The sequence below is a fragment of the Chionomys nivalis genome, chromosome 6 (assembly GCF_950005125.1).
Source record: "Chionomys nivalis chromosome 6, mChiNiv1.1, whole genome shotgun sequence".
NCBI classification, from domain to species: domain Eukaryota; kingdom Metazoa; phylum Chordata; class Mammalia; order Rodentia; family Cricetidae; genus Chionomys; species Chionomys nivalis.
This window is the reverse complement of record NC_080091.1, coordinates 61975644-62119822: the sequence shown is the minus strand read 5'-3', so window position 1 is coordinate 62119822 and position 144179 is coordinate 61975644. Positions and strand designations below refer to the sequence as shown.

The 144179-nt window shown below is 35.5% G+C and overlaps 2 pseudogenes; both read left to right on the top strand.

Annotated features, from left to right (window-relative positions):
• Positions 1 to 68028: 68028 nt before the first annotated feature.
• On the top strand, positions 68029 to 138103 carry LOC130876345 (RNA-binding protein EWS-like; annotated as a pseudogene).
• A 3743-nt stretch (positions 138104 to 141846) lies between these two features.
• Positions 141847 to 142505, top strand: LOC130876344 (40S ribosomal protein S9-like; annotated as a pseudogene).
• The last annotated feature ends 1674 nt before the right edge of the window (positions 142506 to 144179 follow it).

The following is a 144179-nucleotide window of genomic DNA, read 5'->3' as shown; positions in this document are numbered from 1 at the left end:
CAACTGCTCTGCCTTAGTCCTGGTCTTATAGCTTTCAGTATAACTATAACATGGGTGACAGTGTTGAATCATATTGCTACTACACGATTTAGCCCCTCCCCTTTGAATTACAATTATATCAACTTAGGGACGATGTAACTGGAAAAATGTTATTATAGACAAGAAGACATTTGCTTTGTAGGGCCAGGGAAACTCCTCTGTTTAGACTTTCATTTTTTTTTTAATAAATAAGGATCATCACAATATGCAGACTCTACTGGATAGAAGTTTCCCTTCTGACATCCATGCTATTGTTCTAACAGAGCAAAGAAAGTTTGACTTCAGTGATGCTGTCTATCTAATTACCCTGGCTACTTTCTCAGTTTTAACCTATATGTTCTCATACCTTGAAATCTCTGCTACCAAATGAGCAAGTCTATCATCCCTCAAGACAGTTTGACTCGGGATCCCAAAACAAAGACAGAATGGAACTATATTCTTGGTTAAAATTTCACAGGAGTGACCCCCACCCCAGATCCTGACACAGTCCTTGATAATTGCCCTTCAGACTTTGTGAGGTGGTCCTCTACTGTCTCATTCACTCAGTATTTCTTCTCTTCAAATCTGCTACATCATTCCACTGAACTCTTACACTCAGTATTTCTTCTCTTCAAATCTGCTACATCATTCCACTGAACTCTTACAACACTTAGTAGGTTACCTGCGCAAAGTGATGAAGTCTTCCATATACCTCCAAAAGACAGAAACAAAAATCCTGAAAGAGTAACGACTTCCTCACTAGATTTATCCCAGCTGTGGTCACACTTCTTGATTTTAAATGTTCTCATGGTTTTGATTCCTGAAGTTTGTTTCTGATAGTGAATTCTGAAAAAAAAAATACCATAGGGGAGAAAGGGTTAATTTAACACACAATTCCTTGTTACAGTCTGTCATGAGCATGACAGAAAATTCACAGAAGCAGCAGCTTGAAGGAACTGGTGACATTACAAACATGGTCTAACAGATAGAAAATCATTAATGTATGTCAGCTTCTGCTTAGCTTCCTCACTTTTATACAGAACTTAATACTCATTTTGCTGGAGATGTCACATGCTTCAGGCAGATTTTAAGGAAAATAACACTGGAGCCAGTGTGGAAGTCACCTCCGTGAAGACCACTTCAGAGAGTATCAGAATCTGTGATGCAAGCAACAGAGGAAAAAACAACAATCCATCTTCTTACTCAGTTTTAAAGCCTATTGACAATAACAATCAAGAGTACAAGCTGGGCGGTGGTGGCACACGCCTTTAATCCCAGCACTCGGGGAGGCAGAGGCAGGCGGATCTCTGGGAGTTCGAGGCCAGCCTGGTCTACAAGAGCTAGTTCCAGGACAGGCACCAAAGCTCCAGAGAAACCCTGTCTCAAAAACCAAAAAAAAAAAAAAAATCAAGAGTACACCAGTATAATCCACATGTTCAAAAATATCACCTATGTCTTAGGGATAGCCAACAACTGTGGAAGTAGACTTAAAGTTCCCTCAATAGAAACAGACTGGTACTTGTAAATATAACAAACTGCCTGTGGCAAGAGAATGCATGGTACCCAGAAAGAAAAGACCCTCCTAGCCACTTCCTAAAACAGTGTATTTTCTAACTGTATTCTCAATTTATCTTTATTCTCAGGAGTAAGTGTGGCTATCATTTTTTATTAAATAAACTTCTCATGCACCTGATGAAGACTACTATAAAAATATATGTTGAATCAAAATGCAGAGAACCACTCACCATGGAATTCATAACACAATCAGATACTTCTAAAGTATAAGGGCTGCACCTAACATTCAAGGAAGGATGAGGGGGGCATCCAGAAATCCAGGGTGCCTGGTGTTATATAATGTCATATATATATTAGAGAAACTGCATCCGTGAAATCTCAAACTATATTCACTGTTGTGGTTTAAATGACAATGGTCTTTATAGGCTCATAAATTTGAATGCTTGGTCATTGGGGAGTGGTACTACTTGAGAGAGTTTAGGAGGCGTGTCCATGTTGGAGGAAGTGTGCCACACGGGATGGACTTTGTGATTTCAAAAGTCAAAGCCAGTTCCAGTGTTGTTCTCTTCCAGCTGTCTGTGGATCTGGATGGAGAGCTCTCAGCTACTTCTCCAGCAGCATGTCTGTTTACATGTTGCCATGCTCCCCAACCATTATGAAAATGGACTAAATCTCTGAAATTATAACCAATCCCCAATTGAATGTTTTATTTTACAAATGGTATTGTTGTCATGGTGTCTCTTCACAACCCATCAAAAACCAACTAAAACAGAGGATGACACCAGGCAACAGGGTACTGCTATGAAAGTCACAATCAGCCTCTTGTTGATTGAATGTGGACTTTGGATTAGAAAAGATTTTCAATGTTTATAAGTGGGGTATAACAGTCCATCCTAGGATCACGGAAAACAGTGCTGGGAGCAATGAATACTAAGACAGCCCAGATCAAGAGGTTTCAAGGAAGAGTATTAGTGGCCTAGAGATAACGCTTGTGATATTTTGGTGAAGAATGTGGCAGCTTTCTGCTCATGTACAAAAGATCTGCCTGAGACTAAATTAAGGAGTTTGAGATTAATAGGGTTGTCACAGGAAATTATTGACGACCTAGTATTACTGTGCCACATGGTTATTAGAGGCCACTTTTATGCAGATCTATAATGAAAAGGAGCAAGGTGAGCAAGAAAACTACAAAATGTATAGTTTGAGGGGTAAAGGAGCACCAGAAAGTGTAATAGAGCTAAGTCCAACGATCAGGGAGATAAAAACTTGAAAAAAAAGCCTGATGTTAAATGGAATAAAGGGAGTAGTGCCCTCAAGGCAGGACCCCACAAGGCTAAGCTTTCAAATTATAAAAAGGAATTAAAAAAAAAGCCATTGTTTTTTACCGCTGAGTAGTACTCTAATATGTATATATTCCATACTTTCTTCATCCATTCCTCCATTGAAGGGCATCTAGGTTGTTTCCAGGTTCTGGCTATTACAAACAATGCTGCTATGAACATAGTTGAACAGATACTTTTGTCATATGATAGGGCATCTCTTGGGTATATTCCCATGAGTGGTATTACTGGATCTTGGGGTAGGTTGATCCCAAATTTCCTGAGAAATCGCCACACTGATTTCCAAAGTGGTTGCATTAGTTTGCATTCCCACCAGCAATGGATGAGTGTGCCCCTTTCTCCACACCCTCTCCAGCAAAGGCTATCATTGGTGTTTTTGATTTTAGCCATTCTGACAGGTGTAAGATGGTATCTCAAAGTTGTTTTAATTTGCATTTCCCTTATCGCTAAGGAGGTTGAGCATGACCTTAAGTGTCTTTTGGCCATTTGAATTTCTTTTGTTGAGAATTCTCTGTTCAGTTCAGTGCCCCATTTTTTAATTGGGTTAATTAGCATTTTAAAGTCTAGTTTCTTGAGTTCTTTATATATTTTGGAGATAGTGAAAGAAACCACCAGAAAGAGAAAGCTGATGAAGATGCATTTGAGCAGTGGGTCTAGTTCTAGCTTCAGCAAGTAGAAAAACTGGGCAACTTCTTCCAGTATTTTTGGCTTTCAAGACAAATATATGAGAAAGGAGTTGTGGAATCACCCTCCATGGCTAAGCAAAAATGTTTAGGCAAGGCATGTGTCAAAGGAGAGCTTGCCTGGAAGCCCAGAGAGGCCACAGTGTAAAGTGGAAAAGGTGAAACCAAAATTTCATTAAAGCCCCCAGGATGTTGGCTATTCCAGAGTTGTGGGATACCTGCCAATGGGAGCTATTAATAGGGTGTAAGAACAACCTGAGAGAAAAGTATGTTGTAGTTAGCAAAGTAGTAAAGAGTTGGGGATCAGAAGAGTTCTCTGACATCAAACATGGAGGTGCATAGTATGGAGTTGGCCCAGCTGGTTTTCGGTCTTGCTTTGGTCCAGCATTTTCTTGCTATGCTCCCTTCTCTACGTTTTGTAATGAAAATGAATATCCTGTGCTAGTTTATGTTGGAAGTTTGTGGTCTGCTTTTTGACTTCTATTTTACAGATGTTAATGTTAAGAGGTTATCTTAAGCCTCCGAAAGAATTTGAACTTTGGGTTTTTAAGCAGTATTGAGACTGTGATAGACCATGGGAACTTTTGAAGCTCAACTAAATGCACTTTGTGTTATGATATAGCTATTAGCTCATGCAGGCCAGGGATTTGAATGCAGAGTGCCTGAATGAGGTGAACACTGACTAAGACAGTCACCTAATCAAGCCAGCATAGAAACATCTGTTGGCATTCCATGTAGCAAATCTCAACTTAGATGAAGAGCTATAATCAATTCATGGCTGTTGAGAGACGGAGAATCCATCTTCTCCAGGAATAAGCCTCCTGTTCCTATAACTCTGGGGCAACCTCTAACACACACACACACACACACACACACACACACACACACATGTATACACACATGTGTGTAATTCTAATAAATAAAGAAGAAGAGGTCATAATTTTAGAAAAGCAGTCGATGGAGGGGACTGGAGGACCTAGAGAGGGAGATAGAAGATTAAACATGATGTAAACATAGTACTTCAAATAATATTTTAAAATATTTAAGAAGTTAAATTAAGTAAAAGACTTTTAAGGGTGTTAATGTAGTTCACCTAAACACATACGTTTTTAGGTAAAGACTAAGAAAGTTTTTATGAAGCATGATGTAAGTAATAACTGTGATATAAATTTCAGGTAGACCAGTTCATGACTTAACTTTTATAAAAAACTTCTCTAGCATGTAAACTATTCTTTACAGAAAATAAATGCAAGGAAGCATGTTAGCAGAAGGTGAGAAAAGATTTTATAGTTCATCTCTACTTCTGTTGCTAGACTTGAAATCCTTTTATATTACTTAGAGAATGAATAGAGAAGTCATTGGAGTCTGATATTAACCCAAGTCTTGTTCCTCTGTTAGCTCCATTTTGAAAAGAATGGTTTCTGTATTTTTGTATTGATTAGCCACCTCTGAGAGATTGAATTCTGCACAGAAAACATCCACTTTGGATCCTGTTCTTTGAAAAAAAGAAAAGATACCTATTAAGAAGGAAATTTTGGAAGTATTTTTCTTAGATTTGATCTATACAAATCCCTTGATATTTGCTATTTCTAAATTGTTTTCTTTCTCTTCTGAATGATTAAGCAAAGGAAGATTGAGTCTGTCTCATGGGTTTCCTTAATTTTTGTATCCTTTGCTGCCTTTAAAAGTGAGTAGAGTAGGCATTTAGATTTTTTATTTCATTTTACCCTTTGTAAAATAATTGCTGTGTATTCTGGAGAATTCCATACTTGTATATTTTGAAATATGATCATATCTATGTTCTCATTCCCTGACCATTATAATGCCTCTTGCTGGGCGGTAGTGGTGCATGACTTTACTCCCAGCACTTGGGAGACAGAGGCAGGTGGGTCTTTGTGAGTTTCAGGCCAGGCTGGTCTACAAGAGCAAGTTCCAGGACTGGCTATAAGCAACACAGAGAAACCTTGTCTCGAAAAACAAAACAAAAGAAAAATGCACATGCTTTCTACTGAAACATGGAAAACCCACCAGTGGCATGTATATCAGGTGTACACTACAAGGCTTATCTATGATTTTTTGTTACTATAGTACAATAATAATCCTTTTTTAAATAAAGCTATGTGTTTTAAAGATTACAATAGCCCAGAATTTATTTTAAGGATTTAGTTAATAAGGAAAATAGTTATCACTGGAAATCCAGAAAGAAAGAAATAAGAGGGATTTTTTTTAGATGATACATAAAATAAAGAGTAAAACTACTTGGCACCAAGCCTGATATCACACACACCCATACACACACACACACACATCACACATACACATGTAAATTTATGAATAAATGTAGTTTTGAGATGTAAAATTTGAAGTGATGATCAGTAGTTAAAATCATTTGTTGCATCTTCAGAGGACACAGATTCAGTTCCTAGCACCCCAAAAGCAATTTAGAAATATTTGTGAGTCTGGTTTCAGAGAATTTGACTCTATGTTTTAGTCCCTGAATATACTGCATATACATACACAAGGTGCACAGACATAAATACACCCCTAACAGCTATACAACAACATAAAATAAAAATAAGGTTTTTTATAATTATATTTTAAAATATTTAAAAAGAAATAAGTGAACAATAACAAAATAAATTATCCTAGAAACTTTGATTGAAATGAAATGCTGTAATCAGCACTGAGAAAAACTGCTTTTACTCTTTTATAGATTCCTATTTATAGGCATATCATTACCAGGTTCACAGTGGAATTCGCATTTTATGAGATAATTCTTTTATACACTGTAAAGATTCGTCACTCATATTGGCTCAATAAAATGCTGTTTGGCCTGTGGCCAGGCAGGAAGTATAGGTGGGACAACCAGACAAGGAGAATTCTGGGAAGAGGAATGGCAGAAGTATAGTTGTCATACAGAAGCAGAGAAAGAAAGATGAGAATGCCTTCCTGAGAAAATGTATGAAGTCACATGGCTAAACATAGATGAGATTTATGGATTAAGTTAAGTTGCAATAGGTAGTTAGGAATAAGCTTGAACAATAGGCCAAACAAGCTAAAGTAATCTAAACCTCTATGGGTTATGAGGAACTGAATGGCTATGAGACTGGGATAGTAATTTCTGTCTACAGAGATCATCCTAGAAACATTGATTGAAATACTGCAATAAGCTCCAAATACCGTACCTCTTTTATAGAGTCTTATTTATAAGCCTATTATTACCATGTACACAATGGAATTTTCATAGTTCAAAGAAAAGGGTTCTGACCACGACACAAGACAAAATATTACCTTTTCTTGGGAGTTGGGTTATCTAGAATAAAAAGCAGAGTTACAAAAACAAGACAATTTTAAACATTAAAGAACTATTTTGTATATTTTTCAACTTTGACTATCAAATTAGACTTTTACCACTATCTAGTCAGATTATTTTTTTACTTTATTATGTGAAGTCAAGATTTATTATTTTATTTAAATATAATTGGAAAAACATTTTAACTTTTTTACTATAAAAATCTACATATAAACTGATGAATGAAAATTTTAAATAGCTTCACATGAAAATAATATTGGCAAGATTAAATTTCAGTAACCAAATACTTTTGTTAAATTGTTCTCATACAAAAGAACTTGAGGTTAAACAAGGAAAAAGTATTTGTCAAAATGTTTTTAGTTATACAGATGAATAAGATGCTAAAATTACAAACTAAATGTGATAAAAGTAATGTTTGAAAAATCCATTCTTCAAGATCAAAATATTCTGTCCACAAACTGGAAATAGCATTAGTAATAATATTAGCTAATTTGTAAAAGAGAATATGATCATAGGAATTTTAAGTAGTGGAAATTTGAATTCAATTACAATGATTCAAGATTTTAGGCTGGTAAGTGCATAAATGAATTTAACTGTCCTTTCATTTCAAGCTAAAGTGTGGCTATTAACTGTTAATTATGAGTATTTAGGCTCAGGCTCCTTGACAATGCCTTGTAAAAGTCACATTTTTGTTTTCATTTTCTAGAGACAAATAATATGTTTCTCTACAGGTTGAGTGTTCATGGACATAGGAGGTTGTTCTCTGTTTTACTGTCAATTATGATCATAATACATGTAGTCCACGTTAGTCTGTATTTTCTATTAAATAATATACTCCTTTATAGAATGAAGTCAAAAAAGATGTATCCAATGAATTTTCTGGCTCATGGAATTTATTAACTTTTACTAGAATTCTTATTGTATGTTAAGCCAACCACAATCTGTTTAAAGGATTGACTACAAGCTTAGTACTAGTAGGCCAGAGCAAACATTTTGGAAGTTGAAACCTAGTTGAAAGTCTCGTGTCATAAAAAAATATTCCCTTGCATGCGCATCAGTTCCTATCTATACACTTTGTATCCTGGTGAGTGCCTTTGTCATGTACTCAGGAGTACAGTGTCTTCAAGCTCTTAAAAAGTGGTAACTAGAATCTCAGAAATCATGAATCCAAATAAGTACTTTCCTTTTATAAGTGTATTATCTATGATATCTGTTTACCAATACAGTAAATAAACAGACAAGAAAAATCAAAACAAATAAAAGAAACTTGCAGGAAGAAATAAGACTTTCCATGATGTTGTGCCTAAGACAATGTGGGAAAAATACTTTGGAATTTATTTGCTGGGAAAATTTGGGAAGTTTAGAGAAGCAAACTGCCTAAAAGTGGACCCTATGAACAAGAGTTACGAGGTTATTCTTGTGAAGGGTTAGAAGTGTGCTTGCTAATAGCAATGCTATACTGATGAAATATCATATAGAAATGAAAATTCTATTGGTAACAGGTCTAAGATAGTGTACTTATGAACTGAATTTGCATGTATTTTGTACTTGTCCTGAAACTTATAGGGTTTCAGGCTTGAATATGTGCTATTAGTTTTATCTGTACAAGAAAATTTTCAAAGATTCCAAGCACCTAATTTATGGTATGTGTATTACTGGCTATTATTAGCTGAATTTACTGTAAGATTCCAGTTGGGAAAGAATCCAAAATACGTGAAATATTTGACTCTTATCCAGAAAAGAAGAGAACCATGAAATTTTTTCACCAATAAAATGTGCTTTTTAACATAATTGAAAAGACGTCAAAGAATTTAGAAAAGACACCTCAAAGTCATCTAAGGAATCTATTAGGCTATTCTAATAATAGAAATAAATGTATAGAAGTGAACTTTTGTTTCAAAGAGCTTTCTTTAAAAACTGTGTGGCATTCAAAGGCAGTATAATAGTGTGGCAGTGTAGACTGCAAACACTGCTGCATAGTCAATGTCTCTTAAGTAGTTGGCAGGTATGCAGACTTGCCACAATGTAGTAATCTTCCTTTGTAGTAATCTTCATCCCTGCCACAATACCAAAGAGCTGAATCAAATTATTATTTAGTGTTTGTCCTGCTGTATTTCGTATTGCTGTGATCTCATCATTACTTGTTCTTTTTCTTCAAAAATTAATACATTTACTCTGAATTTCTCAATATTAGAGTTTATGAACATGGAGCTTTCCTTTTTACTATCATAAGATCTTATAGCTGAATTTGAATTCAGTCTATGGAGGCTTTATGTTTGGAGAGTTGTGCAGTGCATAAACACATAGGATTTTGGTGTCTTTGTATACCAACTGAATTTTTTGTTGTGAGATGGATATTGATTTTATTTGGAGAGGAGTCCTGTGATGTGGATACTAGTTTTGTTTCTTTGTTTGTTTGTTTTGGGGGGAGCAGCAATAGAAGTATTACGACTTATATTTGTATATTCCACCAAAGATCCACTGCAAACAATGAATAATTGGTTGCCAGCTTGGTTTTATTAAATAGTGATTGAAAATTTTAGGTGGTAACACCTACTGTTAATATCCATGTCACTGGGTATAGGTCTTTGGTGAAGTTTGTTGGACTCTAATCTGTGTATCTTCTGTATCCCTTCCTGGACATGAGGCGAGTCATTAATTTTTCTACTTGCTTCTGACATGATATGTTTTTATCATCATAGCCCTAGAAGAAAATAGGCTGACTCATCCTGAACAGGAACTTCTATAACAAAATAAGTCTTTTTTTATATACTGGTTATATTTTTAAATTGGTATATTCTTGGAAGGCTGTCTAATATACCTCTCTCAGATAATGGCAGACTAATAGATGTCTTCATAATTATGAAAGAAAAAATTAAATAATGGGACAAGCTTTGTTTTATATTGAAAATTTATTTTAAAGACCACCACAAATATCTATCTGGGTCTACCAAATACACCCAGGGGACTGCAGTAGTTCCAAGGACACATGGACTCTCTTCCTGTACTTTCTCTGCAACTTCAGTTAACTGTGGTAAAAAACTCAAAATGGAAAATTCCACAAACAGAAACATTACACATTTTAAAATGCATGCATACCATTCTCAATAATTAGATGCAATATTGTGTATCCTTGTTCTCTCACTCGGCACAGAAATTTCCCTTTCCAATGTTTTCATATGGTATATGATTGTCCCTTAATATATGCTTCAAATTCAATAATTTGGGAAAGACTGTGTATCCACATAATTTTAATATAGTATATATTTATATTTTATTGTGGATGTATTCACACAATGCCAGATTTATAAAATAGTTATTTTCAGAAGTATTAATAAGAGAAAGCATAGTATAGGTAGATAACTCAGTAAATCAGTCCCTTTTCTAGTTCTAGGCACTTGTGGGGGCTCTTGGCATACGTTTTTGCAGAGAAGGACGAAAAACTACCCTCAAGGTGAGTTTTCTTGCTTTTGTTATTTTTTATTAAGGTTGAGTTTGAAGTGTCCCTTTCTGGAAAACATCAGTCCTTTGACTTGATCGGTTTCTCTGTTTCTCTCCTTAGTTGCTGTTGAAAACTTAATGGAACTGTTTCTTCTACATATGGCCAAAGTACCCAATTAAATATGAAATGAGATTGCACATCTCCATTGCATTCATTCGTTCAGATCAGCACCAGCTGGTGTTTTCATGGTCTGCGGTTTCTTCAAACCAACAGATTGAGGTCAATTCTGGTTTTCTGTCAGCTACAAACTGTAGAAAATGTCAGTTCAAGATGACTGACAATACCGATATGTGGCATAGCCAACTAATTTAGGCTGGTGCATGTGGGTACTCTTCATTTTGGAGGTTTCATTTGAGCTAACATCTAATGTACATTCAGGCTTCGTTAAAGGCACTATTTTGTAACCTGTACTTATGACAGTCATTTAACCTCGAAGTTTTAATTGGATTATTATGATTCCTGTTGCTTATGTACCGAGAACACAGACTTTGCTGCTTCCCAATATCGCAAGTGAATGGTGAATAAGTCACATGCCGTACTAAAGTTTGAAAGTTCGTTAGCTCTTTGTGATAGAAGCGATAAATTCTCAAAAAAATGAAGAAGGTATAAAATATGAAGCAAGACCAATGGAGAACCCAGTAACTAACCTCAAGAAATAAAGTTGCCTAAGAAAGTAGATCCATGAACAAAATCTAATTCTTTCTTGTTCTTTAGGCAGTTTTTTTGTTCCCTCCACCCCCTTCTCTCCGTGTGTGTGTGTGTGTGTGTGTGTGTGTGTATGCACGCGTGTATATGGGGGAGTGACATATTTAACAGTGTGCTTCCTCAACCTGTGAGCCTCTTTTTTCTCTATTGGAGAAAGTTTTAAATTTGAAGAAAATTAATGCACAAAATGAAGATATGCTATGAAAAACAACTTGATTATGTAGAATAGAATGCATTAGAACATATATGCATTCTTATATAATATACACATACATATTTGCATATATGCATTCTTATATAATATACACATACATATTTGCATGTTTGGATTTATTGTCCTTTATTATCATTCACACATGTCTGTCAGAGTCTGGTCTGGGAGGATTTATCCATTTCAGGGTGGGGGCATATGGATTATAAATATTAGGCAGAATAAACAGAAATACATAAAAATACAAAGACATAGGGTAGAGTTGGGTGGGAAACCCAGTGAATACTGAATCTGTCTCTGGTATGGTCTTTATTTCTTATAATCTTTAAAAATCCCAATCCACTACAAGGAAATACAAGGAAAGAAAGCAAAAGATTTTTTTTTTACCACGGTACAATGAACAAACTAAGTGATTACCACTATAATACCCCCAACACAAGTAGCCACACCCTAGGTAAAGACACCCTGTTAGTAGTCACATCCTCTTGTCAATAACCTTGAAGGACCAAGACTAGGCCTGAACTCTGATCTTTAGTCAAGTTAGAATGGAGTCATTTCTGATATATGTCCAATGAAGCTCTTTATATGATAATGGTACAATAATTGATTATTTAAATCACAACTCATTTGAAGCTTAACTAAAATTTCTTGAAGATAAATTTTCCATCATATGTGACGAACACAATGATTTTCATTCAGATTGCTTTGTTGTAAGCACATACATTCCTTAGAGTAATGTGGTTTGATATCTTTAAAATTTAAGAAATTATTTTTGTGACAAGTTAAAGGGAATTGGGTAGGTGGTCTATTTTTAGGGCATGATGAAGCACTTTCATCTATAGATTCAATTTTTAAATAATCTGAACTATTTTTTCCATTCCACACCCTAGTCTGTTCATAAAAACAATATAGTTGTTCCTAATGTTGCCCATACTTTCTAGAATAATTCTATCATATAAGTTGAAGTTGAAAATTACAGGAGTGACAGGAATTTGTACTTTTACTGGTTACCATTTTAATAAAATGTCTTCGTAAAATTCATGGTTGGAAACTACAAATACATCTCTGATGTGTGTGTGCGTGTATTTGTAGAGGTACATGACTGTGTGAGTACTAGTGTCTTCCTCTGTTTATTCTCCAGTGTGTCTCCCAGAAAAAGACTATGAGTGAACCAGAACCTGACTGGTTTGTTCAATGAGCTGTCACTATCTTCCTGCCTTTGTCCTCAAAATGCTTGGAATACAAGCATATATACATATGCACAGCATTTTGGTAGGTTGTTGGAGATTTGAACTCAGGTCTTTATGTTTTCAGAGCAAGTGTTTTTATCCACTGATATGTATAACTGCCTTCATTTTTGTCATTGTTTATCAAAGACTTGCAATCTTTAGGGACATGGTAAATTCCAAGGTTGGAACAGTTGGTTATTAGGAAACAGTCATGACAGTGTTGTTCTGAAGAAAACGGTTGAATTCATACAGCACTATCTTCCAGTTCATGCAATCTTGTTCTGTCTTTCCCCTCTAATTTATTTTACATTTTATGAGATATTGGCATAAATTTCTGTGGCTCGCACTGTCCTGGTAACTTTCATAGTTTAAATCTAGTAGAAAATCTTGTCTTCATTGACACTGAATTAATACACTCTTGAGAAAACACCAGAGATATTCTGATCCTGTTAAGGTCAGTAATATAAAAGGAAAATAGGCAGGAATATATGGGATGGTTTTGTGGAGGAAAAATAAGGAAGACATCTATTTATATTATATCTTAAGCATATAAAAATAAAAGAAAATAACTTGTTCAAAAATTTAGAGCTATCTTTAGTTAAATAGATTTATGTTAAAATACTGTGTTGAATATAGGTACCCATAACTTCTCCATAGGATTTTCAACAGAAGATAGATAGAAGATAGATTTTGATATTGTGAGTGGCCAATTTTATAAATTTGATAAATCTGATTACTTATACTATGAGTATTTTTTAGGGATTTCAACATATTTTTGTTTTGTTTTTATATTTTATTTTGTTATTTATTTTACATACCAACCACAGTTCCCCCTCCCTCCCTTCCTCTATCACTCTCCTCCATCCAACCCACCCTATCCACTCCTCAGAAAGGGTAGGGCCTTCAATGAAGAGGCAACAAAGCCTGGCAAATTCAGTTGAGGCAGGACCAAACATTCCCCCATCCCCCATCAAGGCTGAGCAAGACATCCCACCATATGGAATGTGCAGAAATACAGTTCATGAACCAAGGATACATCTTCGCATCACCTCGTGGAGCCTTCTCTAAAATCAACTACATATTTGATCACAAACAAATCTCAAAAAACACACACAAAATAATTGGAATAAATCCCTCTATCTTATTGGTTCACTATGACTTAAAGATAGAATTCAACAAGACAAATTACAAAAAGCCTACAAACTCAGGGAATCACCAATTTTTGTTAATTTTAGTTTACAACTCATTCAAATTTGTTGCTTTAAATGATAATTGTATTTTGTTTTACTGTATGAGAATTGGAAAAGAGTGGAAAACTCAGCTAGGCATTTGGCTGAATCCAGTCAAAGCTGTCCAAGCTTGGATGAGTTTACACATTAAGCTGGAATAGCTAACTAAGTCGAAAGAGGATAACATTTCACCTCCAAGGGCAGGCTTCTCACGACTTTTAAAGGCTGTCTCAGAATTCCAAGTTCAAGGGATGAAACAACCAAAGTCTGGATATACAGCTAATATAAAAGCAACGCCAAGTGCCATTGGCCAAAGGGGAATATATGCCAATTCTTCTAGAGTAGGAACAATTGGTTCCAGACATTAAATTACAGTGAGCTGCAGTTAAATTGCAATATCGCCTTTTATTTGGTCTTTAGTCAATGGGCTACAGGTTTGGGGGAAGAAAAGCTTTGGGATAGGATACTAATAATTTCATGTTTTATCATTTTTAGTTGTGCAGAAAATTCAGTGATAATAATACCATTAGTTCATAAGATTTGTGGAATATTGATCAGATTTATTTTTATAACTTTCAAAATGATTTAGATTATTTTAGAGAACCAAAGGCTTATACAGATTTTCATGAGCTGAGAAGGAAAAGAAACTGCTCCTCACAAGGGTCAAAATATGCTCCAAGTTCTGCACATAATTTCAGAAGCAGATTTTTATTTTCAAATAAGTACTCCGTACACTTAAAACATCTTCTGTAGCCAATATTAAAGGTTCGCTGCTATTGCTTGTTGCACATATTCATAGACCATGCAATAAAATTGACCTATGTTTGCAGGTCAATTTGCAATCATGTATTCATGTCGTAATATTACTAGCCATATGCATCAGTGATTTACTATTTTTGTGAAAAAAAAGTCTTACAAAAGCAACTTAAGGGATTCAATTTTATTTTGTTTGAGAATATATGGGATATATTCCATCACAGAGGAAAGACATCGTAGTTCAATTAGTTCAGAGAAGATTGAATGGCTATCCCTTTTTTACATCTTAAGAAAGAGAAAACTGAATGCTTTGGTAGAAAATGGTGATGACTCCCTTGTATTGGCACATTTGTGGCAGCCATGATCATCATACCAAATACTTCCTAACCCCTCAAAATAACATAGACATCTAAGAAACAAAAGTTAAAATATGTTAGCCTGCAGGATAGAGCATAAGTCCAAGTCAAAATATTAATTGTAAAATCACAATAATCTCATAATTAGATTTTACACATGCATACACAATTACAAAATCAGACACACTCACACACAGTTGTGATTGTTAATTGAAATTTGTGTGTATATCAATGTAAGAGCGTCCTCATATTAATATTCACAACATTAGTCACAACACCCAAGTATCTTCAGAGTTTAAAAGTAAATGATGAGTTTTTAATTTTAATAAAATAAAAAAGAAACCTAAATATAGTAAATACACAGTGTTACTGAGTAAAAAAAAAAAATGCTATTCACAGGAAAAAGTTTGGGCAAAACAAGACTGAAAACCAGAAGGAAATTATCAGTATGTTGCTTCTGAGATACTTGATGTCATAGTTTAGGCTTCAACATTTTGAAGTAACACTATTTACATCCCTGCTGCTGTTTCTATGAGGCTGGCTCGGTCGGAATTTGTCCACATGGTGATGACAGCTTTCCTCAGGTTACTGTTCATGTTCCGGGTACCATTAACACTGTGGAGTCTCTATTCCAATGTGTGTTTCATTTTCAAATTCTCATGTACAAATCTCTTGAGATAAGTACATAAAATTCAGTCACCTCCACATTTCTCGACCATTTTGACTTTTAACTGGGATTGTGAAATAAACTTCAGTGACAACATACCTTTTATATACAAAATACCACTATATGGGCAATGCTAAGAAATTCTGTTACAGTTCAAGGTGTCTTTAGGTTATTTTGGCACATAAATATTGCAGCTTTAGTGTGCCTGATAAAGTGAGAAAACATTAAACTAGCTAGTTGCTTTTCCTTGGGGTTGCTTTTTTGTTCTGTTTAGGACACGTCTTTGAGGAGCGTCCAGCTTTCGATCTATATCTTCACACACTCCTTTCAAATGAAAGGTTTTTTTTTGTTTCTTTTTTTGTTGTTTGTTTTGGTTTTTTTTTTTTTTTTTTTTTTGGTTTCTGTTTGTAGGATCTGACAACACTGATAGGTAAAATGGATTTTTTTTTTCCTCAAAGAAACTTGTTTGCTGTTGTAGTGTGAATAGTGAGATCACTTATGTGGTTTTGAACCGTTACCAATATACCATCTGTTTCTCTGCCCCAGGCTAGTACATACCTGCTTTCCTGGAAGTTTTCACTATGCCCATGGCATATCTTCTCACCAAACTACCTGTTTTCATGTTTCATTGGTTCTCTGTTTTCTTCTAAATTCTCACCATGAATTTGGCTATAAATAGTTAATGATAACCGTGACACTGTCTGAATGCTGTTGTTTCTTCAAGTTTCCTCTAGGATCATTCTATTGCCTTTGAGATTAAACCCAGGCTTAAAATTTAGACTAAATAGAGCCAGAATGGAACCCAAATGATTTCTACATCAGTAGTCAACAGACTCCTTGTTCCAGTATGACAATTCATGAGTACAGTCTTCACTGTTCACATTTCATCAGTCTTCTGGCTTTCTGCACTCCAACCAGACTACTAAACACCACTTGAAATTTCTCTGGTGTGTATTCAGCTCTAGACTGTTCTATCTTCCCAGACAAAATCAGTTTCAAAGTCTTATTAAATATTTGGTCAAGTTTATTCCAGCATCAAACCTACTTCTAAGTATCAAATATTTGTGGGAATTACATGATTTGTTACTATGATAATATATCTGACATGCAGCTTAAATTAGGAAGGAATCATTTATTTTATGGTTGAAGCATAAATTCCATCATGACTGTGAAAGAATGGTGGTTGAAATAGTCCTGTTGTATGAGTATCCATTTTTTTTTTAAATCCTGGAATATTAGGAAGCAGAGATTCCAATCCAAGAACAGGCCTGGGTCATAATCTTCAAATATCTACCCCCATTTATTCACCTCTACCAGCAATATCTTTTTCTCCATGTACTCCATGTTTCTCAAAACAGCATCCTTTGCTGTGGGGAAGTATTCAGACTTATGAGTCTGTGGGAAACATTTCAACATCAAATCACAATGCCATATGTCTGTGTTTGTAAAGAATTTGCGATGTACAGAAGATAAAATTCTGGCTCCCTGGATTGCAATCGTACTACCTAGCAATTGTATTTACATGCTATATGCTATTCATTATCTGAAAAGTAATTTGTATTTTCTGTGTTTTACATATTGTATGTGTTCTATTATATTCATTGTTGCTTAATTGAGTTATTTATTAAATGGTATCATTCTAATATGTGTCAAGAATAAAGTTATGCTTTCCTAGGCATTTGGATTTGTAAAGGGGGATCATTTACTAGGGCTCATGGTTTTAGTATTTTCAATCTTAGTTTGAGTGCCTCCATACTTTTGACATCGTAATATCATTACAGTAATACATGGAAGAGTAAACTGTTTAACACGTAAATGTACATGTCAGAAAGTAGAAACTAGAAAAAAGAAAGAGACTAGGTTATCACAGTTTCTTTCAAGGGTTATAAAAAGTCACAGCAGCCCCAGGTGTTTGACTCTTCTGAATGAGCATGCTTATCCCTTGCCTAGAGATAATTAACTCTTGTAGCATCACCTCACAAAGATCGAAAACACCACCCAATAGTAGCACAATAGGGACCATACCTTCAACAAATCAACCATTAGATGACATTAAATATTCATGTCCTAGCACATAGATAACTATTCACATTAATGAAAAATTCTAACGTCACAGTGAGGGTGAAGGAGGCACACTTAAGTTTCACCTTTAGAAGAAAGTTTATTTATTAAGTTGCTTTCTGTGATCACATGCCATACAGTATTTTTTTTTCTTTTATGTCTTTAACAGACCCTTTAAGTTTAAAAGTGACTATAATCATTAGGCAAACTACAGAAGACTCCCCATGATAGAATCTATTTTGGAGTTGATTTCTGATGAAATCTATCAGAAATTAAGTAAAAAGAGTGGAATTTGCAAGTAATGAATTACAGGAATCCAATTAAAGTTAAGTTCACTTTCCCTCATCAAGTAGGAAAATCAAACAGTCTAAACAGTCAGCTTAACAGCATGAGACTCCATCAAAAGCCAGATATAAGTGAGGAAGCAGTAGCATCGCTTACTCTACAAGAGTCAGGATGCTGCACAGTGATAATAAGAGTGTTTTGCATTTAAATGGTTCCTTTGGAAACTTCTTTAATGATTATTATCATTCTTTGAATGTTTCCTAAATGAGGATAAGCATAAGAACATCATCCCTACTTAAAATGAAACACAGTCAAAGATGTGGTACAAACAGTGTCATCAATTTTTATTCTTTTGGGTTTTTTTTTATTAATTAATTTATTTAATTATTAAAGATTTCTGCCTCTTCCCCGCCACCACCTCCCATTCCCTCCCCCTCCCCCAATCAAGTCTTCCTTCCTCCTCAGCCCAAAGAGCAAGCAAGTTTCTCTGCCCTGTGGGAGGTCCAAGGACCACCCACCTCCATCCAGGTCTATTAAGGTGAGCATCCAAACTACCTGGGCTCCCACAAAGCCATTACATGCAATAGGATCAAGAACCCATTGCCATTGTTCTTCAGTTCTCAGTAGTCCTCATTGTCCATTATGTTCAGCGAGACCGGTTTTGTCCCATGCTTTTTCAGTCCCCGGCCAGCTGGCCTTGGTGAGTTCCCGATAGAACATCCCCATTGCCTCAGAGTGTGGGTGCACCCCTCGCAGTCCTGAGTTCCTTGCTCGTGCTCACTCTCCTTCTGCTCCTCCTTTGGATCGTGAGACTTCAGTCCAGTGCTCCAATGTTGGTCTCTGTCTCTGTCTTCTTTCATCGCCTGGTGAAGGTTAATATTCAGGAGGATGCAAGGGTCATACCTAAATATAATAAAAGCTATTTACAGCAAGCCGACAGCTAACATTAAATTAAATGGAGAAAAACTCAAAGCCATCCCACTAAAATCAGGAACACGACAAGGATGTCCACTCTCTCCATACCTCTTCAATATAGTACTTGAAGTTCTAGCAATAGCAATAAGACAACATAAGGGGATCAAGGGGATCCATATTGGAAAGGAAGAAGTTAAGCTTTCATTATTTGCAGATGATATGATAGTATACATAAGCGACCCCAAAAACTCTACCAAAGAACTCCTACAGCTGATAAACACCTTTGGTAATGTGGCAGGATACAAAATCAACTCCAAAAAATCAGTTGCCTTCCTATACACTAAGGATAAGGAAGCAGAGAGGGAAATCAGAGAAGCATCACCTTTCACGATAGCCACAAATAGCATAAAATACCTTGGGGTAACTCTGACCAAGGAAGTGAAAGATCTATTTGGCAAGAACTTTAAGTCTTTGAAGAAAGAAATTGAAGAGGACACCAGAAAATGGAAGGACCTCCCTTGCTCTTGGATTGGGAGGATCAACATAGTAAAAATGGCAATTCTACCAAAAGCAATCTATAGATTCAACGCAATCCCCATCAAAATCCCATCAAAATTCTTCACAGATCTGGAGAAGACAATAATCAACTTTATATGGAAAAACAAAAAACCCAGGATAGCCAAAACAATCTTATTCAATAAAGGATCGTCTGGAGGCATTACCATCCCTGACTTCAAACTCTATTACAGAGCTACAGTACTGAAAACGGCTTGGTACTGGCAGAAAAACAGAGAAGTCGACCAATGGAATAGAATAGAAGACCCTGACTTTAGCCCACAAACCTATGAACACCTGATTTTCGATAAAGGAGCTAAAAGTATACAATGGAAAAAAGAGAGCATCTTCAACAAATTGTGCTGGCAAAACTGGAAGTCAATCTGTAGAAGAATGAAAATAGATCCATGTCTATCACCATGCACAAAACTCAAGTCCAAATGGATTAAAGACCTCAATATCAGTCCAAACACACTGAACCTGATAGAAGAGAAAGTGGGAAGTACTCTTTTGGGTTTAAAGTATTGGGAAATTAATAAATACTATATTTGGAATGTATCTTATAAAAATCATCTGTTGGTTGAAGAGTAATGGAGTCAGGAGATGGAACCTAGTAAGGGGCATGTAGAATGTGTGCTCTATTCTCATAATCAACATGACCTTAGAGAAATAAACACAAAACTTTTCTATTAATTCATATTTTGAAATTACCAAAAGGTTAAAGCTACCTTTTATTGTGAAGATACCTTCAATTTGATGATTGAAACCAATCAAACAAAATTCTATTCTGCTTTATTATTTCTAACGAACATATTTAGATTTCATAGCAGAGAAATCCGGTATTCTTTCAGTAATGAATATATATTCAAACTGGTTTTGTCAGTGATTCTGCAAAATGTCTTCAACCTAGTTTTTATTGTTTGAATAACCTGTGAAGTAACAAATTCAAGTTTTCATTTTGTAACATAAGCAGCTTATTTTTGTTCCTGCCCTTTCCTCCTTAGTACATTTTGATATATGATTTACTTCTTTTTGTATTTCTGAAACCAAAATGACAAGAAAAACTTTTAATGATATTAATATTATACAGTCATAAACAAATTTCAAGTAGTTAACTTTCTATGCTTTCAATTACACTGAGGTTCCCTCAGAACTGTTTGTGCATTGCCTTCCCAAGATATTTATTCTGAAAGCACTGGACCAAAAAATTCTCAGCCCTGTTGATTTTGATCTTCAAAGGCACCTTTGCAATCTTCCCATAAAACCAGTGAAATAAAATTGTTTTCATATGCACCATTTTATTAGATAATAAATAAATATTTCTATTGATATTATGAAAAAAATAAAAATGCAAAGATTTTTGTTTTAAATATAAGTATTATATAAATAAAAAGCAGGTCAAAATGAATGCTCAGTGAGATGGAAACAGTTTGCTGTGCAGGTCACCTACAATTTACATCCAGAGTATTGACCTTGAGCAGCACACTTCCTTTCTCCAGGGAAGATTTTCCTTTTTCTATATGTGGAACCGTTACCTTTGATAATTTTAAGGTTTCTTCTAACTCAAAATTCTACAAAGGTTTACATAGTTTCTTTCATAATGCTTCATATTTTGTTGACATATCAGCAGGGAACTTCACACTTCATTGGAAATCCATTAAAACAATTACCATGTCATTATTGAAGACTTTTAATTATGAGCTTGCTGCTAACATAAAGAATTCACTGTGATAGGCAAGATTAGCTCTGTGATCATGTCCTACACAGGGATGCACTCAATGGAGAAATGCCTTCCCCTTGGAGGATTAACTACTGTCTCTCACAAAGCAGTTAGCATTGTTGATTAAGCAGGACAGCTGAAGAATCAGGAAGTGAAGTATGGAGTTATTGACCTTCAGGAAAGTTCCCTGACTGTAAAAGATCAGAAATCTTCATGAAATGAGTGCTTTCTTATGATCTGATCCAGTGAGAGAAAAGGGTTGATGCTATGGACAATGGTCTGTACCCTGTCACTAGTACTTTAATAAAAAGCTGATTGACCAGTATCTAGGCAGGAGGTATAGGCAGGGTGACCAGGCAGGAAGTAGAGGTGGGGTGACAAGAACAGGAGAATTCTGGGAAGAGGAAAGATGTAGTCTGCAGCCATTACCCAGATGCAGAGGAAGCAAGATGAGAATGCCTTTCTGAATAAGGTACCAAGCCATGTGGCTGACATAGACAAGAATAATGGGCTAATTTAAGATGTAAGAATTAGTTAATAAAAGCCTGAGCTACTAGGCCAACTGGTTTATAATTAATGTAGGTCTCTGTGTGTTTCTTTGGGACTAAACAGTTGCAATATTGGGCAAGACAGAAACCTCTGTCAACAGAGTGACAATACCATGGGTACTTCGGAAGTGATGAAGACTGGAAGGAAACGAACCAATGTGAGCTCATTTTTGAAAAAGGACTGGAGTCATTACTGTAATTCTGCTGAGCTTCAGCAATCCTTTCCTGAACACCTCACCCTGCTTCTATATTTTATCCATTCCGCTAATGTAAATGTGGCCTAGGCAGTGCTTAAGACCTTGGCCAATTAATGATTTTTATTCCTTTTTCTTTCTTAATAAAGTAGGATGTCTTATAATCTTATCTTTTTAATAAAGTGAAATATCCTGTAATCTTCCGAATCAAAGTGGTTCAAGGAAGCACTAAATATGGGGAGAATTTCTCAAATTCTCTGTGGTCTCATCCATTCTAGTTACCTCCTTTAAATGTAATTTTTTTCCATGCACCATTTGAAAATTATAATTACCTAGACTCTCATTCTAACATATTGTTTTCTTATTCCTCCCACAATTTTTTCTTATTACTTTAATCAAAACTATATTACTGCAAGAGAAAGTACACACTGGCTTAAAAGGAGAATATTATGGATTTATTTGACATAGAAAAAGAGGCATATTGCAATGATGTTGAACACAACAACATAAATTAAATTTTCTAGATATGCTTCCTATTGATTTGGTAATCCATCTGGATTTTAGAGTCTAATTTACTCTTGGTTTGATTTTTTTCCTCTCTGAGAACTGACCTTATAAAACCCATTCTGAGAATCATAAAATCAGTTTTAAGAAATATTATAGCTTTTAGTTTAGTATTGCTATGGGACTCCTAAGTATAGGAATGAGTGGGTCTCTGATTCTTGTGCCTTCTCTTTTATCTTTCCTCCTTCTGTTGGTTTGCCTTTTTCAACTTCGATATGATGGGTTTTTTTATTGTATTGTGTTTTACTTTGCTGTGTTTCGCCATAATCTTTTAGAAGCCTGTTCTCTTCTAACGAGAGAATGAATCCAGAGGAGAAGGGGTAGGAGAAGGGCAGGCCTGTGTGTAAAAAAGAAAGTACATGTCTTAATTTAAACAGTCCACACTATCTTCTCCTAATATGATTTGACAAAACTGAATTCCTTCATGTCCACTAAAATGACCTCCACCAAACACACGCAGACACACAAACACACACACGCATGCACACACACAAAGAAACATTTTTCATGTCTCCTAGTAAAGCCTGTATCTATATAGCACCTATATAGTAGTATTAGGATTTTACATGGGTAAATTCAAAGCAAGCAACTGCATTTAATTTTTGCTCTTAAATAGTAGCTATAGGGATCTATAAAATAAATGCTTATTCAGTATTCATTATGGTATAGAGTTAATCTCTGTTTCGATATAATTTATTGGTTGTGAGAGGCTAGATAGCACAGAGACCTAGGATAGAACTAAACTTGCCAGGCCAGAAAGGAAGGAAGAAAGAGAGAGAGAGAGAGAGAGAGAGAGAGAGAGAGAGAGAGAGAGAGAGAAACTCTAGGATAGAACTAAACTTGCCAGGACAGAAAGGAAGAAAGAACGAGAGAGAGAGAGAAAACTCAAAGAAATGATTGCTAATTGATATCTAATAATATTCTTTATACTCATAGATTGGGCCTAGATCAAAAGTCATTAGAGAGGCCCCATTCAGCAACTGATGGGAGCAGATACAGAGACATGTAGCCCAATACTAGGCAGAACTTGGGGAACCAGAAGAAAGAGGAGGAAAAAATTTAGGGAACAGAGGGGTTCAGGACACCACAAGATCATGGAACTGAGCTAGGTCCTCTGCATATATGCTGTGGTTGCATACCTGGGTGTTCTTGTGAAACTCCTAACAGTAGGTAGCAGGGAGTTGTCTCAGAATCCTTTGTCTGCTTTTGGGGACCCTTTTCCTTCTATTGGTTTGCCTTATCCTGCCTTACCATCAGAGAATGTGCCTAATCTTATTGTAACTTGATATACCATGTTCAGTCAATATTTCTGGGAGAAAAGCTCTTTTCTGAAGGGAAATGATGAAGGAGTGGATCTGGGTGGTTTGGGGAAGTGGTTGGTAGGGACTGGTAGGTTTGGTGGAAGGGGAACTGAGGTTGGGATGAAAGACAAAAAATAAATTATGAGGAAAGAAAAAAATTTAAAAAATAACAAGGGTGACAATAGAAATATGACTTTTGCAACAAGTTATTTGCATTTGAGTGATTAGCTTAAAAGCAGATCTCTATCAGTGTCAAGATATTTTCTCTACTCTTGACTGATTTTCTTCTAGACAGAATAAAATGTTAGAATTTCATAACCCAAATAATCTTAAGGATGAAAGGTTCAGGCAATTTGCTTAACTGAATTCCCCAGCATTAGTCATGATAGCAATTGCACAGCTTAATTGAGTCAATCATTAAATTCTCATAATTCAGATACATATTGGAACAATGAGAAAAATATCTACTGTCCAGTAAATGAGAATATTTTGGACTTTAGTAATTCAAAGTCATACTTGTGCTGGCAATAGAATTTTTCCATTTTGAGGAAAATTTCATAAAGATTCAGGTGAAGGACATATGATAAGCTTAATGTGGGACAGACACATTTTTGTATTTTAGTATTTGAAAGGATCACAGCGTTAACTTCAAAAGGTGATGTATATTAAGTATAACTTTGTTTGCATACAAAAGATAAAGCTTAAAAGAATCAGATCTTTTACTTCAGAGGAATGAACAAATCTTGGAATTATAAAAAGTACTTAGTAATACCACTATTGGGAATATACCCAAGAGATGCCCCATCAAATGACAAAAGTATCTGTTCAACTATGTTCATAGCAGCATTGTTTGTAATAGCCAAAACCTGGAAACAACCTAGATGCCCTTCAATGGAGGAATGGATGAAGAAAGTGTGGAATATATACATATTAGAGTACTACTCAGCGGTAAAAAACAATGACTTCTCGAATTTTGCATGCAAATGGATGGAAATAGAAAACACTATCCTGAGTGAGGTATCCCAGACCCAAAAAGAGGAACATGGGATGTACTCACTCATAATCGGTTTCTAGCCATAAATAAAGGACATTGAGCATATAAATTGTGATCCTAGAGAAGCTAAATAAGAAAGTGAACCCAAAGAAAATCATATAGTCATCCGCCTGGAGAGGGGAAGTAGACAAGATTGCAGGGCAAAAACTGGGAACTTGCGGGTGAGGTGGCAAGGGGCAAAGGGGAAATGGGATGAGAAACATGAGAAGGGGAGGATGGGAGGAGCTCGGGGGATTGGGATGGTTGGGATATAGGAAGGGAGGATACAGGAGCAGCGAAGTATATATCCTAACTAAGAGAGCTATCTTACGGTTGGCAAGAAACTTGACTCTAGAGGGGTTAGCAGGTGTCCAGGGAGATGTCCCCAGCTGGTACCTTGGGCAACTAAGGAGAGGGAACCTGAAATGACCCTATCCTATACTGATGAATATCTTGCATATCACCTTAGAACCTTCATCTGGCGATGGATCGAGGTAGAGACAGAGTCTCAATTTGGAGCAACGGTCTGAGCTCTTAAGGTCCAAATGAGGAGCAGAAGGAGGGAGAACATGAGCAAGGAAACCAGGACCACGAGGGGTGCACCCACCCACTGTGACAGTGGAACTGATTTATTGTGAGCCCACCAAGGCCAGCTGGTTTGGGACTGAATAAGCATGGGTTGAAACTGGACTCTCTGAGCATGGCGGACAATGAAGGCTGATGAGAAGCCAAGGACAATGGCACTAGGTTTCGATCCTAATACATGAACTGGCTTTGTGGGTGCTTAGCCTGTTTAGACGCTCACCTTCCTGGACATAGATAGAAGACCTTCGTCTTCCCGCAGGGCAGAGAATTTGGACTGCTCTTCAGTATCGGGAGGGAGGAGGAATGGTGTGGGGGGAGGAGAAGAGGAGTGGGGATAGGAAGAGGGGACTGGGGGGAGGGGGCAATATTTGGGAGGAAGGGGGGGAAATTTTAATTAAAAAAGAATAAAAATAATAAAAAAATTAAAAAAAAATAAAAAGTACTTAGTAAAAAGATATTCAAAGATATTTGTAATACACTCAAAGGAAGTATGAGTTGTGTTCAATATGAATTATGAAAATAATAACATTATTTAATTCATTTGTGTATGAGAATTTCCATCAATAATAGTCTGGCTATAAATTTTTTTATTTATTTATTTATTAAAGATTTCTGCCTCCTCCCCGCCACCGCCTCCCATTTCCCTTCTCCTCCCCCAATCAACCCCCCCTCCCTCAGCAGCCCAAAGAGCAGTCAGGGTTCCCTGCCTTGTGGCAAGTCCAAGGATCTCCCACCTCCATCCAATTCTAGTAAGGTGAGCATCCAAACAGCCTAGGCTCCCACAAAGCCAGTACGTGCAGTAGGATCAAAACCCAGTGCCATTGTTCTTGACTTCTCAGCAGCCCTCATTGTCAGCTATGTTCAGCGAGTCCGGTTTTATCCCATGCTTTTTTTTAGACCCAGTCCAGCTGGCCTTGGTGAGTCCCCAGTAGAACATCCCCGTTGTCTCAGTGTGTGAGTGCACCCCTCACAGTCCTAAGTTCCTTGCTCAAGCTCTCTCTCCTTCTGCTCCTCATTTGGGCCTTGAGATTTCAATAAATAAAAGACATTGAGCCTATAATTCGTGATCCTAGAGAAGCTAAATAAGAAGGTGAACCCAAAGGAAAACATATAGTTATCCTCCTGGATATTAACCTTCATCAGGCGATGAAAGGAGACAGAGACAGAGACCCACATTGGAGCGATAAAATATTTGATGGAAATTTATTAAAAAATATATAAAAGTAAATGATTTGAAAATATTTTTTAGAAATAATCATGATAAGTTTCACTAAATTGTTTGCTTTTACAGTTAATGTTAGTTCTTCACTTCAAAGAAAAAAAAACATAAATTTTCTTTTTTAAAAACAACGTACTGAAGAACTTCTGCTATATATGTACCAAAAAGACAATGAACCAAGTTTATTCATATCCTAGTACATGTTCCAGTGGAATCCCATTTCATCCCAGTTCGTGGTGTTACTGACCTGGGTGACTGTCCATGCATTATTTTATTCTTGGCCTCAGCTACATCTTCTGTAATCTGTAAACACCTACACATTTCCTGCATCTTCATAAGCAGTCAGCTTATGTGCTGTGCCTATGTTATACAAAGCAGAACTGCATCATATTTATATTTACCATATTTTGGTTTATTTGGAAGATTTCTGCATTACATAGTGAAATAATTTTTACAGAATCCACTGGAATTTGTATAGTAATAGTTTGTCATTCACTGAGAAATTTATTTTTACCACTTTAAAACTTGGCAAATAATTTGTATGATCATTTATAAAAGTTTATTTATTTCCACAATGAAATTTGTCTTGAATGGTAGTCTCTTTTCATAGTCTGGAAAATAAAGTAAAATTAAAATCACAAATATATCAATTTAATTTTTATTTTAAGATATAAGGTACAAAAGATTAGTGATATAATCAGAATTTTCAGGGAAAGATCTCCAGATCCATACATGACGTGAAACTGTTAGCTCTTTTATTTGAACTAAAAGGTTATTATGAGTTTCAAATACAGTTGTTTCTTTTTATTATTACATATTCACCTGTTATAGGAATGGTCCCTTGTTTGTCCTGGCTGCCCAGAACTGAAATAATCACACAGAAACTGTATTCATTAAACACTACTTGGCCCATTAGCTCTACCTTCTTATTGACTAACTCTTAGATTAAGTTCTACCCTATCAGGCCAAGGCAGTTTCTTTATTCATTAACCAATACAAGCAACACATAGAGAAAAGGACCTCCTACACCATTTCCCCTTTTATGTTTAAACAAAAAAGAAGACTTTAACTTTAACATAGTAAAATTGCATGTAAAAACAACAGTTATTAAGCAAGAATTACTCTTACTTTCACCATTTGTACGGCTTTTAGTTTTCTGCAGATAATCTAATGAACTGGTTTTAGAATAGAGATAATTTTTCATATAGGAAAATATAGTTTCTATCAAAGAAAAGATGTTATGTTTAGTAAATGAAAAAAATTACAGTACAACTAAAACATACAGCACCAAACCAAGTTTGCTGGGCTAAACTTAACTCATGCTTTTGAAAAATTTGTAAATAGTGTAAGGTTAAAAGCTGAGCAAATCATTATTTTTTGAGCAGTAATATAGAATTAGGCTTTTAAAAATGCTTTTGTTTTTGAGAATTTCGAATAATATATTTTGATCATAGTCTTTTACCTTCATAAGTCCTTTCAGAATCTCAGCCTACTCTTTTCCTAAGGTGCATGTTTTTTTCACTTTCTTAGAAAAAAAATTGCTAAAATAATAAAACAATTACAAAGAAAAAAAGAGAAACAATGGAAAAACAGATAAAATAAACAGAATAATCTGAGGAGTATTAATGTTAGTTCATTGAACAGCTAGTAAAATTTTGAATGGAATCTATATGGCACTGTACTCACTCTTCCTTCCTTTATTTTTTTTCTTTACTGTCTCTTTTTTTATGTATTTTGTTTGGAGATATTTCAATTTCTGACTCTCTTTCACTAGATATTATGGGTCACTTCAAATTGCTTATATTGTCTTGATTTATGTTTGGCATCCCATATTTCTAAAGAAATGTATCCATATTCATTGCTACTCTAGCTTACAAGCAGAACTTGAAAGCAGCTCAGATGTCCATCAATTGAAGGGGTCATAAAAATGTTTATACATTTACACAGGCAATATTATTCAGCTATTAAGTAATGTGAAATTATGAAATTTGCAGGTGAATTGGATGGAACTAGAATCAAACACCTTAAGTGAGATTACCTAGAACATGCAAGACAGATATTACATGTTTTCTCTCCTATGTTAAAGCTAGCTTTTCAGCCTTAGATGTATTTAGTATGTTTTAATCTGAATAACCACAGTGGTTAGGTGACTATTACAAGCCAAGGGAGAAGAGGGGTTCTATCAAGGTAGGGGAAATAAATGTAAGTGTTGACTTTTCCCCACATTTTCTGTGACTTGTACATAATCAACATTTTGGAATAATTGCAACTTTCAAATTTTGCATATATTTTCAAAATAATTTTAAAGAATTGTTTTCAGTTTTAAACATCTTCCTTAACTACTCAGCAATTATTATTACTAGTAATAAAATTTATTACAGCAGAATCAAATATTCTGTATAGCTAACTAAACTTTTATCATTTGCAAATTAAGAGGTTTTGTTTGTTTCCTTCTTTGCTAGTTCTTGCTCCAATTTGCTATCTATTGTTGCATTTAGCTATCATCTTATTCTGTTGTTTTCATTATATCAGCACATTCTTAGAGAAGAAAGGCCAAATATTTTACTTAATGATCCTTGGTTTGATTTTACATGATACTTCATCAAGATGAAGTGAAGCATTACATTGGCACAAATCTCTAATCCCAGCACTCGGGTTGCTAAAGCATGGAAAATCTCGTGTTTATATTTGACCAGCCCTGACCCAGTAGTGAGGCTTTAAAATTCTCTGTTTAAAAAAAAAAGGGGGGAAAGAAAAGATGAATATTACATTTTTAGCTTTTGAGAAAAGGAACAAATATTGTCTTTCTGAAACATTCCATTAGTATATATAGACATGCATTTCAAGGTTATCAAAGATGATTGAAAAATCATCATCTTTATAATATAACTTATAAAGATAAATGAAAATATAAATGTAACAAATAAAATTACAGTCTTAATTCTAGTTCCTGGAATTATCCACGCTCATGTGTCTTTATCCCTCAGACTTTACATTCGATTTTACTCTTCGGCTGTTTCATTATTGTAGTTTTGAACCTGCAGCCTCCTATAATCTGTACAAGCCACACTGCAGCCTAGAATTTTGTTTTTAATTTTCACACATATTAGTTGTTGTAAAAAAATATGACTTCATACTGACTTCACATTTCAGTTGCTCTTGTAATATTTCAGAAAACACATAGCCACTATATTTTATCTCTAATGTTTTTAAATATTTTTATAAATATTATTTTAGAACTTCACAAAGATATATTTATTTTATGTTTACATTCTTTCAGGAAATTATTGATGCATGATGGGAACCAATTAAATGCTAAAGTAACTGAACCAAAACATTGGCAGTGCAAATACCACATTAAAGTTCCAGTATGATATTTCACTTTAAAAATAATTCACAACAAAGCCGGGCAGTGGTGGAACACACCTTTAATCCCAGCATGGGGGAGGTATGGGTGGGAGAAATGTCTGTATTCTGTCAATCATGTTTTAAATAAACATTGATTGGTCAGGCAGGGAGTATAGGTGGTACAATCAGACAAGTAGTAAAGGTGGGGCAATGAGAAAAAGAGGGTTCTGGGAAGAAGGAAGCTCTTTCCCCGGTCCTGCCCAGATCATGGAAGAAGCAAGATGTGACCTACCCTGCTGAAAAAGGTACCAAGCCGTGTGGCTAACATAGATAAGAATAATGGGTTGATATAAGTTATAAGAGTTAGCAAGAAGCCTGAGCTAATGGGCCAATCAGTTTATCATTAATAGAGACCTCTGTGTGATTTTCTTTGGGACCTTGCCGGCTGTGGAAACAGGGCTGGACAGAAACCCCAACAAGTCTGACTCTCATGTTACAGAGGCAGAGGCATGAGGAACTCTGAGTTCCAGGCTAGCATGTTCTGCCTCCAAAGCTACACAAAGAAATCTTGTCTTTAAAAACAAAAAAAGGAATAATAATAATTCACAAAAACTTCTGTATTCTAAAGGAAAAAAACAATGGATATGCAAGAAACTAACATTTAAGTTTTTCTTATATAATTTGGAAAACAATTGAACTTGATTTTACATTAAATTGTACAATTATTCTTCTCTTGTGTTATACAGTTTATTATGGAAATCTACATTTTAAAAAGCGTTTGTCAAGCAAACAAGGATTAGAAACAAAATCAGCCAATTGAAATCCACAAGTTACAGTATCTGCTTTGTTATATTGCCATACTCTATTTAGCTCAACATCTGTTCAATGATATTTAAAACTATATTTGGGATGTGTAATAATTTATTTTTCCACGAATTCTTCATACACATCCCACGATGCTCCCATTACTTGTGATTGTAAAGAAAGTGTTTAACTTTGGGCAGATGCTAAGCAACATGAGTGTGGAATGATGACAGGTACAGAATAACCAGTAAATTCACAAGTGAGCATGATTGGCCAGATGGTATTAGCTCAGAGAGTTTTATTATGATGATTTGGCAATTAAGCTTGTGTGATCACTAATTTATCATACAAAACCAGTCATGAAAATGTTTATCTTAAACAAAACAGCCATCGAAAGTAGCCATAATGAATTAAATCACTTTTTTCATTTCTGTTTTGATATTAATGTTAAAATTGAATTATTTCTTTGCGAGAAAGAGTTCTAGTCATTTAGGTTAAATCATACATATATGGTCACATTTAATTTATACAGAGGCCTGATTGTTAATATATTGCAGCTGAGCGATATCAAAAGGAAAATGGTTATCTGCATAATTTGTTTGCTTCATCTATATAACCCCTGGCTCTATGTTAAATCTTGTTTGGATAATCCCCAGTTTTTACAGGTGATACTGCATTCAGCATGCAGTCTTCCACAGCAGGAGATAAAAATGTGTTGTTTCATCATCAGAAGAATCTTATTAGCCAAAGCTTTAATTAAAAAATCCATGTGTATGAAAATGTTCCAAATATGAAAAGAAATAAGCAAAAATTTACTGAAGTTATCTTGTTATGTCTACTTTGTCCTTGCTCTTTTATTTAGTTTCATCTGTTTCGTACCACATACATACAGACTTCCGAGCAACATATATTCAAAGGTTTTGTTCTTAGATTGAGGTTCCAGTTTCACCACTGAAAGCCTTGTCTGGTTACAGAAGACCACCAGCTCAGGCTCCATATCCCCCATTACTAGGTCTTCCCTAGGGACACCGTTGTGGATTTCAGAGATGACTAGTCTAACCTGAAGCCCAAACCACATGAGGGGGCCCATGCCTGACACTGATTGGATGGCCAGGAACTAGTGGATGGATATCCCAGAGACTTAGGCTGACTGCCAAAGGGGAGGGAAAAAAAAGTCAAGGAAATGATTTTAAACTCATGTACTTTTAAACCAGAACTTACCCCAACTGACATCAGAGAGGCTTCATTCAGCAACTGAATGGAGTGGATGAAGAGACCCACAGCCAAACATTAGGGAATCCAGATGAAAAGGGGAACGAAGGATAATATGAGTTTATGGCAGCTGATTTATAAGTCCCATAGAGATTTCCTGTTAAACCACCATAGTAACAATCCTTCGACAGCATTTGGTGTCAACTGGAACTGTTTCCGAAACTACGTTAATTTTTTTTTTTTTATTAAGAGCACGCCTTTAATCCCAGCACTTGGAAGGCAGAGGCAGTAGGTAGTCGGACCCTTTGTGAGTTCAAGGCCAGTCTGGTCTATAAGAGCTAGTTCCAAAACAGGCTCCAAAACTACAAAGAGAAACCATGTCTCAAAAAAACAAAATTAGATAAAATATTACTTTCTCCCTCTGTCTCTCTGTCTTTCTGTCTCTGTCTTTCTGTCTCTGTCTCTCTCTCTCTCTGTCTCTCTCTCTGTCTCTGTCTCTGTCTCTCTCTCTCTCTCTCTCTCTCTCTCTCTCTCTCTCTCTCTTTCTCTCTTTGGATGGTCAAGACAGAATTCCTATGTGTAACATCCCTGGCTGCCCAGCCTGTCCTGGAACTCTATAAACCATACTGGATTCGAGCTTACACAGACTCACCTACTTCTGCCTCATGAGTACTGGAATTAAGGTATGTGCCACAATACCCAACTCTATTATTTAGTTTCTTATTTTGTAAAAGTGAAATAAGAAAATTTAAAACTTTATGGTAGATTTGAATCCTAAAATGCATTCAGTAATATATATTAAACACCCGGAAAAGTGTGCTGAGCTACATAAATGTTATTTATTGTTAACATTGATATATGCTAGATCATGAGCACTTTTTTATACTACAGGCTATAAACTATAAATTCTTGTTTATATCACTCAGCAAACTACATACCTGTGTAACGCTAAAGAGACACATAATTCGTGCTTGCTCTGGTGGTTTATTCAATTTAGAATTCATCAAATTTCAAAAATTAATGATGGAGTTCTGACAATATTGCCCAATATATAAAATGTTAATTTATTTTTATATTTTAATAAGGCAAACTCTTAGAATCTAATTCATTCATAAACCAGTTATCACAAGAAAACGAGTAGATACTATCTTAAATGTGTTAAAATTGGAGCATTTAAAATAATCTTCTACTTTATTGAATTCATATAATACAAACATGGCTGTAGCTAGTTCCATTACACAAGCATAAAATTCTAGGAACTTGGTTTTCACAGTCCAAAAATTCCATAAAATACTAATTCATCTAGATTTTATGTAAATAGAGTACTGAGTTGATTTGCATTAATGAAAAAACTGAGAATAAATAATTCACTATGGCTCACTCTACTTAGTAATACAGCAATCTTGTTTTCCAAAACATCTAGCTGAGAATGTAAATATTAAAACTTAGGCAAAGGTGTTTTTTATGTAGAACATCTGGATACTCAGAAACATCTGGATATTTCAGAGTGTCTTAACTTTCAAAATTGTATTGTCAGTATCCAGCAAAAATATTTTGTGTGAAACTGGAATTATAATTCTAGTGTATAAGCAATATGTCAAAGTTTTATTTTTAACTTTTGATGAAATAGATCCTAAAACAATCTAAACTCTAAAAGATCTCAGGACATAGTAAAATGTTGAAAAAGTAAAGCATTATAAATTTGTATGTTGAGAACAGTACCAGAAATGCTTTAGAGAAACAAAGCTGCCAGTATTTAATCATTGTTTCCATAGTGCTGTATGGTATTGTAAGAAGTCTAATGAATATCTTGTTTTTGAGACAAGTTCTCAAATAGTCACAGCTAGCCTCAAAGTGAATTCTTTAGGTCATTCTAGCTAAGGATGCTTCTACCTCTTACTTTTAAGATTAGATGCAAATGCCATTACACTTGGCTCACACCGCTCTGAAAACTGAAACTGGGACTTTATGTATACTAATTCATCCCTCAAACAAGTGAACTTCATTCAAAATCGATAAACTAATAATGCAAGCTTTATTATTATTAAAAGAGCCCTTGTAAAGAAGAAACCACAACAATGGCTAACCTAAACTCTTTGAAAGGTTTGATATTTTGCTCCTGGAATAAATCCACCATCAAACACAAAGCCATTCTCTTTTCCAATTATATTTGGAAATTTCCATATATTATATATGGTTAAGTAAAAGAAAGCTGGGAAAAATACACCAATGTTAAGGTTTTCTTCCTGTGATCCTGCTTAGCGTGTTTGCTATTTGTCATATGATGTCATAAAAAGATACAATGATATGTTTGTTTCCTTGAAATATGTATATTATTATTATGTGACAAATAAAGATGCAATGTGAAATTCACATCAAATGCCAAATGGATTTTGATGTAATATCTTTTAATTCTCAAATGTTTGAGACATGAGAAAGATGAACTTTTGGATGTTAAAATATAGTGTTTTCATCTTATCCTTGTGAGTGATACATTTAAAATATTTACGAAACTGTAATGACACCACCCAATCCCTGTAATTCAAAAATTTAAATTTACTATCAAAATATCAGGAAACTTTTTTAGGCATTATTTCCTCTAGAGAAAAAAAGTGATGGAAACTACTGTTAAAGACATATCAACCAAAATGAGATTCTGTGTTCTCAGAGCTATACTTGTGTTGTAATCAAACGGCAATAGACAATAGGCACAATATATGACTCGGAAAAAATTAATGTATACTTTAGATATGCTTTCAAATATATTATCAGAAGAAAGAAATACTTAAAGTATAATTTAATCCATCTTTTTTCTCCTATGAATGTATACTACACTATTACTACATACTATAATCGAATACAGTTTTGTCAGCTGAAATCCATTATGTGACTCCATAAGATACCAGTCGGTTCAAACCAATCAGTATCTCATGGCTGGTTGTTATGACTGAAAAATTTACTGAGAGAATGGTAAGTAATTCACAAGTCTTAATAGACTCCTATGATAAAAGAAGAAAGGCTAATATTCAACTACTAGTAAATTTAAGAACAGAGATTTGCTTTACAGGGGTCATTCAATATGTTACATGAAGAAAAATCTGTATATACAGACAGAAAAATTATATATGTATAAAAATATTTATACATATACATGTATATACATACACAAAGACATACATATATACGCCACATTGCAACAGTGCTGAAGCAGCACCTGGATGAGAACTGTGTTAGAGATTCTATACCTATAATTACATAATGTGTCACAGTGTATTTTTAAAGATTCATTTGTGGAGATGGAGAATAAATGCACACATATACACATAAGTGCAAGAACCTCCCAATTACCTGTTGAAAAGATGGATATACAAAATATTATACCCAATCTATAGTTGATAAAATAAAATGAAAACACATATGTGTGTCTGAAAACCCCATTATGGTTTCCCTAGGGTCAGCTTCTGAACTATTCTTTTGAACAGAACTCTAACAGATAGCCACTCAGGGGAAGAACTTCAGGACAGAGAGAACTACTAATGCAAAGAAATAATGTTCAAAGGTCAACAATTACTACATGAGTAGAAAACGTGATGAAACAAGCAGAAATGATAATGCTTAAGTATTTCCATGGCAAATGAAGAGTTATTTTATTCTTATTCAGATAAGAAATGATGCATAGAAGTCTATAATATACTTTAAGGGATTCTGGTAGCAAAAATGAGGATGGAAGAAGTCAGTGAAAATTATATGCATATAAATATCAGTGGTGGCACATTGAAATTTACCAGTGATCTAGCATACAATCCAGTCAGAGGTACCTGTACTACTATAGTCTCAGAGGCTTTTGTACTTTCCCCATAAAAGTGCTGGGCAAAATTATTATTTTTTAATTATTTTTGTCTTTTTTATTATTTTTATACATAATCCAGACTCTATATCTTTATGTGACTTATTTTTCTTTGTTATGTTTACTCTCTCTTTATATAGACTTTGTTTTTATTTTATTTTTTTAAATTAATTAATTTATTTATTTCTTAAAGATTTCTGCCTCTTCCCCACCACTGCCTCCCATTTCCCTCCCCCTCCCCCGATCAAGTCCCCCTCCCTCATCAGCCCAAAGAGCAATCAGGGTTCCCTGCCCTGTGGGAAGTCCAAGGACCACCCACCTCCATCCAGGTCTAGTAAGGTGAGCATCCAATCTGCCTAGGCTCCCACAAAGCCAGTAAGTGCAGTAGGATCAAAAACCCATTGCCATTGTTCTTGAGTTCTCAGTAGACCTCTTTGTCCGCTATGTTCAGCGAGTCCGGTTTTATCCCATGCTTTTTCAGACCCAGGCCAGCTGGCCTTGGTGAGTTCCCGATAGAATATCCCCATTGTCTCAGTGTGTGGGTGCTAGAAGACTAAATGGAGAAGCGGGATGGGGGGATCACAGTGTGCAGAGAGCTTTTCAGGGTGGGAAATAGAAGCTGGAATCTGTACTCTTAACTATGTCTTCATAACATTTTTATGTATTTCATTAGTTTCCCTTTTACTTTTGAATCGTATGGGGACCCTTGGATAAACTATATTACAATATATTTTAAAGCAGTAGGTTTATTGAGTAATATTGTTACATGTGTAAAAATGTCATAACAAACCCTTTATTATGCTGTACAAATAATAAGTATGAATAATAAAAGAGATACTTCTGTTAGAGTTTCAAAAAAAGAAAAAGAAATTTACCAGTGAATAACCAGTATCAGACAAAAGTATATGATCATCTAATAAAAAAGCCATAAAATACTTTGTTTACTACAAGATTTTTTTCCCCTGCTGAAATTCACTTTGTAGAACAGGCTGGCCTTGAACTCACAGAGACCCACCTGCTCCTGCCCCTGCCTCTGCCTCCCAGCTGTTGGTATTAAAGGTTGTGTCACCAACACCTGGATCCTTTGTGAAATTCTAAAGACATAATTGTAATATATAGAAATTAATTAAACTTGCATAGAAAGAAGACTGGGAAACCCTTGCAGGATTTCTCATTTATTAAATATTGATGATTAAAAAACACAGAATTATTTTGAACCCACAGACTTTCAGTAATGTAGATGATAATTATATAGTTAATAAATACAGGAAGGGAAGTGGATCTGGAGATTAAGTATCAAACTGTGTGTTGAACTATTAAATTGGAATTTTTTTTTATTTTATCCAGGTAGGATTACTGAGAATTATCTTAATGTCTCAAACTGAAGATAGATTTGGGGCATTCATACAGTTGTGAGAGAGTCATGTAAACACAAATGTAGGTAGAAATTCTGTAGCTCAGTGGTAGAAACTATGGATAATATTTACAGTGAGAACAAAGAAAAAATAAAGATAAAAGACTTGTCTGATATATTTTGTAAAATGGACAAATAAAAACTACAAGTAGAAAAGAATGTGATACAAATATATTGGGTAAAACTCTCAAAGAATAATAAGAAAAGAAGGAAGGAAGGAAGAAGGAAAAGAAGAAAGAAAAAGAATCATTTGAAAGGATGAGGTTATCCCAAATGAAGTTATCCCGGATATTTACAGCAGGGGGGAGTGTAGGAGAAATATTTAAGTGTAGCCATCACGTTCAACTCCACTGGATTAGTGATGATGGAAGGAATATTTCTGTAAACTGACAATATATGAAACAACCACAGTTATCTGCAAAGTGACAAGAGGCCTCATGCATAGTCATCAGCAAATACTCTAGACATCTGGAGCCAAAGGAAGCCAAGAGGACAGTGAGTAGCCAGTAGTAACCATGGGGCCAAAAAAGGGTAGTATTTTAATTTATCATAGATTTCAAACTCTTTGTTAACTAGAATGGACATAATCATTAAGTAAGATATTAAAATAATAAAATTAAACAGCATAGAATTTATTCTTGAAGGAGTTATTAGCCTTTAGTGCATTAGCAAAATTTCCTAAATCAAGCTAAAATGTTATTATTACACCTTTACTTTTATTGATAAAGACTAGTTTACTAGCCTAACCCATAAATATGTGTGTTCACATAGGAAGTAAAAATGCAAGAGATATAGAAAGCCACATGGATGGATGGATGGATGGATGGATGGATGGATGGATGGATGGGTGGGTGGATGGATGGATAGAATGATGTGTATGGACAAACAGGGTGGAATGTGGAATAGAAACACAGAGTTCAAATCATTTGTTTCATCCAATATAATTTGTATTGTTACTATGTGACAGTTTCATACTGATTAAGATTATGTTTCCTTCTACTTTCTTTTCATTTTTAGAATTTTGTATATCTGATTACACAATTTGCTCAGGGCATCCTCAATAAGAATAAGATGTTATTTTTTCAATGATGGTGATGTTAAACTTCATCACTTAAATAAAGTTGTAGAATTTACTTTATTTTCATATGATAAAAGAATATAGTTACATTTTGAAATTCATGGTTAATCTGGAAGTGATGATTCAATTTTATGTAAGCAAATTTCCACTATTTTTTACTCAAATGATAGAAGTTATTCTCTATTCAGTCATGAATAAATTTTCATTAAGTATTTTATAAAGTGAAATTTTTTAGGAAATTCTATTTTTGTACCTTTCTTAGTTTATTTATCAGGTCAGAACTATTTTGATCCACTACATAATTGCTAAACAGTCTTGGTATTGGGAAGACTGCAAAAAATAATTATTCAATGTTGCTGCAACATTCCATTTATATCATATAAATTTCAAAATGTAATTCTCTCATATTTTAGAAAATTATTATTCAAACTATAAATGAAAGTTAATGCAAACCTTTTCTTGCTAATAATATTTTAATGACCATAGATTACTGGAGGAATGAAGAGAAAATTAAAATTTTAAAAAGAAAGGAAAGAGGAAATGAAGTTAAAGAAGAATTTTAGAGTCTGAGGAAATTACCATGTTCCATATGTATTATGAGAACTAATCTGTGTACTTTCAGAAAATGCATTAAGTGTGAGACAAAACACAACTGTCAAGAGACTTTCCTTATCACTATTGAGCTAAACTACAAAAGAAACTATGTTTCCCTATATATATTGCTAGATTATCAAAATATTTTCCTTGTATCCATAGCTACAATTTTTTTAAAAACTAACTAGAAAGGAATAGTCAAATTCTGATAACATCCCTGGAATAGCAGCCTATTTATAAACATACTGTTCCCTCTAAAAACGGTGTTTTGTCACTTATTAGTCATGAGAGAATGCACACAACAGCCTACAGAACATATATCATGTGTGATAGAACTTATAGGTTAAACCAGAAGAGTAGATAAAACCATGCAAAGATCTAGGTGCATATGGAAGTGGGTGCTGGACATCAAGACAAGAACTTAAATATTGGCCAAGTCAGGAGATGTGACATTTATATACAGTGTACCTTGTTTAAGAGTTTTATAGGGAAAAAAACAGTTTGTTTTCTTTTAAAAAATAATTTTTTTAATAAAAGAGTTTTATAGGGGAGGGATTTGATAGAAACCTTACATTCAGAGCTGTGTGTTTCAAGGTCTGCCTGTGGGTCTCTATTTGTTCCCATCTTCTGCAGGAAGAAGCTGCTCTGCTGATGGTGTAGTAAGTTGCTGATTTCTAGTATAGCAGAACACCTTTAGGATGCATTTTATCAACACAATCTTTTAGTTTAAAGGGCTGTGGTATTGGGTCATATTTTAGGTCTCTAGGCTATGTATGTAGTCTCTGGTTCTTAGTCACCAAAGCAGTGTCAAGTATGGGTTTCATATGGGCTGGGTCTTAGATCAAATCCATCTTTTGTTAATTTACTTCCATCATCTTTGTGTCACCACTGCACTGGCATGTATTTCAAGCAGGCCATCACTTTAAATCAAAGGTTTTGTGCCTGGGTAGGTATATACGGTTTATAGGATTCTACAAAAGAAAGAGTTTATAAGCCGGAGAAAATAGATGACTCAAGGAATTCAAGTTCCTTCAATCAACACGAACAAATTTTATATGAATTCAGTCTAAAGCAGCTTGCATAGGGTCTGCACAGATCTACATCTGGTCATTTGCTTATATATTATAGCTTTTATTTTAAGAGACTCTAGAGGGTGGACAAGTGGTTCTCTTGGGCCATCTCTTGGGATTTTTTTTTCTTCTGTTGATTTGCCTTATTCAGTTTTGATGCGATGGTCTTTGTTCTATCTTATTACATTTTATTAGACTATTTTGTTATTGTTTCTCTGGAAACCTTTTTTTTTATTGTAAAGAGAGAGAGAAGGTGAGTAAATCTGATGGGAAGAGAGGTAGAGAGAAACTGGGAAGAATGGAGGAAAGAGGAACTCTAATCAGGACATATTTTATAAAAAAAAAAGGATAGTGTTTTCTATTTCCATCCATTTGCACGCAAAATTCGAGAAGTCATTGTTTTTTACTGCTGAGTAGTACTCTAATATGTATATATTCCACATTTTCTTCATCCATTCCTCCATTGAAGGGCATCTAGGTTGTTTCCAGGTTTTGGCTATTACAAACAATGCTGCTATGAACATAGTTGAACAGATACTTTTGTCGTTTGATGGGGTATATCTTGGGTATATTCCCAATAGTGGTATTACTGGATCTTGGGGTAGGTTGATCCCAAATTTCCTGAGAAATCGCCACACTGATTTCCAAAGTGGTTGCACAAGTTTGCATTTCCACCAGCAATGAATGAGTGTGCCTCTTTCTCCACACCCTCTCCAGCAAAGGCTATCATTGGTGTTTTTGATTTTAGCCATTCTGACAGGTGTAAGATGGTATCTCAAAGTTGTTTTAATTTGCATTTCCCTTATTGCTAAGGAGGTTGAGCATGACCTTAAGTGTCTTTTGGCCATTTGAATTTCTTCTGTTGAGAATTCTCTGTTCAGATCAGTGCCCCATTTTTTTTATTGGGTTCATTAGCATTTTAAAGTCTAGTTTCTTGAGTTCTTTATATATTTTGGAGATCAGACCTTTGTCTGTTGCAGGGTTGGTGAAGATCTTCTCCTATCACCTTAGAACCTTCATCTGGCGATGGATCGAGGTAGAGACAGAGACTCAATTTGGAGCAACGGTCTGAGCTCTTAAGGTCCAAATGAGGAGCAGAAGGAAGGAGAACATGAGCAAGGAAATCAGGACCACGAGGGATGCACCCACCCACTGTGACAGTGGAACTGATTTATTGGGAGCCCACCAAGGCCAGCTGGTCTGGGACTGAATAAGCATGGGTTGATTCTGGACTCTCTGAGCATGGCGGACAATGAAGGCAGATGAGAAGCCAAGGACAATGGCACTAGGTTTCGATCCTAATACATGAACTGGCTTTGTGGGTGCTTAGCCTGTTTAGACGCTCACCTTCCTGGACGTAGATAGAAGACCTTCGTCTTCCCACAGGGCAGAGAATTTGGACTGCTCTTCAGTATCGAGAGGGAGGGGGAATGGTGTGGGGGGAGGAGAAGAGGAGTGGGGATAGGGGGAGGAGAGTGGGGGGAGGGGGCAATATTTGGGAGGAGGGGAGGGAAATGGGAAACGGGGAGCAGGTGGAAATTTTAATTAAAAAAGAATAAAAAATAAATAAAAAGGGAAAAAAAGGAATCTATTTTCAATAAAAGGAGGTAGAAAGTAATAAAGCTTAAAATTAAAAAATATGATTTCACTTAAAGACTATACTGTCCCTTCTTATTCAGCTATACATAACGCTTTGTAGAAAAGAATCTTACATGATAGGATGCTCTTACATGAGCTCTCATGCACACCCAATTGCACACAAACACGTACACACACAAATGTTTAAGGTAGGATGCTTTTATCAGTTCTGCTGTGACAGAAAAGAAAGATTGGGAAAGGATACACAATTCCAGGACTGGTAACTGCCTTGGCTTTTTTCCTTGGTTAACTTTGTTCTCATTGCCAATGTTTTAAATGGCCGGTCTTCTGTTTTGATTTGGCATCACATCAACTTATTGGCACTTGCAAACAAGAATCCCAGTAGAAATGTTTCCTGTAATTCTTCTCTGAAATAACGTGGTTCTGTTATAAATGTGTTTTCTTGTTAGTTGTTTCTGTTCTTTAGTTAGAAATTACATGACCTTATTTTTTACGTATTAGAGTAAATCATCAATGAATACTTTTACACCTTTTAATCACTTCTGTAAGCTTAACACACAGTGAAGATGTCAAACTTCAAATGTTTAAAAATATGAAATTAAGGATAAATGTGACAGTCTTTTGTAAAAATTTCCTTCCTGTATTGTCAACTTCTGTAGAAAAATCACATTGCATTTTCAATGTCAAGTTATAGGAATACTCAGAAATTAAAGACATATAAAAATTTCCTCCTATTAAAATTTTGTCATATTGAATATATTTAGCTTGGTTCAAGGTAAATGTTTTTAATCTTACTGAAAGGATCATTAAACTTCCACTCTCTGAATCACTCTATAAATTGCAAAGACATGATTTGTGGACGTGTGGTGCAGTCAACTCTTGCTCCCTAGCCTACCCTATTGTCATTCTGACACATCCCAGACCAAAAGATGAAAATTAAGTGGTTCTAGGCTACTGTACAGTGCAATGGCAAGTGTGGAGAGCTGTCACCTCAAATGATTATTCCCCTACAGTGCCTATTTGGGCATCACACGGGCTGTGCAACAATTTGCCTGCTTCTCACTCTCACAGTTCCTGTAATTTCTCTTCAGAAAATCTTCTCACAGGAGTATTTCTGCATTATAATTAACACCATTTTCTCATTGTCTCCTCTAATTCTTGTCCAGTTACTTGTGGAAAATATCACTTTGATTCTATTATGCTCTCCTTAGTTTCAGTGTCTGACTCCAATCTACACCCTTTCTCCCTTTCCCTCTCTATTTGTTCCCAGTCTCTTTTATTTTATCTTTTCTTTTTTTATCTCATTTTTATAATACTCATTTTTTTGTCTTTTTCTTCTTTGCCTTCACTCCTTAGTAACCTTCTAGATGAATGATGCTCCCTTTGGAAACAGTAATCATTAAAGAAATACTTATAATACATTTTGTCAAGGATGAACCCATCCATATGTTCTGAAATGATTTAATGCATGATTACTTCTGTAAATTTTAGAAATCCCTTTTGGGTGTTTTTGTCTGTGTCCAACCCTGTTTCAGAACACACAGAGCGTAAATGGTTACCCCATCACATTGGAGCCTGTTTAAATTTAATTCCCCATCTTAAATTAAAGGCTGTTATCTCCCAATATCCCTTAGAGCCCTTGTTAACATTTATAGAAATGTTTCAAATTTAAGAAGAAATTAACATGCAGTCTATTGGGGTGGCATCAGGGAATGGCAAGAGGAGGATGCAAGACAGTGAAAGAGTTCATTATCTGCTTGCTCCATGAGAACAGATCAATGATATTTCTGTCAAAAGGGGGTGGGGAGATATATTCCATAAAGACCAGTCATATCTCTACTTCTGCTGGCTTGGTCCCACCACCTCAAAGTTCTACCACATCCCCAATCTGAGTCACCACCTAATTTAAACATTTCAATGACATGACCCTGTGGGTGCAGAGTGAACAATCACATTTAAACCATGGTCATATCTCATCTACATCTAGCAGCTTTGTATATGGATTCTGTATCTCCTCATCATGTTGGGTTCTTTCCCAGTGTTCATCTATTAAAAACACATTCTAAACTAGAGACACATTCTAAACACTTTTGTTCTTTACTCCTAGAACTGGAATGTGGTCTTCACTTTATACTCATTTCTCCTCTAAAAGAGAACTCGTTCTTTTCTTGTTGAGCATAGATAATTATATCAAACCATCTAAAGTCATCTTTTGTTGCTTGGCTTTTTATAAAACATGTACAGTCCATATTTTTAAAGTTTCTCATTATGTCCCATTCATAGCACTATCTTCAAGTACTATACCATGATCTGCATTTGCTGTTGTTCTTTTTCATTAGTTGACATACCTCTAGTGTTTAGAACAGTATTAGCATTTCAATAAGTGTTGTATGACAGAAAAGGGGATTGGATATGTGCTGTATCGTAGAACTGAAGTCTCCCTAAGTGTCTTACTAGGTAACTTATTTCAAGTTACTCCAAGTTATTTATTTAAATGTATATTTTATACAGAAATGTAAAATTGAGTTAATCTTACAGAATTTGAGAAAGTTGAGTTTTAATCATCTATATTTATTCTGATTTTATAATTTGAGTACTCATCTTCAATGACGATTTGTGGAGTTTTTCATATTGTGTTCGATACAAGTCTTATAGCCTAACTTGTAAGCCTAATGGGAGTTTCTCTAAGTTGCCTCCCAGGAATTCTCTTTCACACAGGGTGTATATTAAACTGTGAATTCAAGTATGAACTTCATGTTCTCATATTTCAGTATTTTCATCTATTATAACTACCTGCATAAACACCAAATGTGTCCTTGACCATTTTGCCCAAGACAGGCTGGAGAATCATAGCATTTAATGACTGTGATAGTTATCTTCTCTTTGTTGATTTGTTACAGCAAAGTAACACTTGGTAAGGTTTTGCAATATGTCACAGAATCAAACAGATAAACAGAAAAAAAATTAGGAGCCAAGAAATATGCCTCATAAGGTAAGACTTATGGTTAATAATCCTTGTGAGAGCCATATGTTTAGAACTACTATTACCCTGCGCACCAAATCTAGCATTATCAAGCTGTCATACTGGAAAGTACATCCTCAAGGAATCCCTGGAAACTGTATAAGGCTACTACTTTTTGTTTGTTTGTTTGTTTGTTTGTTTTTCGAGACAGGGTTTCTCTGTGGTTTTGGAGCCTGTCCTGGAACTAGCTCTGTGAGTTCGGCTGGTCTCGAACTCACAGAGATCCGCCTGCCTCTGCCTCCCAAGTGCTGGGATTAAAGGCGTGCAGCACCACCGCCCGGCCAGGCTACTACTTCTATACATACACCAAAATGGACTTTTCATTGAATTTAGTCTTGTGTCACTGGTTACTGGATATACATGCTATATGTTTTCTTGTTATTGTGGGTAGTCATATGCTTATCCTATACAGAAAACCTAGTTCAGTAAGATACATGGAGAGACAAATTCTTACTCCTTAGTAAGACTCAAACTGTAGAAAGATTTCTAAATTTGGTAGCAGATGATGGCATTTAGATATTAAATATCCAATTACGCAGGAATTGTAAACGCCTATAATTAAAAACAGTCTGTGTCTGTTTATAATGAACATGACAGGTCTAATTCTAAAGTGTGACAGTGTGATGATCTCATCATTTTGTATTGAAAATTATATAATCACACTCTCTGAGCATCATTGAAATGCTAGCTCCTTGATCTTATGATGCTTCTGATATAAATAATCAGCATTTTTAAATTATAGGTAGTTTGCTGACCCTCTTTTCATTAAGTGTCCTGTTTCATCTCCTACCCATAATGCTCATAAGATACCTCCAGCACTAATTTTTAATTCTCTGTAATATTAAGTTATATTTTTATTCTTTTAAAAAGAATCACAGAAGTACTACAACTACATCATTTGTACACATCATTCCACTCATGATACGTATTATAGGTTGCTTCACTGTGACTCTTATGTAGCCTCATTTTATCTTGCTATTTGAGACTTTTCCATTCATAAAGATTACAGCTGCAAATGATGTTGCCTAGCTAATTCATATTTGTATCCAAACTGATTCTGACACTTAAGGTGATGATTCATAAATATTAATGATAAAACTAATTAATAAATAAAACACATCAATTAGGCTCACTTGAGGTTTTTTTTTTTTTTTTTTTTTTTTTTTTTTTTTTGATTTTCGAGACCGGGCTTCTCCGTAGCTTTTTTGTTCCTGTCCTGGAACTAGCTCTTGTAGACCAGGCTGGCCTAGAACTCACAGAGATTCGCCTGCCTCTGCCTCGCTAGTGCTGGGATTAAAGGCGTGCGCCACCACCGCCCTGCAGGCTCGCTTGAGTTTATATTTGCTACATATTTATAAGAAAATGGTTTTCAAAAGTGTGATGAAAGATGCTCCTAGTAAAAATAACAGTCAAGAAATGATTCTGTGGGAAGCAAATCACTTGAAATAGTCCATTACCTATTTAAATTCTATTACTATCATTTTAGGTATGTACTGATTAACTGATGCTTGATTGAGGGAATGACTGATTGATTGGTTGATTGACTGACTGGCTTTTTGGTGTTAGGAATTGATCTTAGAAGCAACCTCACACGGGTCAAGAGTTTTACCTCTGAGATATATGTCCAACCTAGTGTGTGTTTAAAGTGAGCTGAAATACCAGACTAAAATATTCAATGAAAATAATTCACATGCAATTATCTGCCAGTGACTTTATGCTTGGAATTATCTTGCTATTGATCTATTATGTGTTGTACTCTGAAAGGAAGTTTTCCTTGAGATAGTACATCATGCTGGCTATTGATCCGCTGTGATGTACTGCTCTATGGACTCAGAGTACTCACTTATGAAGAGTACATTTCTACCATTACAGCCACTTTTGTGCTAAATTCCTAAAGCTTCATGAATCTCATAAAAACCTCTGCTGTCAATGAACATATATTATAGCTTCACAGATGTGGTTCTTGATGGAATTTCCAGAAGGTGCATTTCAGAAATACAGCTAGTACTCAAAACATAAGTACCTAAAGGCTGAGAATGAAATTTAAGTACCGTAAAAGCGGTAGGCTATTTATTTTCTCTAATGTGCTCACACCATGCTTATCATCTCTTGGAAAATAAAATTACTCTGCACTTTGACTAACACCCATGCATGTCCAGAGCTTAACCACACAGCATTTTACATCTATATGTATATAGTTACTGAAAAATAATGTGATTTACATTGCATACTTTAATATAGCTTATTATAATGATCATGTTTTGTCTTACTAATATTTTATATTTAATAAAACTGTCAAGTGTATTTGGTAGAAGAGTTATTTTTCTTTCAATTGAAAATTTAAAATGTAGGGGGCTGGAGAGATGGCTCAGAGGTTAAGAGCACTGGCTACTCTTCCAGAGGTCCTGAGTTCAATTCCCAGCAACCACATGGTGGCTCACAACCATCTATAATGGGATCTGGTGCCCTCTTCTGGCAGAACACTGTATACTTAATAAATAAATAAAATCATAAAAAAAAAGAAAATTTAAAATGTAAACAAATTTTAAAAATATTTGCAACATGCTTAACAGGAATAATATATCCTTGAATCTTAAATGTGATATACATGCTATATTGCACTAATTTATATTTATAACATTATTTTAGCACAAATATTTTTAGGCACTAAGGAATCAGTTCTTATCCACATTCACACATTATTACCTCTGTGAACATATTAATTTCCCAAACACATATGTTACTTATTCTCTCATCCAAGAGTTTTTCATTTTACTTTGTCAACATCATATACATTTTCATTTGCAAATAATGAGGAAAACTGATTATATAGTTTTTATAGCTTGCTATTTTGAAAACAGTATTTTGGAATATAATTATGTGGAGGAAAACATGGAATATCTTGTGTAAGATAGGATAGTAAATAAATAATATTATGAACTAGATGCAAACTTGTGTTAGGACCTGGGTGGTGACAACATCTCAGTTGTTGTAGTGCTTACTGCACTGGTATGAGGACCTCTTTCTAACCAACACAAATCCATGTTAAAAAAAAATAGTTAGAATGGACAAAGGAGAAAGCTCAGAAAGTCAAGTTCTTGCTGAATGAGCATGAGAACTTGTGTTTTGGTCTAACTCTCATGTAAAACTTGCTTGGATGCATATATGTCTGTAACTTCCAATAGTGGGAGGCAGAGACAGGTAGATCCTTGGGCTTTGGCTGGGCAATCCAGCTAAAACTGGGAGTGAGGTTCATTGACACAGTCTGTTTTAAAATATAAGTGATTTAGAAAGCCCTTGTCATCAAGCTCTAGAGATATGTATCTGGACATAAGCATGCAATGCACATGCATGCCTTCAAAAGGCTACCGTGGTTATTTCATGTCTTTGATCACAGTACCAGGAAGGTAGAAACAGGGAGATCTTTAAGGCTCCATGCTAAACAAGTTAGCAAAATTGATCAACTCTAGGTTAATGAGTCTACTGTGTCTCAACAATTCAGGGGGGTGGACAGCTAAGGAGCTATACCTACAGCTGACCACTGTCTTCCATAACCAAAATATACACATACGCATGCAAATATACCATTCTCAGACATGTGTGAACACATACATTTAAAAAATTTAATTGATTTGAAATATTTGAAAATAAACTACTTATTCAAAAATATGAGCTCTATTTGTAGAAAACCGTTGGGTCACTAAATGTGAATGATTGGTTGTTTCTATCTGCAGTTTTTCTCATGTGCCAGCTATGGATTTTTTCCCCACTGCTTGTGTGTTTATCTCATGAAAATTTTCCATCTACTGACCACATGTATAGCTGAGGATGATGAGGAAGATAATTTCTGCTTAATTTGCATAATTCTGAAAAAATGATAGTAGTACATTTTTATTACTCAGATTGACATAGGAAAGTAATAGTATTCTCTGTCACACAAATATCTAATTTTAAACTTCAAAATGAATTCAAAGCAAACTGGTTACCCCTGGAGACAAATATACAAGGACAATTTCCCAAGTGTTTATTGTTGATTTAAGGTCAAGCATGAAGTAAATTTAGTCGTGGTGCTACACAGATTATTAGAAATGGGTTAATCAAAGATGTGAAAATTAGCCAATAAGCGGCTATAACTAATGGGCCAAGCTGTATTTAAAAGAATACAGTTTCCGTGTAATTATTTCGGGGCATAAGCTAGCCAATGCGGGAGCCGGGGCGGCCAGAACACAGCCCAGCCGTTCCTCATACGACATTTAGTAGGTATAACTTTTCCAGCAATGGGCTTGTGGCACATACTCCCAAGCTCAAGGTTCAGTTAGCTGATTTGTATTTAAGTCCTGAATTTCAGTGTCACTTTCTGTCTTGGAATCCTGGTCACTCAGAGCTATGTGCTTACTTACTCATCAGGTCCAGTTAGAGTGACCTTCCAGCCTGAAAGAAACTGTGTGATCAGTATAGCTCTGTTTCTTATTGTTTACTCAAGAAGTGCTGGGTGACCCTGAATATATCATTCGTATTTTTACAGAGGCTTTACTGCAGGAGAATTGGTAAAAAATATGAGAGAAGTGCATGTATGTGTACATATGCCAAAGGGTGATGTCACTGAATGTGCCCTAATTGGCCTTGCCCTGTCAGATTGGTAAGAATCTTAAATATCACCATAGAACCTTTATCCAGCAACTGATGGAAACAAAGGCTGAGACCTGCATTGTAGCACTGGACTGAGCTCCAAAAATACAGTTGAAGATTGGGAAGAGTGAGAATATGAGCAAAGAGGAAGTGAAGGGGATGGGAGGAGGGAAAGGAGGGGGAACTGGGATCGTTATGAAAATGAAAAAGGATAGCTTGTTTTCCTTTTAGAAAATAATAATAATAATAATAAATTTTAAAAAGGTGAAAAAAGAAAAAACTCTCTTAAGATGGGGCTCCACTTCTACAGGTACAATCAGAAATAGTAGCAACCTTTGAACATTCACATTTTATGCACATTTTAAAAACATTTTCAATTTTGTTATGATGTGGGATTCCCTTCTATATGTTGTGAATAGCATTAATTAATAAAGGAATTGCTTTGGGCCTAAAATCTATAGGGGGAAAGAGATAGATGGGAAAAACTAAACTGAATGCTGGGATAAAGAAAGGCAGAGTCAGAGAGAAGCCATGTAGCCCTGCTAGAGATAGATGCTGGAACTTTATTCAGTAAGCCACAGCCTCGTGGTGATGCACAGATTACTAGAAATGGGTTAAATTAAGATATAAGATTAGCCAAAAAGAAGCTAGAGCTAACGGGCCAAACAGTGGTTTAAATAATATAGTTTCTGTGTGTTTATTCCGGGGCTAAGAGGCTGGGAACTAACTAGTGTCCTTCTCCTACATTGTTAGAATCAAATATAATCAAAAAAATAAATTTAACAAAAAGAACTTTGCGAAACTAGAAAAAAATAAGAGAGAAAATGCAGTTTTCTTACCAGAATAGGCCATGACTATTCCAAAATAGGCAAGAAAAAGACCTTAAAGCCAACTTTATGTAGAAATTAGTAAGCCTTAAAGAATTAATGAATAAATCCTTAAAGAAATCCAAGAAAACATAAACAAAATAATGAAGGAAATGAATAAATCTCTTAAATCCAAGAAAATACAAATAAAACATTTAAGATAATAATAATAATAAAAAACTGTTGGTCTGAAAACTGAAATAGAATTTTTAAAGAAAACCTAAACTATGGGAATTCTAAGAATTAAAAATTTAGGAATATGACCAGGAACTATATTGGCAAGCTTCATCAACAGAACACAAGAATTGGAAGAGAGAATCTAAGTCCTTGATGATACAATAAAAGAAATGAATAATTCACAAAAAATATTGAATGTACAAACAAGGAAAACCAACCAAACAAACAAACAAAATACCACTGATATAAAATATTTAGGAAATCTGGGACACAATGAAAAGATTAAACCTAAGATTAACAGTAAACAGAAAGAAGCCCTAGCCCTTTAGGCCACATTAAAACTGAGCAACTGGAGATGGGCATGAACATACCTGCTGAGAGAAGTTTGCTCTGAGCAGGAAGGAAGAAACCATGGCCTGACTGTGGCTACAAGGCACGATGATGGTGAGGAAATATATGGTGGGGTATGAGAGGGAGAGAAGGACAGATGTTTGTGCCCTGTAGAGAGAGACGATTTAAAGATGTAAAGGCCTTGAAGAGCAGGCTCATGTGGGAATCCCGCTTGCCACAGGAGGCATGTTGTCTTCTAATCCTGGATTATTGCCAAGGACCATGTCTAGGTTCATGATCCTACTTTAGACACAATCCATATTGATGTCCATGGGCCCTGCTACCACCAAGGGTGGTGAGGAGACTGGGGTCAGGGCTGTTATAAATGGCCATGACGCCAAAGGGCCATGCCACCTCAGATACTCTCTGACTATCCTGGTTTTAATGTTCTAGGATGTCATCTGGGACCATGGAATTATAAAGGATTGAGCTGCAGCCAGTGGTCATGCCTGAGACTATGGCCCTACTGCAGTCTGGGTCTGTATCTATATCAGTGACTTCTATTACATGGAAAAGCTAGACCCACTCCACACCATTGGACTGGAAGAGCTTGTTCTGCCCCTCACCTGAGAAGAATAGTTCTAGTGGTCTGAACCGACCAACTGAGCTGCACCCAGATACACACTCAGGTCTTGGAGTTGGCACAACTAAACATCTATCCCATCTATGATCTCTTGGAATGTTTCAACTGACCAATCCTCTAAACCGTAGCTGCACGATATCTATCACTAGGGCAAGAGAAGGATATTGGAGAAGAATGTCAGTGGGGATCCAGTTTTGATGGTTGACCAAAGCCAGATACCTTGAAGCTGACCAGCAGCTCTTTATACAATGAACATTTGCAAATAATGCTGTTTGAACAAAAAGATATATTGCATGCACAACATTTCCCAATGCTACTGAGATGAATGAAGAGGCAGGAAACACAGAGGAGGGAAGTGGTTTTTCCTGTAGTAGAAGATGCTACAAGAGTGAAGGATGGATACAAAGGGACTGAGATGAGTGGAACTAGGGCACATATTGTGAAATATGTACCCAATTTAAAAACAAAAAGCTGTGGAAAAATTTAAAATAAATAAAATTAAAAACCATTCAAAAACAGAAGAAACAGAGGAAAAGGAGGAAAAGAATAAGGAGGAAGAATAAAGGAAGAAGAAAAAAAATGTCAGTTCAAAGGCCCAGAAAATGTCTTCAGCAAAACCATAGAAGAAAATTTTCCCAACCTAAAGAAGGAGATGCCTGTAAATATATAAAAAGCATACAGAATTTTTTGGAATTGATCTTGTATCCTGCAACGCTACTAAAGGTGTTTATCAGCTGAAGGAGTTCTTTGCTGGAGTTTTTGGGGTCGCTTATGTACACTATCATATCGTCTGCAAATAATGAAAGTTTAACTTCTTCCTTTCCGATTTGAATCCCTTTGATCCCCTTATGTTGTCTTATTGCTATTGCTAGAATTTCAAGCACTATATTAAAGAGGTATGGAGAGAGTGGACAACCTTGTCGTGTTCCTGATTTTAGTGGAATAGCTTTGAGTTTCTCTCCATTTAATTTGATGTTAGCTGACGGCTTGCTATAAATAGCTTTTATTATAGTTAGGAACGACCCTTGTATTCCTAATCTCTCTAAGACCTTTATCATAAAGGGATGTTGAATTTTGTCAAATGCTTTTTCAGCATCTAATGAAATGATCATATGGTTTTTTTCTTTCAGTTTATTTATATGATGGATTACATTGATAGATTTTCGTATGTTGAACCAGCCCTGCATCTCTGGGATGAAGCCTACTTGATCATAATGGATAATTTTTCTGATGTGTTCTTGGATTCGGTTTGCCAGTATTTTATTGAGTATTTTTGCGTCGATGTTCATGAGTGAGATTGGCCTGTAGTTCTCTTTGGAAGCAGAGATGGAAATCAGAGAAGCATCACCCTTCACGATAGCCACAAATAGCATAAAATATCTTGGGGTAACCCTAACCAAGGAAGTAAAGGATCTATTTGACAAGAACTTTAAGTCAATGAAGAAAGAAATTGAGGAGGATACCAGAAAATGGAAGGATCTCCCTTGCTCTTGGATAGGGAGGATCAACATAGTAAAAATGGCAATTCTACCAAGGGCAATTTATAGATTCAATGCAATCCCCATTAAAATCCCATCAAAATTCTTCACAGATCTTGAGAGGACAATAATCAACTTTATATGGAGAAACAAAAAACCCAGGATAGCCAAAACAATCTTATATAATAAAGGATCGTCTGGAGGCATTACCATCCCTGACCTCAAACTCTATTACAGAGCCTCAGTATTGAAAACAGTTTGGTATTGGCATAAAAACAGAGAAGTCGACCAATGGAACCGAGTAGAAGACCCTGATTTTAACCCACAAACTTATGAACACCTAATTTTTGATAAAGGAGCTAAAAGTATTCAATGGAAAAAAGAGAGCATCTTCAACAAATGGTGCTGGCAGAACTGGTTGTCAACGTGTAGAAGAATGAAAATAGATCCATATCTATCACCATGCACAAAACTCAAGTCCAAATGGATTAAAGACCTCAATATTAGTCTGAACACACTGAACCTGATAGAAGAAAAAGTTGGAAGTACTCTACAACATATGGGTACAGGAGATCACTTCCTACGTTTATCCCCAGCAGCACAGACATTAAGGGCAACATTGAATAAATGGAACCTCCTGAAACTGAGTAGCTTCTGTAAAGCAAAGGACACTGTCACTAAGACAAAAAGGCAACCCACTGACTGGGAGAAGATCTTCACCAACACTGCAACAGACAAAGGTCTGATCACCAAAATATATAAAGAACTCAAGAAACTAAACTTTAAAATGCTAATGAACCCAATAAAAAAAATGGGGCACTGATCTGAACAGAGAATTCTCAACAGAAGAAATTCAAATGGCCAAAAGACACCTAAGGTCATGCTCAACCTCCTTAGCGATAAGGGAAATGCAAATTAAAACAACTTTGAGATACCATCTTACACCTGTCAGAATGGCTAAAATCAAGAACACCAATGATAGCCTTTGCTGGAGAGGTTGTGGAGAAAGAGGCACACTCATTCATTGCTGGTGGGAATGCAAACTTGTGCAACCACTTTGGAAATCAGTGTGGCGATTTCTCAGGAAATTTGGGATCAACCTACCCCAAGATCCAGTAATACCACTATTGGGAATATACCCAAGAGATGCCACATCAAATGACAAAAGTATCTGTTCAACTATGTTCATAGCAGCATTGTTTGTAATAGCCAAAACCTGGAAACAACCTAGATGCCCTTCAATGGAGGAATGGATGAAGAAAGTGTGGAATATATACATATTAGAGTACTACTCAGCAGTAAAAAACAATGACTTCTCGAATTTTGCGTGCAAATGGATGGAAATAGAAAACACTATCCTGAGTGAGGTATCCCAGACTCAAAAAGAGGAACATGGGATGTACTCACTCATAATCGGTTTCTAACCATAAAATAAAAGACATTAAGCATATAATGTGTGATCCTATAGAAGCTAAATAAGAAAGTGAACCCAAAGAAAATCATATAGTCATCCGCATGGAGAGGGGGAAGTAGACAAGATTCCAGGGCAAAAACTGGGAACTTGCGGGTGAGGTGGCATGGGGCAAAGGGGAAATGGGATGAGAAATATGAGAAGGGGAGGATGGGAGGAGCTCGGAGGATTGGGATGGTTGGGATATAGGAAGGATGGATACGGGAGCAGCGAAGTATATATCCTATCTAAGGGAGCCATCTTAGGGTTGGCAAGAGACTTGACTCTTGAGGGGTTCGCAGGTGTCCAGGAATATGTCCCCAGCTGGTACCTTGGGCAACTAAGGAGAGGGAACCTGAAATGACCCTATCCTATACTGATGAATATCTTGCATATCACCTTAGAACCTTCATCTGGCTATGGATCGAGGTAGAGACAGAGTCTCAATCTGGAGCAACGGTCTGAGCTCTTAAGGTCCAAATGAGGAGCAGAAGGAGGGAGAACATGAGCAAAAAATCAGGACCACGAGGGATGCACCCACCCACTGTGACAGTGGAACTGATTTATTGGGAGCCCACCAAGGCCAGCTGGTCTGGGACTGAATAAGCATGGGTTGATTCCGGACTCTCTGAGCATGGCGGTCAATGAAGACTGATGAGAAGCCAAGGACAATGGCACTAGGTTTCGATCCTAATACATGAATTGGCTTTGTGGGAGCTTAGCCTGTTTGGACGCTCACCTTTCTGGACGTAGATAGAAGGACCTTGGTCTTCCCGCAGGGCAGGGAATTTGGACTGCTCTTCAGTATCGAGAGGGAGGGGGAATGGAGTGGGGGGAGGAGAAGAGGAGTGGGGATAGGGGGAGGGAAGTGGGGGGAGGGCAATATTTGGGAGGAGGGGAGGGAAATGGGAAATGGGGAGCAGGTGGAAATTTTAATTAAAAAAGAATAAAAATAAATAAATAAGTAAAAAAAAAAGCATACAGAATATCAAATAGATTGGACAAAATAAAAGTTCCCTTCTCAAAAAATAATCAAAGCACTAAAACTGTACACTGGTGGCAATCATCCTTAATTCCTGCACTCAGGAGAGAGAGGCAGGTGGTTCTCTGTGAGTTCAAGCCCAGCCTGGTCTACATGAGCTAGTTCCAAGACAGGCTCCAAAACTTCAGAGAAACTATGTTTTGCAAAACCAAAACCAACCAAACAACCAGAGAAACAAAAAAAGAAAAACAAAAACTAAACAAACAAAGATACTAAACATACAGGACACAGAAATAATATTAAAAACTTTAACAAAAAAGGATCAAGTAAAAATATAAAGGCAGACCTATGAGAATTACACCTGACTTCTCAATAGAGACTCTAAAAGCCAGAATGGCAATGAGAGAGATATTTTGAAGATTCTAAGAGACCAATGTTTCCAGCCCAGACTCCTGCACTCAGTAAAACTTTCCATTAACATAGATGACAAAAATAAGATATTCTATGATTAAAAATCAAATTTAAATAATATTGATATACAAAACCAGATATACAGCAGGTGCTAGATGGGAAACTCCAACCTATGTAGGTTAACTGCACCCATGAAAATACAGGAAAATCAAAAAAAAAAAAAAAAAAGAAAGAAAAGTACAGATTCACACCACCACCACCAAAAATAACACATATCACCAATACCACCATTAACAATGTAACAAAAACAATCAACATTTATTATTCATTCATATTGCTCAACATCAATGTGCTCAATTCCCCCAATAAAAAGACACAGAAGAACAAAATGAATATGAAAAAAGACTCTATCATTCTGCGGCATCCAAAAACCATATCTCAGTATCTAGGGGAGACATTACCTCAGGTTAAAGAGTTGGAACAACATATTTCAATCAAATGGACCTAAGGAGAGAGCTTGTATACACTTTTTAATATCTAACGAAATAGACTTCAAACGAAAACTAATAAAAAGAGATTGCTTGGTGGCCCTAAAATGTAAGCTTATTTCACTTTGTCTGAAGGTCAGAGAGTTTGAGGTTGCTCAAAGTTGTTAGCAACAACTGTAACTATATACACTAACCTAGGATGTATTTACCTTGTGTTTTGGACATTAAAATGGCCCATACAAGTTTATCCTCACCACCCTGACCAAAGGTCAGAGAATTCAAACATATTTCTGCTCCTTTTGAACTAGGAGGTTTGATCTAGGGAGTGGCTGCCTTTAGGATACTTGGCCTAGCATGGATTCATTGCCTAAACAACAGAATGCTTTTCCCATGAATTAATGGCTTGATGTCTGAAAGTGTTGAAGCATTAACTTTTCAAGTTATCCTTTGTATCAAGTTAAAGCAGTCTTTTGCCTTTTTTACCCTTTCTGTATTGGGGTATAAAAGTGTATGTAAAATTAAACACATGTGGACTCAGGACTCAGAACTCAAAATTTAGCATTCAATATTCACTAAGCTGCTCTCCTAGTACTATCCTATGCCTCTGTGTTTTTCCTTACCTCTGTTCTTCCTACTTAACTTCTCTAATCCTCACACCTCTACCCTGGAACATACGGACCTACTGAGGCTAGGATCACGGCAGTAGTCACCCAAAAAACGCGACCTGAGACATATGTCAACACAATGTGGTGTGGCTTATGACATAATGTGCCCAACGTGGGGCAACTTACAACATAAGACAACCAAACGTTGCATGGCTCGCGGGAACAGATATTGGATAACCAATTAGGGAGCTCAATAACTGGTGAAAAATAATTTTCCATCTCTCAGGTATTCTTAGTTTCCTGTAGTTCTTTTCTAGACAGGGGACCACTATGAAATTTCCCCATGCCTTGAGGGTGTATTTATTGGTTGTGTTGACTTTGCTAAGATTCTGTTTAAACTATATTCTTTTTCTTGAGGTTATAATTAAAACATGTGTTCCTTCCCTTTTCTCTCTCTAAACCCTGCCAGATAACATTGCTTTCTATCAAATTTATGGCCTCCTTTTTCATTAATGATTTACTACATGCATATATATGCAAATATTTTTATTTATATATATACTTTATATATTTTCAATATAACTTGTTTAGTCTGTAAAGTGTTGCTTGTATGTATTCAGGGCTGACAATTTGCTACTGGATAATCAATTGCTGTGCTCTTCCCTGAGGAGGACTCTTTCTCCTACTCTCAGCATCTTTTATTTTACTGTGATTCCCTGTGTAGAGTTGAGACTTTGTGCTTTTTTCCCCCATCCACTATGGCATGTCTATTTTTGTCCTTGTCTAGCTCATGTCTAGGCAGTCATATTGATGGGACTTTTTCAGTGTTATTTCTGATGTTACTAAGTGGCACAGTCTATGAACAAATAGGAAAATGGTATAATTATACTATAATCCCAGAAAAAAAAAGAAATAATTTCAAATGGTATTTAAAATCACTTGAAGGATTAAGTCAGCAGTTCCAGTGCTTGAATGCCAGAAGTATACACAGGTAAACCATAGTATGAAAATTTATAAAATTTAGAAGCAAAGATTCTATTCATGTCTTTGGGGAAAAAAAAAAAAAAAAAAAAAAAAAAAAAAAAAAAAAAAAAAAACAAGAGTACCTGGTACATGAATCTCAAAGCTATCTAAATTAATCACAGTAAAAAATGATATACAAATTTTTAGTACTTTTATCACTTATAATCGGCCGCTGATTCCACTAGTAATGCTTCCTCTTCCTCATCCTTTTCTGATCCTCTTTCATCTTATTCTTGGTGGTACTGGGCATTGAACCCAGGGCCAAATGTGTGCCAAGCAATTGCTGTGCTGCTAAGCTGTAACTCTTGGTAAAACTTATCCAAACGCTTGGTAAATCACCCCAGCTAGCCCTGCAGTCATATATAACTAGGCAGGCTTGAACTGATGGGAACACCTCGAGCATACTTCTTGCAATTTTCATGTATCATCTGCTTCCTGAATGAATCTGTCCATCTGGAGAGCTATACTGTATGCTGCCAGCAATTCTTAAAGTTGACTGTCTGATAAGGAAAGCTTATTTCTAGAATTGTTACAGGTTAATCTACTTCAGTTTTACCACCTTTTGGCATGAGCTTGTCTTAGAAACAGGATTGGAACTTTCCTTTCCTGAAACAGGGAATAAGGAGGATCACATGCTAGTTCTAAAACTGTTCACCCCAAATGCCACAGAATGCTTTTACACTAGGCTCACATGGTCTGGAGAATTATGTCTGTCCAAGATGGCTGGATTCATAATCCTCATCCACAGAGGAGATTTGCATATTTAAATGGTGCTGAATCTACCAGACACCCACATTTTCTCAGAGTCAGACGCCATGCTCCCCTCTCCCGGGCAGATGCAGGGCAGCTCCTCTCAGAGGCAGATGCAATGAAGCAAGCCTCCAGGTCAGACATGCTGAATCTTTCCCGGTAAGACTGGTGCTACACAGATTATTAGAGATGAGTTGATCGGGATATGAGAATCAGCCAGTAAGGGCTAGAGCTAATGGGCCAAGCAGTGTTTAAAAGAATACAATTTGTATGTTGTTATTTCAGGGCATAAGCTAGCCAGGCAGCCATGAGCTGGGCTGTGGGAAGAGGCCCACAGCTCCTGACAACACCAGCTCATGCTTTAGGGTTAGATTCTGGTTCTGCTGTCAGGAGTCCCACAAACAGAGCAGGCTACACAACTGCTGATAACTTGGAGAGAGTATGGTTCTGTTCCTTGAAGGATGATCCCCAGCTGTTGGTGTAAATTCTACTGTGTTGCCTTGTCTAGTCCTAACATGAGGGTTCCTGCCTAGTTTTATTGTCACTTGTTAGGCCAAGTTTTGTTGATACCTTTAGGAGGCCACTTTTTTTTTTGACTGGAAAAAGAAGGGGTATGGATTTAGGAGAGAAGGGAGGTGGTGGTAGGGATTGGAAGGAGTGTGTTTGGGGAGTTATGATAGGGAAGTAATGTATGAGAGAATTAATAAAAGAAAGCAAACAGTTCCATTTAAAATTTATCATAAACAAAAGAAAATACTTGTATATCATACAATTGTTGCCCCCTTTTTATATGAGACAAAAATTTATGCAGTCTTTTATTACTTTTTTGTGTTTTTCAACTAATTTTATTGTCATGATTTCTAGGCTAAGCTTTAGAAAATAGAAGAAATTAAAATATTCATCTTTCAAAATCACGTGTAAGAAATATCAACCACATCCTTCCACTGTCCACTAATAATGATGCCACCTGATAAATAGAGTTATAAAATGGATAATATTCTGTCTTCTTTTTGTATTATTTAAATATATGTCTTTTTTTCTACAGAGGTTCAAAATCCAAAAGAAACCAGGAAAGAAGCTTTCTTTGAGCATCAGTGGTACTGTATGTGCTTATCACGTCCAAGGGCCTGAGTTCAAGTCCTAACACTCTCCAACTGAATTTCTCTTAGAAAAACTTCTTTGACTCATGACATAAGATACCAGGGAAGAAGCTGGTTACAATGAACTTTCAAACTAGAACTTTAATGATCTTAATAAAATAAACAAATAGCAGGAAGTGGTCAGTGATGCTCTCAGCAACAATAAAGTTGTGTCATGTATTCCTGGCGTGAGTTTTTGGTCAAAGGAAAGGAAGTAGGGAGACAATTTAAAAAGTATAAAATGGTGAAAGGTTTTATTGGAATATAATGTGAAGTAAAGAGTGATAACAGTTAAATTTATCAAAACAGGGACTAGAAATAGGCAAACAAAATCGAGGGCACTCATTTGAGACCACTTCAAATTAGTGGAGTGTCAAGTGTGGTGGTATTTTTAATGTGAGCTTTATTCTATTATTGAGAAATATTTGGTAATATGAAGGAAATAAAAAAGAACAATAGCCAGAGTTGAAATTTTTTATAGAGCACCATGAAATAAATGTCAAAAACAGTAATTCACGTATGCTATCCATATGCTAATTTACATATGAGTAGTATGCGTTACATAAATTAAATTTTGTGACATTTATTTCGTGAAGTATTGTAAACTCTCAACTCTAGTTATAGTGCTCACTCTGAATTTCATCTCAGTGGGTGTCATTGCTGAGCAGAGAAGTCACATGCAAATTGTTGCATATATTTTCCTTGCATATCACTTTGTGATTATATGAAAATTTCATATTTTTACCTGGTAACATTGCTTGTCAGCTGCTTATCATATATGATGGCACTAGGACAAATGAAACATTGATAAATGCAATTTTTCTTCTTCATCAAATCTCAACAGAAAAGAAACTAAAATATCAGTGAAGCAATGCTCTTAGTAGACCATAATATCTTATGAGGTGTATATATACAAGTAATCATATTCTAAATAGTTTCTGTCAAAAAGATTCAATGAAATCAAACAGTCACAAATACATATGTTATTCTATCTTATAGGATATCTAGAATAAGCAGTAGTATACAGACAGAAATTACACAAGTAGTAGTGTTGGGCCTTGGAGGGTGGTTGTGTAGAACGATGGTCCAAGAAAAATGAGGACTATAAACTTTCATTGTGATATGATGTAAATATTTTAAAATTATATCACATTGTCACTACTATACCATCAATATATTTTTAATAAATAGGTAAATGTTTCTAATTTTACAAATATTGTGGTATGTGAATTATCTTTCATAATAGTGGCTTTTAAATGGAAACAAAACAATTAACTAAATAAACGGTATTTACTAATAAGAGTACCTAAGTATTTTGGTTTACGTGTGAACTTTATAAGATCTAGGAAAAGTTAATCATCTCACATTAAACTTTATTGCCAAAAAACTTATGTTTTGACATAAAAAGGCATATACAAAAAGGTAATAAATATTTACTGATTGAGTGTTATCAAGTGGATAATATCTTAGAAGTTAGTCTGACTATCAGAGGCAAAAGAAATTACATGGATCTTATGCAATTTTACTTATGGAAATTTGTATTATTGGCAGAGCTTCTGCATTCTTCTGTTCCATAGAAAATGGTCTTATACCTCAACTCCTGCAGCTAGATGAAATTATAAGCAAGTGGAAATGTGTAAGTACTCAAAAGCTTCATACTTATGCCTCCCTTGCTGCTTGCTCGGTTTTGCTTTCTTTGAGAATAGCAAAATACCACGATTTGAAAGAAAAGATCCTTGATGATGCTCAGGGATTAAAAGAGGTTTAAATGTTAATATTCTGAAAGTCTATTTCCTATGAAAAATTCTTATTTAAATTATTTTGGAAAGCAATCCAGTATATTCTGTGCTTTAAAAGGCACATGTAAAAAATATTACCAGGGAAAAACAAAATACATTATTGTACAACTTTTGTCCATTACCATATGGCCTACTACAGCATTCTGAGTTACATAGACAATGAAAATTATACTTGATTGATATACATTTCTCAATATTAGCAGAAGGCAAAATAGCACTTGATTCATCTTTAATTATTGAATACATGAGTTAAATGTGATTTATGATTGGCAGAAAATAAGTCAACTTTTTTTTTACAGTGAAAGGTAGAAATACGTAAGTCAGGAGTATTTTAAGAAAAATAAGTCTCTTTCTGAGTTTTTGTTCTGTCTCTGTCTCTCTTTCTGTCTCCTTCTCCCTACTTTTCTCCTGAACCCTCCCTCCATTTTGTCTTTTTTCTTTCACTTTTCCCTTCCATTTTTTCTTCCTTCCTTCCTTCCTTCCTTCCTTCCTTCCTTCCTTCCTTCCTTCCTTTTTTCTTATTCATTTATTACATTTCCTCCTTTTTTTTCTTTTTTATAGACTCTCTCATTGCGACCTGTGCTTTACTAACTTATTGGCAGGGCCATGGGATGTCTCTCCCTCCCAATTCTAAGAATTAAAGACAGTTTCATCACTTTCATACCTTTTTTTATAAAACAAGGTTGTTTAGAATCAATTCAGATACTCGTGTTCACCTAGCAAGCACAATAAAAATTGAGTTATTTTCCAAGCCTTTGCTTGATTATTTGAATCAAAGGAAAAATACTGTAATTAAATAAAAATATGATCTGTTTACCTATGTTAAAAGAAAAGTACAAATAACTGTATGGTGTAATTTAGCTTGGTTATTTTACATTTCATCATAGTTTTTTTTTCCCCTGTGTGCTTTAATTAGAGTAAAAAGTCTGTAATGAAAATAACTTTTTTTAAAATTATTTTCCAGTGAGTTTCAAAGTCAGTTTTTCACTCTGTTCTGAGAAGAACATCTCCAAGCATAATTCTGAGCAGTCAATAGAGCACAGATTTGGAAGTACTGATGCTTTACTATAGCAGGGCTGCAATGTTAGGAGGAACTGTCCCTTATACTATAAGGACAAGAATGTTTATGAACATAATTCAAATTCCTTTGTTTCTCTGAAACCCAGTACAGTGCAATCCTTTGTTAAACAATTCTAGCTTGGCATATATAACATAATTTTAAATTTAAAAAGAGTGATTTAACAACTTTCTGACTTTCAGGTGTAAAATGCTAATGTCTCCTATGAACGAAATACACCACCACTAAGACCACAAAGATAGTTAACGGCAGATGAGCCTCGTGACATTTTATGACACTTTAACCAGCTGCTTTCTTGTGTTTTCCCATGAACTCTTATAGCTTCTGGATTAGAAGTAGAAAGGAAAGAATGAAAGAGTCACCTATAAAAGTCAGTAGCTCTCAACTTCATATAAAAAAAAGCCTTCTCTACTGGAAAAGTAAAAACAGTAAAAGTCATATTGAAAGTGTTGAATGACTGCTTAGTATCACAGACAGCTCAGCACAGTATGCTCAAGTCATGAACCGTTAAGGTAAGAACTCATTTGTACATCTAAACTGCTAGTTATGTTACTAAATGACATTTAGAGATAAAGTGTTATTGGCAAATATTATATATGTGTCTATATACATAAATACCTATACACACACACACACACATACACACACACACATATATATATAATAGAGAACAATCATTTTCTTCTATTTTTCTGCACAGATAAGCACAATATATCTTTTATATAAACAATCTCATATTCCTACGGCTTTCTAAATTTTGAATTGCATTCATCCTAGTAGGTGCACTTTTCAATTTTTCAGAAGAGAAATTGAAACAGTTTTAACCTGGTCTGATGATCTGGCCTATGGGGAAATAACATATTATTAACAATTACATGGCATCCTTAGAAGAATCATACCATAGAAGAACAAAGTTCACTTGCTAAAAAGAATTGCTACAATTTGAAAAATAAGTGATTGGCACCACCCTTGAATATCTTGCACAAAATTATATAGTAAGTTTGCCTAGACAACAACAAAGTTGCTTGTGAAAGATGACAACAAAGCACATATGAGCCCAGAAGGACTCCTGCACTTTCTCTCCATTTGAGATGAATGACAGCCTCTGAAAAAAGTGGCAACAAATTGAGACACATGTACTAATTTCACAAAGTGAGGCATCCTCACTTCCAGAGCAATGCCTCATGAGCAGTACTCTAAAGGTCAGTGTAACTATGAAATATGACTCTTGTCATCACAGGGTATGAAGTCACCACCACTGACACTGATGAAGAGCAAATGTTATGTGTCTCTGCAACCTTGACTGAAGATTGTCTAAAACAAAATACATGGTCGTCTTGAGCCCTTCTTTATTTGTTGCTAGGGTGTTGTTTTTCTCACACATTCTTAAACCAAAGTTAATTAAAATGTGAAAAAGAGCCATGATCTAAATACAGCACCTATGTTTAACCTAAATCTTGAGTCAAGTAAAGATAAATCTGCTACTAATAATTATGTATGGGCAAGAGAAGCAATAAAAAATAATTGTGTATGGCTAGAGGCTTGATGAAAAAAAAGGTGTTTTACACTGAAAATGTGCTAGGGCCTACCAGCATACATATATTGTATAAGGTAACGTTGATGCTAAACTTGTACTGTGATAGTCCTTATAATAACAATTTTCAGAAATATTCTCTGTCTTTTTGAAGTGCCTGAAAGTAATACCACAGGACATTTCTCTCTCAGCTGAATTGTTACAATCATTCATGAAGCAAGTAAGCCTCAGACAGGCCTCAGGATATGTTACTTATATTATGTAATAGTTTTATTGCAAGTAGGTAAAACATTGCACACACATGTGCACACACACTCACACGAAACTCCATTAGGTAGTCCTAACAATCCACTGCACAGCTACGCTTTACAATACTGTGAGACAGTTGAATATTTTGAGGAAAGACAGGGTCACTGCAGACTGCCATAGAAAACCACACAGAGGGGGAGCATTAACTTGCCTCAGATAAGTCCCATGGGAAGTTCTAATCACTGACAGACTGGAAGCTTTTAGGGTTCTTTTGTCAGGAGTTCTCATTGCAGTGGGAAGCAGGCTAGAGATAGAGAGGAAAAAAAAAAAACACTGCGTTGAAAGAAATAAGCACTGGCATCTTCTGTAGAATACGTGTTATTTTATCACCTTTCAATAGCAGTGTATATGTAGATGTTTTTATGTCTCCCCCTTGATATCTAACGCTCAGTAAACAAACAAACGAACAAACAAAATAACTCACAGGAATCAGGGTGTCGTAACTTTCCAACATTTTCCTAACCTGTACAACAGTTTATCTGTGATTTGTGATCTAGTGATCTCAAAACACAATATACAGACAACTACTTATAAGGAATAGTATACATACAATCTCTCAGAGACTCTCAATATTCATCATGAATCATGAATACTAGGATGAGCTTTTCTTTATGATTTACAGACATATACTTTACTTAGACATCATCTTCAATCTTAACAACTTTAAATCCTGTAATGATGGAATTATCCAGAGTTCCAGTTATCATATCAAGTTATAATATCATTTTGGTAAAATATTATGAAAGATTAGGATTTTCAATAAAATTTTGAGACGTGATAAAGCAAAAATTTCTACTCAAATTACTATTACTTTCATAACTTCTCCTAAGGCTAGCAGAAATTTCATATCCTATCTTTTCACAGATTAAAGAACTGAATGATAATACCATTTTCCCATCAGTCTCTCCAGTGTTGAAACAAATTTATCAATGAGGTTGCATTTTAATAATATTTATTACCATTCATCACCAGAAAATTGGCAAACCCACAGTAATAAATATTAAAATGTTCTTATTAATTAAATTTGACTGAATCTGAACCTATATTTTTAAAATATTTGTTGGGACTATATTTCCCAACAAATATAGTCCCAACAAATCCTGGCCTTCAGCTGCTCTTCCTTGCTAGAGCCTTCTAATTGAAGTTAATAGAAGGTGTGCCTAGCCTAGAGGATCAGAGGATGGGATTTTCACCTGTTGGCCATTGACTGCAGGGTATTTAAGCCTCCATGGTGCTATTAAAGGGGGGGGGGGTTGGTACCAGTGTTGGAAGGTCTGTGTGTCGGTCTGTCTCTGCATGTGTATTCTCAACCTCCAGCCCCATGCCCAAAGCTAGCAAACTGGGTTCTAGTGCATAGAGTGCAGACGGGGGCCGCGGTTCTCGGCAGTATTAGTATTTGGGAACATCAGTCTTTACTACAGAAGAATGATGAACTAGGGAAGAAAATCTAAACTTCAGATACTTTCCCATAATACCTTTCATTAAACACAGGCTGCAGTCATATTGTTATGCACCTATATGTGCACATAAGAGTATATAAGCATAATATATAGTGGTATAAATTTTTTTGATGAAAACCTTACAGATTTTGTAAGTTTTATTTTCTTTTATATACACATATATAAATATGCATGTGCATGTGTGCCTCTGTGTGTGTCCTTATTATATATCGTAGATCTTACATGTCACTTTTTCAAGTAAATAAAATTTGCTATTTGATCTTTATATTCATCACCTACTCTCTCTTTAAAACCAAAGCTGATAAATTCAAAATGTGTAAGTAGAATTAACTTGTTAGAGAATGAATGGCAATTTTAAGAATATATTACTTCTCTCTCCAGACGTATGTCCCAAAAGACTAAAGTTATTGTTTTCCTTTTGTTCTCACCTCAACAGAATTTGCAATAATGTACTTACCTAATATAATAAAACCAATTATTGTTTCCTTAAAATGAAACTATCATAAACTCTCCTGGGTAACAACTAATTATGTTTCAGTAAGTGTCTACATTTTGGGTCATTATACTTTCGACTCAATCATTTAAATATATACCATAAGGATTTGGGGATTTATTTGGTTGGTAAAGTGTCTGCTATGAAGGAAGAGAACCTGGTTTGAATCACCAGTCTCTGTAAAACCTCTTGTAAAAACCTGAGTCTTAACTTTGGAGGTAGAGGCAGGTGGATCTCTGAGTTCAAGGCCAGCCTGGTCTGTAGAGTGAGTTCTATGACACACTGGGTGACCCAGAGAAACCTTCTCTCTAAAATCAAAAAAAAAAAAAAAGAAAGAAAAAGAAAGAAAGAAATTAAGAAAGGAATGAAGGAAGGAAGGAAAGAAAAAGGGAGGATAAAAGGAAAAAAGGAAGGAAGGAAGGAAGGAAGGAAGGAAGGAAGGAAGGAAGGAAGGAAGGAAAGAAGAAAGAAAGAAAGAAAGAAAGAAAGAAAGAAAGAAAGAAAGAAAGAAAGTGAAATGTTAATCAGGAAAACCTTTCAGCATAGCACAGGGGAGGCAGAGACAGCAGAATTCTAAAATACTGGTGAGGTAGCATTGGGAAAATTCTAGAGGCTCCCTGTCCAGCTACTCTCAATAAGCTCAGGCTCATTGAGAGATCCAATCATTGAAAATGATGACAGAGAACAACTGAAGAAGACCTACGACATTAGCCTCTGGCTTCCACAGATATGGGTACATGTGCATAACCACATACCACATACATGTTCAAACACACACGAACACACAGAGACACATACACATTCACTCACACACAGAAGGCCACACTCACATACCTCACACAGGTATTCCTGTGGACACTTGCTAAAAAAAAAAAGGAATAGAGTAGCTCCTTGTAAATGTTCAGGAAAATGTATTTGTTTAAATCTTTAATGAATATTGTTTTATGAGTACACTTCAGTTAGAAAATTTATTAGCGCCACCAATACAGTTCTCCAATACAATTCTAATATCATTCAAGACTTCATCTAAGTAACCTGGTCACAAAAAACTTTTTTGACATCGACTTTAATTATGTTTTCTGATATTTCCTCAAACAAACAAACAAACAATAGATAATATATAAAACAAAGTCAGACATGCCTTTCTCTTGTATTTAGTGCTACTTTTGTTTAATAAATCTGCTTTCAGAAAAGAAAAGAGAAGAATGTGACTTAATAACCTGGAAGCCTTCCTCCTGCCACTGTGAATGACAGATTCCTAGAGCCAAGAGTCTCTGTGGGAATTATAGCTGTGTCAAGGCTCTGGGTCACAGAACATCAAATAAAATGGCCCTTCAAGGTGAGTCACTCAGCAAGTCAGTAAGTAAGGCTAGGAATCCAAGGACTTTTTTTTTTTTCTAGGAAAACCTACCATCATGTAATTACTGGTCACCATCTGTGACTATTTTAATGAAAGAAAAATTTCTCAGATTGTAGTAGAGAATGTAGTAGTAAATAGTTCTGTCCTTGTCCTTTGTACTGAAAGAGAGACAAGCCGGTATCTCTTGATGATAAAGAACAAACATTCCTTCATTATCAGGACAATAAATTGTCTTTTCAGATCTTTTTAAAAATTAAATATGATCGGAGGCAAAAGGAAAGAATCATTTCTAAAGGTAAGTGTTCCAGTCTCCTTCAGTATGTAAAATAATATTTCTACCCAGATTTTAAGTGCTTTCTTAAAAAACAGCACAGTAGTGGCACAGCTCTGTCATCTGCAAGGCTCTGCAAGCAGAAGTTATGGGGGAGCGAGGCACCCTGGTGTCACCAGAAGCTTTGGCAAGATAAATCTAAATGACTTAGACAGCAAACATGGTTCTCACCAAGTCAATTAGCATTTGATTAATTGAACAATGGTGGATAGGGCAACTGCTGCCATTAAGTTCAGAGGTCTGCTTCAAAAAACATTGGCCAGATTTGGTCCCAGTGGCTACGTGGTGTTACCAGTCACCGAAGTAATTGACCGTTCATTGCATCTGTTGAAGAATTCGGCACACAGGACGTAATAAAATAAGCATTTGTGTAATTACATTAGCTCTAAGATGCTTTTACTTAGAGACAACTGCCATCCATCACATTGTCCTTTAATTCCTCTTTGTTTTGGCTGATGGGCTATTCCAACATATATGTGGAATAAATTCCTATCAGAAATCATATGTTTGAAATGGAATTGTGATAAATTAACATTTACCACATTCTAAAAGCAATATTAATAGGAGAAATCACAAAAAATTATTAACGTTAAATGGAAATGATTCTGAAATTCTTTACCAAGAGTGAAACAAAATTATTTTAATAAAACCCTTGTCAAGAAAGTGAGAGTTCGAGTGAGTAGAAATTTGCATATATACATGGAATTATACTTTAATCTTTTCTGTGGTTAATTACTAACTTTAAGAATTGAAGACAGGCAGTGGTGGTGCACGCCTTTAATACCAGTTTTCCGGAGGCAGAGGCAACAGTTCTCTGTGAGTTGGAGACCAGCCTGGTCTATAAGAGCTAGTTCCAGGACCGGCCCCAAAGCTACAGAGAAACCCTGTCTCGAAAAACAATCAAACAAAAACAAGCAAACAAAAACAACAACAAAATTGAAATGCATCTTTATTCTGTATCATAGAATATTTTAGAACAAAGGAGAATTTGGAATTCTATTATTATCTCTTGCTAAGTACACTGTTATTTGCTACGTAAATATCCAAATTTTCAATTTTTTTGCCATATTCATTGGGAGGTTCAAACCATATCTTTATGTTGTCATTAATAGGATATATAAGAAAAGTATGCAAGATATGAAAATAATGTATATGAATTTGAGATACAGTTTGACAGTTAAAGCTGTGTATTGCTCTTTCTAAAAACCAAACTTGCCTTCTGAACATTTGTATCTAGAGGTCTGCAACTCTGGTTCCAGCAGTACTATCCATCTAGCTTCTGTGGAATTTATGATGCTCATAGACTTGCATTCAAGATTCCACATACAGAAACATAACAAATAAACAAACAAATAGATGAATAAGTAAACAAAATATTTTTTAAAAATCACATATATACATATGAATATGTCTTTACATAGGTTTGTATCTAGAGATACATACAGGAACATATATTTTACTCTTGTATATTATATCCTTATAACACTTTAAAAAGTAGAGGGTGTAACAATATTGAAGGTGACTGGATATATTTCATAGACTGAATCATAATAAAAGTTTATACAAGTAAATTTTGTCTATTCATTTTATTCTATTCTTACCTCTAGTTATTCCACTGGCTTGCCATTCATCCATGTATCCATGTACCCATCCATTCCAAAATACATTTATTTTTGTAAATATTGTGCATAATTGTGGTTATCAAGAATTCTGAAAGAGAAGGCTAGTGTAGTAAAGAGCACTTGTTGTTCTTGTAGAGAATCCATGTTCCATTTGATTCCCAATACCTACATGGCTGCTTATAACTATTTAATACCCCTGTTCCAAGGAATACAATGACTTATTTTGTCTTCCACAGATACCAGGCATACACATGGAATATATACATGTGTGAAGACAAAATATCTAGTAATGCATATAAAATCTTAAAACAAAAATATCAGTATTTTACAAAGAACTATCAGAGTATATCATTAAATTAGAAGAGAATGGTATAAGAGAATAATGAAAGTATTTAGGGAATAACCTAGGAAGAACAGAGGAGTGAAAATAGGAAAATCTTTAAGACCATAGAAAAGGTAAAGAAAAAAATGTAAGGTGGTATGGGAAGTCCTTCTGTATATGTATTGCTTTTATTGGGTAATGAATAAAGAAACTTCTTTGGCTTGTGATAGGTCAGAATAGAACTAGGTGAGAAAAATAAACTGAATGCTGGGAAAAAATAGAGACAGTGGGAAGCTATGTAGATACTTGCAGGAGACAGATGCACTGAAATCTTACTGGTAAGTCACAGCTACATGGCAATACACAGATTAATAGAAATGGGTTAATTTAAGATATGAGTTAGCCAAAAATACGTTTAAGCTATTTCCCAAACAGTATTACAATTAATACAGATTTCTGTGTGATTATTTCAGGAGTCTGGGCAGCAGGGAAACAAACAAGCAGTCTCCCCCAACAAATTGGCACCAACGTCGTCAACTAAATCCACTTAAAAACCTGAGAGAACTTGAAAAGAAATTCTAGACACACACACACACACACACACACACACTAAAACACAGATGAACACAGCTTCTTGCTGTTTTCCAGCCGAAAGCAGAGATGTAGCTTCTTTAAGAGGTTGTCTGACTCAGCTTTAGCAATAAAAACTGTGCTGCTTCTTTCAAAACATGGCCTTTTTTTGTTTGCCAGGTTGAACAACCCTGACTCTTTCAGTAGGCCTGACTATGAAGCATTAAAATGGGGTTTGTGAACATAGTGCTACAACTTGCTTAATGGCAACAAAGTCCTTCTGTGACCCAACCCTAGATCTCGGGTAGAGAGGATTGCTCTCAGAGGCAATGAACATGCCTTTGCCATGTTGGACTGGGCAGAGCCAACAGGCAGTGCCATGGAGTTGGTCCTTGCCATGCCCATTTAGCATTAAAAAAAAGACACTTCTTGTCAGAAAGTAATTACAGATACACAATAAAAACAGATTAAGATAAAAAAAGACCTCTAAATGGGTCACAGTGTTGGATAAATGTGTGAAGGCTTAGGAGAGAAAGGAAAACGAGTATAGAGACAGTAAAAGTAATATAAAGTGTGCAGTCATAGATGGAAGGAGTAAAGATGATAAAATAAATATTAAACTTATAGAAAAATTAAAGAAGTAAAGAAAAATAAACTACATAAAGATGGAATATACACAGAGAGTCTATTATGTATATTATTGGGTTTTCTTTGAATTTTATGACTGAATGAGCTACGTACAGAGAGACATTTCATTGTACAGGCTGCTTAATTAAACCTACATATGTATTTTAAAGTTATCTTGACTTCAAAATTTGGATATAAGGATTTGTTGCTTTGGAAAAGAGGTTCTTCTTTTGTTTCCACAGAGAATGAGAACCTGTGGGTTCCTTCCACACTAATGTAGTTTGATGGACTAAGACACTCCTGAAAGGTCACAGTGAACTCCTCCTAAAATTATTTAACTCAACAAAAAGCAGGAAGTAGTTTAGGGAGAACTATGCCCCAATCCCAAAGTGTTACATTTAAAGGGAATATAATATAGAGATAAAAACTTTGCTTTAGTATGGATCTTGATTTGTTGATACAAATTTAGAGGCAATTTTGTATATATATATATGTGTGTGTGTGTGTGTGTGTGTGTGTGTATACATATATATACATATATATATATATATATACTTGCTATTGACTAGGTTATTATGTTTGTGAAGCTCATTTAAAAATATAATGTATAATTATGAAATACAGGTTAATAGATTGTCATCTATAATAGTCAAGAATATAGTCATGTTAGTTACATGTTCTAGATGTAAAAAGATATTATTCAGATGGATAGATATTTCCCAGATCTTTCAAAGACTACAGAATACACATTTAAAATGTTTTAAGAACTTAAGACTTTTCATGACACTGAGACACGTGCTTCTGGCAGCACCAATCTACCTCAAGAGGATGATGGGCATCTAAAAGACTCCTCATGTCATTTGGGCAAGAAACTACTCTTGCCTGAACTGTTTAACTGAATTTTCAGAACCCATAGAAAAATGATTGCTGAAGCTTCCTAAAGGAGGTGAGACAGTCCTTCAGGGTTCCTGTTTCATAAAAGAGTCTGCCAGGCATTCTGCAGGATATAGAAAAAAAGTGACTGACAAAATGCCAATACAGGTGGAACTGTCTTTGAAATTTCCTGCTTTATAAAAAAGTCTGATGGGGCCGGGCGGTGGTGGCGCACGCCTTTAATCCCAGCACTCGGGAGGCAGAGGCAGGCGGATCTCTGTGAGTTCGAGACCAGCCTGGTCTACAAGAGCTAGTTCCAGGACAGGCTCCAAAACCACAGAGAAACCCTGCCTCGAAAAAAACAACAACAAAAAAAAAAGTCTGATGGATACTCTTGTCCAATAGGCTAAAGATGGGTGCCCGCAATGTTGCAGAAGATATTTGGTTACTGTACAGGCAACGAGATGTCTCTGTCAATTCTAGAGTTTTAGAAGTTGCTTACAATGCACTTCCTCTTTACTTAGGGAATATTATATCCTTCTGGAGTCCATGATGTAGTTGAAGAATAGATAGTTATAATTTTAGTTTTCTTTAGCTATGGTAAAATATAAAGCAGTTATAAATATTGTAATTATAATTCTTGCTTGATACCAGTTTTGTTATATGTAATTTTACTCTGTTAAATTTAGATACTTCCTTTTTTATTTAGACAGAAAAGAGGAAATGGTGAGGTAAATCCTGCTGAAAATGTGTTGCTATTATTGGTTAATGAATAAACAAGTTACTTTGGCCTGTGATAGGGCAGAATAGAGCTAGGTGGGGAAACTAAACTGAATGCTGGGAAAAAGTAGGCAGGTTCAGTGGAAAGCCATATAGCTGCTCATAGGAGACAGACACAGTGAAACCTTGCCAGGAAGCCACAGCCATGTGGCAATACACAGATTAATTAAAGATATAAGAATTAGCAAAAAGTACACCTAAGCAAACAGTATTACATTTAATACAGATTTCTGTGTGATTATTTTAGGGATCTGGGTGGGAGGGATAAGAACAAGCAGGCTCCCCTAAGAGGAAGGGACAGAAAAATAGAGGGAAAAAGAAGTGAGTAATGAAGAAAAGAAGACTGGAAGGAAGAAAGGGAAGGAGGTAGAGAGAGAGAGAGATGGAGGGAGGAAAAAAGGAAGAAACATCTCTCAGGTAAGTTTTGAATCTCAGTTAATGAAAATCTGCCACAATCAAAGTAATAAGCCGATCAAACTAAATAATAAAGCCAGGTTTAATCTGAGCAAAGCACTCCTGGGTGACACTCAGCAGGGAATAAAGGGTACCAAATGGCAAATATGGCCACCAGGTCTTGAGTAACTTACAATGTGGTCCTGAGCAGCTCCAGGAAGGGCTAATTTTTGGCAGGCTTTCTCAGGGGCAGGCTTTGAAGAGGGCAGCTCCAGGAGAAGGGGCCATTGTAGTGATACTTTATTTGTATTTAAATAAGTAAAACTTGCCTGAAGATCAAAATGCAAAGTTAAGCCACTAGAGACCAGGGAGTGGTGCACATACCTTTAATCCCAGGACTCCAGAGATAGAGGGATAGGGTCATCTGTGAGTTCAAGGCTACCTTGGACTACACAAGATTGGTCCAGAAAGAGATCCTCCTGGTGATGACTCACTTCTTTAATTCCAGTGTTTGGGAAACACACAATCTTTAATCCTGGAACTAGGGGAGTGGAGATAGGAGCTACATGGCTGGGTGGAGAAAAGAATATAAATGGGAAGAGACAGAAACTCACTGAAGAGATGATTTTGAGAATCCATGGTGACAGATTCTCACTTCTTTTCAGCCTGAAGATTTGTTAGAGGTAAAAGGTCTCTCTAGTAGTTTGTTACTTTCCTCTTCTGAGATTCATCTCGAACCTCAATTTCTGTTTCTGGGATTTTCTTATTCATGCTAAAGGCCACTGCTTAGTCTGAGGGTGGGTTTTGGAGAGGGCAGCTCCAGTGGAGATGCTGCTCAGAGTACTGAGAATGGGACTCTGAGCTGGAAGCTCCAAACACTAATGAAGAAGTAAAGGACAAAATGATGCCCCCAAAATAAAAGAGATAAACTAAGAAATATTACTAAATACTTGGCTCATAAAAAAGTAACAATTGTGGTTAAGAAACTGAATTTGCACTCTACATACATAGTGTGGTTGTTTAGATTGGTGGTTTTGTGAGACCCTTAATGGTTTGTGTAGGGTCTCTGTCCTTGAATATAGGAATCTTTTCTTCTCACTGGGTTTCCTTGTGCATCATTGATAAGAGGGTATGTGTTTATTCTTACTGTATTTTATTGTATCGGTCATGTTAAGTTGATATCACTGGGAGCCCTGCTCTTTTCTGAAGGGAAATGGAGGATCAGTAGATCTGTGGGAGAGGAAAGTGGGCTAAGAACTGGAAGCAAGGGAGCTTGTGGTCAGGATACATTGAAAGAGAGAAAAATAAAGAAGTAGAAGAAGAGTAAAAAGAAGAAGGATAATGAGAATGAGAACAAGAACAGAGAGATCAAGAAGAAGCTGATTGGAAGGATACCACAGTAACTAAATATGATGAAAAACAGGGAAAACTAGTACCTACTAGTACACACTAGACAGTGTAGTTAGTGAGAGGATTACAGAGCACTGCTTTGAACTGATTAACAAAAAATGAAAGCACCAGAATCTTCTATTGATTCTTGAAGAAGACAATATCAAAGACTTACATGTAAATGGTTTCTCGTTGACTTATTTGCATTCTAACAATTTGTTCTTTTTGCTATCAGAGAAACAGCCTGGAATTTATGTACTCCTTAATTTGCTTTCCTTTAAAATGTATTTCATAAATATATTAAATCTCCTGACTACCTCAAGTAAAACCTGTGCACTCTGTTTTAATCTGAGATTACCACTGGTGTTATGAAGCCCCACCCTATCTTAATCCAAGAACACCACTGGTGTTCTGAAACCTTGTCAGATTGTGAGCTACAATCAAGTAGTCAGAAGCTCTTCCTAAATAGTTTAAAGCAACTAGTATTTTCTCAGTGTCAAACTGTGTTTAAGGACACAGGAAACATATTTATATACAGACATGCAAATGTGTATGCATTTCCCTACTCAGAACTTGCAAGACTTCCTTTTGACCTCTTGAACATAATATTATCTCAAATCTAACTCTGCCTCTCCACATGAAATAGGCAGCAATTCCTTAGCTCATTCAAAATTCCATTTGGATAACATTTTTCTATAGTAATTTTTCTAATGGTGGTCACTCTCTGATGCTAAATGTAAATAGAAGTCCTTGGGGGCTAAGCTTGATTCAGGGAGCAGCCTTTCCTTCCTTAATGGGAATGTTTGCCTTTCTAGTTCTCCATTACACTGTTACTACAACTCCTTTAAAACAGATCCCTCTTTCTAAACACAATCATTTATATTAAAAGCAATGGTGAGACATAAGTATAGTAACTGCTGCAGTTTACAGGAGCCTTTTATATGAGGCCCAGCCTACATTTGCAATAATCCTAGGAAGGGGGATACATTAATCCATGAATAGAGTTTTTGAAATTTTGTTTAGAATAAAAATTGATATGTAGTGAGATTAAGTCATGTTTTAAAACTCTCTTGACTTAACCTTTTGGAGGAAAAGACTAATATTTGTGTCTAACAAGTATACTATTGTGGTGTAATCACTTATTGACCAAAATTTAGTAATTATTTATTTAACGAATTATTAAGGGAATATATGAGTACAACCTATATCCATCATCTATATAGAGTTTCTATATAAAACATATTACCATTTTGTTTTCTAAAAATTATAAATCTACTGCAAATATTTATAATTAAATTAATTAAAAAAATTATATGCAGCTAAAAAGCGATCTATAAAATTTCATGATTATTCAAATTCCCTTGATGTTATCTAATAGAGAATATATATTTAATTTGTTTATTCTATTATAATAGTTTTAAAAATTCCTACATAAGAATAACAGGTTAATTTATTTAAGGTGTTTGTTTGCATAAGAAAAGCAAGTATTACTTACACTATTATGTCTATCATCTTTAATTAATATACTTGTTTTATAAGACTCTTACCATTTTGAATTATGATTTTGACAAAACACATATGTTTCTCTTTGAAGCAATTTTTAAAATAGTATAAGAGTGATTTTCCGCAAATGTGCACTTTACTAGAATAAGAAAAAGAATATGGAATAAAAATATTTTTCTCCAGCCCTGATCTGTTCTGAAATATTTGAACAGTTTATCCTACAGAAAATTTCCAGATCTTTCAGTGACAGAAGCCTAAAATATTGTTCTGTTCTTGGATAAAAGCCTTTTCCAAACAGTTTAAAAGGTTTTAGATGAGTAGGGACCAGATGTCAGCATTCTTTATCTTTTTATTGCTAGTATAATGGAGACGAGCTTAGTGATTACTGCTGAGGAATTTAACCTTCAGGTCACCTACTCAGTCCTTTATTGTGCCCAGCCTTTGTTAGTAAAGGGTTTCCTACTCTTGGAGACACATACTTAGGTACAGTACAGAAAGCTACATCCTCATGTACAAACACATAAACGATGAGCACTCACACTGCATGCACTTACTAAAGGATCAACTTTCAAATAAGAGATTAAAAATGGGACAAAAAGAAAAACATACCTGACATTTAATACTTCTAAATAAATCTTTCTTGTTTTTGTTGTTGTTGCTGCTGTGTCTGAAATTGAATAATGTCGTGTGCCAGCTAGGCAAGCATTTTTACTTAGAGTAACATTCCCATTTCCATTGAACATTTCTAATTCCCAGTTAATAGATGATTCTCTAGGAAACAGCATCTTGATTGGGATCCACGGTCCCTCTTGTTCTTCCAGCTGCCCCTTTCAACCTTTCTTGCTAGCCTATCTTCACTAATTACTGACATTGCTCACCCACAGAACCAGTATCTACCAGGAACCACCCTAGACTGGCACTCAGATCAGATCACCTCTCAACCCTCATCAGAAAATCTGTTTCTTGCAGGAAAGAGTTGTTAACACAGAGTTCTGCAACTGTAGAACGTGCAGCAAGTGAGACACTTTAGAGCATTGAGCCCTAGATCAGAAGCCTGTATTAAACCCCTCCTTTCAAGGCACAGGGATCTGCACAGAAGAGGAGGCAGTGATATTGTAAGAGAAGAGACAGAAGAGCTTGGATGACTACAAGCAAAAAATATCTTCCAGACACAAGATAGATACACACATGAGTTATGGATACTCTGATACATGCAAAGTTCTTTGCAGGTCAAAACCACACAAAACCCCATTACTGTAAAACGGGGTGGGCACAAAGTCCTAAATCAATCAAGAAGCTATTTGAATAATACTTGAAATGAGTAAACCAGCTTTTTTCTAGGGGTGTTACTCGGAAGTTCCACTCCTGGGAAGGCCCCATGCTAAGGAGTAGTAAGCAGTTCGTCAATAGAAAAATGGATTCCCCCATCAGAATCTGCTTTACTATATAAAGCAGCCGATTGCTGCATTCTCTGATGCATGAGCATAAGTTTAAACTGCTAAGTGACTTTGCACTGACTCCAAACCTTTGGGGTCCATGAAAGCTGAGCTTTATGCCCCAAGCAGGGTGAGAGCTGCATTCAACTGAGAACTTGACTGGCTTGTGTACAATGTGCAGTTCATATTTGTGTTAATGCAGATATCTATGGTACCTTTGAAACTTGTATGTTTTCAGAGTAAGAGGCCAGACACCAATGAAAATGGGTGGTCCAACTGATATAGCCTCCCAGAGTGCTTTTGTTGTAGTTTCCTCAGGGTTCTTCATCCAGAACAGCTTCAAGAATGCTGGTCGAGATGGTCCAACCTGACAGTCTATTCTAGCTAGAACTGTAGATAAACCTTGTGCTTTCCTATTGCACAGAGACTGGACAACAAATGCTATAGCTAATTTTTCCAGGACTTGATAATTATCTCAATTTTCTCAAGTTCTTTAAAGATCCCTTTGTTCAGAGAAAATAAGAAACAGTGTAAAGAACACAATGTCCACATTCTCATGAGGTGGGAAGGGTGATTTTTTTGGTTATTCAATGAGTTATGAATGTATTTCATCATATAGGAAGAATATAGGGATATAGGATAAAAAGACAACTATTAATTTCAAATATTTTACATTGGTATGGATTTTGGTATATTGAGACAAATTTAAAGTCATTTTTGTTTTACTAAATGTATGTTTGTACTCTTGTTTGGGGTATTGTACCTATGCACCTTATTTAAGAATGTATAATCAAGAAAAAAAAGAAAAATGGATCCCATGGGTTTTGTTATTTTTCCTGTGTGTGGATGTCTCTGTATGTGTGTACAGTTTGGTTGTGTTTTTTATTGTATTTTGATTTTTGATTTTCATTCATTTTGTTTTTGTTTGTCAGTGAACACACATACATATTGGAGGAGGGGAAAGAATATGGTCAACATATATTGTAAACAAAATGTTATAAATAAAAACTATAACTAATTTAAATAGTTGATGAATATAATAAAACATATTGTAATAAAATGCTTTAATTGAAACTAATAATTAATTTAAACATTAACAAATGTAAATTTTAACAACCCCAACTACATTGTTTCCTTTTTGAAAAATCATGTACTGAAATATATTTGAATTTTGAGCTTCTATCTTTCTTCTCCTGGAATTAAGAAAGTATTGTTCATTAATTAATTAGCAATCAGTTCACTTTGTTTATGGTCTGAATCTTAAAATACATAGTAAAGGGAGAATCAATAACACCTTGGCATAATTTTTAAGAATGAAATAAATGACAACTAGATTCACTGCACCAGGTTCTCTCCTTTGAGTTATATTTGAAGCAGATTTTGATTATGAAAAGAAGTTATGTTCTACCTGAATAAAAATCCAGAAATCCAGCACAGACACTTACATTAAGCTCCACAAGAGGAAGCTGGAGTTATGAAAAAATAGCTCAGGTTGCAGAATAAATAGTAGTTCCTTCAATGACAATTTAGCAAATAAGATTCAGTGACAGAGGTTTTTTTTCTTCTACAAAATCTTTCAACAGATGTTTTGAGGAAATAATGCATCAGAATGTTAGAGGAAAATAAATGGAAATAAAAGAATAGCTACCGATATTGAAATGTATTATGCTGTGTGACTTGTCAGGGCCCTATTAAAGAAGCCAACTTCATTTAAAATATATTGTAAGTCAAACATAAAAACTAAAACTAGTTTTGGCAGAATCAAATGTTGACAATGACTAAATATCATATTGGTATAATAACATAGCCTATTTAAGGTGATGTTCCCACTGAGGGTACTGCTAACCTGGAGTCTACTATTGTACTTTGAACCACAGAGATAAAGTGATGGGTAACAGTCTGCATCAATTTGTCAGGATCTAAAGGGGATGCTGCAGTATTTCAGGAATGTTGTTTATATAAAGGAAGGAAAGGCTCCAAGCATACATAGAAGAACACATAGGAAAAAAAAGTGATGAGAAACTTGATTTAAATTTTAGTTTATCACCTTCATAGCATTGCTGTTAGTTCAGAACTTTAGACCTCAAGCTCACCATTGTGCTGAGAGTAGACTGGTCTATCATGACGTGGGAGAATATGAATAGGGCAGTACCTCTAACAATCTAATGTAATTAGCACTCAAAACTTTAATTTCCAGTTTGCATATTTTTATCTTTCTTTTCTTCTTCACATCTGCTTTCTGTAAACATTAATTCTAAAAATATATCTATGTTTTTGGTCTTTTGATGTAGGCTCCCACTCTGTCTCTTGTTGTGGTTTTAGACTTGTAATCTTGCTATAGCCTCCCACATGCTGGCATCATAGGTGCAACTGTGCAGAGTCAGAATATAGGAGGAAATATTCTTATATATTCCTGTTTTAATAAAAGAAAGAGTAGACTAACACGATCACTGTGTATGTCTTTCTTTATTAAAAGGTGTAGCCATTTCCATTGCATCTCTCACTTTGCAAAAAGGAGTTATTTTTAACCACCTACCATTGTCCATAAGAGCCTTTATAATTTTCATTAAAAAAAATATATTCCGTTAATGGACAACCTGGGTTTGTAACACATTCTCAGGCACAGATCTTTATAGTGAGGAACTTGGAGTCAAGGATTTTCTAAAGTCATGAAAGTTGAGGTCATGAAAAGGGCTGACCTTTGGTCCTGAGCAGGCCTATCTCGCTTCATTCCTGTCAGAAACAATCACCATAAAGACTCAGTGTGTATATGTGCATTTCTCTGAAAATCGTCTTGTATTCAGATAGCACTGAAGCAAATCTGCAAATTAAAATTAAAATGCAACATTATAGTGTATAATACTATAGCAGTGATTTCACTTCACACAAAAAACAAATGAAAAAAATAAATATATTGAAATCAAAATAATCTCACATAATTTTGCTTGAAAACTCAATAAAGAAATTCATTGTGTTGAAAACATTGTATGACCAAGGGAATTATTAGCCGATGCTGCTACTTCTGCAAGAGCTTTTCAGCAGAGACTGCGAGAACTCATATTTGCTAAGTCATAGAGAACAGGTTTTTACAATTATGACATGGTTGATCACATTGCTTCCTATGCACATTTTACTTCATCTGATAGAGAAAGGACACCCGTTTCAAATGTGAAACAGGAATCACTACAGAAACTCTGACAATTTTTACTAAAACAAATAGCAAAATGAAAGAGAGCCATTACTCTTCGTGTTTTGGGTGCATATTGGTTTGGGTAATATGTTGTACTTTAAGTTTATCTACATAAAATTCCAGTTTTTACAATACACTTTCATGGCTTATTGGATTTCTTTCTTCTCTGCTAAGCATAGTGCAAATGTTATCTATAGCAGAAGTCACAAATTGTCCTAGCAAACAGAACAGAAGAACAGGGTGTGCATACTATATACGATTCCTATAATTGCTGGTTTGTCATTGCCTATTGATATCATCTACAGATTACAGATGAGCATTGATGTTTTCTAACTGCTATCCATATGATTCAAAATTTACAGTATTTACTGCACATCATTAGAATTATGGATGCTCAAAGATAAGCTTCTACATTGAGGAAAATTCTGAAGGGAGGGCATGATTATAGTTAATTTAGGACATTTGCTATTTCATCATATTCTCTGTCTTGGAATTCATTTTAACACAAGCGCATTTGAAGCCTGAGGAGAGAAAATATTTGTTTTATTCCCCATAACTTCTACTATTTTACTCCAAAGTTATTCATTGGTGCCATAAATAATATCTAAGAATATTCTACTATAATTGTTTCAAAGAAGTATTTCTTTATTATTGTAATTAAATAAGAATGTGAGCTAGGAATTCTGGTCTATAACTGCTATCCTAATATTTGAGAAGTTGATGTAGGAACCTTAATAGTTCACGTATAGCCTGATATACATAGTAAACCTTTATCTTAAAAATAAATACGATAAGACAAACAAAAGAAAAAATAAGACTACACTACTTTTGGTATTTTAACTTCATCAGTCATTTAAGAAATTCAAAGCCAAGTAGAGCAAGATCTTTGATCTACCAACAGCATAATACAAAAAAGACAGATTTTTTTAGTAAGTTATGATAGAATTGCTATAATTTTAAAAACAAGTTTCTCCAAAACTTCCTAAAGAATTATTGATTGATAGAGATAGTAGTATCTATAAAAACTAAGCAGAATGATAATTGAATATTAAAACTTAATGATTTCAAAAATAAATGACATGTATCATAGCAGAAATAAATTTTTGATAAATTATAATTTAAACAGAGAGTGGTAGGTGGATTGAAATGTTGAGAATATCATATCTAAAAGTCCCACAAGGTTAATATTACTTAATGATGTGGGAGTGATTTCTTTCTAATCTGTTGCTTTCATTGGTTAATTCATAAAGACACTGCCTTGGCCCATTTGATAGGCCAACCCTTAGGTGGGCAGAGTAGACAGAACAGAATGCTGGGAGAAAGAAGCCGAGTCAAACAGTCGTCATAATTCTCCCACTCCAGACAGATGCAGGTTAAGATCTTTCCTGGTAAGCCAGCTCGTAGTGCTACATAGAATATTAGAAATGGGTTAGATCAATATGTAAGAGCTAGCCAATGAGAGGTTAAAACTAATGGGCCAGGTAGTGTGTACAGTTTCTGTGTAATTATTTCGGGTAAAGCTAGCCAGGTGGCGGGAAGCAGCCCGTCGCTTCTCACAACAACTTAATACTAGAAATAATACTAGAAATAATCACTTGGACAGAACACATTTTCACATAGTATTAAATTTAAAGTTCATAATACATCTATATAGCAGGAAAAATTACTTCCATATTAATAAAAAATAAAGAGGGCCAAGGGATATTTCCCAGGTTAAACAACTATAAAGACTTTGATTAATATTTTATATGTAACATTTGTTAAGTTTTTGTTGCAAGGGGAGGGCCCACTTGTTCTAGCTAGCTATCTGCCTGGCTTGCTTGGTCCCAAAATAATCACACAGAAATTGTATTCATTAAAACATTGCTTTGCATATTAGCTCTAGTTTCTTATTGGCTAATTCTTACATGTTAATTTAACCCATTTCTGTTTATCTGTGTATGGCCACATGGCAGTGGCTATTGGAGCACTGGACTGAGCTCCCAAGGTCCAAATGAGGAGCAGAAGGAGGGGGAACATGAGCAAGGAAGTTAGGACCACGAGGGGTGCACCCACCCACTGAGCCAGTGGGGCTGATCTCTTGGGAGCTCACCAAGGCCAGCTGGACTGGGACTGAAAAACATGGGATAAAACCAGACTCTCTGAGCCGGGTGATGGTGGTGCACACCTTTAATCCCAGCACTTGTGAGGCGGAGGCAGGCGGATCTCTGGGAGTTCAAGGCCAGCCTGGTCTACAAGAGCTAGTTCCAGAATAGGAACCAAAAAGCTACGGAGAAACCCTGTCTTGAAAATCAAAAACAAAACAAAACAAAACAAAAAAACGACTCTCTGAACATGGCGGACAATGAGGGCTGCTGAGAAGCCAAGGACAATGGCATTGGGTTTTGATCCTACTGCATGAGCTGGCTTTGTGGGAGCCTAGCCTGTTTGGATGCTCACCTTCCTAGACCTGGATGGAGTGGGGAGGAGCTTGGAAGTCCCACAGGGCAGGGAACCCTGACTTCTGTTTGGACTGGAGAGGGAAGGGGAGGGGAATGGGGGGTGGGGAGTGGGGGGAAGGGGAGGGAAAAGGGAGGCGGGGAGGAGGCAGAAATTTTTAATAAAAAAAAAATTCTAACCGGTGTCCATCTCAGGCAGAGAATCTATGACTTCTCCCTGACTCTGCTTTCTTCCACCCAGAATTCAGTTTTGTCTTCTCCTTCTACCTCAGTTCTCCCCTATCAGGCCAAGGCAGTTTCTTTATTCATTAACCAATACAAGAAAGAAGGACCTCCTACACCAGGTTTTGACTTCACATCTTGTGCCACATTGTGTGTATGTGTGTGTATCTGACAATTTTAAATCAAAAATTTCTCTCCACATTTTTCTAAACAGTCTGAAAGACTCAACCTATGTTGTTCTTCCATATTAGACTGAGATTTTCAATATTACTGAGTAGTTCTTGCACACTTACAAATAAGATCATTCAGTGTCATAGCTACATCATGAAAAGGAGGAAAGGGGAAGGGGGAAGAGTTTGCTGTTTCCCTATTTTTGTTGGTTGTTATATTTTCGTGATGACAATTTAATCACAATATCCCCCCTTTCCTTTCTTTATTTTGAAACCTTCTATTTGCCCTTCCCTGCTTTCCTTAAAACCGAGTGCCTCCTTGTTCACTGATTGTTATTACATGTATATATTTATCTATACATATATATTCCCAAATACAACTTTTTGGTCTATGCAGCTTTACTTGTACATTTGTTTTCAAGAATGATGATTAGGCACTTGAAAAACAACTGATAAACTATTTTCTAGTGAGGGCTACCTCCCCTGTCCCCAGCTTTCCTTTGTGTTTTTCCTTTTTCTTTCTTTTTTGTGTTTGTGGTTTTTGTTTTGTTTTGTTTTCTGAGACAGGGTTTCTCTGTAGCTTTGGAGCCTGTCCTGGAACTAGCTCTTGTAGACCAGGCTGGCCTGGAACTCACAGAGATCCACCTGTCTCTGCCTCCCCAGTGCTGAGATTAAAATATGTACCACTACCACCATACAACTTCCTGCTTTCCTTGATGGCCAATAGATCCTTCTGTAGGGCTGAGGTCACATATACTTTTCGTCATCCAGTTTGGCATGTTCATTGATGTTATCCTTGTTCAACTTACATTTGGATGGATATGTTGGTTATTCTTTACTACCATAGCTTGTGATAGTGGGAGAAATAATCTCACAGCAAACTCCCAGATCCTCTGGCTCTTACAAACCTTCTACCTCCTGTTCCTCAGTGTTCCCTGAGCCTTAAGTGTCATAGTCTTTTATAGTTATATCATTTGGTACTGGGCTACTCAACTTTGCATAACTATCGCAATGAGAAGATTTCTTGGTCAGGGGTAAAGATTGTACTTCTCTGTGGGAAAAAAAAGCAGACATTTATGGGTTATAGGGTTTATGTTAGTTAATTATTGGTTGTAGATCTTCATCAATAACCATGGTTTTAGAAGTACTGAGCAGATAGATAGTTTCCAGTACAAGGCATGATATTGCTCTTGTTGAGGCAGTCATAAGTGGTATTAAAACACTCTTAGCTACCATCAAGATATATGTGTCACTAAAACACCATTGTGGCTATTGTGCCAGTCTGGATATTGATATGTTTTTGAGGTATCTAACAATGTTTAAAAATACTATTCAAAAATTTTTCTGAGTGATTTTCCATCAGTATTTAAGCAACAGTAGCATAAAAATATATTTTATTTTTATAAGTAAAAAATAAATCCAGTTTAAATTTGACAATGATGTTCCTAAACACATCTTTGTTTCTAATGTTATTGAATGTACACAGGACATTACTGGTTTGCTATACATTATTAAATAATATGTCTTCTTATAAGAATAAATTTGAACTTTTTCAAGACATGGATGAAAGTATTAAAGATATGAACAACAACAAAAAAAAACATATGAAACTGAAATTAGAAAAACAAAAAGAGTATGACTTTCAACAGAATTTCCCTGCTAAATGTCCTCTTAACCTCATGACTGATTAATAAAACAATCTATATTAGGTATTTTTAAATATTTCATTTTTAATATCCTATCTTTTTGATATCAAATTTTCTTTAGTGTATGAACATTGTTGAAAATTGAAATTACAAACCCACTGATTCATTTTATGTGTAAGGCATAGAATTATTATTATTATTAACAAATACTCTTTTAGTCCATGATCTATCTGACATTGCTAAATCATTCTTTGCTTCATGACTTGCTCTGAAGGTCTGACAGTATTTTTTCCATTGATTGCCATGCAATCGTATTGAGAAGCTAATTACTACAATTAGAAAAAGTGCCTGATTATTGATCATATTTGTAATAAATATATGGTTCAATATTTAGCTTTCTTTCTATAAACTAAACTTCAAGGAAACACTTGTTTGGGTTTATTTAAATAGACTATTTTGCTTTGTAGTGACAACATTTTAGCATTGTCTGTCCAAGAAAGCTAGCTTCACATGATGTATTTTATCAATCTTCCTTCTAAGTGTGTATGACATTCTCTGAGTGAAATGGTTCATAATGTGTAGTTGCCGAAGGAAGACCAAAATCCAGCGTTCATACTTTGACAGTATCTTACTGAGAACAATGCCTATAAATGTCAACACGTTTACATAATCTGACTCAGGCTTCAAAACTACTTTGAAATTGTTGAAATCTATGAAGCCAGTCTTGGTGTGCCTTCTCCATCTCCTGAGGGCAGGTTACACTGAGATAAACAAGCTGAACCGAGGGAAACTAATAATGGGCCCAATATGTAAGAAACTCCCTTTTGTGAGAGAAACACTGGAATACTAAAATATATTTTAAGTTTTGTAGTAAATAAATTATTAAGGTTTATTTACAATAAAGTAACTTTAAGTACTTGTTTAAGATTAAAAATGTTCACTAGATAATACTTTATTTTTTCTTTTTTGACACTGGCTTGGAATCTTATAAATTTTAGTCAGGCAATCAACAACTGAGACAGTGGAGGTATATATTCAGGCCTCATTTTCTTTTCAATTATTTTCATTTTGAACAAGCATACTTTACATTTTCGTTTTTTCTTTTGAATTTCACATTTGACATTTACTATCTCAGTTAGCTCGGCCATTAGTAATAGTCTTAGTCTCACTTTGGTGTTGCTCTGGTTCTCTTAGCTTAGAAGATGTACGACAGGTGTACCCAACAAAGAGTCTCCTTCTATCTAAATTACTTTAGTTTATTTCTAATCATTAGAGTAATGATATTACCTGAATTCCAACCTAAACATTAAAGGAATACACTGTTACAGGTTAGAGAACAGTAGGTTGATTTTCCATACACACTCTTGTTTTTTTATTTTTTTTCGAGACAGGGTTTCTCTGTAGCTTTGGTTCCCGTCCCGGAACTAGCTCTTGTAGACCAGGGTGGCCTCGAACTCCCAGAGATCTGCCTTCCTCTGCCTCCCGAGTGCTCCATACACACTCTTGCATGTTGATAAAATATGCCTTATATAATATGATGAAACACCCATACAATATATTGAAACACACATACACAGTTATTCTAAACAAAAATTATTCCAAGAGAAAGATGAGGATCCCCATATAAGAATGCTTTTCCAGTGGTTTTCCTTTTATTTTCACTGTTATGATAATAAATATTTTTTGATATTTTTCAATAATGATGAATTATATTTGGAATAAACACTCTCAGCAGTTATTAGTAAGAGTCAGTTGATTCAGAACTTTCCTGACAAGCATGCAGAACTAAATGCAGTCCTCAAGACACACTTACAGGTCTGGTCCTATGATCTTCTAATCCCAGCTAAAGTGAGGACAAAACAGTTGGATCCCTGGCACCTGCTGGCCATTTGCCTGAGCCTTACATTGCTGGCCCAATTCTTGAAAGTACTAAGTCTCAAATAAACAAGATAAACAAGTTAGATTGTAACTGAGCAGTGAAAACCTTTCATCTGGCCTCTGACTCTACACATACATGTGCATGCACATACACAATAGATATACAAACACACACTTTACATTTTACTTCATATTATTTTGTAAACAATATTTATACCATATTTAACTGTAACATGTGCAGAGTGAAATTAAGCAACAACAATGAAGAAGGTAGCACCAATGGTAAATTTTGAAACCTGACATTAATGAAGTAAATGCTAAAGCTGGAGATGATAAAGAGTATTTCAGGATAAAAAGACATTTTTAAACATACTTGACTTAAACAGTAAGCTCTTTAATTCTAAATTCCTCGTAAAGTACATCATCTTGATGGTCCAGGTGCACAGGTACTGAGTATTGCTTATTTGAACCTAGAAATTTTAACATTTCTCATAGTCATTAACCTTTTCATACACAACACATTGAGTTAATCACCTACGATTACTGAAGGACTTGGTTTCTGTTTTGTCATCACCCTGCGATCCCATTGTTCTTTTCATAAGTACACATACCTCTCTCTCTTTCTCTCTCTCTCTCTCTCTCTCTCTCTCTCTCTCTCTCCTTCTCACTCAAGTGAATACACACAGTTTCTCTCACACACACCAGACATCATAGTACTCACAATACATAGCATAATAATACAAAAAGACATACAGTATATTCAGAAATCACATATCATACTTAATACATGCATTCTACAAAAACATATAAAGCACACAAATATGAATACACAGGAGAGAGAGACACACTTCTACGTTGGCCTTGCATTCCTTAGCTACTTAGAATTAACTCTCAAAATATTCTTCCAACCCCCACCTAAACTCCTCTGAAAATTCCTGACTATTTAGATCCACATTTCTTCCTGAAGATCTACTTGTCAATCACTGTACCATGAGAACTTTCTCCAAATCAACATTCTCTTTATATTTCTGGAGTGTATAATATTTTGTGCAGTAATTTTTTTAGTGGAAACTATTTCAGTCTACAAAGAGGCAGTGGGGGCATTCCTTTTGGTTATGACGTTTATGTATAATTGTTCTTACAACTCCTGAACGATTGCATAAATGGATACCATATTCACTTAGTTTGTGTTATAAACTTAAATAATGCTGTTTGCACATGCAATTCTACTTAAAAACAACTTATAACATGAATATTTTCCAAGGATATCTTTAAGCACCATATAATTTAAGCAAACCAGTGAATCCCTTTAAAATGTGGCAAACATAGGGCATTCTGAGTCTTCCTGGCGGACTTCTCTCCCTTTTCGTCACTCTGTCACTCTTTGCTTCATCTTATATCTTCCTTCACTGAATGCCTGCACAACTTACGATTCTGTGTAATCTTTCATTCCTGTCCACAAGAAGAGCTATTTTTAATCAACACCATTTATGTTCTTGACTTTCATTGATAGTTAATGATTGAATTATTATTCAGGGATGTCTTCCTCAAAGGTAAAGCCACATGCAGATAAGTTTAATCTATATGCACCGAATTAACTTTGGTAATCAGAGAAAGCTATAGTATTCTCATTTATTAAAGACACACAAGCTACAACTTCTCCACTAAAAGTGTGGGATATCCCAGCAAAACAAGCAGATGACTAGCTCAAAATCAGGAAGTATAGATAATGGTTTTCAATAGATAAATCTTACTTTGTTTAAAAGTCTCAGTCATTTTGAATATGTAATATTCTGACATTAAAGTCTTAATTGCAATACTCACTGATTTCCTTTGTACTTCTGATATCAACTCAAGACTCATTTTAAAATAATAATAAACGTGTTACATGTATGCTGGACATAACAATGCCCTCTTCCAATTCATATAATAAAAGACATTTTATTGGCTATAACCACACTTGACGTTTGACCAATAGCTTGTTTTACATGAACACGTGTTCATGAATTCTTTTTCTCCATGTAAAAGATAAATTGCAGAACATTAATTGATGCTCTTCATTTATGAATATAAAAGATTCCAATGTTAGTATTAAATATTGTTTTTCAGAATTTGGGTTGCAACTCAGTACTAAAGCATGTTCTTGTCATGTGCAAGGTTGTTTCTATAAGTCTGAATAGAAACTGTAATTCAAGAAGGTAGAATAATTAATGTATAATATATTTTCCTTTAATTGAAGAAGGAAAAATAAAAATCATAAAAATATAAGCCTATCTCAGATTAAGAAGGAGAAAATGATGCCCATATATTAAACTAAATAATTGTATAACAATGAGTAACTACACACACACATATATGTGTGAGAATATCCGTCTATGAGTACATTTATAAATGATAAGATCATTTTATAACTCATCACTAAATGCAGAGAGTTGATCATAAGGTGAAGTCCCCTGAATGTCCTTTATCAAAGCCAGAATTCCTCAAATAATTCACTTATTCTGTAACTTCTCTTGTAAATTCAAGAATGGAAGAAGACACTAAAATGTATTTTTAATTTTAATTTTGTTGAATACATTTACAACTTGAATATCTGTCTGCTGGAAGTCTGCTTCTTAGAAACTGAAATGGTTACTGACCATTATGGATCAACTAGTGGTGAGTGACATTTTAGTACAAAATTAATTAAAATCAAATAAAATTGAAAATTTAATTTCACAATAAAATTAATAACTTTTAGAGACTGCAATAGTCTTGTGCTACTAATAGCTACTGTGTTTAAGTAAGATACAAAACATATCCATCACTACAGCAAGGTCTACCTGAGGTGCTGCCTTTGATGATGTAAATATCAAGACAATCATATTCCCAATAGCACATAGAACAGGGCTCAGGACAGCAGTCTCAAACATACTACAAGTTCAAGAGTTAGCAAAGCAAAAAGTTATGATAAATATGCACAATAAAATATATGAATAAGCTCACGAGTTATACATATTGAAAACATTATAGTTTTTGAAGCAGAATTATTTAAATAGATCTCCATGTAATATATACATGTCACAAAATTCACATTACTCAAAATCCACAGCATTTTTCTCAAATTTAAAAAAAAATTAAAAAAGCAACTGCGAGTCAAGAAGGAGTTTTTTTGAACTTATTTTGTAATTTAAGAAAAAGAATTTAAAGACATCTTAGTGACATTTTTATTTGTGTCTTTATGTACATACATAGTCACTGAATAGCCTTTTCCTAAAAAAAAAAGAATTCAGTCTTAAACATTAAGTTAAAGTTCTACAATGACAGAGGCAATGGTATACTATACAAAATGTATAAGAAAATTATATCAGACTATTGTTATACAAAGTTGGATAGATAGATCAAGGATAGATAGATAGATAGATGATAGATAGATAGATAGATAGATAGATAGATAGATAGATAGATAGATAGATAGATAGATGATAGATAGATAGATAGATAGATGAGAGAGAGAGAGAGACAGACAGACAGACAGACAGACAGACAGACAGATAGATGATAGATCAATAGATGAGAGAAGAGAATAGCTCTTTTGGGAACTGGTGTATGTCATGATTATAATGCTTAATAGTTTCCACAAGAGGTCATATGTCAGCTACAGATGGGGGAGTCTGGTTTCAGTACAAGATAAAACCCTGACTGCTCTTTGGACTGGAGAGGGAGGGGAAGAGGAGTGGGAGGAAGGAGAGGGAAATGGAAGGCTGGGAGGAGGCGGAAATTTTTTTCAATAAAAAAAAAAGTAAAAAAAAGATAAAAGCTTCAAAACGAGAGGAGCTGGCTGTGTAAAAAACTGAAGTTTGAAGACCATAGGATATTGAAAAATTTTAGGCATAATGCAAACTTCAGGGTCCAAGAGCTAGAGAACATGTGTTATAAAGACCTTCCCCTGAATAAATAGCTGGTACTTGTTCACAGTGACTAAAAAGTTGCTTCTTCATGCATTCAGTGAAAATATCAATCTTAATAAAGCACGTTTCTTCACTTTATTCATGCTTTATTCACTATCTGTGAATATTTTAACCCATTCAAGTGGACATCTGAAGTCAGATAACACATCTACAAATTTTGCTTTTTAACTCATTATTTTCTGCATTCAAATATGCTCTTTCTTTTGTCTCAATAATCTTCTATTCTGTTTCCCTACTAGAGTGTCAGCATCAATTTATTTTTTCCTTCTCATTTATGTGATACTGTTTAAAGAAAATAAGGACTGTCACATATAAATAATCACAAAATCAAGAATGGACACAAGCCTGTCAGGAAACAGGAGCAAGAGGATGTGTCAATTACACATGAACATTTTGTTCTAAGAATTTCCCTGCAGGCAGACAAGGAAGAAAAGTTTAATTTAATAGACTGGAAAACAAATATCCCAGCAATCACTATTGGAATTGTAGGCATATTCAGGACTCAACTGTTTAAAAGTCTTTGAATGCCTTCCAAGAAATTTAATTTTGTACTGTGTTGAAAAGAACATATATAACAAAAATATTTAGGATAGAGAATATGGATTAATGGACCTAAGCGATTTTTGATCAATAAATCAGAATTAATTGGAAGCTGAGACCATGGAGATCAATGCTATTACAGCACAGGCTTTACAAACAAGGCATGACTGAATAGAAATGTGATACAAGTGGTTAAAGAATCATGAATAACTATAGTGAGTGACCTTATGATAATGGTTTCTCTTTAATGGTTACTATTCTCCTAAGAAAGCTATCACATATGACAAAGATATTGGCACAATTGCTCTTTGATATTTTTTGTTTTGTTTGTTTGCTCTTGAGATTTAAAAGACTAATCTGGGAAGTGGTTCTTCCCCTGGTTTATCAGTAAGCTTTGTCCTTAGACCACAACTGTATCTTTAGAGAAGACAATCTCTTGCAACCAAATACTGGTACTCTTATCTTCCAGTTATGAAAACTTAATTTAGCCTCCAACTGAAGTGATATTGGAAAATAACTCTGGCTTCATGAGGAGAATATAGCTCAGTCAAATCTCAGGCAGGTCAATGCACATTTATTTCACTGAGGATGTGTACAATGCTCAGCAAGCAATCGACTATATGTCCACATTCACAGCTTCAGAATAATTCTGCAACACTCATAGAGTTATGCTTATGTCAGAACATAGATGCAGTGCAATGCAGTAACATGACGTTAGTGCAAGAGTACTCCAAAGTACTAAGGGAACATGATTCTAAAATTCACAATTTACCATTATGTGTTTTTGTTTGTTTGTTTTGGTTTTTTGGTTATGGGTAGTGTGAGATTCAGCAAAAAGATGTATTGAATTTCAGATTTTTATTTTTTATAAAAGGAATGAAAATGTAAGATAAGATGGTATACACTAACTTGGCTGTTGCTAAATATTATTCTGTGCAGTTGCCAGGGAATAAGAATGTCTTTTTACAAAAGATTATTTTCTTCGTTTAAGCTGGACCGTTATTATTTTTAGTTTTCTTGATTGTTTTATTATAATAGGAAAGATGTGAACCTATAGAAGAGAAAATAAACTACAGAGGAGAAAACGTCGAAAAGGTATAATATGAAATAATTGGGCAGGAAATAATAAAGTTCTTATTCTTGTTTTTTTTGGTTTTTCAAGACAGGGTTTCTCTGTAGCTTTGGTGCCCGTCCCGGAACTAGCTCTTGTAGACCAGGCTGGCCTCGAACTCACAGAGATCCGCCTGCCTCTGCCTCCCGAGTGCTGGGATTAAAGGCGTGCGCCACCACCGCCCGGCTTAAAGTTCTTATTCTTACACCAACATCCAAGGTCATATATTATTTAGTGTTGCTTATATCAGTTTATCTGCAACAGAGAGATGCAAATTCAGGTTAAAATTTCTGGGAATTAGGGAGCTAGTTGGTGGAACAATGGAGGAGTAAAGGTATCCCTGATTTATCACAACCAAAGTTATCCAGAAGACATCAAAAACAAAAGAAAACAAAGTATAAAGTAGAGAGGTCAACACACAAAACTCTAGCCCATGAAGTGTGTGTCAAGCCTCTAGCCCTCCCCTGCTGAGCAGGTTTCCAGGAGACCTCCAGATTCACTGCAGGAAAATGCAACTGTGATAATCATAATAATCATTTACAGAAATGAACATCTGAGCTTAGATTCTAAATTTAATTTTAAAAGTTAGAAGGTAAGATAGATAAATATTTCAATTAAAAACTTGAATATTTTCCACAGTGATCTCAAGAATTAAGATAGGAGAGTAATAGGCCAGCAGAGATGACAAATACGAAATTATTTTAAGGAAATTATAAGAAGGAACAGGTCAGTTGTAGAGGACATTTTCAACTCACTGAGGGAGTGACAAATTCAAATTTCTTTACTGCAAAGTAACATAAATATTATTTTCTTGAAAGAATGTTAGCTTAGCTGATTTTGAAGCACATAATTTATCTCTGAATTTAAAAAGTTGAATCTTTTGCCTGTTATCTTGGTTAAATATTATTTTGTTTTCTCAAACATTTCTTTTAAGAACTGTGACATAGTCTGCAGAGTGATGAGTGTTATACTAACATCATTGATGCATGTCTGGCTAAAGGTGACTGAAACAAGAGGTCAGGAGGTAATTATGAGTGTTTAATCAGATCAACCGTGAACTATTTAGAGTCTGAAGTATATAAATGCAAAAATTCCCAGATTCCAAGAATAGACAAGTATCAATATTATTATTTCATATAAGTCTGGGAACATAAAACAAGTCCCTATCCTAAATACTTAAATCCAAAAATGCTAAGAAACTGATTGCACACTTGTTTGTGATGTTTATTTTCTTCTCTTTCAAAATTTGTAGAGACTGGAAAGTAGAGGGAAATTTCTGCAGCACTCTTCTTTAGAATTATTTTTCAAGGATGCCAAAGTCATCAGCATTTCTTTTTCATGAGCTCAAGATGGCACCTGCAGCCTCTTCTTAGGAGAAGAGGTGCCTGCAGTGAATCTGGAGGTCTCCTGGAAACCTGCTCAGCAGGGGAGGGCTATAGGCTTGACACACACTTCATGTCTGCTTTGATGTCTTCCCAGTTCACAAAGTCTGCATCTCATGTAAATGTGAAGTTCAAATTGCCAACTAGCACTTGTTACCTGAAAATGCACATTCCCATGGTTCTGAGGTTTGATTGCCTTTTCTAAAGCAACTGCGTGTTCCAAAGGTTAAACCGAATGAGAAACATAAAAAGAAAATAGTCTGTTTCCCAAATTAATAGTTACAGTTTCTGATATCTTTTAGTATTAAATATCTATCACTTTTCCAACTGAAGATGCCCCCTTAATAACCTTTTGATATAGTTTGCACTGAAGAAATGATTTATACAGTATAATAAAGCTGCAATGATGAGGACAAAGTTCAGTTTCTGAGGTTGTTACATTTGTAAACATTCACCCAAAAATAAAATTGCAGTCTCAGGAAAGAACATACTTAGTAGATTGCAAACAGAGAATCACAGGCTCTGGGCTTGTTCTTCAACATTGCATTTAATGAAGAAAATAAACTACAAAAAGTAAAGTAGGCATAGTGCCTCACTCATGTGGGAGGTAAGGCAGGAAGATAAAATGTGCAAGGTCAGCATGTGCTATGTAGAACATCCAAGGTCATCCTGGACTATGTGACACTTTGTTTCGAAAATAACAAACAAACAAATAAATAAATTTTTCTAATTTTTGCTGATTTCCATTTTTAATATACCACTTGTAACATTTTAATAATGAATTTATCACTAAAGATTTCAGAAATGTCTATTACAAGATCTAAGTTTTAAATGTACTAGACATAAAGCTGACTTCTAGTGCTTACATAGTCAAAAGATTAATTAGTAATAACTTAATTTTTCCATCTGGGTCTCCAATAGTTGTAACACTATGAATTATAATTTTAGTCAAATATGTTTAGCTTCGTCAAAAATAATTGTACCACAGATATTTAAATTTATTGGACTAATTCATTCAATTTATTGATCTCCAATTGTGACTCAAAATTATGGAAGCATAGTATATTTTAACTGGATAATGTAAGTCCTCCATTTCTGACTATCTTATCCAAATTTATTTGGCTATTCAATATTAATTTTCATCATAGCTTGTTAACTTTTTCTTTAAAAGTCTTGTTAGCATGCTCTTGGTGATTTTTTGTTGTTATGTGGCAGTCTTTCCTAGATCACCAGTCCCTAAATTGTGACACAGATGACACAGAGACTTATTACTAATCATGAATTCTCGGCCTTATCTTAAGCTTGTTTCTGGCTAGGTTTTCTTTTGCTTGTTTTAACTTAAATTAACTAATTTCTATTCATCTATGTGGTACCCAAAGGCTCACTTACCATAGAGACAACAGAGAGATCTGAATGCCTGATCAGATCTCGGCAACGTTTGGGAATTCATATACTGAAGGCCTAAAATATCTGTAAGACTTTTCTATGAAGCAGAAATTTTGCAAGACTATCCTACCTTGTCTTAAGAAAGTTTGGCCGTCTGTTTTCCGTGTGTCCTGCTTGTCCAGTTTATAAAATATACTGTCAGCAGTTGAGATAATGGCAGTTCTTTTTCCAAATGGTTAGGTTAGCCAAAGTGGAAGCAAACTCCATATGGAGGTTCTTTGATGCTCCCACTCCATCTTCTCTGAAGTAGATTTGTGCTGCCAGGAGCAAATGCGTCTTGATGCTATGAAAAGTTTTACACTTTTAAAACATCTTAAATGCCATATTCTGCAGGTCTCTGAAATGTTTGAGGGATATATATATATATATATATATATATATATATATATATATATAGCCTTGAAAACATACCTAATATGACAAGTTTGATTATTGCACATGATGACTAATCTATATTTCTGAGTTATATATTACATTTCTAAAAGAGCTTCATAGATACAATACCTTAATAAAGGGTTGAAACATATATACAGTATAACAAAAATAACTAAATTAATATTGATGTGGATGTTGGTATATTGATAGAAATTTAAAGTTATTTTTAATATACTATATAAATACATACGAATATGAAATATTTAAGACTAACCGTTGTCTTTTTATCATTTATTCCTATATCCCTCCCCCAAAATGATGACAAGCATACATAACTCACCAAACAAACAAAAACCACCCACCCCACTTCTTGGGAATGTGGGTGTTATATTCTATAGATCTCTTCTTGTTGTCTAGGGATGAGGGCATCCCTAGGAGACCTGAGAGTTGAGACAATTTTCAAGTCTTGGGAAAGTTGTAACATTGCTGTTCAGTCTCAGTACAGTTCCCGTGCAGAGGGATATATATATATATATATATATATATATATATATATATATATATCACCTGTCTTTTAGTTTTTCTTTATTTCTTCATGTCTGTAGCCAGGATTTTCAGGAGGTCTTCCTGGATCCTGGATAAAGCTTAATTTCTATTAACCTTGAAGAAATTCATTGCTGCTCTTTCCTATAGAAACAATAGCATAATGCTTCCCCCAATGCAAGACATTTTCTGAATTTCATTTTACAGTTAAAACATTTTAAAGTGTCTAGACTGGTATAAATCTGGATTCCTCTTTAAAGTTCAATGTCTTTCATTAATTGCCATTAGCTCATCAGAATTATCAAAATTCAGTCTGCACAACACATCAAGGGTTCCATACTCCTGTGTACTTCCCGTCTTTATGTGGCTTTTTCTGTTATATTACTTTGCACTCTCTTTTAAAATATTATTATTTTTAAACTATTATTATTTCCTATGACTGTCTAGACCTTTTTTATTATCTTTCTTAATCACCTACACATATTTTAATAACGCTGTAAGTGATTTATAAGGTTTTTTTTTTTTTCAGTGTGGTGCACCTGCACCTGTGTTCTTCTCTGACCTAATGAACCAAACCTTAACCTCGCCACATGGCTTTGTGCTGGGAGCTGGTGCTGCTTCACTGTGGTCCATGAGAGCTGAACTTTAGTTTCAGCAGGCTTGGCAAAGAGCTGCATTTAACTGGGAACTGCATTTAAGGGGCCCAGCCCAAGAAAGTTGGTGCTCACACTGTGGTAGTGTTTTCTACTTTATCCTGCTGATTCTACTTAACAGGTGGGAGCTGTGCCTCTGTACACTATGAACACTGGGCTATTAGGAAGCCATGTCAGGTTTTTTACCCAGTTTTCTCTGACCCTACTTAGAAATAAGTGTCCTGTGTTGGGTGCCCAATTTAACAGGCTTTCTTGACTCCCAGCCCCTAAATCATGACAAGAAGACTAATTATTAATTATGAATCTTTAGCCTTAGCTCAGACTTGTTTCTAGTTAGCTTTTTAAAAACTTAAATGAATACATTCCTACTAAATGACAGGTTGCCCTGAAGTTTGTTTATCTCGTCTATTTACTGTTCACTCTGTTCTCCTGCTTCCTCCATGTCTGGCTAGCTCCTCTCTGGCTAGCTCCTATCTGGCTGGCCGGACCTGCACTTCTTATTCCTATCCAACACTCCAACAAACTAAAACAACTCTTGTCAGTTTATAAGCGGAAGTGTCTTCACCCATTTCATTGGAGAAAATGTAGTGTTTACTGAAGCAGCAGCTGGTAAACTCCCCATCTTCAATCTTCATAACCAGTTGTAGGTCATGAAATGAAGGAGCAGATTGGACAGGCATGCAGTGATATGGGCGCATTCTCTTCACATGGGTGGCTGAACACAATATAGAAAAATATAATCACGTTTGTGCGAATTACTGAGTACTTCCATTCAAAACAGTACTCTTTGGTCAAGAATGCATCAGTAAAAGTAAACAAGGGTGAGGTAGGAAGCTAAAAAAGAAGTCAATAGCCATTGTCTCTGTACACTTCAACTCCACCTGGAGAGGTGATTCGTTACCAAAGTGTCAACCAAAGTGATTTTCTTTTGTTTGTGTAAACACGTAATTTAAATCCCTTCTTTCTGGAAGTCACAGCATGTAAAAAATTAACAACTTAATAATGAAGTTAATTTAATCTAAATTTCTAATAGTGTGATCATGCTTTTGTAAGTAAGATTGAAGAGGAAAAATTGAAAATTAACACATTTTTCCATCATAAAGGTGACAATATCTAACTTTCCCTGACAATATGTATTTTATTTGATAAATAATTCATTATCTAAGCCTTTTTGATGGTGCTTGCTTATTATCCTGACATATCATAGATATTCATAGTACTTTTTGACTAAAATTAACTAAACACCTAGTACCACTGAAGGAAATATAGACTCAATTTTTCTTCTAAGAGAAAGTGACATTGATATTATATATAATTTCTATTTACAAAATTACTCTAGAAAATAAAGTTTCTTGCTACTTATACAGTGACTACAACACGTAAAGGAAATCAGAAATATTATTCAAGAAGAGCTTAAGATGGTTAGAAGGATATCATCAGTGAATATAATAGTTTTCATATAAGTAATTTATTAAAGATATCCAAAATACTCTAGCAAGTGATGGAAGGTATCAAAAGGCAGTGTGTGCAAAAACACATTATAAATAACAACCACAAATGGATTAAGAAATGATTATAGCAGGGCTTATTTACAATACCACAATAGCTTTAAGAGGTATACTTATGAACTGACAATTTTACCCCAGAAATATGCAAACTTTAATGGAACAGACATAACATGATCCAAATATTATATGATTTCTGTTAAGAATATTGCTTAGAAGGTATGTCATTTTCCCTGAAGACAGTTTATTATTAAGCACAAATCTCAAGGTCTTCCCTGTAGCTTTGCCCTATACCTTGTCAGCAGATTCTACATCTCTGGTGATACTGGCTCTCAGACTGAAAGCTTAGACCATGTTTGATGCTGTAGTCTTGAGGTAAATGCTTTCTTCCCATGCTAAATCTGCCTTTCAGGTCTACTAACACTAAATAAGGCCCACTCCCATTACAGAGAATAATCTTTTTTATTATATCTAGACTATTACAGGTATTCACCCTATACGTTAGATGACATGATTGTCATTTTCTTTTTCTTTTCATTTTTATAATTGAGATTTATTAGAGCTGTGATTTTATTTTATTAATTTTGATATGATATTAATATAAACCTCCCTACTTACCTTCAAACTGATAGCCTCTTTTATTATCAATTTTTATGGAATGCATATTAGTTTACTTGTGAAGTTGAAACAACCTACACTGTCCAAGTAATGTCTCAGTGCACAATTGTTCACATCATATCAGCATTTGGTCATATCTGTGAAAGAATTATCATAACTTAATTAATGTAGTTAGACCTAACCTCTGTAGGCAGTCCTATTCCCTAGACAAGACCAGGGGTCCTGAAGTGTTCAAGAGAGTAGAAATCAAACAAATACCAAGTAAGGAAGCAAATAAATTTGCAAAAGCATTCATTGCTTTCTCTGTCTTGTCTATGCATGTGATGTGAGATGCTATTTTAAGTTCCTGCCACCTTGATTTCCTTCCTGTGACAGACCATAACCTGGAATTATGAATTAATATAAACTCCTTTCTCCCCTAAGCTACTTTTTGTCAGAGTATTTTATCATAGTAGCAGAAACAAAACTAGGATGAATGGTTTTAGAGCAACAGCAATGTCACTATTTAATAAATAATAGGGTACTATTGCCTAGGTTAAGATTACCCATAAATTAACCACTGTATTTTATAAATAGTTGGGAACCTAAAATCATGAATATTTTAAAGAAAGAATAAATGTGAAGCTCAGTTTTGATCCAGTTTGTGTTATTATTAAATACAGTTTTATGCACAGTAAGAAGAGATGTATAATTTATAGCAAGATAAGGACCATGAATGTCTGAGAGTTGAATAAATGACAGAAGGAGTATTTCAAAACTGTCTAGGGAATGACTGTTGTGTCAGATTAGAATTATTTGTTACATGATACAATTCTATATAGAACAAATGAAAGTTTTACATAATATCATCTATAGAAATTCATAAATTACAAACTAAAGAGTTATTTTAAGCGAAATTTTAAAACTGCTTCAGGCAGACTGTCTCATCTGTTTACAATTATACCTTCTCTGTTTGCTTTGATCCTGATGTCAAAGCTGGGGTAATGTACTAAATTTCTGACTTTTGAAAGTATGAACCTTTGCTTAATTTTTCGTAAGATAAAACAGTGGTATCATGTGAGAGGGACCAAGAATGTTTTGCACTCTACAGGAGAGCACTTCTAAGCAGGATTTGACTCCAACTGACTGAACAAATAAATATTAGCATGTTTTTTGATCAGAGAAAAATCCATATTACCATTTCAAGCATCAGTAGTCTAAATGACATACTCTTATAAGCAAAAACCAATATGAAAAAAATCAGATTTTTCTAAAGTGTGTACAATATGAAATTTCTTTCTACACAACTTTCTTATTATAATAGTAAATTAATATTTTGTAAAATACATTTGAAAAGTTTATATACTTTTGTACTTTACTTACAGAGTGATAATGTTTTTCCTGAGCTTATAATTAAAACCAAAAGAAAAATACTGTTGGGACTAATTGAGTCCTGGCCTTCAGCTGCTCTTCCCTCCTAGAACCTTCTAATTAAAGTTACTAGAAGCTGTGTCTAGTTTAGAGGATTAGAGGATGGCATTATCAACTGTTGGCCATTGACTGCAGTGTATTTAAGTCTATATGGTGTTAATAAAAGGGGGGCTTGGGTATCAGTGTTAAAAGGTCTGCGTGTCGGTCTGTCTCTGTGTCTGTCTGTGTTCTCAACGTCCAGCCCTTTGCCCGAAGCTCGCGAACTGGGTTCTAGCGCACAGAACGCAGACACCGGGGCGCGGGGCGCGGCAAAATACAAGGATTATTTTATGAATATAAGAAAATGCCATTAAATCTGGATATATTAAATCAAATGGATGAAATGGGCAGCTAGAAAAATATGTAATTTGAACTATTCCATGTTATAAATCTCAGATTATCGATAAATTCAAATTGAAAAATGAAGAAAAGGAAAAACAGGCATAAACAAATACAAAGACATATTTTCAAAAAATGTATTAAATATTTTCATCTCTTAGTAATTAATCTATTTATTTTAAAACAAATTAAAAATGTTAATTTTTCAGTTTGAATATGAAATGTCCCCTGATACTCAGGTTCAGTACCTCTTCACTAGGCATGCCTGCACTTACAGTCAGGATTGCTATGAATTTGGCCATACCTAAAACTACAAACTTATGTAAAACAGTACCCGATATTCTATTATAACTTTTTTCTAAATTTCTCCTTTAAGAAATTTCTGTTTTTATGAGGAGTGGCGGCTTAGGACTTTAAACCCAGTGCTTGGCAGGCAGAGGCAGGCAGAGGCAGGCAGAGGCAGGCAGGCAGTCTCTGTGAGTTTGAGCCATCAGGTCTACAAAGGAAGTTCCAGGACAACTAGGGCTATGCAGAGAACCCATGTTTTATTAAATAACAAACAAACAAACAAGGTTTGGGGATGGAATATTTATTTAAATATATAAAGATGTGTTGCATTTGTTTGTACTGCAAAATAACTGTCTAACTATGTAAAGTTGTGTTGCTTTTGTTTAGACTACATGTGTTTAACCATGTGTACATGTAAATGTACACAGACATATTCATACAAAAACATATTAAAAGAAGGAATCTTTTACATGAAAATATCTAAAGAAAATGACAAAAATATTCTTGATCAGTCCATTTTTTTCCTTAGAACCGTTAAACTTTTAAACTTGATCTCACTATGTCTGAATTTTAAGATCTTCAACATAATTCTCATATCTATTTATTTATTTGAATAAATGTCAACTGAGGGCCTGGCTTGTACTCAATACTCTTTGGACACTGAAGGCATAGCACTAAACCAACCATGCAGGTCTCTGCCTTAGTTCAGTCAAATTTGGAGTGGAGAGAAAACACTATCACTATAACACACAGAATATAGAACAGAGTGCTATCTCATGCCCAAATTCTTCCTTCCTGAGTTCTGAGTTCTACCTTCTCATAAGATGTGCCCTGTGATACATTTATCAGGAAGCTGCGTGAGTTTAAATGATGAAGTCAGCCATATGCATCTGATAATAGGCATAACTAGAGTATTCACTGGACAAATACTCCTTTATGTCCTACAGTTGCTCAGACTGCAGAGCAACTCTGCAGAACTTTGGCTCTACACTGTTATTTTAAATCATTTAGGAGCCTAGAAATAAATTCTACCTCCAGTATTTGCTTTCTCACGAGGCATGCATCTATTCAGAAATGAACTAAAAGAAGTCTTCCTGAATCTCTAGAACACTTGATTTCTTCGTCTGACTCTCTCACTGAAAGTCTACAGATATTTTTTGGCTCTGTTCCCTGAAAGAACTAAAGACCACCTAACAAAACAAAAACAAACAAAAAAGAAAAACAAACAAAAAACAAAATAAAACCATACTAGACAGTATACTAGAAGTCCACATTTGTGTTGTTTGTCAAGACTGTCAGAGAATTAGTCCCAAACATGAAGTTTTTTTTCATTGTAATCATATTATAATCTCAAAAATAAAATATAATAACCCACAAGACAGGGCTCAGAAAATGCGCAAGAGTCACAGAAATCAATTTGTGATTGTTAGCGTATATGTCATTATAAGGTTAAAGGTGATAATGAAATTGTTTTACAGAACATGCAGAAAATGAAGCTACATTTATTTAAGAATTACCTGAGATTAGAAGAGTAAAATGACTGGCAGGGGATTAGAAGAAGGTGTAATATGATAACAAAATCTTTGGATCACTTACTAGTCCTCATTAAAACTTCACTTTCCATTTTTATTTTATAATAGATTACAGATAATTAAACAAAAGGTGTGCTTTTTAAAATTATGCTACTGGTCTATATGTCAGCCTTTATGATCATAGTGTTTGCAGTCCCAACATTATCATTAAATTTCGATGGCACTTGAGATTTATCACTTAAATCTCAGTACTTCAGGATACAACATTCCGACTTGTTTTAGTGTTCCCAATTTCAATTTCACAAGTACTCAGTTGAATTAAACATGCAAAAGTTTATAGTAGATATCATGGTCATACCTCCAGAAAAAAATGCAATGGAATTCATTGGTGAATTGTAGAAACTGATTCTGTCAAATGGCATGGATTTAAGTTCTTAAAAGAAGTAAACATAATAACACTGAGAGCATAGTAAGATTGCCTATTTGGTAGAATCACTTTTAACCTTATACAAAAAGAAACAAAAATGAAACAGAAACTTAAAGACTGCAACAAGTTAACTAATAGAATTCGAATTGAAAATCATTTTTAAGACCAATAAAACAGGTTCATTATCAAACAAGGATATACTCTCTTCCATGCACTAAGCCAGGCATCTTTAGTAAAACAAGATTTCTGATGCTTCTCAGAAGGGATGAGGTAGGTATTAATCGTGGTCTAGACATATGACTATTTCCTGGGAAAATGATTTAAAAAGGAGAGAAATAAAGCATGTAAAACATTTAAATTACAACAGATGACTATAAAAGGGAAGAGTGATCATATCATAGCACAGGTAAAAATATTTGATACTCCTGTGTGTGTGTGTGTGTGTGTGTGTGTGTGTGTGTGTTTAATAGAAAGCAAGCATTTTTGCTCAATTTACCCAGATTTTAAGAGAGAAAGATGGGGAGGAAAGGAATTTCAGAGAAGCACCCTTGTCACTGATTTCATGATTTATTCAGTGCTCCTTTCTTTTCCTTCAGTTCCTCATATTATATTTTGAGTAATTTTTGAGATGGAAAATAATGAGGACACTTGCTAACCCTTGATATGAGGAAGGTCTTTGGGGATTTCAAGGTTGTATGACTCTGCTATGTTATAATGACAGCTTTCTCTAACAGCAGAAGGTCTTGGACTGTATAAATTCCCTTGTCCTTCTTGAGACGACCTTCTGTTCTGAGCAAGTCAGCTCCTCGCACTTCATCCTCAATTTTGACTTGGAAACTTTAGTCTCTAGGGAATTTGTCCTTAATTATAGGCAGTACATTGTTCCTTAAATATTTGCAATCAATTTTTAGATAAAGCTCGAATATCTTTTTTTAGACCCTTGAATTTATCTTGCATATAAATTTGTGTGATTGCAGAGTACATTCACTTACTTTTTATTACTATAGATTAACCATCTTTTTCACTCTCCAGTCAAGAATTCTTCCTTCTCTCAGTACTCTATGATAAAAAGGTGAATATCAAATACATACACGGTGGGTTAGGCTAGGGTATGTGGTGATTATCTTTCATCTGCATAAGAATAATGAACATCAACAAGAGAAAAAGAATGTCAATATGTAACACATGGAAAGAGTAATTACAGATTGCTAAAGCACCAAGGATTTTTAAAATGAAAGGTTTTCCATGATATATTAGGCCAAATGTATTAGTAATCATCTGGTTTCATATTTCTTTGCAATATTTACTTTCTCTTCTGAGTATATGCATGTGACTCTGTGTAGTTTGCATGTGATTGGTCATGGGTACGCATGCCTGTGTATATGATTGTGATTGCACATACATGTTCATCCCTGTAGAGGATAGGGATGATCATTTGTTCTCTTTTTACATCATTTCTCCAAATGTTATTTGAAAAATCTTCTCTCCATTTACCTAAGGATAAATTACTGACTAGGCTGGTTTGTGAATGAGCTCAGAGATCGGCCCATTTCTGACTCACAGCACTACTCCATAACAATATGATCATTGCTGCAGAACCTGCAGGCTAGCCTATATCAGATTCAAGTTGTTAAGGCAGGTGCATTATGAGCCGAGTCATTTCCCAATCCCAGTCATTCAAATACTTCTCATTTGTTTCACATGTGTTTTTCTCTTTCTTTTTTTTCTTGGTCCTCAGTTTAATAGAATTATTTTTGGTCTCATTTTTTTTATTAAAAATTTCCACCTCATCCCCTCCTCCCTTTTTCCTCTCCCTCTCCCACTCTCCTCCCCCTCCCTCCTCAGTCCAAAGAGCAGTCAGGGTTCCCTGCCCTGTGGAACCCTGTTCTCATGGAACATATATTACCTAACTAAAACAAGAAATAAACCACTTAATCCCAGGCAACAATAATGTCTGAGAAAAATAAAATGATTAAATTTTTAGAATCCTTAATATGATCACTATGCCTATCTTTTGAAATTCTCAACTGTCTCTCTCTCTCTTTGTGTTGTTTGTGTGTTGTGTTTTTCTGTTAACAAATATACTTATTTTTCTTTTCTTTTCTTTCTTTCTTTTGTTTTTTTCTTGGTGTTTCAAGACAGGGTTTCTCTGTCACTTTGGTCCCTGTCCTGGAACTAACTCTTGTAGACCAGGCTGGCCTCGAACTCACAGAGATCCACCTGCCTCTGCCTCCCGAGTGCTGGCATTAAAGGCATGCGTCACCACTGCCCGGCAAACAAATACACTTACATTTTTAAAATTTATTCACTCTGTATTTTCTACACTAAAATTCCCTCATTACAGATATCTGCTTGAGGTAGCTAATAAATCATTTTTGTTTTCTTAGCTAATCTCTTTTGACTGCAATCTTTTCTTACACTAAAGATACCTCAATTGAATGTATATATTCAATTTTCTACATTCAGTACTATCATTCATCTAATTAAAAACTTTACTTTTTAAAATAAATGTTTACTATAAACTTGTGTCTATTAATATACAAATTATGTGAGGTAGAATCATTTTTTCATGAAAACATAATATCAAAGTCTACAGTGGGGCATGAAAAGCAGAAACAAAGACAGCCATGCAACATTTAGGTCAATAGCTCAGTTGTTTGCTTAGGAACATGGCACAACTCTCTTTTCATCTCTTCCCATATATCTTTGATGATCATACTTTAACACATTCTATTCTTGGAAAACCAAATTTATTTATTCAATTCCTACTTATCTTAGATCTTGTTAGTTTGAAACGAAATCTAAAGTAACTATTACTCTTCAAATGCCCAATAAATTTCTTTCAAAATTTAAGAGGCAAATTTTTCAGAAAGCAAAAAAATAAAAAAAAAATTTCAGAAAGCAAGCCATTTTGGTTCTTCTTTGTTAACATATGGGCTGCATGTGTGGTTTAAGTAGACTTTCAAGTTATTTATTAGTGGAGTTCTGGGTTAAATCAGTCTCTAGCTCTACAGCATCTGATAAAATAATAAAAAAAAAACCTTTGACTTGTGTGTAATGAATATATAAAGATTCCAAAACACATTATTGATTTTTATGTGGTGCTTCCCATTGCCTTGACCTCAAATATTATGAGGAAAGATAAATGGGACAAGTAATTATGTTTCAAAACCAGAAACAGAATTAAATATTTTAACCTCTCTTTCAGCTGTTCAAGAAGCACTTCAAATGCCTTCGATACAGTCTTGACCTTCACAAAATAAATGTTCATTATTATTCATTCAGTAGAAATAAGAATTTCTTTGGATAAAGAAAACAGCAAGTGACAATATTGTAAACTACAATTTACTCACATTTTATGTAATGCTATTCATGTTAATTAGTCCTCATATCTTAGTAAAGGGGTAACTGTGATATCTGTGTTAAGGATGAGGGAATGAAGGCTAAGAAAGCATAGATACCTGCCAGAGAAGGGATAAATAAATTGGAGAACAGTTAGATTCAGTCTCAGTTGTAACCATCAGTCATTCAAATGTTAATTCTTTTTTTACAGAATATTTTCCTCCTTACGTTGTATAAAATCCACCCCTGCTTACCATGAATATTAATTGTCCCAACCCACTCCCACTGCTGCAGTCCAACCCTTAATTGACTCGAAATCCATCTTCTCCAGGGTAAGCCTTTCATGAATGCTAGCGTACTTTAGACATTCTTATCTATTTTTGTCTTCGTGTGTCTGTGTTATGCACATAAGACGAGGGAGGGGGACTTGAATGGGGAGGGGGAGGGAAATCGGAGGCGGTGGCAGGGAGGAGGCAGAAATCTTTAATAAAGAAATAAATAAATTAATAAATAAATAAGTAAATTACAAAATTAAACACTTGTGCCATGGGCAGGATTTTCCTATGTGATATACTATGAAATCTATAAGCAAGTAAATATCAGTTGTGACTTATAAAACAAAAACAAAAACAAACAAACAAACAAAAAAAAGGTGCATGTATTCAGTTATGTCAGCCAGAGATGGAACAGGTCTTTTCCTCAACTACTCTTCAATTTGTTTTTTTTGACTGAGATCTTAACAAACCTGAAATTCAGTGACTCAGACAGACAGGCTAACACTTGCTAAGCCCTACCCTAGCTCTTGGATTATAAGAATATATCGTCCCAAATGACATTTTTATGGGTATTGAGAATCAGAGCTCAGGTCCTCACAATTGTTCAGAATGTATGCTACTGAACAAGCTTTCTACCCAGCTTCCTTGCCTTCTGATTTCTGAACTCTTCATCTAAATTTCCCTTTTTCCTAACCAACATCTGTATTTTGAATCAGTTTTTTTCTCTTGGTTTGGGTTTTTATTGACATTTTTTTTTTATTGAAAAAAAAAATTCTGCCTCCCCCCAGCCTCCCATTTCCCTCCCCCTCCTCCCACTCCTCTCCCCCTCCCCCCATTCCTCTCCCCCTCCCTCTCCAGTCCGAAGAGCAGTCAGGGTTCCTAAGTATAAACTAAATGAAATAACCTGGGAATTCTGGAGATATACACATGCATATACATATAAGCTATTTCAAAATAGTCATTGTCATTCTGTTAGTCTAGGTTGATAAATTCCTCTCAAAATTCTAAAGATGAAAAGTTTAGCTTCTACATACTGGCATAAGTACTAAACCATTATCTTTTAAAATTGTGTGCTGGATAAACACCCCACTGCATGAAATAATGTGCAATCAGTTAGTTTACTCAACTCATTCATTTGATGTTTTTCAAAAAAAAAAAAAACAAAAAACAAAACTCAATCTGTAACTTATTTTTTTATAAGTACTTTAAAGTTGAAATATTGGCCTGTGGAAATTCTTCAGTCAGTCACAAGCCAGCCTTCCATGGAACCTTAAAGACCTGAGTTTAATTCACATCACTCACATGAAAAACTGGTATGGTGCACACACTTGTGAAGACAGCACTCAGGAGACAAAGATAGGCAGATTCTTTATGTCTCTGGCTGGCTAGACATTGTTATGTGGTTCCAGACTGGAAACACACCCTGATCAACAAAGAAGGTATAGGTACCTTGAGTTACAACACCGGACCCTGGATAAAAATCAAATTGTAACATAAGAGAAATAAATAGCTGCTCAAAACCAACGAAGGAGTTTGAAATTATCTTAGTTTAAGCAGTTCTTTCATTAGGCTAAGGGGAACACACCACTCTCAAAGTATCCATTGGCTTCTCTAATCCCTAGAGTGTGTGGATTTACATATGCATGGTATCATTACAAAAATAATTGAATCCTTCTTTTGTCCTCCTTACTCCATGTTCCTAATATCAACTGACTACAATGTTTAGATCTTTCCTTCATCATACTTTCCTCCCCAGAATCTCTTTCAATATTTGAGTTTTGTTAGCCCCCCTAATAATTCAAAGTAAAAGTAACCAATGATTTTATGACTAGAAAATAACAGTTAATTCAAAATCACAGCCATTCTAGAACCCAAATCTTACTCAATGCAACCTAAACCTCAATAAAACAAAGTCTGTTTCCCCCTCTAAGAATTCCAATTGATAATAGGTCTTGACAAACAGTGAGATTTAGCGCATGTTTTTTCTGAATGAATGTTAATGAACTAATATAACTTTACATCTCTCTAATTTTACTTTATTTCAAATTATTGTTTATAAAAAGTTGTACTCAGAGGCTATACTTATAAACTATCAAACATAACAGCTCAAACATGAGCTGAACAAGATGATATCAATGAACAGCCTTAACTGTATGAGGAAAAACCTGCAAAGGCACAACACTTTACAAATGACTACAGGAAACAGAGTACAGATGGGAGGTTGGGAGGTGATCCTTCCAGTGTAAGGGCACACCAATTTGTCGTTTAGTGTCTGTTAGACGTGAAAACATGCACATAAGTAACAATATATAAACTCAACAGTTTATATTTAAGAATATATACATATATACAAACATAAATATTCATGCAGTAATTAATAAAAAGCTGGTTATAAAATTGTAGGGGAGTGGAGAAGGAAAATGTGATAGATAAAAGGGAGGAAAAGACGGAAAATGTAATTATAGACTCAAAAGTAAGTAACAAAAAATACTGGGTAAGGATAAATAGATTTCATACACTTTTCCCTTCATTTAAAGTTTAATTGATCCATGCATTAATTCTTTTTCTATTGCTGTGATGAATCCTCCCTACCAAAGCAACTTAAAAAGGAAGGGTTTATTTGGAGTTTATGGTTCCAGAAGCACAATAGTCCATGACGACATAGTGCTGGCAGAACGGAGCCTTTGTCTGGAGCAGTGTTTGAAAACTCCAGTCTTGACCCTCAGACAGGAGGCAGTGGGTGTACACTGGGGAATGCAAGGAGCATTAGAAAGACTAAGCCCAATTCTAGAGATATGCCTCCGCCAACGTACCTCCAAATTTTCCTAAAGAATCACCAGGAAAAAACCAAGTATTAAAATGCTCTAGAATTATGGGGACATCTCATTCAAATCAGCACAAGACAGGCTTACAAAATGGTGTGGACACAATCCCAACCGTAACTCAATAAGAAGAGCAGGCCACTGGTGAAGCACAGCTGGTAGCCTTCTGTGGGCCTGAGTTTCATTCAAACAAGGGAACAAGGTTAGAGAAACTATGTTATAGAAACTAAGATGATGTGGCTATTATGACAATGGTTTAAAGAAGGCCACTAGCCTTCCCTCATGTCTTGTGTATCCTTCTTGAGTGTGGCCACTGCTGAGACCTGAAGCACCTCCAAGCTCCTATGCACCTCAACTTTAACAAACTATGGCATTTCCTTTCACTATATGTTTCCTACAAATTATTGGTAAGAGGCACAAGACCCATCATCATCAACTTCTCTTTTCCAGATTCAGTCTAAATAAAGTTCAGTAAAAAAATCATATTACAATCATGGTATATACAATCATGGTATATACAATCATGGTATATACAATCATGGTATATAATCTTAAAAAGGAAAAAAATGTGAATTAAATTCTAAAGTCATTTAATATTGAATAATTTTATTTTATTTATAATTTTATGTCATAACACATTTTCAAAGAAGGTCTTGAATTTTGTCTTCTACTTTAAAAAGATGAAACTTGCTAAATGTGGTTTGTATGATTTGAGTGGATAAGTACTTTTAATGTACTAATAATATAATAAGCTTTAAACAATGCTTTAAAAACAATTATATTTAATACATTTTATTAAAGTACCACAATTAAAATATTTTCAGAGGTGAAGTTGCAATAGTAATCAATAATTGATACTGTGACTTTTCTTAAAGAGTAAACAAAAAGGCTTTTAAATTTATTAAATACATTCTCAGTAGACTTAATACAATATGACATAAAAGAAGTGACTTCCACTACAATGTTGTCACTCTTGTAAGGTGAGACATATCATGTAACTTGAGACATATCATGAAAAGTAAGGATTTCTCTATCATGCTAGCTCAGTTGCTCACTGAAAACCATGATACACTGAAACCAGGTAAACATACACGAGCGCCAGTCAAGAAGCTAGCTGCCTAATCAGCTTGTATAAGTCTCATGACCACTCGCTGTCTCCATTTCTATCAATCACCCACTGGGGAAGTTTAGGTTATGGCTTCATATAATTTAATGGTGGACTCAATTAAAGTACCATGTACATTTTTATTGCTCACTTTCTCACTTTGAGCTATGTGAAAACACCTGTGATTGATCTTTCCCCCTTGTGCTGGACAATCACTTACGTTGATTAATAGACATTAGGATAACACTAAAGTAATAATATTGATGAATCTGTTCAAACAAACGGTTGTTACACATATTTATATATAATAAATCAACTACTATTGACTATTCTGAGATGTTTCACCAATTTAAAAAATACATCATGTTTTTTTAAAATAATGTATTTTTTAAAACTCTGTTAAAATAGTTCCTGTTCTTCATGCTTGTAAGTTTGCATTATATTTTTTCACTGTTCTTCAAAAATTAATGAAAATTAAGTCATAACAATAAAACCTGCACTGTTCAATTTGAAAAACAAACTGATTTAAAATACAGGAAAATTTATTTGAGGATCAATTTTCCATTGGGTCTTGAATGTTAGTTCTTGTGGAGTAGGAGTGTGATAATAGGAAAAGTTGCAAGAGAAGGAAAATATAAACTGGTTATTAAATTATGATTGCTACATAGAGAACATAATACAGCACACTGCCAATCTTTGAAAGGATCTGGTAAATGAATTGAAATTTAATTAACTCATACATTATTTGTAAAATATTAATATCTTCTCAGAGATAATAGTGAGAATTTCTAGGGAGTTCTAAAAGGAATGTAATACAAACCTCAAATCATTTCCAGAAATATTTTATTAAAATTACTGTCCTGGGTCCCGTATATTTTTATTACTGTATTATTTTTTTTAAAAAAAACTTATGATTCACATCTGTACTCTCTGCTTATTTTAACAGAGAGGAACAAATTATATACTAAAAAAACTGAACTTCAAAGACTGTATTTTTTTTTTGGTTTTTTTTTTTCGAGACAGGGTTTCTTTGCGGTTTTGGAGCCTGTCCTGGAACTAGCTCTTGTAGACCAGGCTGGTCTCGAACTCGCAGAGATCTGCCTGCCTCTGCCTCCCGAGTGCTGGGATTAAAGGCGTGCGCCACCACCGCCCGGCAAAGACTGTATTTTTTTTTTTTTTTTTTAATGATTGTAAACCCTTTTTATTATGGCCCTATAGAAAGAAGAAAGGAAAATTGAGGGGAAAGCTGTTCTTGAAGGAAATGAAATCTATTATTTACATTAATTTCATTAATGAAATTTCCAAGAGCATCTGTGTAATCTAACATTTTCTCATTAAGACAAAAACCATCCTTCCTCCCTAACTTCTTTTTTTTTATTTTTTTTATTAATTAATTTATTTAATTATTAAAGATTTCTGCCTCTTCCCCGCCACCACCTCCCATTCCCTCCCCCTCCCCCAATCAAGTCTTCCTTCCTCCTCAGCCCAAAGAGCAAGCAGGTTTCTCTGCCCTGTGGGAGGTCCAAGGACCACCCACCTCCATCCAGGTCTATTAAGGTGAGCATCCAAACTACCTGGGCTCCCACAAAGCCATTACGTGCAATAGGATCAAGAACCCATTGCCATTGTTCTTCAGTTCTCAGTAGTCCTCATTGTCCATTATGTTCAGCGAGACCGGTTTTGTCCCATGCTTTTTCAGTCCCCGGCCAGCTGGACTGTATTTTTTATAAGGCATGTCATCAGTATAGTTAAGGGACTACAACTGAGGAGAAAAGAATGCAAGAACCAGAGGACGGAAAGATGGGGAGGAGCACTGTGGGCTGACATTTTCTTGATGTGACATCTTATAACACTCATGAACTCACATCAGCTGAGGTCACAACTGCACACTACCCACATAAGATCCATCTGACTACAATGCTGGCATAGATTGGAGACATATTCTTCAGGCCCCAATTCTTACTGAAGAGCTATTGAGAGCAGACATTTGCTAAGTAGGGAGAAGCATTCTGTTTTGGGAGGTTTGACTGCTGATAAGTTTGTGAATTCTCATGCCCCAATGGATGACTCCACAATAACACACATTTGGCAACACTAATAAGATTTCATTGATTATAACAACAGAATAATAATAATAAGGAGACATTGACAACAAAGAAGCCTGCATAAAGCTGGAAGGGGAACAAATTGAGAGATATGGGGAAGTTGAAAGGGGAAATGGTGGGTGGGTAGATATAATCACTGTGCATTTTACATATGCATAAAATTCTCAAGGAATAAAACAATCATAAAAAATAAGAATTGAACCATGTTTTAGTAGGGACTTAGAAATTTTTGTGACATTCTTTAGTAGTCTTCAGTAAGATATATTGCAAAAGAGCAAGGAACTTAAGTAGATTTTCACTACTTGTATAACTTTGCCTTTTGTCCTTCAGAAAATCTTTTTTTTTTCTTACTTAGTTTTTATTCATAATCATAAACTTAACTCTGCAATCCAGCTAAACTTGAAGGGGAATGAGGAAAATATGGAACCCAAAGAACTTCAGTGAGGGCAGAGATTACAGGGTACTGCGAGCAGATGGGGCTGGGGTGCTCTGAGTGGCTGGATGGCAAACATGTGGTCTTTGGGAAGGTGAAAGAAGGCATGAACATTGTGGAAGCCATGGAGCATTTTGGGTCCAGGAATGGCAAGACCAGCAAGAAGATCACCATTTTCGACTGTGGACAACTCTAATTCTTTTGACTTCCGGGCTTCTTACCCACCAGACCATTCCTTCAGAAAATCTTGTGAATGTGAGAGAGAGCACACATGTGTGTGTTTCTACTTCTGAAGCACTCCTGAGGGGCTAGTTATACCAAGATAGAACATTCCCCTTACTAAATGCTTCAGAACTTGAGAAGACTGAAACAGAAGTACAGAAAATAAAAAATAGAGAAAAAGAAAAGGAAGAGAGAAAACCAAATGTGAAGAAAATAATGATAGTCAATTAGTAACAATTCACAGCTACTTATAAACCCTGGTAAATAGCAATTTCTAACTAAAAATGAAAGTCGTGCCCAATAAAAAACATATTAGAATTTTTATACATTCTTGGAAAGATAACATGAATCTCAAAATGGAAGCCCAAATTTATTTTCAATTTTAATAATCCCTTTCTATTTGGAAAATTTCCATGAATTGATGTCATTACTATTCACACAGTACTAATAGTAACGTGTTTTATACAATAATAAAAATTAAGAAAGTTAAATAAAATATCTATCAATGTAAAACCAATCAATAATGAAAAGGGTCCAAAGTATGTTTAAAACTTACCTCTGTCAGTGTAATTTTATTCGAAGAGAAATAAAAAAAACCTTATTAGGACAAAATTACTAATAAGATTATCTCACTCTTAATTCTGTTGCTCCAAACTGAGACCCACGTAGACAGAAGAATCCTGGATCTATTTTCAAGTGGGACCCTATTTAGACAGATTATATATGTATAGATATTTGAATACCTGAATAGATACAATCTTAAATAAGAGACTTTTCTTTCCTGTTCAGCGGTTTTCAAAATACAACACAGAAATCACACTGATGGAAGAAGTGTTAGAAGGCTGATTAAAAGTACTGCATGATCTTACATAAGATACGTGAATGGTGAACACTGACAATAATTTTTAACATGAGTGCTCACCTTATTGTGGTTGTTCATAACTAACCTTACAAAGGATACTCTGTAGACATAGATGATGTTTTTTCTTATTTTACACATTCTATTGTCTGCATTTCCCATGAGCATTTTGTTTCTACACTCGAATTTCACAATAGAGTTTTGTTTAAGCCCCTGCTTAAAAGATCACTTTAATAACACACCTTTTATTTATTCTTACATGTGTGTTTCTTTCCAATATGCTGTAGACATACCTAAATTGCTTGTATTTTCTCTCTAATGAGAAAATTCAATGTGTGCACTTGTGTTTTCTTTATCTATTCCCTAATTTCAAAATCATCAATTTTTATATCCTGATGAAACATTTCCAACTTCTATACTGCTGTGGCAATCCTCTCTTAAGCATTTCCATGCTCCTCTTTATGTTCTGATATAGCTACTGTGGGGATATTTCTCTGCTCGCATACTCACATTGTCTTCTGAAGAAGCAAAACGAGGACTGTGAATGAAAATCAAACGAGTAAATGTGAACTCAGTGACATTTCCATCCTTTGATCTTTTAAAATATGGATTGACTATACCTGACTAAGCTTCCTACCTATAGTGTCATGTGTTATAAGACAAAGCTGAAATATCAGAAATTACGATGATGATAAAAAATGACAAAATTTATTTTCAAACCTTTTAAATTTTACAGCAAATCCATTTTAAAAGAAACCGTGAGTTAATAAATGATGAATGTAGCAGTTAAACATGACATTTGAAATATAAATTTAGGGCCTGTCAAATGTTTAAGGAATTCATACCATATAGCCTAGCAACCCCGTTTCTAGCTCTGCATTCAAAAGAAATCTAACAGTGACACAGAGAGATGTATACAGTGCTATTTTCATTACAAGCATAATAACTATAATATGGAAAACTTTCAATATGAATAGTTATTTAATGGATATATTTTATACCCTTTCAGTATAGACACATCTGTACACATGTATTTATGGTTTTCAGATATATATATAAAATGGAGGGTTTCTACTACTGTTAAAGGAGAGAAATTCTACCATTTATGTGAACTTCAATGAATTAAAAACCTAATATGCAAATGAAGGAAGTCAGACACAGAATGGCAAATGCTTCATGATCTCACTGCCATATCAACTAAAAAAAAAAAAAGATAAAACATAAAAATAAACTCGGAGGTCTAGAAAAAAGAAAAGTGCTATTTATAAATGGAAATAGAAACAGAGATGTTGAATAAAATGTATAAACCTTCCATCCTAAGATAAATCATATTATAATACCAAATACCAAAACTATGAGTGTATATGTCATTGGGCAATACAGCATTGTCATCTGATATTTATTCAGACATTAGGTTTTAGAGACACTCGTAAGTTGTTTGCAAAATCCATAAAGAATCATACTATTTTTTTTAACTTTCCATCTTTTTTTTTATTGAAAAAATTTCCACCTCCTCCCCTCCTCCCATTTCCCTCCCCCTCCCTCCACTCCTCTCCCCCTTCCCCTCCCTCCCAGTCCAAAGAGCAGTCAGGGTTCCCTGCCCTGTGGGAAGTCCAAGGTTTCCCCCTCCATCCATGTCTAGGAAGGTGAGCATCCAAACAGACTAGTCTCCCACAAAGCCAGTTCATGCAGTAGGATCAAAACCCAGTGACATTGTCCTTGGCTTCTCATCAGCCCTCATTGTCCACCATGTTCAGAGAGTCTGGTTTTTAACCCATGCTTTTTCAGTCCCAGTCCAGCTGGCCTTGGTGAGCTCCCAATAGATCAGCCCCACTGTCTCAGTTTGTGGGTGCACCCCTCGTGGTCCTGACTTCCTTGCTCATGTTCTCCCTCCTTCTGCTCCTCATTTGGACCTTGGGAACTCAGTCTGGTGCTCCAAAATATATAAAGAACTCTAGAAACTAGACTTTAAAATGCTAATTAACACAATTAAAAAATGGGGCACTGAACTGAACAGAGAATTCTCCATAGAAGAAGTTCAAATGGCCAAAAGACACTTAAGGTCATGCTCAACCTCCTTAGCGATCAGGGAAATGCAAATCAAAACAACTTTGAGATACCATCTTACACCTGTAAGAATGGCTAAAATCAAAAACACCAATGATAGCCTTTGCTGGAGAGATTGTGGAGTAAGGGGTACACTCATCCATTGTTTGTGGGAATGCAAACTATGCAACCACTTTGGAAATCAGTGTGGCAGTTTCTCAGGAAATTTGGGATCAACCTACCCTTAGACCCAGCAATACCACTCTTGGGAATATACCCAAGAGATGCCCTATCATATTACAAAATCAAACATTTTTTTTTTTTTTTGATTTTTTTGATTTTTTGAGACAGGGTTTCTCTGTGGCTTTGGAGCCTGTCCTGGAACTAGCTCTTGTAGACCAGGCTGGCCTCGAACTCACAGAGATCCGCCTGCCTCTGCCTCCCGAGTGCTGGGATTAAAGGCGTGCGCCACCACCGCCCAGCAAAATCATACTATTTTTTAAAGAAAAATGTAACACCAACTTCTCTTGCCTTTGATTCCAATCCTCAGCTTATGCGCAGCAGTATAAGTTATGCATTCTTCTAGTACCCTTGTCCAAAAATAATGCATGTATGTTTGTATGTGTGATATAATGATCATTTTATGAAATTAGCAAACATAAATTCAAATCAGCCTCATAAAATGAATATATACTACAAATTTTGAGCACAAAATATGATCATTTCTTGATAACAATAAAATTTATAACAATGTTTCTTATCTGTGGCAGTTGAGGTCAGTTTGAGTCAGTGAATTAATCCCTTGTAAAACTCTGTTAAAGCCGGGCGGTGGTGGCGCACGCCTTTAATCCCAGCACTCGGGAGGCGGAGGCAGGCGGATCTCTGTGAGTTCGAGACCAGCCTGGTCTACAAGAGTTAGTTCCAGGACAGGCTCCAAAACCACAGAGAAACCCTGTCTCGAAAAACCAAAAAAAAAAAAAAAAAAAAAAAAAAACTCTGTTAAAGATTTCTGTGAAGTATACTTCATTTCCTCTTCATGTAATGCTTGCTGTATTGTTCAACAATAGAGAGATCAAAGCCTTTGTTAGATACAGACACAAATCACAAAGATGGAGACAGACAGATTTAAAATACAGAATTCAAACACACAGAGATTCATATTTATACTATAGAAAAAGATGATGAAGACACAGTTAGAGTGGTGTAGACAGAATAAATCTTTGCTCAGTTTTTGTTAAATGACACTAAAGGTTAGACCTTCATTGTTTCTTTTCCAAAATGGAACATTGAAATATTATTTGCAAATATGAGTCTATTAATAACATTATCAAATGAATGCAATAATGAACAAGACACTAAAAACAATGGCTACACTGACTGAAGTGAAAGATAGAAAAATATATATTAAACCACTTACTGTTTTGGGGTGTTCATAAGATATACAGTTAACCTAAACATATGAAAAGAATATTTTATAACAAAACAATATAAATAGTAAATTCTGTGTAAAGTAAATTAATGAAACCAGGAGGGTATATGAACAATCAGAAATCTAGAGAATAGATAAATTACCAAAAAAGGTCCATATGAGACAAATACTCAGTAAATAGTTATAAGGATGACAGAGTAATTACATTTCTTTTTGAGAAAATTTTCTCTGAAATAGAATCTAGACACCTGGAAAGACAAAATCAGAAGGATTTAATAGCATAAGAATTTATACAACTGACGAATAGAACAATACTGAAAAGATATATATATATAATTTATATATATAAATATAATATGTATTACTATGAAGAATATATGGAATCTGAAAATCTGTAAAATAGTATTTGATGGAAGGAGTGGGAATGCTTTATATATTCAGTAATATATATATATTTGATTCAATAAATATGATTTAAAACATACATTGTTCCTTTGTACCTTAAAATAGAGGACCTTACAAATACAGAAATCATAGAAGAAAGCAAAAAATTAGTAGGATACAATTTTAAAGGAATTTTCAAAAATTTTGTTCTATAGAAACCTATGTATAAGAATAATCCCAGGTCACAGTGAGACTGAAGACACAAGGAGATGACGTTGAACTTGTTTGAAATTATTATTTTAATAACACTTTCAAATTAATGTTCATAATAACTCCAATTTTTTATTGAAAATAGACTTCTTTCATGTACATCTCAACCACAGTTTCCCCTCCCCCAATCCTCCCGTCTTCCCTATATCTACACATATTATATACATTTTATCAGATGTACGTATATATTTTTTATCCCCGTAACCAAATATTGATGAGAAGGAATGATTTATTTTATCATCCAGTTTTAGCTGGTGTTCATACTGGTAGTGATAGCATCATGGATTGAAGAGCTTGGGACTCTCTACATATTAATGGATCAGAAGCAGAAATCTATGGCATGGACAAAGATAAGATCTAATCCCATTCCTTTGGTCATAAATCTACCAATAAGATGCCATGTGCCAAGAATCCATGCCTCCCAAATCAGTGACAACAGCATGGAACCAAGAATTCAAACTTGTGGCCCACGGGAAACATTTCATATCCACGCCGGTGTAAGCCATTGTCAAAGAAAAATATTAAGCAACTTTACATTAACCTGAAAAGGTATATTTTCAGAAAAGGAAATGAACTGAGTTACAAATCAATAAGAAAACCACTAAAATGAGAAGTAGGCAAAAATCTGGGTAAGAAAAGAAGATCCAATGAACAAATCCATTCCCCCTGGCAAATGTTTAAGGTCACAGTGAACAAACAACACAATTACAGAGTGCCTTGTCTGACTTTAGCCAACAAGAAGAAAGAGGCCCCTGAGCAGGGATATGGTGAATGAAAAGGATGCTGGCCAGACAGCGCCTGTTCTCAGCTTTCTAAATGCTTTATGACAATTGACTCTGTGTGCTTTGTAATTGGGCCTGATAGCTCTGTAATTACTTTGTCTCAACAAACACTGTAATTGTGAAAAGGTTTTATTTTGTCAGTTGTGTTTTTCTTTCCAGCTCTTCCTTTGGGCCCCTGTGGCTGCAGCGACTTGATGAAAATGTGTTTGTCGGGAGGAATGTACCCTAGATTGTTTATCTTCCTTATGTCTTGTTCAGTCAGCGCTGCTGCATAGGCACAGTTGCTCATCCTTCAGCTCCCCAGGAACACAATTAATGTCTTCACTGAATTCACCTCTCTTACCTAGCAATTGGAGATTAATGTTTTTGTGAAGCCTGTGTCAACTCTTCCTGGAAAAGATGGCTCAACCAAAAGACAGAGAAAGTCTTTAGAGACAAGATGAGGGCCTGCCTTTCCCTTGTTTGAGGCTTGTTAGATCAGCATGATTTATGTTACTGCTAGGGCTATGCCATTTGTTCTGCGTATATGCTTTATGCCTCCGTTGAAACTAATGTATAATGATTCTATGTATTCCAACCCTACTGCTGATACCTTCAATAAAACACGACCTCCCATCTCACCTCTGCCTATTATTAGGGTGACTTAATCCTCATAGACACACTCCTGGTCCAGGTACCAGAGCATGCACTTTTAGTGATTTGTTTAAACAACAAACAAATGAAGAAATGGAAGTGTGAGACTGACTGCTCGCAATAGTAAGTCAGCAGTGGATATTAGCATTTGAACCAGGCTGAACCCAGAAATTCCTAAGCCACAAGCTATGCCAGGGGTAAAAGCATTCATTGACTTTTTAGCATACCTACAAAACAGTTTTTCTTTATTGTACCATAAGAAAACACAGTTAATTCTTCCAAATAAAGAATTACTCAAAATTCTCATTATCTGTAATTATATAACATTTCCCTCCCCCTCCTCCCACTCCCCTCCTCCTTTCCCCCTCCCTCTCCAGTCCAAAGAGCAGTCAGGGTTCCCTGCACTGTGGAAAGTCCAAGGTCCTCCCCACTCCATCCAGGTCTAGGAAGGTGAACATCCAAACTGGCTAGGCTCCCACAAAAGCCAGAACATGAAGTAGGATCAAAACCCAGTGCCACTGTCTTGGCTTCTCATCAGCCCTCATTGTCCGCAGTGTTCAGAGAGTCCGGTTTTATCCCATGCTTTTTCAGTTCCAGTCCAGCTGGCCTTGGTGAGCTCCCAATAGATCAGTCCCTCTGTCTCAGTGGGTGAGTGCACCCCTCGTGGTCCTGACTTCCTTGCTCATGTTCTCCCTCCTTCTGCTCCTCACTGGGACCTTGGGAGCTCATTCCGGTGGTCCAATGTGGGTCTCTGTCACTCATAATTGGTTTCTAGCCATAAATAAAGGACATTGAGTCTATAATTTGTGATCCTAAAGAAGCTAAATAAGAATGTGAACCCAAAGAAAAACATATAGTTATCCTCCTGGATATGGGAAGTAGACAAGATTGCCGGGCAAAAATTGGGATCTTGGGGGTGGGGTGGGATAGGGGTAAGGGGAGATGGGGAGAGTAAAGTTAGAAGGGGAGGATGGGGGGGGAACTTGGGGAATTGGGATGGTAGAGATAAAGGAAGGATGGATATAGGAGCAGGGAAGCATATATCTTAATTAAGGGAGCCATCTTAGGGTTGGCAAGAAACTTGAACCAAGAGGGGCTCCCGGGTGCCCAGGGGGATGTCCCCAGTTAGTTCCTTGGGCAGCTGAGGATAGGGAACCTGAAATGGCCCTATCCCTATAGCCATACTAATGAATATCTTGCATATCACCATAGAACCTTCATCCTATGCTCTTCTTAACACAAAGACTAGCTTGGTTTATTTAAGAGCAATGAACAAGCCCAGATATGGTTATGTATGCCTGTAATTCCAGTATTCTTGGCCGAGGCAAGAAGACTTTTGTAAGTTCGAAGCCATTCTGTGACAGTGAAAACCAGGCCATCCAGGCCTACACAGTAAGAACTTCTGTCCGTAAGTAAATAAACAAACACAAAAGGCAGATAAACAAGGAAATAGAAAAAACAGAAGACCAATGGAAGAAACGGAATTGTCTGCCAGGATAAGATGATTTATCTGACATAAATGACTCGGTTATATCAATACTGATACATGGAATACATGGAAGGGAAAATCATCCTGGAAAAAAAGAACTGAATATAGATTGAAAACGACATATTCTCGCTGCTTGCAGAATTTAGTTGAAATAAATTCAAGAGCAATTACCATGACTCATTAAGAAATCCAGAGATTTTAGGAGGAATTAGTATTAAGGTTCCTCTGAACAACTAACAAATTCTTAGCTATGAGATGATTGACCAGATAATCAAGTTAGGTTTCACTGTGTGTCACAGATGTGGCAATGGAATTGAATACAACAGGTTTCTGATGGTAAACCTCTGCGTTTTAAAATGCGAGATTTTTATCACAATGAGGGGAGTCAATTACAGGATTTTTGGTATGGTTGCTCTGGACTTAATAGAGCATAGAAATCATTTACCCTAAATATAGGAGATGCAGAAAAAATGGAGGAAAAAATTTCCAGGAGTAATTTTTTGATGGTTCTGGAAAGAAAAGTAATAAATGTAAAGATTTAATAGAAATGCATTTCATGTGCTAAAAATGACAAGGCAGTAGATCTAATTAATTGTGAATTTTCTGAATTAATTTGAATTTACTAGTACAGTTACATTATACTTGAATGATTACATAAATTTAATAGATTGATTAAATTGCAGATTAATTTACTTTTACCCTTGACACATTCCTTCCTTTTTAACCTTTGGAAATATATGTGCTTTCCTGAAAGAGTCTGATGGCTGATTTTTTCAGCACTACAGCACACAACCAGTCTTTCTCAGGACTCAATAGATAAAGCGATGATCTTGGCAATATTTAGGTACACTAAATTGTACTAAAATACAACATTCAATTTTGGGATTTCGAGCTGAAAGGAAAGATCATTAGAGCTGAATTACATTAAGACAAAAGCAAATTTATTCCCTTCAATGACTACTTAAAGAAACGGTCACACTCTGGATACTTGTTCACACTATCTTTCTCCCATACAGTTTATATGTTGCTTTCATTATGGTAGAGATGTACTAGGGAGTCAAAGATAATCTCTTAAAAATAACAGCATTATACTAGTTTTACAAGTGAGAAAACAGAAAGAGAAAAAATATTTAATCACAGGATTATAAAACAGAAAAGTCAAAATGTTGGAACCAATATATTGATGGAAGTTTCTATCACACCTGGTCTTACAGCCATGAAGTCCCAAATAAGCACACAAAGGCTTAATTATAATAATTATTAATTATATTAATTATAAATTGTTTGGCCTATTGCTCAGGCATATTACTAACTAACTCTTACAACTTAAATTGACCCATAAGTCTTATCTCTGTTCAACCACGTGTCTTGGTACCTTTCCTCAATAAGGCATTCTCATCTTACTTCCTCTGTGCTAGTTTATGACTGCATCTCTGCATTTCCCCTTCCCAGAATTCTCCTAATCTGTTTGCCACACTTATACCTCCTGTCTGGCTACTAGTCAATCAGCCTTCAGTTGAATCAATACAAGTGACAAATCTTTACAACATACCAAGAGTATCATCCCACAGCACCAGTCTTCAGGCTCATCATGCTTATGGTAAGCAGCATTCAACGACCATACCCTTAAATATGTTTGATACAAAATTTGACAGACTTCCCTCACATGAAAAGCCATAATTTTCAGTAACAGGAAGATTGCAAGTCTGTCACAAACTTAAAAACAGAAGATTATCCAATAGTTCACAGGTAAGAACTCAAAAAGACGTACACTGTTCAAATATGAAAAAGAAATCAGAGCTCTTCTGAACTAATGATGGAAACAGATATGATATGAAGTAATATTGAAGATGGAAATTTTGAAGGGAGTAAGTTGAGTGAAGGGTAGAATCTTGATTATGTGGAGACAAGTCCCTGTCACTTCATTTAAAGGTAAATACAGGTGCTTAGGTCTGGGAGCTAAAACCTAAACCCTAAAACCATGGGGTTAGCTTAAGAAATTTAACTTTTCCTTTCCAGAATTTCTGCAGAATTTGGTACAGTCCCATGAACCACCATGTAATTTAATTGGGTCAGTCAACATCTGACTCAGAAGTATATAACTACTCAGCTTTCATTCTATCTGTCTTTTTTTTTTTTCAACTTGTTGTCCAGAGCTTAAGTATTTTTCCATAGTAACTTTGGTTTCCTGATTCTCTAAGTGTCCCTTTCTACCATTCCTCTGATCTCCCTGTTGTGATATATCAGTACCATGATTTTTATTCCCTTTTTCTTATTTTGTCCTTTGGGGCAGCTATGAGATTGACAGTTTACTAGCTCTAATGTTCTTGTTTTACATCCTGTGTAGCATCCTTCTGATTGTGAACTGTGAGTTTATACATGGCTGTATTTAAGCTTGCAGTAATTTGGTACCAAGCAATGGTAACATAATTTTGGTGCTGATTATGATATTTTAGACTTATTAGTATTTCTGCTTTTCTAAAAAGCAGAAACAATGATTATATATTAGTATTTTTAAAATAATTATTCCCAGAAATTAAATCATTTTAACTTGAAGCATGACTTGAAGTGAATATACAAGAGACATAAATGAAAGATATGGACAAAGAAGTAATTGCTAAGAAAACTATTCTTAAGAAACATAAAAAGAGAAATGATAAAATAAGTACCAATTGAATTTTTTGTTATGGTCTACTATGGTATGAATAGAAGTTTACAGAATGATCTTGACATAAGACCCAGTTATATTAAACAAGACTTTATGTATTAAAGAAAAGTTTTCCCTTTCAAAAACACTGAAAAGATTTAAGTCCCCTTTGAAGCCCAGAAAAGAAAATATGACACAGATTGGAGCATTATTAAATTAGAGTACATATGTTTCAATCAAACTCAGAAAACTGATATTGACTTTCCTATTGTTTGGTAGCTATCAGTGGTCTTTCTGATCCTTCATCTGCAATTCCTAAGCCATACAAATCATCACAGAAATGTCGCTGTGACTCATATCGTTAGCTCCAGTGTTAATACAATTTGCATATCACAGTCATTCCTTAATTCTTAGAGTATGTATTTATTTGTAATTCTAAATATTTTAACAACTTAGTCATATCTTACCTTCAGAAAGAAAATAGAAGACAAAATAACAAAAAAACATTGTTAGCATAACCTAACAAAAATATTAAAGTCATTCTTTTAATTACTTGAAAATAAAACTTAAATGAACTTGGTTAAATAAATATATGCTAAGTTTCAAACTTCTCCCACCAGGATTATGGAATCCAGTGTAAGTAGATAAAGATCATGGAATTACGCACTTATTTGTTTTATACAAAGTTATTCATATATTTTATTAGAAGCACAATAGTTCATGAGATATAAAACTTCTAAGTTCTCTTTAATTGCCTTAATCTTGATAGGTAAGCATTCTATCACTGAAGTACATATTCAGAACTTAGTTTAATGATACTGAATTGTTACTTAAACTAGTCTGGAATGTGCACCCACCCCTCAACTACACCTTCTGATTATTGGGATGATAGGCAAGAGCTACCATGTTTGCCAAATGCAATCTTTTTTATTGTATACCTACCAGTAAAAATTATAATGGCTTTTTTATTTCTTAAATATTTTTGCCAGGATATTGTCCATAGAACAAAGAGACTACTCAATTTTACTACAATCTCCCCATAGAAAAGAAATTTGTATATTTACAAATCCACTGGAGTACATAAAAAATGTTTCTGTAGTTGAAGTTTTCCTTATCACATAATTTCAAAATATAGAGAAACATAGTTTTTAATGCTAGTCTGAGTGATTTTTATTTTATTTCAATTTTTTCTGTATATTTTTTCACTTGGTATCTTTATTTACCTCTACTTATAGTTACCATGTCACAGATATAAAAATTATTGGGGGAGCCGGGCTGTGGTGGCGCACACCTTTAATCCCAGCACTCAGGAGGCAGAGGCAGACAGATCTCTGTGAGTTCAAGGCCAGCCTGGTCTACAAAGGGAGTTCCAGGACAGGCTCCAAAGCTACAGAGAAACCCTGTCTCGAAAAACCAAAAAAAAAAAAAAAAAAAAAAGAAAAAAGAAAAAAGAAAAAAAATTATTGGGGGAGAATCCGTAATAAGCCTGAAAAAAAAGATGTGTAAAATATCTTCACTGACACTTTTGAAATAGTAACCAGTGATAAAGCATATATTTCTCTAAGTACATAATTATAGCATAATAATGTGGGATTTTTTTCCTGAAATAAATGAGGAAATTCATGTTGTTCAAGATGGTGATGTGGGAGCCCTTGTGTGTTGCTTTTCTTGGTTAATGAATAAAGAAACTGCCTTGGTCTATTGATAGGGCAGAACTTAGGTAGGCAGGGGAACACAGAACTGAATGCTGGGAGAAGGAAAGAGTCAGAGAGATACCATGGATCCACTGGAGACAGATGCTGGGAATTTTACCTGGTAAGCAACTACCAGGTGACGATATACAGATCAATAGAAATGGGTTAAATTAATATAAGAATGAGCAAATAAGAAGTTAGAGCTAATGAGCCAAGCAGTGTTTTATTGAATACAATTTCTGTGTGGTTATTTTGGGACTAAGCTAGCCTGGTGACCGGGACTTTCAAGCAGACCCTCCTCCATACAACAAGATGGTTGTATAGAAACTACTTATATACTGATATATTAGCTAGCTAGGGCTAAAGTGTTCTAAGAAGCTACATTAAATTACAATAGATTCTCTGTGAGTTTGAGACCAGCCTGGTCTACAGAGCTAGTTCCAGGACAGGCTCCAAAGCCACAGAGAAACCCTGTCTTGAAAAACCAAAAAAAAAAAAAATTACAATAGATTTAATTTATTATTAGCTATCATGTGATACGTTAAAATGAATAAGTATACTCTTATTTATATAAAATGTTTTATTTTTGAATAAAATCATTTATGTATTTTTTGGACGTCTAAAATATGAGTGCCACACAACCAAACTGAATGAGCATTTAAATCTATCTGTAACAGACATGAAAGATAAATATTAAAGAAAATAAACTATTTCTGTTACTGATCTCTTTTGGATTTGTGTGCAAGTAAAGACTGGCAATGAGTTTTAGAAACAAAGCATGCTATAAAGATGATATTACTTTTAATTAGTACTTTTATTGATTGTCAGTAAATGACAATGACAGGTAAATATTGCAAGGTTGTGCTGTCCAACCACACTTACAAGGTTTCAGATGAAAAGTAGGATTTTCCCCTCTGCTTAGTTACTTGCCCTTACTAAGCTGTCTTTTATAATCTAAATGTCTCTGTCTTACATCCTGAAACTATGTCCTTCAGACAAACACTGAACACTTTAGTTCTATGACTTCTTAACCATTTTCCTCATTTCCATTTCCTTTCTAATTTTCTGCTCATTTGATTCTTAATAACGAAAGGAAAAGCTCTGTAAGTTATGTTTCACTTTTACAATCATTCCTGGAAATTTATTATAATAGGTTATTTCTAAACAAGGGTATTTTATGGGAGGCTTAATAGAATTCTAAAAATAAAATTGTTTATGCAATAAGTTGAAAAACACAAGGAAAAGAGAATATAAAAATCTTTCCTTAAAGATATCATGACTTAGTTTTAAATGATGTATACAATGGATTAGATGAAATTTAATTTCCAAGTAAAAGTATCTTAAAATGTTAAAATATTTAAATGATCATGAGAAATATAAACATTTTATATAAATATACTGATAAAATCAGCTCATAAATTGTGTCACTTGAAGATTTACTTTTCTCTAATCCAAGTGAATAATATAAAAATGAACTCTTGATAAGAATGAAGCTATTATCCCAGCATTCAGCTCATTTAGGTTCATTGGGGACAACAAATAATGCTATCTAATTAATTAGAATGACAGGAAACTGCATGACACATTTCTTATGGCTGCCTGGTTTAACATCCTAAAACCCTCCTGTTGATTAGAACTTGCATGTTTTAAATAGAAAAGACTGTTAGACATCCCATCTGTTGTGTAACAGAGCTTTGGGGAAAAAATTTAAAAGGTACACTCAAGTCTTGATAAGTTCAAGTCAGCAGAACAATACACATGCAATGTGTTATCCGATAGAAAACAAAATAGGCAGACTAATTGCTCTCAATTTTTTTTTTCTGTTTCTCATCAAGTTGTAATTAAGTAATATGACTATTTGAAATCATGGTAGTTTGACCCCTCTTTGTCATATTGTAGAACACCTAGCTGAAACTTAAGATTTTTCTTCTGTGTGACACGGATAAAGTTGAAAAAGGAAACTTTGTTTCTTGCATTAGATTCAGCATAGTATGGCATAATATAAACTCTTCATCTGCATATCTAGTTATGTACATACACTAAAAGAAACTCGTTACAAAGCAGTATTCAAAATACACATGACTCAGTTTTGTGACTAAAGGACTCACACAAAAAAATCATTTTCTTGTGTATATCTCACATGTATTTGACAAGTATTCAGATGGCAAATAAATCACATATCTAATTATATCTGAAGCAGACTGAATTTAAATTTACTACAATTTGAGGAATATATAAAGCCTTCTCTTAAAAAAAATGAATGTATACTCATAGTATTTTCTACATGGCGGGTGAAAATCAACAGCTGAAACAACTTGTTTGCCAAAGCAAAATTAGCTGGTATACAGTGAAAGTCATTTGTAATGCATATGAAACTAGAATTGTCATGATTATACTATAAGAAAAGTATAAATGTGAAGTAAAAAAATAACTTATTTTTCATCTAAGTCCATCATATAAGCTACTCCTTGATTTGAAAATATAAAGTAACAGGTACTTAATATTGGATGTGTTAATGATCAGACCAAAAATAAGAGAAGGAACTATCATGGAACATAAGAAAATACCAGTAATAAATGTTCAACACCACCAAACTCAAGCATTTAGTTCAATTGTACCAAATGGTGTACGTAACCAGATAGTGTTTATTGTACCTCCTGGCTTCTATTGCTCAACATTTCTTTGTGTATCTGTTATTTTTTAATTGCTTCAAGAAAATATATTTCATCTCACCAGAGTGACAGCGCCATATACATCTTCACCTCCCTATTTCCTGGTCTTAATTCTACACACACACACACACACACACACACACACACACAAATGAGCTACTTAAAGCAGAATGAGAATTAATCATATTGGATTTCCTGGTGAGTGTTCTGTATTAAGCGTCATGTGTGTCATCCTTCCTCTCATAGGGTAAATGGGGTAAAGGCAGCAATATATTAATGGGTCTGACAGTTTCTTGTCATAACCGTGTCTCTGATTATAGGTCATATCAGAGGGAAATAAAAATATAAAAATCTTGACTCATGGCACTCTTCTCTCATTTTACCTATGCAGTTCCTAGATATCTTCACTCTCTGATTCAGAAATCTCCAAAATGATATAGATGATTTCCATGAAATATAACTTTGAGGATTAAAGATCTTAAGGTACATTCTTTCTGATGAAAAAGTACAAAATCATGCAGAACTTTCTAATGATAAGTCTCAGACATTTTAGTGATTTGATGAGAGATATTACTCATAAATTAAAGATATCTGAGTGAACACACACACACACACACACATCTTTGTGTTCCAGCATGAGATTTATGAGTGTTAATCTTCTTATTTTTCTCTCCCGTGAATATCTTTATACTTTTACCTCATTTCTAGCAACATACTTCAACAGAAAAATTTTTGGGGAAGGTATCTTCTGCATAGTAAAAATGCTTTTGCTGACCCTTAGAATAGGGAGTTGGATGGGCCCTATAACCTTATAAAGCAACAAAAATAAAGTTGTATTTGACTTGAAGTAACTATTTCAGCTAAGTGACTCCATAAATGCTTCCACTAAATCCCCTTTTCTTCTGAAAGATATTTTTACAAGACTCCTTCTATAGAGAATTATGCAAAATTAAGTACACAAATCAAATGTTTACTGATAAAATCTAAAAAAATATATATTTTAAGTCTTTGATATGCACATGATTTTATCATTTTTAATGATAAAAGCAATTTATTTCTAAATGAAATAGACATGATTACATATTTTTACATAAGGAAATTTGACTTATTTGGTACTGTAGAATGTAGAGTGTCTTCAAAGTCTATCAGAATAGAATAATTTGTTAAAACTTATAATAGTCAATGCCACTTCAAGTAAATACATAGCTAACACAAATAGCAAAATAAATAGCAAAAATACTACATTAATTCAAAATTAATCTTTTTAGGAGACTGAAATTAGAAAACCAAATGGAAATCTTTAAAACCCATCATACTACAAGCCAAAGGTATACTAGTTTTATTGGAACACGCATGGTGAGGAATAATGATAGAAGACAATAACATTTTTGGTTTCTGTAATTAAAACATTATGTTTGCACAAGAGAAAATACTTTGCATGTGAAGTATAAACACCTCATCTCCTAATATACAATAGCCTCCAACCTGAGGCCAGGCATTTCAAGCAGTGTTCATTATTGTTCCATGGCAGGAAAGCATGCCTGGAACAGTATGTGCATACTGTGGGTTATGAACCACACTGCATGCAGCGGTGTGATGTGTTATTGCTAAGTGCTGAGATAACCACCCTCAATTCATGACACATTTTATTTTAAATGCAACCTTTAATTTTGTTGCTTTTCACATGCCTTACATTCAGCTATCATAATATAGATGCTGTCTCATACCTCTGTTTAAGGAAGTGGAGTCCTGGCGACTTTTGAAATTAGAAATATGAGACTACATTTTATTGTACATTGCACTTGAGGGGAGATTTTATTGGTGAGAATATGAGATGAAGCCCACAAAATTACAATCAGTCTCTAACACACAAGTGCATGCTCTCACATCACAGTTCATCTGCGAAATTTCATTTATAGAGTGCAAACTGGAGACACCAGTATCAAATAATAGCTCATGAAACTTATGCAAATATAAAATTAAAGGAGTTTTCTCATGAGTGTTTGTGTTATTTTGTTCATGGAACTTACAAATCATCCTGAAAAGGTGCCCTTAAGTCAGTAAGACAGACATGATTTTGTCAAACACATGAAAAGCTGTTTAAAGCGTCTTAGATTTGAGAGGTTATGAGATTCCTATTTTCATCTCTTGGTTTCACACCGATTCTATTTTGGATTCAGCTATTTCACAGGATGCTATTTTTATTCTTAAAACTTTGCTTAGCTACTTTAAAAAGACTCAAATTGAGCAAAGGAGGTAGATGAAAATTCTATCCTGGTGCTTGAATAGGGTAAAAATCAAAGTATGCATGTGTAAATATGGTACACACATATGCTTAGAGTATGAACACAAATATACTAATAATTCATGTCAGATGTAAAGACATTGTGGAATTCTCGCATACCTATAATGTAGTGTTTTTCTTTCTACTACTTAAATTACATTAAATTATTAAATAATATTCTAATATAAAATACTTGTTTAGCTAACCAAATCTTCTAAAAAAAATGTAGTTCCTATTCAAGTCCAATCTGCCCCTGTTCAAAGTGTTAAATCTTTTGTTCTAGGAAATCACTAAAAGAAATACATCATCAAAGGGCAACTAGTTTGAATGCATTAAAAAAATTTCCCTTACCAGAGATCATCCAAAGGTCATATAGCCTAAAAGTTGCTCAGCACTTGAGAGCAGAGGTTTTGAGTCAGATGTCTAATATACTACCATTTCCTTGTGGAAGTCTCCTGCTAACCTCCAGCTTCAGTTTCAAGCCCTTGTTATTCTCTTTTCAATTCTCTTTGGGAGATAAGAATGGCACTTGACAGATCCCTGTCACCTACATAACCAAGCCTCCTCAAGTGGTTAGCTTCTGATTGGGTAAGACATAGGCAATGAATTTTTGATTAGGACAGGAGTGTATCTAAATCCAACATTTCTACACTTCATTCAGTTTTGCCAATAGGTGTATTTCTTTATCTTCCCACAAGCAGACGTCCAAAGGAAAGTTGATTCCCTCAATTCCCAGTAACCACATGGCAACTTGCAATTGTCTGTAATTCTAGTTCTAGGAGACCCAATATCCTACAGATAATAAACACCTTCAGTAATGTGGCAAGATACAAAATCAACTCAAAAATATCTATAGCCCTCCTATATACAAATGATAAAGAAGTTGAGAATGATATCAGAGAAATATTAATTAATAAATTCATAATAGCCACAAATACAATAAAATATCTTGGGGGTAACACTAACCAAAGAAGTGAAAGACCTGTTTGACAAGAACTTTAAGTTTTGAAGAAAGAAATTAAAAAAGAAATCAGAAAATGGAAAGATCTCACATGCTCTTGGATAGGTAGAATAAAAATTAAAAATGATAATCCCACCCAAAGCAAACTACAGATTCAATGCAATCTCCTTCAACATCCTAAGACAATCCTTCACAGACCTTGAAAGAACAATATTCAACTTCATATAAAAAAAAAAAGGATAGCCAAAACAATCCTGTACAATGAAGGAACTTCCAGAGGCATCGCCATCTCTGACATCACACTCTATCATAGAACAACAGTAATGAAATCAGCTTAGTGTTGGTATAAAAACAGACACGTTGACCAATTGAATCAAATCAAAGACGTGGATATTAATTAATCCACACAAATATGAACACCCATTTTTTGGCAAAGAAGCTAAAATTATACAATGGAAAAAAGAAAGCCTCTTCAACAAAATGAGATGTCATAACTGGATGTCAACATGTAGAAGAATGCAAATAGATCCATATCTATCCCCATGCATAAAACTCAAGTCCAAATGCAATAAAGACCTCAATATAAATCTGACTATTCTGAAGCTGATAGAAGAGAAAGTGAGAAGTAGCATGAGCACAGGAGACCACTTCCTAAATATAATACCAGTAGCACAGACACTGAGTGCAACAATAAATAATCAGTGCCTCCTGAAATTGAGAAGCTTCTGTAAAGCAAAGGACACAGTCAATAAGACAAAAAGGCAACTTCCTGAATGAGAAAAGATCTTCATCAACATCAGACAGAGGACTGATCTACAAAATACATAAAGAACTCAAGAAATTAGACATCAAAATTCCAAATAATCCAATTAAAAATGGGTTGGTTACAGATCTAAACAGAAAATTCTCAACAGAAAAATTTCAAATGGACAAAAGACACTAAAGGAAATGTTCAACTTTCCTAGCCATCTGGGAAATACAAAACAGCTCTTAGATACCAACTTACACTAGTCAGAATGGCTAAGATAAACAGAGAAACAATGATAGCATATGCTGGAGAGGGTGCGGAGTAAAGTTAGCCGTCCCCCATTGATGACAATGCAAACTTGTACAACCACTTTGAAAATCAGTATGGAAGTTTCTTGATGTGGGAGTCTTCTGTTTTGTGTTGATTTCATTGGTTAAATAAAGAAATTGCCTTGGCCCTTTGATAGGACAGGAAATTAGGTAGGAGGAGAAAACAGAACACAATGCTGGGAGAAAGAAGCTGAGTCAGACAGTTGCCATGATTCTCCCACTTCGTCTGAAGACGCAGGTTAAGATCTTTCCTGGTAAGCCAGCTCGTGGTGCTACACAGAATATTAAAAATGGGTTAGATCAATATGTAAGAGCTAGCCAATAAGAGGTTAAAACTAATGGGCCATGCAGTGTTTAAAAGAATATAGTTTCTGTGTAATTATTTTGGGTAAAGCTAGCCATGCAATAGCTGGGTGGTGGGATGCCGCCCGCCGCTCCTCACTACAGTTTCTCAGAAATTTGGGAATCAACCAACATCAATACCCAGCAATTCCATTCGGGCACCCTCTCCTCTATTGCTTAGGGTCTTAGTCAGGGTCATCCTTGTGAATTCCCGAGAACTTCTCTAGTGCCAGGTTTCTTGATAGCCCCATAATGGCTCACTCGATCAAAATATCAACTATGTCATAACAGCATTATTTGCAATAGTCAGAACCTGAAAATAACCTAGATGCCTCTCAACCAAAGAACGGATAAAGAAAATGTAGCACCTTTTCACATTAGAGTACTATTCAGTGGTTTAAAAAAAATGACATCTTGAAATTTGCATGCAAATGGATGGAATTATAGAAAACCATCCTGAGTGAGGTAAACCAGACCCAAAATAATGAGCATGATATGTATTCACTCATAAGTGGATACTACCTATAAATCAAAGGATATTGAGCCTATAGTTCATGATCCTAGAGAAGCTAAGTAGCACGACGAACCCTAAGAAAATCATGCATAGATCCACTGGAATGGGGAAATAGACAAGAACACCTGACAAAATTGGGTGCATGGAGGGATAGAGGTATGGAAGGGAAAGAGAGGAAAAGGGAGGGGGAGGAGAACTTGAGGGAATGGGATAGTTGAGAAGACAGAAGGACAGAGAGGAGAGCAAGGAAGCAGCATTATTTGAAATAGCCAGAACCTGGAAACAGCCTAGGTGCCCCTCAACTAAAGAATAGATAAAGAAAATGTGGTCCATTTACACAATGGCGTACTACTCAGCAGTAAAAAAAATAATGACATCTTGGAATTTGCAAGAAAATTGATAGAATTAGAAAAAAAAATCATTCTGAGTGAGACCCAGGAAGATGCGCATGGTATACATTCACTCATAAGTATATACTAGCTGTAAAGCAAAGGATAATGAGCCTATAGTTTATGAACTCAGAGAAGTTAAATATCAAGGGGAACCCTAAGAGAAACATATATAGATACTCCTGGGAAGGGGAAATAAGCAAGATCTCCTGAGAAAATTAGGAGTGTGGGGGTTTAGGGAGAAAAGGGGGAAGAGGAGAGAATGGGAGTGGGAGAACTTGAGGGTTGAGATTAGGGAAGGACAGCTACAGAGAACAAGGAAAGAGAAATCTTGATCGAGGGAGCCATTATGGAAAGGATGACCTCAACTGAGACAAGTATTTAATATTTCCCTTTCTGAGAACTTCTCATGTAAATTTTGAATTTGCAAACACAACTGCCCAGACACTCTTTGTTGTAACCGAACCCATGGGGTTCAGTTTCGAGAGGTGATCAATATAAACAGGGGGGGTATGTATCAAGTCAGTCAAGCATATTTTCAGTATTTTTTTTAATACTAGACCAAAAGAATAATTACAATTTGGAAACCTCTTAAAATTATATACATCTTTATTACATTCATGCTTATGGAGACAATGCTTAACTTAATACAGATAGCTAGCCAATTCATCTACCTTTGTGACATTCAGGAAAATCATTTAGGTATTCTTTTCCCTAGCCTGGTATCACATTGTCTTATTTAATACTCAAATACTCTTTTCATAAAGTATAACAATATTCTGTATTTCATTGTATATCACCATAAAATACAGTTCACATGCAATGAGTCAGTTATTTGCTTGTAATTCCATTTTTCAGACTAATAAAAGAATTGTTTGCTTAAACAGTTTCCAAACACCATGTAACAATTGCTTATTCAGGAGATTGAATGAAGAAATGGAGCACAGAATGAGACGTGAAAGAAATTATAATCTATTTCCTTTAACCTTTTGACTCAAACACCTAAAAGCAAATTTTACATTAAAATAGAGATTTAAAACACATTATAGTGGTACTTTCTGAAGTGATTTCCATATCACTAAGACCTGATTTTAGTAAAGAGTGGTCCGCAAATGTACTCACAACCATATTGGTTGCTTTTCTTAAGAAGCAACCTAGCTGACTGTAATGTTCTCTAAAGTTGAAGCACGTTCCTTTAGGTAGAAAGCACTTTACATTAGCATCTGTCTAGCTGACACTTATTTCAATATGTTCTGCACTGGTATCTGGGCTTTTTGTTTCTTCTTATTATGGCCTTTATTCTCGTTAAAAGATGTTAATCTCTTTGTTCTCCTTTTGTTTCAGTGACCTATGAGTTTTATTTTTCTCTTATTCTCTTATACTACTCCATGTGTGCATGTGTATGTGTGTGTGCATGCAGACAGCATTTTGTTTATGCAGCCAGTGAGTGTGAGCATGCAGACTGCATATGTGTGTGTATACAGTGTATGCATGTAATGTGTGTGTTTTGTCAGCGTGTATATACAGTGTATGCATGTAATGTGTGTGTTTAGCCAGCATGTGTATGCATGTATACAGCCATGTGTGTGTATGCAGATAGAGTGTACAAGCAGGCAGACAGTGTGTATGTATGTGTGTATGTTGTCAATGTGTGTATATGTGTGTATGCAGGCAGTGTGTGTGACTAAAAAGACATGTGTGTACACAGATAATATGTTTGTGTTTCTATGAGAGCAGACAATGTGTGTGTTTGCATGTGTAAATGTTTGTGTGTGTATTCAGAATGTTCAGAATGTTTGTGTGTGTGAGTATGTGTTTGCAGACAGGGACTCATTATGGTGCTTTGGTTGGCCTTCAAATTGAAATGCTTCTGGTTTTTATCACTGTGTTCAATTAAAACCACATTTTCTTAGTTCTTTACTACCAATTTCTCTTCTCACAAGAAAACTACTCTCAGTAATATTTTATAAAGGAATTTTAGGGCCAAAAGCATTAAGTAAATCTTTAAAATATTTAGGGTGCAGGAAAAGTAGCTCAGTGGCTAATTGCATTGGGTATTCTTCCAGAAGACCGATATTCCATTCTTCCTACACAATTGGTTGCTCATAAACATCAATAACTCTAGTGATAGGGGACTCAAAGTCCTGTTATGGTCTCCACAGACAGCAGAAACACGTGCTATAGAGACGTATACATAGTCAAAATACCCATGGAGTTTAAAATGATTAAATGACATTTAAAAGAGCGGGGACTGTGATTGCACATACCTTTAATATTGGCATTCTGGGACGCCTAGGAGGATTGCACGAGGGAGACAGACATTGAGAGAACGAGGACGAAGGCGAGAAAATGGCGTCCACGGATTACAGGACTACAGTGCTTACACCGCCCAGCCAACTCAAGGATATGCACAGACCACCCGGGTGTACGGGCAACAAAACTATGGAACCTATGGACAGCCTACTGATGTCAGCTATACCCAGGCTCAGAGCACTGCCTCCTACGGGCAGACTATATATGTGACTTCTTATGGACAGCCTCACACTGGTGATGCCACTCCAACTGTCCCCAGACATACAGCCAGCCTATCCAAGGATATGACACTGGTGCTTATGACACCACCACTGCTACAGTGACCACAACCAAGATCTCTTATGTAGCACAGTCTGCATATGGCACCCAGCTTGCCTCCCCAGCCTATGGCCAGCAGCCAGCAGTTGCCGCACCTGCAAGACCACAGGATGGTAACAAGCCCGCTGATACTAGTCAACCTCAATCTAGCACAGGGGGTTATAACCAGCCCAGCTTAGGATATGACAGAGTAACTGCAGTTATCCCCAGGTACTTGGGAGCTACCCCATGCAGCCAGTCACCGCACCTCCATCCTATCCTCCTACCAGCTACTTCTCTTCACAGCCAACTAGCTGCGATCTGAGCAGTTACTCTCAGCAGAAATTCTATGGGCAATCAAGCAACTATGGACAGCAGAGTAGCTATGGTCAACAAAGCAGCTATGGGCAGCAGCCTCCCATTAGTTACCCCCTTCAGACTGGATCCTACAGCCAGGCTCCATGTCAGTATAGCCGGCAGAGCAGCAGCTACGGGCAGCAGAGTTCATTCCGACAGGACCACCCCAGTAGCATGGGTGTTCATGGGCAGGAGTCTGGAGGATTTTCCGGATCAGAGGAGAACCAAAGCATGAGTGGCCCTGATAACCTTGATAGAGGAAGAGGGGGATTTGATCGTGGAGACATGAGCAGAGGTGGGTGAGGAGGAGGACGCAGCGGAATAGGCAGCGCTGGAGAGCGAGGTGGCTTCAATAAGCCTGGTGGACCCATGGATGAAGGACCAGATCTTGATCTAGGCCTTCCTATAGATCCTGAAGAAAATTCTGACAACAGTGCAATTAATGTGCAAGGTTTAAATGAAAATGTGACTCTGGATGATCTTGCAGACTTCTTTAAGCAGTGTGAGGTTGTCAAGATGAACAAGAGAATTGGGCAACCCGTGATCCGCATCTACTTGGATAAGGAGACAGAAAAGCCTAAAGGTGATGCCACAGTGTCCTATGAAGATCCGCCAACTGCCAAGGCTGCTGTGGAATGGGTTGGTGGAAAAGATTTTCAAGAAAGCAAACTTAAAGTTTCTCTTGTCCTTAAGATGCCTCCAATGAACAGCATGCGGGGTGGCATGCCACCTCGTGAGGGCAGAGGGATGCCACCACCACTTCGTGGAGGTCCTAGTGGCCCAGGAGGTCCCATAGGGCCCATGGATTGCATGGGAGGCCATGAAGGAGACAGAGGAAGCTCTCCCCAACAAGCACCCGGGGCTCCCGAGGGAACCCCTCTGGAGGAGGAAATGTCCAGCACCAAGCCAAAGATTGGCAGTGTTCCAATCTGGGCTGTGGAAACCAGAACTTCGCCTGGAGAACAGAATGTAACCAGTGTAAGGCCCCCCAAGTCTGAGAGCTTCTTCCCGCTTCCCTTTCCATCTCCAGGTGGTGATCATGGCCAAGGTGGCCCTGATGGTATGCAGGGAGGAAGACGAGGTCCTGTGGTGGTCCTGGAGGAATGTTCAGAGGTGGCAGAGGTGGAGACAGAGATGGCTTCTGAGATGATCATGGCATGGACCGAGGTGGCTTTGGTGGAGGAAGATGAAGTGGTCTTGGGTGTCCTCCTGGACCATTGATGGAACAGATGGGAGGAAGAAGAGGCAGATGTGGAGGACCTAGGAAAATGAATAAAGGTGAGCACCATCAGGAACGTAGAGACCGGCTCTACTAGAGAGACCTGCAGAGCTGCATTGACAACCAGATTTATTTTTTAAATCAGAAAGTGTTTTAAATTTATAATTCCATATTTATAGTGTTGTCCACAACATTGTGATTATTCCTTGTCTGTACTTTAGTATTTTCACCATTTGTGAAGAAACATTAAAACAAATTAAATGGTAAAATATATATACATATATTGGCATTCTGGAAGAAGAGGCAGTTTAATCTTTGTGCACTCAAAGCCAACCTTGTGTCTACAGAGTGAATTCTAGGACAAATAGAGTAACACAGTGAAACTATCTCACAAAAAAAAGAAAGAAAATTATTTAATGTTATGTTGCAGAATCAAGATGTAAACAAGCAATGACTTTAAACAAGTAGTAACTTTCTTTTTCTTTACTTTATTTTCACATTATTGTAGTTTTCTTTTTATTTCGAAAAAGAAGTAATAATGATCAATCAATGAGTGAATTCCTAAGAAGAGTTTCTCATAGAGTCTCCATGTTGAGAGAACATTATTGGTTGTCTATTTTCTAAAACCGTCGATTGTATTATATGTTGAACAGCATACTGTTGGCATTTAGTGTGCCTAATGCCAACATCTCTGAGAATTTAAGAGGCTTATCAATCAGATGAGATGTGGTTGAATATGCTTCTGACATGTTTCAAAGGCCTGTTCCTACAACTCTAACTAAAGAAATTCTCAGTACATCAATGTAGTCCTCACTAATAGTAGTCTTCCTAGCAAGCATTCGGTGAACCTGAATTTAGGCAGAAAAGCAAAACAAGCACTTTCAGCAAGCTTTACAGGCACTGGAGTGTGAGAAGCATATGTAATCAGAAGGGACGTAACATTGATACAAAACTGTCAGAAATCAGATGGGAACTGAAATTTTGTTTATTAGAACAATAACAACAAAAGTTTTTCTGAATAATTAGAAGAAAATCAATTTACAGAAAAAAAAATGTTTTGAAGTCCATTAGTAGAAAATGAACTTCAGAAAAATGTGGCTAATAATTAAAACAATTCTTCCACCTTCAGCATTATAATAATAATAATAGGAAATTTAAATTTGGACATTGTTGTGCTCCAAATTTGGACACTGTAATATGGTTCTCCTTGACGCTTGAGATAATCAAGCATCTCAAGTTCCAAATCTAAGTTTTTTGCTTGTGTATTTATTCATTAATCACAAAAAACACAGTTTAGTGCAAACAGTGAGTCAGGCACTCTGTGGATTTTCAGCTCAGAACTGAATGAAACATAATGCTTATTATTATGCAATTGATAGTCTAGGGGATGGTGCATACATATAAACCCCTAAACTTAGCTCTTAGTTGAGGTACTGTAAAAAAAAAAGAATGTAAAAGAAATAGGAGGAAGCAATAAATTGTTCTTTCATGAGAAAATTGCATCTTCAATGTCTTATCATCTAGTAGCTTTTTGTTTTTGTTTTATTTTGTTCACTTAAAAGTCCAGGTATGTATGCTTTTCAAAGTGATTCACTGTGATAAAAGGGAATGTATTTCAACATCTTGAACTATATTAGTTAAATCTCAATTCACCAAAAACAGAAAGAATGCTTGCAGTGAGAAAGAAACAATTTGAGCCATTATTTATGCAATAGATGTCATTAGGAGCTTGAACTCTCTCAATATACAAAGATTAGTTTCAAAGACATTAATGAGAGACTGATTTTTCTCTGCTGGTGAAAGGAGAAGATCTTAGAAAAACAGGTTTAACCTGGGCTAGGTAACCCAGAAAAAAAAACAAAACAAAACTTCAACTTACACACTTAAACAAAGAAAAAATAATAATTTATTGTCCTTCAAGACAGATTTAAGTTTTTTCAATATTTTTAAGAAGATGAATTCTGTGTGAAAAGGTTAGGACAAGCAAAGACAGCATGAAGTACTACTAGTAAAGCTTCACAGATCAGTTCCAGTTAAGTAAGGAAGAATCTAGACAAGAATAAGAAAAATTAGTTTGGATCTTCTTATTAAACACTTGGAACACTTTGCATTTTGTTGACTTTGTACATGAGAGACATTGGAGGCTTGAATTTTAACTACATTGTGGTTTGAATATAAAACTTACCCTCATGTTCACTAGTTGCTCATGTTATATTAGCAGGCTGTGGACCCTTTAGGCACTAGAACCCTGCAGGGGTTAGTGGGTCACTGGGGTGGGACATTGAACATAAACAGCTGTTGATGGCAACTTCAACCTTCTGTTTCCTGATTCATCTAGATGAATGCAAACCATGGAGTTACTCTTATTCCCATAGGCTTTCTTCAGCCATGCTATACAGAATCATGTAACTATGAGCCCAGTTAAACCCTTTCCCCTCAAGGTTGTATCAGCAGTTCAGTTATAGCAACTCAAAAAGTAACCATTACTGTCTATAAGTGAAATATATTTTCTGCTTTAGAGGGCCCGAGGGACAATATACAAAGCAGCATAAAAAGAGACCTTAAGACTTTGCAATTAAATACAAAAATCACAAACAACATTTAGAGAATAACTTCATTGAGGGAAGTAGTTTGCGTACTTATACGCACAGAAAATAAATAGAATAAAACATTTTTGGAAATGTCCAAATACATATAATTATTTAGACACAATTTAGAGCCATCATTGCATGTTTAATGAGTGATATTAGAACTGTTAAATAGCTTATAAACTCCATTATCATAACCAGAAAAAATAGTTATGATTAGGGAGATGGGCCAGTGCACAAGCAGGAGGAACTGCATAGATTCCCCACATTGGCATAAAAATGTGTGTATGGCAGAACTTGCTTCAATTCCACCCATGGCAGGACAGTCAAGAGGTTTCCTGAGGCTTGGGTGAGCGAATCTAAGCAAAGTAACAGACTCCATGATCTGTGTTCCCATGCTTACCATTTCTACAGGAATAAAATTCATGAAATCCTTCAGGAAATGTCTCCTATACCTGATATCAGCCAACCAATGAAAATTCAAAGTCTATACTCTTACAAACAAACCAAAACTCCAGCTGTATTATGTTTTGAAAGTAAAAACTATACAAAATAGGATGTAGACATTTCTTTTGTGCTAAAAATATATGCAACAAAATAATCAGGATTTTCAATTACTTGTTTTTTCATAAACTCTCAGTGAAGCAAGCAGAAGAGATGAAAATCCCTAAGAGCCGGAGGTGAAAGAAGACCCCAAAAAATAGTGCCTTTTGTACCAGAATTAACAGGGCAGATGCACATATAAACCCACAGTGATTTTGAATACAAGGACAAGACCTTTTGGAGTCAAAACTGCTAGAGCAGTCCCAGTTCTCCAAACCTGCAATCAACAAAACACAAGCCTTGTCTGGAAGCTGAGGCTTCCTCCACTAACTCCTTGTTGCTGTTCTTGGTGGTCAACCCATGTTTTTGACATTACCACACCTGCAGAGAATGAATCTTAACCAACAGCCTCTCCTGGTCTCTCACAGTGCTAAGGCTCCACTTTTCTCAATTACTAATTTATTTTTAAGATGGAACTTATAGCTGAAATGTACTATTAAATTAATGGCATAGAGAGTGTTAAGTCTTACCACTTGAAAGAAGAATATTTGTTCCTCATTGAATTTACTGGTTAATCTTCCTCAGCAGGGTGACTATTTCCATAAAGGCAGATAAGAAGGCTCTATCTAACTGCAAAGAGAAGAATCATACCGTTGGCTCTTTGTCACGGTCATGAGGTCCTAGATGAGGCAGACCTAGAGACACCAACATGCCAATTGCCAGAAGTTGGGTTTGTCACATGACCTGTGTGACACCAGGAAGACCCTTTGAGAATTCACATCTCTACCAGGAACTGAAGCTGATCAGAGAAACCCAGTTCTAGAATAAACGTGAGGTGTGGAAGGTCGAATTTACCCAGACCAAGGCCCATGCAAGGCCACCTGTAAGCTGCTAACACTGGACGAAAAGGACCCATGCCATCTTTCTGAAGACAACACTCTTCTGAGGCTACTTGTTCGCATTGGCTTGCTGGATGAGGACAAGATGAATCTGGATTATATCCTGGGCTTGAAGATTGAGGATTTCTTGGCGAGGTGGCTACAGACACAAATCTTTAAGTTGGGTCTGGCTAAATCTATTCACCATGTTCCTGTACTCATCCACCAGCGTCATATTAGGGTCCGCAAGAATGAGGCAAACATTCCATCCTTCATTGTTCGTTGGACTCCCAGAAGCACATTGATTTTTCCCTTCATGCTCCTTATTGTGGTGGCTGACCAGACAGAGTGAAGAGGAAGAATGCCAAGAAGGACTGGTGATGATGAAGCAGAGGATAAAATTAATGCCTCCCTAGACAGAAATTGTCTAGTTTTCAAGTTGACTAATAAAACAGAATTAACACTTAAAAATTTAACAGTTGGTAATTGATGATTTCCCACTCTTCTACTAAGTGGAAAATTCTAAATTCTAAATCATTTTCATGCTTGGTTTTCATATACAATTTCATTTATGGAACGTATTCTGTGCCAAATATTGTCTGAAAACCTCACTGGTTTTCTAACTATGCTGATCCTGGAGTTTTCCAGAGTGAAACAAACAAATAAAAAGAAAGAACAGAGAGCTATAAATGCAGAATGCAAAGACAGCTAGCAATGGGGCATCCTTTGAATTAAAGAGAAGATGTTGGTGGTTGTATCTGAATGTTCTCTGCTGCTACTACTACAGAAAGCTCTGGAAAGAAACAACTTTATTCCTTCAATCACTATTTTAAGTTACACTTCTGTGACACATAAGTAAGGCAATCAGTTACCAAGATTAAGCCAAGCCTCTGCCATGGGAATAAACAGTATGTAATGAACACCACCTTCTTCAAGAGAAAAATATATATACTCAGACTAGTCAGATAATACCAAGATGCAATGGAAAGTTCAGGACTTACAAACAAAAGTAAGGACTTACAGGGGCAAAAGTAAATAGGTAGAAAACTGGGTAGGGAATCACCTCTGTCCTTTTGCTAATCTTAGAACTTGAATGACATTCTGGGCATAGTTTGTTAACCTCCATTAACTGACTGACTTCTCAGAGAGGAAAATAGCTGAGAGTGTGAAACTAGAAAAAGTACAGAATTGTCTTCTCGTCAACTTGCAAACTAATGTTTGGACAGAAGGGGCTGAGAATTTCATAAGTGCATATGATGTGTTTTGATGAAATCCACCGCATTCTATCCGAATTCCTCTCCTGTACCTCTCACTTTTCCGGCCCATCTTCATTTGCTTTGTTTAAAACCACTGAATAAACTTAGTGCTGTCTTGTGTGCATACGCAAAGAAGCATCTACTGGAGTGTGTGTAACCTCTTATGTCCCACATTTATGAAGAAAACAAATTCTTCCTTCCTCACCAGCATCAGTTGCCATTAAAACCTCTGCAAAGGGTGAAGTTTACCGAGCCACTCCACAATCCTTGCTAGAATATTGACTGATTTGATCTGCTAGTTTGTGCACACATTATTAGTCAGTATGAATTAATGTATAGCACACACTGTTTCAAAACTGACATTCACTATCTCTAACACTTAAAATTTCTCTTCTCCCTCTTCCATGACGGTTCTTGAGACTTGGAAGAAGGTGATATGAAATCCTATTTAGAGCTGTGGACAGTATAGTCTCCCGTTCTCTGCATGGTGATCTCTGTTGGCCTTTGTATCAAAGAGCATCCATTACCAAGTAAATCCTCTCTGATGAGGATTCAGAAATGCACCATCCTGTGAGTACAGATATAAAACTTGGGGGAAAGTGTAATACAATATTACTTTAGTCAAACGTTAGATTCCTTTTTAGGACCTATGGTCTATTAAGTCATAGGTCTTCTACTCAGTTAATCATATGAGGCAAGAATTCCTTATTGTGGATGAGGCTTTAAATGCTGTCAGAAAGTGTTTTGTTGACATGTCCATTTGTATCACTTTTGAATTGCGGGTATCCTTGGAACTGACTTCATATAGAGTGAGTCTCAGAAGAGTGAACTCAGTTTCCTGAGAAAACTTGAGTCAGCAATGATCAGAGGGAAACAGAAAACTCTGTGAGTAGTAATGGCAGTTACTC